At 38.3% G+C, this 144,179-nt stretch overlaps 2 protein-coding genes across 2 annotated transcripts; both read right to left on the reverse strand.

Annotated features, from left to right (window-relative positions):
* Positions 1–11,339: 11,339 nt before the first annotated feature.
* Positions 11,340–33,348, reverse strand: slc6a3 (solute carrier family 6 member 3). Its single transcript, XM_079895345.1, has 15 exons — positions 33,176–33,348; positions 31,867–32,211; positions 30,727–30,858; positions 26,008–26,221; positions 25,086–25,224; positions 24,148–24,282; positions 22,328–22,431; positions 21,946–22,070; positions 20,093–20,205; positions 19,771–19,899; positions 19,517–19,616; positions 15,849–15,949; positions 15,556–15,723; positions 13,787–13,858; positions 11,340–12,278 (listed from the first exon to the last, which is right to left on the reverse strand). Exons 2-15 carry the CDS (start codon positions 32,153–32,155, stop codon positions 12,255–12,257), a joined length of 1,845 nt encoding a protein of 614 aa, XP_079751471.1. The 5' UTR covers positions 32,156–32,211; positions 33,176–33,348; the 3' UTR covers positions 11,340–12,254.
* A 17,385-nt stretch (positions 33,349–50,733) lies between these two features.
* On the reverse strand, positions 50,734–110,579 carry LOC307172117 (lysophosphatidylcholine acyltransferase 1). Its single transcript, XM_079894183.1, has 14 exons — positions 110,059–110,579; positions 77,030–77,169; positions 73,653–73,867; positions 68,446–68,558; positions 67,579–67,639; positions 67,161–67,219; positions 61,512–61,546; positions 61,225–61,279; positions 60,667–60,749; positions 59,533–59,658; positions 56,321–56,474; positions 55,419–55,517; positions 55,168–55,309; positions 50,734–54,490 (listed from the first exon to the last, which is right to left on the reverse strand). The coding sequence occupies exons 1-14, from the start codon at positions 110,170–110,172 to the stop codon at positions 54,330–54,332; spliced, it is 1,557 nt and encodes a 518-aa protein (XP_079750309.1). The 5' UTR covers positions 110,173–110,579; the 3' UTR covers positions 50,734–54,329.
* Positions 110,580–144,179: the final 33,600 nt, after the last annotated feature.

Consider the following 144,179-nt stretch of genomic DNA (forward strand, 5'->3'; position numbering starts at 1 on the left):
TTTTTTCTCCATCAGGTCACCTGATGGAGTTTTTTCGGTTCCTTGCCACTGTTGCCTTTGGCTTGCTCAGTTGGGGATATTTAATTGAATTAATCAATCAACAATACTATTGATCAGCATTACCAAACGTGGACGTTTTCCACTAGAAACAAACATTTATGTATTATTTTAATTTAATACTGTGAAGCTGCTTTGATACAATCTGTATTGTGAAAAGCGCTATATAAATAAACTTGACTTGACTTGACTTGACCTTCTTGCCTGGAAGGACGATAGGAGAGGGCTTACACAGAGTGTATCTGTCACTGTTGTTCTGTGATAATCCAAACAGTGAGATTATTGGATAACACTGGGAAAGCGTGCCCTTTCTATGGGAAGGGGAACGCTGCGGAAGCCACATTCTTCGAAGGAGTTATGTGGAAAAATACATATGGTCTAGCCCGAAGGTTGTACTGCATATGAATATTGGGTGACTTAGCCCAAGGGAAAGACACGGGCTTCGATTAGGAGCAGCCGTGGAAGGATACACATATGGGATCCGCGTAGGGTCACACATATGGAACCCAGCCTAAACCCAGTTCTCAAGGATTCAATGGATAAAGGCCTGGCACCGGACACTCCTCCATGTCCAGGGCCGAGGGTGTTGGAGGATTCACTGGTTTTTCACTCTGGAGAATATGGAGCACAGTAGGGTGCAGCAAGCCAACAGAGCAGGGCCCCTTAGTGCTTCTACCTGTTTAGGGTGAGAACACGGGAGGAGACCGGCTCTACACGTAGGCTATAAAATCTAGTAAACATGTTAGGTGTCGCTCAGCCCACAGCTCTACAGATATCTGTTAGAGAGGAGCCACGTGCCAGCGCCCAGGAGGATGCAACGCCTCTCGTGGAGTGAGCATGCAACTTGAGCGGGCAGGGCACGCCTTGTGCTTGGTAAGCCAAGGCGACGGCATCCACTATCCAGTGGGCCATCCTCTGCTTGGAGTCCTCTGCGTTTAGACGCAGGGCGCGAATGGGACAGAGAAAAGCCAGGGCTGGGTCTGCCTCCTCCAGGGGTAGTGCTTGCAGGTTCACTACCTGGTCTCTGAAGGGAGTGGTAGGAACCTTGGGTACATATGGCCGCTTGCTCTTGGCTTTGCGGCCTTTCTTGGCGGGAACCAGGATGGCTCCACGGCGCCGTTTAGGTAGAGGCTGCTGCTGGGGCACGGGAGCGAGACGCAGGAGGCCGCCCCAGGCAACAAGCAGACTGAGGGGCCGCAGGCGGTGGGGGTTCCACACAAGCCCGATCCTGTTGGCAGCCCGGGAAAGCATGGCCATCATCTCCGGGTCTGAGTCGTCCATGGAGAGGTCTGACCCACCCTCCGATGCAGCGATTGACATCTGTTCATCGCGGGGAGCACCAAAGGAAACGATTGGTACACACCTCGAGGATGATATAACAAAGCATATATTTATTAACAGCCCAGCAAGCAAATATTTATAAAGTTCTTTGGTGTAGGCCCCGTCTGTAATGCGCAATCTGAGGGTAGCAGAAACTGCATTTCCTGCCTGAAGATGAAGGCAGGGACGCAACCGACCCCCGAGAGGTATGGGAAGGGATCATCCTGGTGGTGGTGGGGAGGATGGAAGGGAAGGGGCCATCTTGGTGGAGGTGGGGAGGATGAGGGTAAGTGGCAACGTCAGCATCTGCAAAATCAGACATGTGTAAGTACCAATCTTTTATACTGCAAGTATTAGCACATGATTGGTTAGATGTGAAGGTATTAAGTGATGCAACGATTGAGTCTTCCTAGCAGAACTTACGCTAAAGCTTTCATGGACTGCTCTCAGTGGTGCTGAAGCACGCAGGGGAGCGGTCACCGCGAACACAGACAGAAATGTGCACCTGTCTGTGCACTGTCTCTTTCTTCGCTGGTCTTACCAGCCGTGAAAACGGCCTTTGAGCGTTCTCAAGCACACCTTACCAGCTGTGAGAACAGCTTTTGTTTGCTCAAGTCAACACAAAAACAGAAAGCAAAGAAGAGAGAAAAGTCAAGTCAAGTCAAGTCACCTTTATTTATATAGCGCTTTTTACAATACAGATTGTATCAAAGCAGCTTCACAGTGATAACATGAAAATAATACAACAAAGTTTTTTCTAGAAGAAAATTGCGTCATCGTCCACCTTAAGTAAGGCAGATCAATAATATTGTTGAATATTAAATGTCCCCAACTAAGCAAGCCAAAAGCCAAGGCAACTGTGGCAAGAAACTGTGATAGATTTTTCCCTAAACCTAACTATCTGGGGCGTCTCCAATCGACACCCAACTGATCTTAATATCTGTGGCGTCTCCAAATCGACACCAATACCTTTTATATGGGGCGTCTCCAATCGACACCCAATATCTTAAACTGGGGCGTCTCCAATCGACACCCAATACTTTTATACTCTAACTCTTGCGTCTTCAGTCGACAACTGGCCGAGTTTCTAACTAACTTGCTTCCCTAAACTAGCTTCCTGCGCAAGAATAAATCGACAAACAGACCTGCAAATGTCCTTTATATGCTTTAATCACGGCCAGGAGATCTTCCCGAACAGTTCTCAGGGAATCTCTCCCAAGAAGCAAGGCCGGAGGATCTCAGACAAATTCCATTGAGAATCCTACCGTAAAACACAGATACAACAGTTTTATAGTATAGAGGTATGGCATTAATGTCAGGCTGCATTACATAATTTCCCCTCTATTTGATTGGTTCTTCATATGCAAACCCCTCTGTTACTAGGTAAAGCAAACTTTGTTTTAATGATGACTTCATTTGTTAATCACAAGATTCTAACAGACTGTCTAGTTTCATTTCCCCTTTCTGTTATTTATACACTCATACACTCAAAGTCACAAGTTTTCCCCAAAGAGTTTGGAAACATTAAAAGCATATGAATGTTGTTCCTGCAAGAAAAACAAATGTTAGTTGATTAATTAAAGTTGATTAATTAAAATCCATCACAGAACCAAAACTCCAACAAGGTGACAGAATGGAGAAAAAAACCTTGGGAGAACCCAGGCTCAGTCGGGGGGCCAGTTCTCCTCTGGCTAATGAGTGAACAGTGTATGATTATGATCCAGGCAGCATTACAGGTCAGAAGTCAGATTGGATCAGAACATTCAGAATATTATCCAGTTCCAGTTCCAGTTACCTGGTTGGAAGTCGGAGTCATCATGCCAGTATGTTTGTTGAGGATCAGTGCAGATGGCAGTCATTTCGATGAGCCCTTCACAGGGCTGATGAGGCTGGCACCTCAGGGATGCGTCATGGATGGGTCCAGGTGCAGGTCCACCATCTGATCTGGATACAGCAGGAATTCAGTTGACTTCAGTAAACAGGGGAGGGACTGGTTGACATTTTAGGACTGTGTTGTTATCGTGTCCAGGCACAGTTCCTTCATCAGATCTGGATACGGCCTGGATCCAGCGCACTGCTGTAAACCTCGGATAAACAGATAGACTACTATTAGCGTAGACGCCATCCTTCTTATGATGTAACGAGTACATCAGGATTTATGGGGAGTGTCCACCAGTGTGGAGAGGTCTGAAAAAAAAGCTCGCTCAGTTTCACAATCTTGAAGATATGTGGAGAGCATCAGAGTGCTTGGCTCCGAAGCAAAAGACTGAAGTGCAATCGCACCTTCTGCTCATTATATACCGTGCTGCGTGGCTGAACAGCTGATGCAAATGATTGCACGCCAATGTGCATTGGCTCGTTTAGCTTCATTCGAAGTAGATTGGCCTCTCTAGCGAGATTCCTATCCGTCGGTCATGACATATGCCGAGACTGATAAGGGAACTTATTTTATTGGGAAAATGTAGGTGGCCTATAACTATAAATCACTAGAAAGGGGTACTTCAGTACACTACACTAGAGAAAAACATATGGATCATCATGTTTAGTAAAATATAGAATACTACAACGTAAGCCTAATTCTGTCAGGACCACTACCGTCAAATACAATTGACAATTAGCATACAGTTTGGATTGGCGGTATGGTTCCGTTCTGGGCGAGAACTCCCTGCGCATCCATGCAGCCTAGCATGGATAAGAGCAGGGAGAGCAGCAATAACCCCCCTTGGGGTAAACAGAACAGAACCAACATGAAAGTTTGCAAATATATTTAATTCAAGATTTTAAAGTACAACATAATTCGAGAATTTATTCTTATTCAAGGGGAATCAGAATGCCAAATCCTGACTGGGCGAGAGGAGGAGCTGGGGATGGAGGAGGGTAATTAGCTCCTGAGAAACGCGATAGCTGCTGATAATACTGAAGGAGCTTATATATGTATACGGTGATAGGCGTCGTATTCCTATAGGTAGATGTGGATCAGCTGAGGGTCAGCTGATGCGAGCTTGACTAACGTGACCTGCCAGAACTAACGCTACGCTTGATTATACTGTCTGCCTCATTCTGTCATAAGAATCCACTTCAGATGCCAAATGGAAGTTATTTCAAACACTCGACTGACGTTATGAAGTGAGTTTGGAGTAAAAACCAAATGTTTGGCGCATTTTACTTTTCAAATGCACATTGGAAGTGATTCAAACTTTTAGATAATACTTTTTATTCTAATGTGTTTTTTAATTATAGAGCATAAAATCATCCTTGTGTCGTGCAACATTTAGATTTATTTAAACAATTTATTTAGCAATGAAAGGTTGCCTACCTGTCTTTTATAATTTCATATTTCAACATGTTTTTGTTGAATTGATGCATTTTAGTCTGGCAATAGTTCAATTAGCAAAATGTGTAAAAGTTTATGTAACAATAACACGTTAACTAATGTAGGTAAGAATAAATAACTTACTTGTCCTCTGCTGGATCAATCGCGTTCTTCTTCTGAGGTAAATTCAAGGCTTCACTTCAAGCTTTCTAAAGATATATCTCTCATGTCTGTGTGGAAAATATTTGTTGAGTTTCGGTTCATTTTTGAGATGCATTTTAGAAAGAAGTTCACAGAGACTGAGACGGCAGAAAGCACACCCTGTTTGTTTTCATTATTTTACAAAAACACAAAGTATTGTTGTTATTGTGAATGTACACAAATAAAAATACTTAAAGGACAAGTTCGGTATTTTACACTTAAAGCCCTGTTTACAGATCGTTTCTGATGAAATAGAACGGTTAAGATTAAAATGTGGACACATGCTGCTGTCCCGAGAATTTTAGGTTTATTTCGCTTTCCCCCCCACCTACACAATGGCAGCCTATGGGCACTGGAACAATCCTTCATAAAACGCATTAAACTTTCGTTTACAAAGACGTGAAACTCACCGAGTGGTCAGGGGTGTTCAATTATATGCTCACAAAAAAATCGCTGCAAAAGATGCTTTCCAACAGGTGTTTTACCATTCGTTGTAAAACTGTTGACCTATTTTTCCAAACGTCTCACACCCGTAGATTCTTCCGTTGAGAGCTTGAATAATAAACACTCCCAGCCCAGTTGGTGGCGATAATGCACCTTTGCCAATTACAAGCAAACCACTGGCATTTCACTGAATACACAGAAGAAGCAGAAGAAGAAGCGGCGGAGTAATACCGTACCGCACACAGCCTATCCAATTCAAGTCAATGGAGTTGGACAAAAACTACGATAAAACCTGTTGGAAAGCATCTTTTGCAGCGATTTTTGTGTGAGCATATCAGTGAACACCCCTGACCACTCGGTGAGTTTCACGTCTTTGTAATCGAAAGTTTAATGCGTTTTAGGAAGGATTGTTCCAGTGCCCATAGGCTGCCATTGTGTAGGTGGGGGGGAGAAGCGAAATAAACCTAAAATTCTCGGGACAGCAGCATGTGTCCACATTTTTATCTCAACCGTTCTATTTCATCACAAACGATCTGTAAACAGGGCTTTAAGTGTAAAATACCGAACTTGTCCTTTAAGTACAAGTACTGTAACATTGCTGAAATAATACTCAATTACTGATGTCAAAAAAGTACTTAAGTAAAAGTACAAAGTACTCTTCTCAAAAAGTACTCAGGGTACTAGTTACTAGTCAGTGATGCGCGGGTCAATGTATAAACAACCAGCACCCGACCGACGTTTTCAACTAACCCGCCCGCAACTCGGACCGCAAAAAAAGAAAAAGAAAATATTGTACCCGACCCGCTTCCTGACCCGCATTTTTTAAAAGTAGTAAATGCTCATCGTAGCGTCATTGGGCCATAGACGTAGTAACTAGGGGTGCGGGGGTGTGTGAGCTCCGATCAGAGCTCGTGAGCGGAGAGCGCATTTCTGAAGATGAAAGATGCAAAGATGAAGTTGACGATGCGGAGATTGCAGACTCGCCATGAACGCCAGAGAGAAATGCACATTTCATATGGATTATAATCAGAGAGTAGCCTATTTATTTTGGTTTGAATATTTTCGTTTAAAAGTAGACATTTCAAGCTTTCTGTAATTTATAGCCTATATTTCTCAAATATGTGAGGCACAAGCTGAATTTCGGCGCCCTCCAGTTCACATGCAATGCAAGTGATCGTGCCGGCGCCTTATTACATTGTCTGCTATTTGCTTCTTATTTATTAAATACGGCCAACTGATTGATAAAACATTGATCAAAATTAAGATACAATTTATACAAAACGAAAATCTTTTAAAAAGAGTTTTCTATAAAACAAAACTTAATGAAGTGGTCAAAATCATGTTTTACCAAAAACAGCGCCGTTGAGGGCGCCAGCGCCTCTGCCTTTCAGCGCCTCTGCCTTGCGAGTGGATGATAGCCCTGAAGACGCCTAGCAATGATATACCTTTAGTGGTAGTATACCTTTAGTTAAATTATACCTTAGTCTTCGTAGCGCATGATGCGTATGATGCGTAATGGAGATTCCAAAGCGCTCTTCTTTGGTCAGAACCATGGAGAGCGATCGCGGATAGGTCCGTCCTATGCACCGAAACTTTTAACAATGCAACAAAATATTTAAAGAGCATCAAGCTATTAAAATCTATATTATATACGCACAGATAATATAACAGTAGGCTAAATTAGTCAATATTTTTTATTAGGTTAAGCAGTGATTGGATAACGTTTTTAATTTAAGGCCCACCCACAATTGGTCTGGCCCATCCAAAACTGGAATCTTGGTGCCGTGCCTGGTTGGTCGTGCCAGTTTTGTGGCTATCACATGTGTAAATATATAGCATCGCAAGTACACATGACAAAGCCAGCACTTTGGTCATCATCTTTCATTATTTCGGCAAATGTCTCCCACACTTTGCTCTTTCTATTTGTGTATTTGCGGAGCTTCCACTCCCCAGTCTTCACCTTTTCTCTTGCCGCCTCCATCTCTACCTGCAGACTGAGCTCGTGTGTCATCTTCACGCCAGTTATTCAGCCAATAAAGTGTAGGCCTATGTATTTCATAGAAAATTGTCTAGTACTATATAAATTACAAAGGTTTAATTGGCATCTTTATTTCAAACGACCCGACCGACCGCGACCCGAATATCATTACAAATATTTTTGGATGACTCGTAACCGCGGGTGACCGCAGGCACCCGCTCATTTCGGATCAACCTGCGCATCACTGGGTCTTTGGTGTTTTATGCCCCCAACGTCGCCTTCCAGGCAGCGAGGGGATGGGTAGGTTTAAGGTTGAGGGTAGGGTTAGCTGCCTCTAAGGAGCCATTGGGGGCATAAAACACCATCGAGCGCATCACTGTTACTAGTTACTTTTCAGCCAGAGATATTTAATGAATTACCAATATATATTCAATCAAATCATAGATCTATGTAGAAAATACCTACTTTCAACAAAACACACTTTTGCCTTATTGACAAAGTACATGAATTGGTGGTCACGATACTGGAATTACTAACTTCAATACGATACCATGAAAACTATCAATATTAAGTATAATTTTCGATACCATGGGGAAAACTGCCACATACTGTGCTGCCATATAGATAATTTAATTTCTAAATGTATGTCCATCCATTTTGTCAAGGCAATCATTATTTTCAAGCTTCAAAACTCACTGTATCAGTAATCTATTTGAATGGAGCGGTTTAATTCAAGTCTTCTTAAGAGACACGTCCGCTTTATATGATGAACAGATTTTACAACCCCAAATCAGAAAAAGTTGGGACACTGTACAAATTGTGAGTAAAAACAGAATGCAATGATGTGGAAGTTTCAAATTTCAATATTTTATTCAAAATACAACATAGATGACATATCAAATGTTTAAACTAAGTTGAAAAAATAAAAAAAATAGAAAAATAAGTTGATTTTAAATTTCATGGCATCAACACATCTCAAAAAAGTTGGGACAATGCCATGCCCTGAGATTTGTAAATTATTACATTCCTTTTTACTCACAATTTGTACAGTGTCCCAACTTTTTCTGATTTGGGGTTGTAATTTAGGCTTTTGTTTACATATTTAAACATTGATCAATTAACCATTACAATAATCTCACTTAAACATTTGCTCACTCTGTGTATTTGTGTCTTTACAATAGGGTAAATTTGTTGTAACCTGTAATGTCTGTGCAATGTAGTGATGCAGTTAGACAGACTGGGGGAGTGGCTTGGCATGCAAATTCGACTCACCAATGCCATTGTCTGTTTTTCTAAAACTCAGAGGTGATTGGGGATCACAAGTGAGACCCAATTTTTCAGTTGACATAATGACTGACAGATAGGGGGAAAAAAAAGATATCTGCTGAAAAGATCAGCTCAGGTCAGCATTTAAGGCAGGTTTATGCTGTTTAGTTTGTGTGTTTCTGGTCTAGTTACTAACTGCAACTGGTCTTTCTGGTAAATGCAATGACTTACAGTACCAATAAATAAAGATTTCTGTGTTCAATACCATCACGAGCTTCAACATTTGTTGTCAAAGCACATGTAGATCAAAATGTTTGTTTTCTAAGCCTATAAACACAACTACAGGAAAAAAGGATAGGATTACAGGAACAAATATATTCCTGACTGGAAAAAATGGAGGTTGTCCAACCGCCAGTTCTCAGAAAATAGAGCAAAATGATGAGAATTCAAGGGGTAAATGCAATGGTGAAAAAATTATCCAGAAGGGGTTACCATGTGAGAGCAAGAAGATCTGAGTTCAATCACAGTCAGATGAAACACACACTGTAGAAATTACTACTGTAAGATGAGAAGTTATAATAAATATATATATATATATATATATATATATATATATATATATATATATATATATATATATATATATATATATATATATATATATATATATATATATATACAGTGCTATGCATAAGTTTAGACACCCATGCTAAAGTTGACTAAAAAGAGGAATAAAAAATCATCTTTTGGAAATTGAACTTAGTGCCTTAATTAAAAAAAATAGGAAAAATCCAACCTTTAAGGACACCAATTTTCTTTGTGAATGAATATACCTAGAGATTGCATGGTTTTATTTCAGTTAGCCTAATAGCTGGTTTGATTTGCATTGAGAGATGATCTTATGGAAAGTACTTCATGCCGATCTCTAGGTATGGTGAAGGCTATGTGATGATGTGGGGCTATTTTAATTCCAAAGGCCAAGGGAACTTTATCATGATGCATAGTATCCTGGATCCATGAAGTAACTGGCCTTTAAAAATAAAAATCTGCCTGCCTCTATGGGAATTTAACATAGGGGTGTCCAAACTTATGCACCCTGTATTTTAAGGAAGAACATTTATTTATTTATGATACATTATTCATTCACAAAGAAAATTGGTGTCCTTAAAGGTTGGATTTTTCCTATTTTTTTTTTTAATTAAGGCACTAAGTTAAATTTCCAAAAGATGATTTTTTTATTACTCTTTTTAGTCAACTTTAGCATGGGTGTCTAAACTTATGCATAGCACTGTATATATAATGAATGTATCTTTAAATCTGCCATGAAACAAAAGTTGTGATAGTCTTTTCTATATATTTTCTGTATATCTGAGTGAAGCGGCTTACAAGAAAAAATAAAGGGCAGGATTTGATTTTGTCCATGGGGAATTGATTGGATGGATGTGGTTTCCTATTGGTCAGTCTCATGTGAGTGACAGGTTGTCCCACCCTCGTGCCAGTAAACACGCCATCAGAGAAGAGAAGAGATATTGCTGCAAGAGGGAGGGGAAGTTATTTTGATTAAACATGAATTAAAAATATTATGTGCAAAGTTTTTTTTTGATTTCGTGGTGACTTTAACATCATGTTTAGGGTCCATGTTTGTAATATTATATTATGTCAGAATATATTTAGTCATATTTAGTATATTCAATCACCAAAAAATGTAAGCTTATACCACAGATGTTCTACAGCCTGTGAGGGATAGTTTTAGCAAATCACATTACTGATAATAACACATTTTAGTTTGAACCTTGGTATCTAATGGTATTGTCAACATTCTAGGTTCAATACAAGTTAAACGTTATTGACAACATCTGTGGCATGCTGTCGATAACCATAGACAAAAATTTTGTACAAGCTAAAATTATGTTTACACCAATGCTCTTTCAATAGAACTCAGTTCTAATTACAGTTGCATTTACTTTTGTGTCTGTTGCCATTTATTTACAGACTGACACACGTTTTCTGTGGTCACTTACAGGCACTGTATACCTCTATGTGGCATAATAATGCTATCTAGTTCCTGCTTTTGTGTTAAAGGTCTAGAACATTTCATAAAAATTGATAGGCTAAATAGATTAGGAGACCAATTTGTTTGAGGTATTTTTTTTTATACATGTCATTTCAAAATAAAATAATTGCCAATGATAATAATCTACTGTATAGTAGAATGATGAATGAACAAAAGCCTGAGAATATTCTTGAAAATATTTAAGATTTGTTTGTAGATTCCGACATGATGGAGTTGTTGTGGGACTCCGTTTTAAGTATCTATGGTATATCCAGCAAACAAAAACTTGTTCTAAGACCGTTTTGCTAATGTTAATATTAGGTTTTTAAATGTTTCAAAAATATTTTTCTTGGTTATGCGAACATTAAGGGAACATTCCATTTTATCATTTTGCAAACATTATAGGAACGGTACTTTTGAATGTTCTGAAACAAGTAGTAACAAAAAAAAAAAAAGTTCAAAGAAAGTTCTCTTTTAGCTGTGTAGCAGTAGAATAAAATGTCCTAAACTGAATTTGTTTCAGTAGAAACTTGACACTGGTTTTGTCCATATCATTGCCTATTTTGTGATATGTCCATGGCATGAAATCAGCACTTCTCTTCCACAAATATTGACTCCAATGAAGTGAAGTGTTTGTGTTGAGAAACAGTCAAATCCCTTTTCCTTTTTTTTTTTTTTTCCCTTTTTTTTTTTTTTTTTTTTTTTTACATAAACACTCTTTATTAACATTTCAGTAGTTGACAAATTTCAGCAGGCACTGAAATCATTAAATTTAAAAACTTCAAATATTCGTAATAAACTTTCATGTAAATAAATCTCCAGTAGTATAGTTGTGGATGACAACATTCAGTGAGACAGAAATCCCATAAATGCCACTGTGTTTTGTCGTTTGGAAGATTCCCACCGCATGGAGTAATTGCAAAAATGTGTATGCAAATAGCCCACAAAAGGAATCAGTGATTGACACATAGCATGTTGTTGCATGCAGATTAATTTTTCAGCAGTTCTGCTAACATGGAGCAATTGTTGGCGCCCCTTAAACAGATTCAAAGTGACCAACGGTTAAACCTTATTGCAATCTAAAGTCTTCTGTGAAGAGAGTCTTCTCTGGGACGTCATATGCATCAAATATGCATCAAATCTGCATCTGATTGATACTGTAAGCAAGCATGAAACTTGTTGTGATCAACCTGAACTTGCTGCTCATTCATAAATGCATCTGCACTTCTCAGACACAAAGAGGATAGGTTTATTTTTTCAATAGCACTATTTACACTTTTCTAAATTGTAATGTTGCTAAAGATGTATTTTGTACAGTTTTTGACACTTCAATCACATTTATCAATAAGGCTCAGTTGTACTCTGATCACAAAAAAAATAAATAAATTAACAATATAATTCAGTGGGGACAACATCAGATATCATAACAGTCATCGTATAGTGAAGAGTAAAACTTCATACTGACAGAATGTCAACCACATTGTGATCGAAGTCACGAAACAGCCACATCCGATTATGCGAGAAAGAAACAACTAGTAATACGCTTCTGTTGGCACTGACACGCATTGCTCTTGTCAAGCCGAGTCCTCCGGTGCCTTCGTAACCTCCATGTAGGGCGCCGCTCAAACCACCAGCCAGTGTTGAAGCTGTAAGAAACCAGTCATGTTCATATAGAGCTTTTCACAACATGTGTCGTTTTGAAGTTGCTTTACAGAAAATATGCACTCTTAAGGTGATGATACACAGGGCAACTTTTTGAGCAATGTTGCTGGGCAATCTTGCCGAGCGATTGTTGCTTGGGCACTTTCCCATTGAAAATGGGCAATACATTTCTATCTGGATAATTTAGATCGGTCGTGGGCCCTGTGTCTCATCTGGTTGCCCGTTGACAGCAACATTGCCCAGCAACATTGCTCAAAAAGTTGCCCTGTGTATCATCACCTTAAGAGTGCATATTCCCTAGGGATCTTTTACATGACAACGTTTTCAACTAAAAACTTTTTATGGGTTTTGGTCATTCATCCCTTATTTTCAACAGCATTTTGGGGGCCTGAAAATGAGTTACAAAGTGAAAGTTATTTAAAACAATACCGTTGTTGTCTCTGTGTAAAATACAAAAATGTGAATTTGTGAAAACGGCATGCGTATTACGTATTCAGTCTATGGGTGCGTAAATGTTTCTCCACAAAGTGACATTGCTAACTAATGGCCTGGCTGCAGAATACAGCGTTTTTAGTAATTTTCGTGGATCCGTGTGAACGGGGATCGTTTTGACAACATTGTCGCCTGTATGCGAAAAACTTTTCCGTTTTTAGTACATCGTTATTGTGTAAATCAGTGTACCCTTAGACAAAATTGTATATATATAATAGAAACCTAGTGTTCTTGACTCAACTTTACGGCCAAAACTATATGCCAAAAAGGTTCTATATAAGTAGAAAGGTATTAAATTATTGCATAATACTTTCATGTGTAACGTGTTATTTCAATTTTAGGTTACACTTTATTTTAAGGTGACATTGTTACATTGTACTTACTCAAATAAGTACTGAGTAATATTAATTAACTACATATACTTACTATAGAGTTATGGTTAGGGTTTGTTATAAGGTTATTTACTTGTAATTATGCCTAATTTACTGTTATAACTATAGTAAGTACATGTAGTAAGATGTTACTATGTCACCTTAAAATAAAGTTACTTTTCTAGTGATAAAGTATGTTTACGAGCTGTTTAATTCATAAATTGTAATTAAAACTAAAAGTGAATTAAAACGTAATAATTAATTACAACTAAATCCATAAAATGATCTCATGTCACAAACTGAAAGAACCCTTTAATGTTCTATTTACTGTAGAATCTATGCTTTTAAGAGTGAGACAAAAGACACACAGATCAAACGTTTACAGATGCATTACTGAAGAGTTCTACTCTTATGGAGGAATATCAGTGAGGCTAGAACAATCACAGCATATCTGCACCGAGGATCGGATTGCCCTAAAAGTCATGTACTGTATCTGTGATAGCGGTGCTGTAAAATGTCATGTTTAGCATAATTGAAAGTTCACCCATAAAATTTATGTAATCTTCCAAGTACACATGAAACAGCTGTCTGATTTTTTTCAACCCGTGATCCTGAAAATAAGATCTTACCGTGAACTGCCGGACCTCCCCACGCTCCACCAAGTGATGTTCAGTCTCTGGAGTGATGGCATACGCCAGTTTCTGTTGAGATAATAGCGCAACACATTCTCACCGAATCATGGAAACAGGATGAATGCAAGGATGTTAATATCAACAATAATGCTTATAATTTCTGCATAGTGATGAATCTTTAGAAGTGGTTCAATTAGTAGTAGAAATTAGTAGGTTTAAAAAAGACAATGAATGTCTCTGACACTATAGAGGGTATGATGTCACTTTCAGACCAGTCTGAGTGGCAAAGCATCCTGCAACATGGCTGGTTTTAGTAAGGGAAACTGCAAAAACGGGAGTAAAACAAACAATTATCTACTTAAATTGAAGACAGTTAGACAGTGACCCTTACAACTTACCAAAGAACCAGTGGTCCATTGACAGACATGTGGCCAGGAATCAGGTTTCATGACATTTATCGATGCCGGGAAAATATAAAGCAAAGCCTGTGAACGCTTTTTCTGCTAAACAACACTATACATCCAGATGATCACTTATATCATTGTTATATATCGCCCAGCTCTTTGACTTGTTAAAGCACTAAAGCATTATAGACAGAAGCTTTCTGTAAACGGTGTATTGAGAAGTCTTACTTCACTTCACACTTGGCCTTACTTCAAGACAGGGTTTGATGGCGAAATTAAAATGACGCGGACATCACTGGATATTCTGAACATTTCAGAATATTTTGTAGAAACATTTAAAGTTATCTGGATAGCTGTCACCATAAGGCAAACGATGAGTTGCTGGTTTTGTAGCAACTGGTTTTGTCTAACATTATCCAACCTTCCCCATTTGTAAAACACAAGGTTCATCATAATAGATGGTATATATAAGAATATAAGATGGTAAATATTTAATTGCAATACAATATTAATATAAAATATAATCTAGGGTATGATTTTACCCCTGATTTTACCAGTGATTTTATGATTTTAAACACATCTGACACAAAAAGGTAACTGTAATTACACATTTCGGTAACAGGTTTCTAGTTTTGCCTGCGAATTGCCTGTGATCTATTTGCTTCTCTTTTCTGTAGCTTTCGGCAGTCTGTAAAAAGATAGCTTGATGAATCTATTTGTGCAATCAATGTTGGAAACTCTGTTTGAACACTTTCAGTCTGGTTTCCATCCATTAAATAGTACAGAGACTGCCATTGTAAAAGTTACCAATGATCTGTTGACGGTGGCTGATTCTGTTCTCTTAACTATACTTATCTTGTTTGATCTAAGTGCGGCCTTCGATACCATTTCTGGTCATTTAATATATATTGGTATTACTGGTGTACCTCTCACTTTGTTTAGATCTTATTTATCTAGTCACACATTCGCTGCATTCAATCTAAAACACTAATGCTGCCACTAATCTTTTTGCCACTCAGTGGGTGTAACCACTGTGACCCCCGCCTACTGTGACATCATGTGCATACCCTCTATTGGACGAGAACAAAATGTAAAAAATGAATTGAGCTGAATTGATAATGACACTAACTTTGTAACATCAACTATGTTATTGAACTGAATTGAGCTAAATGATGACTTTGTTGTCCTCAGAAGAGCTGCTTTACATCTGAAATTGAAGTCGTTTCATAATTGATGAAGTTTGCATTATTGATTTAATTATTTTACTTGAAGCTGCTTTGAAACTATCTGTATTTTATAATCTGACTTGACGTAATTCATTTCGATAAAGTTTTTTGCATGTTCACCGTATGGAATACTTACATCACAAAAGCTTCCCGGCAGAGAACAGAACTTATAAATGGCGTAGAGAGGCACCATGATCATAGATGATATGGACAGACACCAACCCACCATCGTAGCCCATGTGGGGAAATAATAGGAACCGTACTTGGGAGGGTTGAACGTCGCAAAGCTGATAACAACCATGAACTGAATGAAGGGAAGAGAAAACAAGTACCATTTAATGCTAAATAAAGGAGTTTTCATGATACAAATGGCATGGAATTATTTGCACTGTTGCGTTATTAATAGAGGAATCATGATTGCGAACGTACCAAGAGGAAACACGGACTAACAAACTTCCAGCACAGTCTCCAGTAGAGGCCAGGTCTCTGTCCTATCATCTCCTCGATATCATCACTGAAGCGATCCACACCTAAAAACACACATGCTCATAAATGTCCAGAAGATGAAGCTCAAATTATTTAGTTTATTTTATCCTTTATTCCATGTCAAATATTTATCTTCTGCTCTCCAAACTATTGATACCATTGAATCCAAACTAAAATCTATTTAGGTTGTTGGTTAAATGTGAAAACTGGATCACAAAACCAGTCAGTCACAAGTTGCACGGGTATATTTGTGGCAAAAACCAACAAAACATTGTATGGGTCAAAATTATATATTTTTTTTTTATGCCAAAAATCATTAGGATATTAAGTAAAGATTATGTTCTATGAAGATATTTAGTAAATTTCCTACCGTAAATATATAATATATTAAATATATTACCGTAAATATATTTATTCAGCTTCCAGATGATGTATAAATCTCAATTTCAAAAAATGTACCCATGTGACCCAGGTTTTGTGGTCCAGGGTCACAAATATGAACTTGAATGTCACTGATACTGCAGCTCCTACCAAACAAATCAGAGATATTGTCATGGCTGTGAGGTCAGTTGTAACAAAAAGTAAGAATTGAAAATTGTATAACTGAATTGAAATCTGTCTCTTTAAAATATCTATTTAAAGACTTCTCTTCTTTTACATATCAGTTCCATTTATTACAGCAAAAAAGGTTTAACCGATTTTAAATATTTAAAAGGCACTAGACGTGCTATAAACACACATACAGTTGTAATGGTTTAAGTTCACGGATGAAGAAGAAGGTACAAAAAGTCTTTATTAAACATAAGCCAACAACTCGAAACAGTGTGACATGCACAAACAATACCGGAAACAAGAATGAGGTGAGGAACTTAAATACACATTAAATACACATACACACCTAATTTGTAACTAAATGATGAACAGCTGTGATGGTTAATTTAATATCCATGGTAACTGATTATGGCGGGAAAAGGAGAGCAAAGGAACAGAGGCAAACAGGTGATTGTCTCCAACCACTGTGACAATCAATTGTATCACTGGCATATTGTGAACTCTGATGTTTCCTTTCTCTGAAGGACAGATCAGTGATAACAACCAAACATTAATCTCTGTTTTGGGTTAGTAAGATTTTATCATATTTTTGAAAGAAGTCTCTTCTGCTCACCAAGGTTGCATTTATTTGATAAAAAATACGGTGAAAATAGTAATACTGTGAAATATTATCACAATTTAAATTAGCCCTAACCCTTTGCTATTGTAATATATTTTAAAATGTTATTTATTCCTGTGATGCAAAGCTGAATTCGTATCATTAGTATCATTACTAAATTCTTCAGTGTCACATGATCCTTCAGAAATCATTCTAAAATGCTGATTTACTGTTCGAGAAACATTTCTTATTATTGTCAGTGTTTAAAACAGCTTCATATTTTTGTGGAAACCGTGATACTTTATATTTTTTTAGAATCCTTTGATGAACAGAAAGTTCAAAAGAACAGCATTTATTTAAAATAGAATGTCTTTACTGTCACTTTTGATCAATTTAATGCATCTTTGCTGAATAAAAATATGAATTTCTTTAAAAAACCCTAAAATTTTGAAAGGTAGAGTACATTTGGAACATATAAATATTTCTCATTGTATGACAAAAATGGTATGTAGATTTCTAGAAGCCAGTGAGTTATGAAGGAAAACATAATGAAACAAGTATGAAAACTACCCCCTCTATCCCCTATACTTCATAGGCGTACTTGACTTAAAAACATATTTTAATATGTATGCCAATATTGAGTGACACCATCAAGCCATGCTCCACATGAAACAATATCACTTCGAGTTGTGCACTTGTGTTTTATGAAAAAACCAAAACAAAATGACAAACTGTTCGGAAGCGAACTTCATAGTGGCTTCCATGCAGATCTCTTGCTTTGTGAGTCTGGTTGGCCGCAGGGCTTTGATCAAGGCTTGATGTCTGAATGCAGCAGACAGCGAGAGCAGAGCCGTGTCACGAGTAGAGGGCCAAACGCACAGGTGTTCGACAGCAAACGGAATTTCCAAAAAGGCCACTGAAGCCTCAGGCTGGATGGTCTTGGTCTGACTGACAGCATCAGCTTGTGACCTGCTGCCTCAAGATCCAGAGGTTCAGGCATTGCTCTCTGATGCTGATCTCTCAGTCCGGAGCTTATGGAGTCACGCTGAAGTTCAGGTCTCCAAGAATCGTTTGTTGCCTTAGGTATGTTTGCAAAGTTCACATTCCTCCAACCACATGCCAGTTTGCCAAAAGCAAAGAAATGGCTTTTCGAGGAAAAAGTCAATGCGTGAAACGTTTAGGGATTGAGTATTTAAAAATAATTTCTAACTGTAGTTTTCAGGATACAATCGTATTATGTAACCACAATAGTCTCTGTCGACCCCTTAGCACAGTTAACCAAACGTCACAGTATATATTTGTAAATTGTAAATCTTTGATTAAGGGATAAATAACGGTTAAATACTAATATTAAAAATTCTTCAGCAATCCAATGTGGCTCTTGTTTCCACTTCAGATGCAAAAGCCTCTAGTCTATTTTGCACCAAAAGTGAAAATATCCACTCTGGCTAACATGTCATGGGAAAACATATCTGTTTTACATGGTAGCGATTTCATATGAATTTGTACACTGTGTATTGTACGAATACATACGATTATTTTGGGGAAAAAACATGAAGGTCCACCCCTGAATATAACCGTCACTGGGGTCGGATCGTCTTAAAACGTACAGATGAGATTCATACGAATTCATAAAGTTTAGTCATGATTTGCCAAAATTTAACATAGTTATGCATTACAATGAAATTGTGTTGGACTAATTTGTGATATTACTTTGTTGAAATGTACAGAATAATCTTTTATTATAATTATTATAATCCAGTGGACCATCGTTCAGATTGTTAAAAAAACAACAACATTGTATTCAATATATGCCACCACTAATAGGACCTGCCATGTTCACGTGGTTATATCATAATAATAATAATACTAATAATTTCTGACTAACTTCTAATATTACTTTTGTGGTTAGGCCTACTGGTAAATAATCATAATTTCTCTTCATTTGCCCAGAAGACCATCATTCAGATTAGTATTATTATTATTTCTTGTTGCTCTTTAAAGACTTTGAGTAATTTCCATATCGCTTTAGTGCTAGTATAGATTTGTATCATTGAGATGCTATTATAGTTTTTTTTATTATTATAATGAATTAGTTTTTATTTGTATATTTCCCATTTTCATTTTAAAGTTTTAGCAATTTTCTGTTTTATAATTTTCAGTTTTAGTTTTGTTATTTAAGTACATCCTGTTCAACTAATTGAAAATGTTTCCTTGATTACAAGTAGATCAATATAAAGTTCAAATTGAGTGGCAAATTCATAAGTGGTTTTTCAAATCCTAGCGAAGAAGAGTAAACCATTCCGCATTCCAGACAGATATGAATCCATAAGCCACATATCAGGAACCCTGGGAGCCTAATGAGCGCGAGCGGCCCCGGAGCACAGCCGTCTGAAAGCCCATCAGAGCCCTAATGTCACATCAGCTTCACTGGACATGTAAGAAGAGGAATCAGCCTCACCGTAGAACCAGGCGATGCCGATGGCCTCAATCAACACTCCAAACAGAATCGATGTCCCGGCGGCAAAGTGGTCCAACAGGGTAAACACATAGATGCCACCCTGGAGAGAGAAGTGAGATAAGACCAAACCAAAGAGAAGAACATGATCACGATGAACAGAGAGTTTCGACACATTCGCCCCATAAGTCTTTGAGAGACTCTTCATAATCAGATGAAAAGCGGTCTCATTAAAGGACTGTTTGCCTCTCACATACGTTTGTGACACAGATGAGAGAGATGAGGAACGTAGAAACTACGATGAAGAGCGTGAAGAGCTCTCGATGTTTGTGCAGGCATTTGAATTCGTCGATGAGTCCTGTGATCACCGACTCCATCCCTCCCATCTGAAAAACAGAGTTTACCAGGTTTACCAGGCTATGAGGACAGAGCATTGTGTTTATTAGCGTCCATTCATCACATAATTTATAGCATTAAGTAACATTGTACTGTACTAATACAGTAAATACATGCAACCTGGAGTTTTGTTTCAGATTGAGCAGGTAAGATGGACAGAATAAGTCTATCACATCGACTCACAGCACTGTCAATTCCTAAAGTGAGCAGCATGATGAAGAAGATTACAGCCCACACTGATGAACCTGGTAGTGTAGCAATGGCTTCTGGGTAAATAATGAACACCAGACCAGGACCTGGAGAGAAGCAAAAAGCACAGATTCAACACCTTTACATACACTGGATTAAAAACCAGCTCTGAAGTTACTGTATTGGTCTATAATTTAATAGAATATCACAATCATATCAATGACACCAACACAGTGTAAAATGATTTTACACTGAATATGTTGCATTATATTTTTTATAAAAAACTGAATGGAATCACCCCCCAAAAAATGTATATTCACACTAACAGTACAAATATATGCACCTAGGCCTACTCATTCTTTATTTTTTTAACCATTTTCTACATGTTAGAATAATAGTAAAAAAAAAAAAAACCTATTTAAGCACTTAAATGATTTTCCTTCACTATCTGAATTATATCATACATTAAAATACATTTAGCAAAGATGCATTAAATTGATTAAAAGCGACAGTTATGATATTTATATTGTTATAAAATATTTCTATTACAAATATATTCATCAAAGAATCCTGAAAAATAACATGTATCACGGTTTCCACATGTTTTTTTTGTTTGTTTGGGGGGGGGGGGGGGGGGTCATCTTTAAAAAACATTTTTGAGTCAGAGCATATATTTGTAAGAATTTTTTTTTTTTTTAGCATTTTTTTAGGTAGAAGTCTGTGATCAAAATGTTTTAAAGTTCATAAGAAAACATACATTAGTTTTACATTTGTTTCAGAAAATACGAATCAGACCAACAGTAATGTTGCTGAGAATCAGACAAATCGACATGTTTGGATTCCACTGACATTCTGCATCGCACACATCGATTTTGCTCTCAGAGAAATCATTCTCTGTCTCCAGACGCTGGTGTTTAGGAAGAGTATGTCACAATGAACACCGGCTCCAGTGACTCTGACACTTAAGCTTTAAAAGAGATCAATCAGGAATTCAGTGTCACGTGTTTATTTCACAGAGGACATGAAGCATTGAGCATGTATCTAATATCTATGAAATATTATTATTAATAATAATAATAATAATAATAGTATTATTACCTAAATAGTTTAAATTTAATTTTTAATATGCTACAGTATATTTTTTAAATTCTGTATGACACTAATGAAATATATATTTTTTTGTTTGTTTTTTTTTGTTTTTTGTTTTTCCATTACAGTAATTTAATGTTTTGGGCTTTAATGCTAATGTTATTCTGTTTAAGTATTATGAAAATTATGTAAACAAAACTTGATTTTGCAAAGAAAAAGGGCATCATGTTGTTCAGCAAAATGTAACGGTAACACTTTAATAAGATAAAATTTGTTAACATAAGTTATCATGAACTATAACTATACTATTGTTCATAATACATTGATTAATGCTAATTTTTGTATGTATTCATGTAATAATCTCATTTGTAAGTCGCTTTGGATAAAAGCATCTGCTAAATGAATAAATGCAAATGTAAATGTTAATTTATACAACTTGAAATGTTAAAAATGTGCTACATGTAGAAATGAACATTAATAAATGCTGTGGAAACAATGCATTAAAGTCATTGTAAGCAATCACATGGCACTCTCAGAAAAAAAAAAAAGGTATGCCTACAAAAGCTGAGGCGGTAGTACACATTTGTATATAACTTATTTAACCCTAAAGTTTAGGCTACGTATTTAGTACCCTAAATGTACATATTAGTAATTAAATATAGCCTACATATTAGTATTTTTGAATGGGTACCGCCCTAGTGACACCTTTTGTACCTTTTCTTCTTTTTTCTGAGAGTGCACAATACAAACACACTCACCATCTGTGGCGACTTTATCTAGAGCGACGTTGTGCTTCTGTGACATGTAACCCAAGAAGGAGAATATGACAAACCCAGAGAAGAAGCTGGTCAGAGAGTTTATGGAGCTGGTTATGATGGCGTCTCTGTAACACAAACAAACATCGGCGGCTTTATTCTGTTCAGCCTGATATTGATGAAACAGTCGATGTCAAGATGAACATGCAAAAAGCCTCTGTACTAAAAAGCATCAAAGGGGCTTTAATTCAGCAATACAAAGTGTGAGAAAATGCGTTTGTGTGTGTGTGTGTGTGTGTGTGTGTGTGTGTGTGTGTGTGTGTGTTTGTGTCGCTCGTGAATCCCGCTGTTTGCGTTATTGCTCCAGTATTGCGACTTTGCTCACCTATAACAGTTGTTGCTGAATTTGTTGTAGCTGGAGAAGGCGATTAGCACACCAAACCCCACTCCCAGAGAAAAACAGATCTGCGTGGCTGCCTCGATCCAGACCTGCGACACAAAACGGCCCCGGCCGGCCGCACAAAAGGGCCCGCACAACAGCTATCATTAGAGATAATTGCAGGAAACTCATTCAGCAGAAAGATGAAAGACACTTGTGAATACTGGGTAATTTTGCAAATTGCTGCTGCACACATGTGTCTAATCTAATTCTGAAATTGCCGCTTTGAGGTCTCTTTGCCAAGTGGTCCTACGGGAAAGAATCGTGGATCGTGGAAAAACTTACTTAAGGTTAATAGTAACTTCACCTGCCGATGACGATGACATGAGCGATGACATGAGGCGTTCAAGAAATTGATTCGTAAACACACACTCACACACACACGCACACACATATGAATCTGAGTATGTGCTATTGACTGAAAACTATTTTGTATAAATGCCACTGGTTTTCAAAGAGCAATAAAGAGCTGCTCTTTAATGCAATTATTATGCATAGGCTACGTGCATATAATGGAGACGTTACGTAGTTCAGGTATTCCCTACGTTTTTTTTTATTTTTTTGTTTTTTTTATGAAGCATAGTAAATGCTTAAAAATGCTGAACGTTTTAGAGTTAGGGGATAGAATATACAGTTTGTACAGTATAAAATCATTATGTCTATGGAAAGTCCCCATAAACATGGAAACCCATCTGTGTGTGTGTGTGTGTGTGTGTGTGTGTGTGTGTGTGTGTGTGTGTGTGTGTGTGTGTGTGTGTGTGTGTGTATGTGTGTGTGTGTGTGTGTGCAAGGGAAGTTTGGTGACTGTATGTGAGTTGACTTATATATGCTCTGGGTACAAAATTGTCTACAGAAGTGATCTACACTCTTAAAAATAAAACTTCCAAAAAAGGGGTTTTGCAATTTTTACAGTTTTATTTAATTTTTTTTTACAATTGTTTTTTTTTGTTTTTTTTTTACCATTTTTGGTTCCCCAAATAACCTTTCAGAAAACAGTTCTTTAAAAAAAAGCTCCTCTTTTTTCCCCTTTTGCCTATATTGGAAAGATTCCATGGATGTTCTTCATAGAACCATTGATGCCAATAAAGAACCTTCATTGGTAGCACTTTCCTTAAAGCATTTATAAAAGTATTTTTAAAGAATAATGCATTGTAATTCACCTTATAATGCACTTTGTGGTCTCATGAACCACACTTATAATAAATTAATAAATTACTATTATTATATTTATATGCAGTCTATGATATTTATTGAGATGCACAACCATTGAAAAGTTTAGGGTTGGAAGTCTTTTCTGCTCACCAAGGCTGCATTTATTTGATCAAAAATACAGTAAAACTGTAATATTGGGAAATATTATTACAATTTAAAACAACTGTTTTATATTGTAATATATTTTAAAATGTAATTTATTCCTGTGATGCAAAGCTGAATTTTTTACATAATTTATCCAGTTTCATGATCCTTCAGAACTCTTATTTCTTGTTATTATCAATGTTGAAAACAGCTGTGCTGCTTCATATTTTTTTGTGGAAACCGTGGTACATTTTATTTTTCAGGATTCCTTTATGAATAGAAAGTTCAGAATAACAGCATTTATTTGAAACAGAAATTGTTTGTAACATTACAAATGTCTTTGTCACTTTTGATCAATTTACTGCATCCTTACTGAATAAAAGAATGAATTTCTTAAAAAAGAAAAAATCTGACCCCAACATTTTTAAATGGTAGTGTATGTAAACGTGTGTGTGTGTGTGTGTGTATACCTGAGCATCACACAACCGCAGGAAGTCCACACTCAGGTACGCTTTAATGCCATCCATGGCTCCAGGCAGTGTGACTCCACGCAGGAGCAGGACAGTGAGGACAACATAAGGCATTGTGGCTGTGATCCACACCACCTGCACACACATATCATGAATGTCACCGTACAACATCAATGCATCGTTTTTATATGATGCTTAAACTACCAAACTACAGTCTATTATTCACTCATTTTCTGAAAACAGATAAGTTGCATAACAGTTGCAAACCAGATTTTTGAAGAAATCATGAGTAGTGTTGTGATACGTCGTTTGTAAGCATGTCTAATCGATCAGAAACATTGATTTGTTTTTTGTTTGTTTGTTTGTTTGTTGTTTGTGATGACAACTATTAGTAACATTTTTAAACGATTATCTAACATAACAATAAAGCATGAAAAGAAGTTGTACTTTTAATCTGTCCCACCTCAGAAGTCTCAGATTTATAATAATTTGTAAATTATTAATTTTTATGAAATTTTATTTAACAAAAAAGTAATAGTTAATTGTGTTACACAGAACAATGTTTCAGCACGATTTCATTACCAAAAAAAAAAAAAAAAAAAAAAGAACCATCATGTGGACACCTTCCACGGGGGAATTTAAACTCTTGTAAAATAAATATAAAATAAAAACAGCTCATTTAATATTTGTTTTGGCCTCATAGCACTGATGGTCACCATTTTCTGATCTCCTTATACTATGTGAAGAATACTAATACAAAGTTTTGCTACACTGTTTGTGGTAAGTGCTAAAAGTGGAATTTTCTGGTTACCTGTTTTCCAAGTCTGGTCAGTCTGTTTGGGCAGGTTTGTTTTAGAAGGGTTTGTGCACTTACACCAGCTAAACATCAGTTTGGCAAGACCGCAGAGATATATTAGAGTTTGTGTAAGAACTCGAACCTTTCCTGATGTCTTGACTCCCTTCCACAGACTGAAGTAGAGGACCACGATGACCACGGCCAGGCAGGCGGTGAGCTGCCAGCGGGGCAAACCCAGGTCATCTATCCCAGTACTCTCATGAAGGTGCAGCACACCTCGCCTGGAGGTGCAAGAGACACCAGAGCAAACTGATTGGAATTTTACTATAAAAGACTGTAAAAATGCTACAGTAGAAATATGTTAATTGGTTAACAGTAAGTTCCAAAAGGTTTTTGGAAGTAAAAAAGAACATTAATGTACAGTGAAAGCTGTATACTGACATTCCCATAATCAAATTTGATGGGTTTTCCTTTTAATAATTGCGTTTCTTCTTAATTTTTATTATCTTTCATGTACATTCGGGTTTTATGTTACATCTTATATTGTTAAATGTTTATTACATTATTTAGTGTCATGTATGTTACCATGATGTTGTTTTGTGTTGTGTGTGTATGACACTGTGGGTATTCTATATATTAGTATTTACTGTACCTCAGCTATAGTCACTTGTGAAGAACTCAAGAATTCATCATGTCTTTCTCTTTAACGCCTGTTTTATTATGGTGGATGTCAGTATATTATAAAGGTAAAAAACAGATTTGGTGGTCTTTCCTAATTCAGCAGAAAGGGGCTGTTGGATTTACTGTTGTTTAGATTTTTAAAATGTATTTTTTTTAGTGTAAATTGTTATCAAGTTTTAAATTGTAAAATGTACAGGTTGTTCTGTAAATATGTTTGCATTTTTACTGTTTTTTTACAGAATTATTCTGTTAAAATGACATGATTTTTTTTACAGTGTAGATGAAGATTGTTCTTGCTGACTGTGCAGTAATGGTTGTAGAGGGGTTTCTCTGTATTTGTGAAATGCTTTTGTAATGAAAACTTGTGTTTGTGCTGGCCGTACTCAAAGTACTCGAGCGCCGGCGTGGCCTTATGCGTGTCGTTGAGCAGAGTATCATTGAGGTCAGAGCAGTTGGGACTATTCCAGGTGTTGTTGCAGTGGATCCAGGGCAGTTCACTGGTGAACGATGAGAACAGGTAGAACAGAGCCCAGGCGATGATGACGTTATAGTAGAATCCCACATACAGGGAGATCAGGATTACCGTGAAGCCCACACCTGAGAAAACCAAGCAAACCTGACGTGAGTAAGTTATCACTACTGTAAAGACCATGACTGCTCACCAAGTTATATTTTGATGCTGGTGTATAACTAATTTAACAAGCAAGATTTCCTTGGTCAGCCTTATAATGAACTTGCTGATCAATCAGCCTTATCAGCTACAGTAAGTCATTCCACCAGCTAAACCAGCACTAACCAGCCTGGATTTAATGGGTTTAAATAATCTTTGCATCTTCGAATATTAGATGACGAAAAATGTAGGTGTTGTTGTCAAAAGTATTGTCAGCTATAATGTCAAAACTGATTCGTTTTTGAGAGAATCCATAAACTGCACTGAAGAAGAAATTTTTTATTGCAGGGTTTTCTTTGAAACAGTTTTCACAAAAAAAAAAAAAAAATTCAAGTACATTTTACGAACATCTACAAAGAAATGGCAAGTAACACATTGAATTAAACGTGAGAACGACTGAAATAGAATTTTCTTCATACTCCAATAATCTTTGTTTCTGTAACATGTAGAGTCCAAAAAAGAAGAATAGGAGACAATGAAAGTACAAATAAGTTGATACTTTAATAATAAATAAACAAAATCAGATATCATACGATCAAGCAACATAGCAGTGAGTATTAAAACTCAGTCAACACCAGACAAATGAAGACAATGAACTGAAGGATATAAATACACACATGATAATGACTTGAATGATTACAGATGAACTAATTAATGAATAACCATAGAAACTAATAATGGCATGAACAAGGAACAAAGGAAACAGGATGCAAACTCCTTGAAAATGAGAACCAAACACAATGAAAGTGTGACAGATCTATCCACCCCCACACCCAAGGGATGGGTACAAGGGTTCTGGAGGAAGATGAGGAGCTGGTAAAGGGCTGGAAACCGGCATGAGGGCAAACTAGTGGGACCCGGGGAGGAGCAGATGGTGATAGAATCCAGGGAGGAGTAGATGGTGGCAGGATCCAGGGAGGAGCCGATGGCGGAAGGATCCAAGATGGCGTGTACTGGAGGAGAGGCCAAACTCCTAGCGGAGTCGATGGAAGGAGGAGCCATGCTGGAGGGGCCATGGAAATGACAGCGAAGCCACCATGACGAGCGATGGAAGTGGAGCCAAGGAGCCTGAGGACTGAGGTGGCAATGTGGAGACTGAGGACAGAGGAGGAGCCCGAAGGGTGGAGGGACTAAGCGTAGCTGATGTCCTGGAAGAATATGGAGCGACGACTGAACAGTCAGAGGCGGAAGGACGAAGGTTCTGGGTGAAGCCAATGGAGGGAGGAGCCAAAGTGGAGCTTGTGAGTTGACTGGCCAATGTGGAGTGAAGCTGAAGGCGGAGCTATGGGAACCTCTTGCCAAGACGGTGCTTGCTGGAGGACCTGTGGGAGATCTGCACACTTGATGGGGTAAATGGAGATGTTGAGGGACTGTAGGGAACCAGCAGAGTCAGGGCCAAGAGCTGGCTGGATTGTGAGGAGGGGGCAGGAGAGGGAGGCTGGGCTGGTGCTCTGCAGGTAAAAGTAATTCAGAGTTGGGCAGGACCAGCGACGACGAATACACAGGGGACTCTGAACTAGGGGAGATCAGTGATGACACAGGCACAAGAAATTCTGAGCTGGGCGGGATCTGCGGTGACTTCCTCTTCTAAACTTTCCAAATAATTATACTCCACATAGACTTTAGCTCACCCTCAGCGGTGGGATGGTGGGTGGGGTCCTTGTCCATACCCTCGTAATCCATCAGGCATCCCACGTCCTATGGTCAGACTCTTTATGAGGCTCGGGCTCCGGGGTGATAACTGGCACTATCCACTTTTCAGGTTCTGGCTCTCTCATCGCGACAGGCTTGAGCTCCTCGTCTGCGGTGGGCTCTAGCTGAATGTCCATGTGTGTGGGTGATGGCTGGCTGGGCTATGGAATTGGCGACATGACGATGGATGTTGGGTGGGGCTGGACGGTCGTGCTGTTCTCCTCTTCAGCGTTTCCCAAGGAGGATTCGTCCACCCAGAGAGCAAAGTTGGTGTACTCCACTTAACTCAAACAGGGATCTCCTCTGGACATGAGGAAGAGAATGTCCTTGTCCAGCCCACACCAAAACCCTTCAATGAGCTTGAGGTCATCGCACATTCCTCAGTGGCAGATCAGTGAACTCCACATAATCTTCCAAACATCAGCCACCTAGGAAAATAAAAATAACTCCTCCACACAGTCCAGCACAGCTTTGCGGTGCCTCATTGATGGCAGCAATTTCCATCTTTCTTCTCATACTTTAGGTCTGGTGTTCTATAATGTGTAGAGTCCAAACACGATTAATGCAACCATTTTAAAGAAAAAAAAAAAGTTTTGTTATAGCTTTTGGAGCAAGGGCGTTGCCATCTTGCAATACCACAGTATATGACGTCACGGGGTTGGTTTGCTCCATTGGCCAGTGAAGTAATATAAGCATTTCTTTACTTTTTGAACACACGCTTGTTTTGAAATGGAAGACGACGAACTAGAAAGGATTGTTAAGCCCATAATAAGTCAAAATGCTTATGTATTTGAGCTGATATGGTGAGGGGACCGAGCAGTACTACTGTTACGGATGGAAGAAGTCGGGATTCCACTGGTTTGGGGTGAAGAGCAGGTTGGAAACACTACCTGGTGTAAGTGTGGATGGTGTACGCCGATGCCCGAAGTCCATCTGCTGTCAGGAGGCTTATCTGGACCATCTATTGCGTGGTCACTCCAACATCACCATGGTGTGTACATTTAGCATACAATGCCGGGAGTGTTACACCAGGTAGTGTTCAAGAAGTGACATAATTTGGAAACTTAGCAAAAAGTTAAAAAAGCAAATCCAAAGCAGTAAATCCATAGTAAATAATCATAGTAATATAATATAATATAATATAATATAATATAATATAATGTAATATAATGTAATATAAAAAGTATAAAGTTATTTTGCTACATTGTTTGTGGAAAGTTTTCACTTTTTAAAATGTCTAGGTCAGTCTTTACTCCTGAAGAAGTTCCTTGTAGCATATCAGTCAATCAAATTGACAGAAGAGGTGCAATTAAAATTCACAATCACTAAAACAAAACAAAAAGCTTCCGGGTCTCTATGCATGAACTTAAATAAGAAGTTAGTTTCCACTGCCATCAAACCCCCATGGCCCCTTCAAACTGAGTTCTTTGTCTTAAAGCAAACAGCAGGATTCTCCCGTCATATATTAGCAGCACATGTGTGATTCCCGGCATCGATCCTGAGGAAGCAAACATGTTGATCAGCGGTAATTACAGTAATCTCTCATTGAGTGGCAGGCTTACAGAGAGCCAAGCTTGTGATTAAAATGTCCGTCTCCTTCTCTCTCTCCATCCGCGATATGCTTGACAGCCCGTTACGAATACGGAAAACAGCCGTATTTAGGAAACAGATGATGGCTTTGTCAACCATGCAGAGTGTGTTCAAAATCAAGCTTTAGATACTGTGTTTCGATTAATAAACTGTTTGAAAAGAATATATGGTGTTGGACATAGTTTTTATGTTTCAAGCAGATTATATTTAAGATTTTATTTTGAAGAGCCACGATTCACCAACTTGAAATCCAACATGCGTGAACAATTCTGCCAAAGCAGCATCAAAAACAACTGATACATCTAAAACAAAAAGAAAAGGTTCAGCCAAGAGCCATCTTCACATTTAATTATTTGGTGAAAAATAAAAGTCCTCAATGTGACTACAATTTCTTCAGATCAGCACATTAGTTTCTGGAATTTTGAAAGCACATACACTCTTAAAAATAAAGTTTATTTATTAGCATTGATGGTTCCATGAATAAACTTTAACATCCATGGAAACTTTTCATTGAACAAAAGGTCCTATATAGTGGAAACATATTCTTTAGATTATTAAATTAAGAAAAATATATATATTTTAAGAACTTTTCACTGAAAAGGTTTTTTGGGGAACTAAAAATTGTTCTTTTATAACATCGCTGCAAGAACCTCCTTTTGGAACATTTATTTTTAATGAGTGTAGATGATTTTCTAAGGAACTAGAGAATAATATAGAAAGCAATATACAGTAGATAGCATTCTTTATGGAAAGCTTCTCATCAAGTATTTATTTATTTATTTATTTAGGAACAGTGCATATCTGAGAGTGAAGGTCACTTAGCTAATATTTTCTGTATGCTTGTGTCAGGCCACTGTCATGATGTGAAGTGACGCAAAATTTGCGATCCACCAACAACTGGGGTCTGGCAGGCAAATTTCATTCTAAAAGCCAATTTTCCTGTCTTCCATTTGATTGCAGATGACTTCAGGTTTAGATAAACAGCACCTGTCTAGAGTTTGCTATGATGAGTTTGTTTTGGGGGCACAAACACCTGCCTCCAGAGCCAGTGAACATCTGATCAAAACAGCACTGTCATCTTAAGATGTAAACGTTCCAGCTGTATAAAGTTACACAATAAACGAGAAAAAACAGCTAAAGGTCACGTTACCTTTAAAGATAGGGCAGATCTTCCAGACTCCTGCTGCTCCTTCACGGTTGTACTGGCCGAGCGCTAACTCCATATAGAACAGCGGCATCCCAGCAATCACCATGAAGAAGAGGTACGGCACCAGGAAAGCACCTGACACAACCACAACCCAACCAGTTATAGAGTATGAAACCTTCTGAAATATACATGTTAGAATAAGAGTAAAGTGCTGAAAATGCTGAAATCACACAAAATGGAAGTCTGGGAATGATGTCATGATGAAAACATGTGACACATGAAAACTCTCTTATATCCGAGAGGTATATCTTCTTCTTTGTCTAGATTCACTCTGGACATTCATCAATCAACTTTCAACACTTTAAAAAATTAGTGAAGCAGGAATGTGTGATAATCACTTCATGATGCTTCTATAACTTACTAAAAATGATAAAAATAACAAAAAGTTTTTTATTGATATGTCTATTTAGTTTTGGTTACACTTTATTTTGATAGTCTACTTTAGATCTTCTTGGTAGCAATTTTGTCAACTAACTCTCATTAGAGTATTATTAGACTGGTTTTGATTAGTAGAATAGGCTGACATGTACTTGCAAAGTTAAGATATTAAGCCACAGTCTACTAATACACTAATGACTCCTAGTTGACATGTAGTTGCAAAGTTGCGTATGAATGTCTAAAGTGGACTGCCCAAATAAAGTTACCTTTGCTATTATTCATTTTTATTTAAGTTTCAGTTTGTTATTTTAGTAAATCATTTAGGTCTGTAAAAAGTTTAACAAATGTAAACTAAATCAAAATGATAAATGTTGCTTTGGGAACTAGCTGAAGGTTTTATTTCCCCCTCAGTTGAAGGTCATTGTAATTAAAGTAACAAGAGTTGTTTTTTTGTTTTTTTTTAAATAATGGTTTTAGTTAACTATAACTGTATTCACAATATTGGTTTATCAAGGTTTCACAGGCTCAATATCATTGCATGTTAACATTTCTCTTCACTGACTAATTCAGCTGTAAATTGCTAGTAAATCTATATTCCTCTACAACTAGGTTTAAATCAATTTCCTCCACATGGCTTAAAGAACAAACAATCACATCTCAGACTTCACACCTATTTTAACATTCAAAGACGCCAGTCTCTCTCACCTCCTCCGTTTTTGTAGCACAGGTAGGGAAACCTCCAGACGTTGGCGAGATCCACAGCGAAGCCAATCACTGACAAAAGGAAGTCAATCTTTTTGCCCCAGGTCTCCCTCTCCTCCCCTGACGGGTGAGTTTGACCGCTGGGACTGACCAGGGTGGAGGAGGTGAACTGAACTCCATTCTGCTCTTTCACCAGGATCAGCTCCACCTCCTTGGGGCCCGTGGTGCTGGAGGGTTTAACGGGGGCGATGGCCGAGGACATGAGTGAGACTGCGAGTCTGCCTCTTGGCATGGGTCGCTGGGCAGGAGTGCAGAGGATCGAGAGAGACCTCGGATGCAGGAGCCTCTCTGATGGGATGAGGAGAGCGCAGTGATGGACGCGGAGGAAAGAAGGATGATTAGAGAGACAGAGGGAGGAGCAAATCAACCATGTTGATACGAGATCAACCCGAACCGGATGGCACCCGCTAAAACTCGCTCAATGAGTCGGTGCAGGCTGTTAAATAAACTAGACTGAAGCAACAGATCTATTCAAAAATTAATAACCAACATTGTCACATTTAGATCCGTTTAATGAGATACTAAACATGTAATACATAATAAACATGTAATAGATGATTCATTACTGTCATAATCCTTCTAGCAAATGCTAAACATGAGCTTCGTCTGAATTAACTGTTTTTTCTCTAATCAAAACATTATTTAATGACCAAATCAATTGGTTCCACAAATGAAAGTCATTTTAACGATCAGATTATGTAAATACCTTACAACTGTGCAGTTTTACTGTTTACAAATAATATCATATTTGATAAATGATGACTAAAATGGGCTTGAATCAATTAACATATGATAAATGAGGAAATTAAACTAAATATAAGGGAATTATTATGATTCAAATATGATTTGATTAATATGATTCAAATAACACAATTTTTTAATGATCAGATCATATAAAATATCTCCTTGTGTTTACAAATAATATTCATATTTGATAAATGATGACCCAAATGTGCTTGAATCATTTGACATAAAATAAATAAAGACATTTTACAAAATATTAAGGGAATTATTATGAATATTCAGAATAGTGAAATAAAAAAAAAATATATATAACCACAAGAATGAAATAGTTTGAAGCTAAATTTCTCTGACAAACTCAATTGCTGCTCACAAAAGATCACAAAATAGTACACAAGCTGTTTTTGTCAAATACTGGACATGACAGAAAAACAGCACTTGTTGAGCTTCTGAAATATCTGTCCAAACATGAATCATGCAATAGAAACACAAAGCACAGTAAGAATCGTACCTTCAATTTGGGGTAAAGCACTTCTCCAAAAAAGCCTCTTACTTCATGCATTGATGATCCTCGTCAATGTGTGAGATAATTATGGCCATTATTTGTCAATGCAGGAGTGAATGAAGGAGGGACGGTGATGAGCAGGGACGTGGTCTTTCTCCCACACAGGTAGAAGCAGACACACTTCCACTGACCACAGGAGATGAAATATGAAGGATGAGCACCTTCCCATGTCTCCTCCTCCTTTTCTCTGACCCCTCCTCATTCTGCTCCTTCATTTCAATAAACATTCTCAAATCAGAAGCAACATCAGGAGATAATGGTTCTTGTTTTCAGAGAATCTCTTGCATTGCATTTTTTTCCACATTTCAAGTATAAACCCTTATAAAACAATTGCTAAATGCTTAAAACAGGAAAACAAAACCAAAAACAACTCATGTTAATTTCTCAGCAGTTGTTCTTCTAATTTCAATACACCTAATGCAGTTTTGATAAGGATCAATGTTAAATTGTAAGTTGTAAATTAAACAGATTATTGGAGTACATTTTACAAGAAATTACTTTTTCAGTCTTTCTACTTCAAAATTTCAGGCATATCGAGGATTTCAGGCATCGCTTAGATCTCTCGAGGAGACGCGTGTGAGATTACAAAGGAGAAATGTCAGAGGATCAGGCTACTGTCTCAATGTCTCTATTTGCTCTCCATAGAAACTCAATGCTGTCAAGGAGAAACAAATGAGACATTGAATAGATCTCAACAGCTCTGTTGTTGTTTTTGTTAAAATGTGGTTTTATATATATATATATAAATATATATTTGATGTGTGTGGTTTGATTGTGACGATGTGATATTTCAAAGCATTAATCTTGGCCTGAGGCTGAGAATTAATCATCTGAAGCCGACATCTGCTGAAGTAAGACAGCAGTTTGGCTCAAGCGCAGCAAATAACAGATCAAACAGAGAGTTATCATCTTACCCTTTCACAGATACCACAAATCCACCACCCATTATGCTCTGCACTTACAGCCATGTCCAAACAAAAGGAAACTCCAGATAAGAGATGCTTGTAACTCTAGCGCTTATGATAAGAACACAAACCTTCTGAAATCTCATCAGTGTGAATCATACACTCACCTGTCCTTCATCTGACTCACTGTGTTCATGCTGTAACAGGATGACAAACCAATCGAGTTCAATATACAGTAAAGAACATCTGCACTTCTCAAACTCTAGCACAATTTACAGAGGTTTCTATTCATTTTAGGTTAAGTTTCAGTTCATTTGGAGCTACACTAAAGATTCCAAAATTAGGTTTTTGAAGAGATTCCATAGAGGCAGCATTGTGGGATCCCCAAATAACCTTTCAGTGAACTGTTTTTAAAAGAAAAACTTTGAGTGTGTGAAAAACATTTTAATAATCCACAGATGCAAATAAAGAACCTTTATTTTTAAGTGTTTAAAACAGCATTTTTAGTTTTTAAAATTCAGGAAAAGTCTTGGGTTACGACTGTAACCCTGCTTCCCTGAGTAGAAAACAAGATGCTGTGTCAAGTTGTTGTTGCTATGGGATAGCTTCTGCGTGACCGGTCTTTGAAGTCTCTGAAATCATGCTAATTCTATTAGCTGCCGGTAGTCATATGATGTTGAATGGCGCATCGCATGACAATAAAATTATGCCTTCATTGAACGTCATCAGCTTCTGTTTGGCTGTAGGATGACACTCAGGAATTATGACAATGAGATGCAGCATCTAATTCCACACTCAGGGAACTGGGGTTACAGTCGTAACCCGAGACGTTCCCTAAATGTGTGTGGAGAGGACCATCCTGCTACATCACAAACAAGTGCAGAGGCACATCGCTTACAAGAGTACATCACTTACAAGCTGCAGAGCCCCTGCTACGTGTTCCAAAACAAACAATTTTTCATAAGCTGGGAACACACTTAACAACTCTAAGGCCAATTAGGAATATAATTTGATACTTAGACTCATCGTGCCCAAACGCGCCTAGTCAGAGGCAACTGCGTTCAGTCGGTGTTCACAGTCTGTGTTTATAATCTGTTCCAGTCATTGGAAACAGTCTGTAAGTGTGTTCAGTTCAGTCAGAACTGAATCATCGTTGAGGGATCGATTGAAGGATCCTGTCTGCCTTGCTGCTGGTTTGCGTCTGTATGCTCCGTACAGCTTTCTGCTTTGAATCTCTATTTACTATCATTCCTTGTTGTTTATATTGCTAAATATAACTTACTCATCAACATATATTAGATATTGTTTAATATTGCCTATCACATTAATCTGACATCGCTAGCTTTTATCTAAATCGTTATCGCTAGCACAACAAACTAGTATCTCACTAGCCTTTTAACCTGCCATCCATGCTTGCCGTCTCGTGCACGCTCGCGCCTTTTTTTACGAGTCTATCAAACAACTGTGGTGAGTAGGATCAGTCAACAAACACGGTGAGTAATGTCTTCTCCTGTTATTGTCTCTTGCACTTTGTGTCACACGTATAGTAAGCCTTCTCTGTCAGCGGTGAGGACTACACATATGATAAATGCAGGGAGATAGTCAGGGTGATGGAGAAGATTTCAGAAGATTTTAGAGACACGCATCCAAACTTTAATCGAGGATAGTAAGAAAGCAAGGGCTTTAGATACTGCTTTGGATGCGACTAGTTTAGTGAACTCTGTACATTGTTCGGTTCTGGCTGTAGAGCCTGTGCAGCAGGGCAACTGGGTGACTGTGAGACGGCATAGTCGCGGGACAAAACACCGCTCTTCCGTTCCGATTACAAATTGAAACAGGTTCTCCCCACTCAGTGAAACAACCACTGAGAATCCTGCTGAATGTGCCCTAGTTATTGGTGATTCTATTACACGGAACGTGAAAATAGAGACACCAGCCACCATAGTCACATGTTTGCCAGGAGCCAGAGTGCCTGACATCAAAGCAAAACAGATCTGGGCACCTGGAAGAAATTGGGAGAACGCCACTGTAGAAAAGTTCAAGCGGGAGCAGAGCACACTCATAGAAAGATGCTCACAATTCACACAGACAGCCCTCTAGAATGTGCCACTCCCAAACAAAAACACAAAATCTGTGTGAGTCACAAGCCATAATGTAGTAAAAACATGGATCCACATGCTTCTTGAGTTGCTTGCTTGCCATCTTTCCAACCTTTTTCTTTAAGACAAACAAAAAATAAATAAGACTCAATAATTAGCGCTTCCTGAAGACAAAGAAACTGATGACGTTCAATGCAGGCACCATTTTGGTCATGCAACGCACCATTTCTCTGGTAGGCAATAGAATTAGTGTGATTTCACATGGGCTTCAGAGACTGGTCACATGGAAACGTTCCCATAGCATAAACAACTTGACGCAGCATTGAGATCCCTCAAAATGGGAACTGACAGCATCATATGGGAAACATGATTGATTTTGTGGTGATTTCACAGAAAACATGAAGCAGCAAGCTAGAGATCAAAAATATATTGAGGAGACCGGGGCACGTTGTCACACTGGAGATATATCTTTGTAGGATTGAGTGCGAAACAAACACAAATGAATCTTCCAGGTGAATTGTTCAAACATAATTTCTCACAGAACTGAACATTCCAGACACCAAATCACCAACCCCAGAGCCATAAAAGAAGGCTCCAGCCAGCCAGTCTCCGCTGACCAACGAAAACCCCCAGCTAAGAACTTTATGGCCATGCAAGCTTCAAAGAAGATGAGCCCAACTAAAGAAAGAACTGGTCAATGTAAGATAGCTTGGAAAAGAATGATTGGCTAAGAGATAGCACAATTCAGCCCGATCAAGATAACAGCAGAAGCTGCTCGAGCCCACAACATTCCAGACTCCCCCTCCTTAAGGACCTCTGATAGACCTCAGGGTGTAAAATCGTTTCAAACCACAGAGCTGAGATTTTACCTATAACATAAATAAAATCATTCAAGAACAATTTTCAATGGACTTATAGATCAAGCATCATGCAACGACATGATTCTATATTGTTCCTACAATAGATGGGTGTATCTGATATGCTTAGATGCCATACAATTCATGTAATTGTTATAATTGTTAGATTTTTGAATGAAAATGTGTTGTGTTTCATATCGATATGATCGTATGTTCTTAATTCAAAGGATGGCTTGATTGAAATCTGTGGAAAATGTTTCGGATTCTTATAATAGTAATAATGTCTTAGCTGTGGCCTCTGTACTCTTTGCTAGAGCTTAGAGAGTAAGGAGAGCACAGATAAGCTTGATTTATGATAAGAAGTGAAGAGAACGCCACCTCCTAAACAAAGACAGTGTCTAATTGGTTAGAACTGATCCAGGAGGCTGGGCGGACATTTGAGTTTAAAATCTTAACACCAGAACAAAGTTGAGAGTTTTTAGTGCAGAACCAAAAATGCAGCGGGAGATGAAGATCTAAACCAGACAAGTAACCATGTAAAACGCGCAGACGAAATAACCCAAATCAAGATCTGAAGAACATGGGTTAAACAGCTTCATTCAAGCCATCATCTACTCCTCTCAATTTCCTTTCTTTTCTTAGTTTCCTTTCTTTTCCGTTGTGAGTCTCGGTTCTAAGTTAAGTTTTGCGACAAGATTTCGAGCCACGTTTCTTCTGCAAAGCCAGCTTCAAACAAAGACTTTCATTCCGCCAGCACGCCACGTGACTGACCACGTGACCCAGACATCAGGCACTCGGAGACCAGCCAACGAACGGACCGGGAAAACCCCTTTCACGCAACAAAAAGGGAATCCCCAAAAGCAAAGACAAGCAAGTACTGCCTCCAGACTCTTAAACTGAACTGGTGTATTTGATACAGATTTAATAATCTAGGAAACGATAAAAGGGTTAATAAACAAACTACAGCTGGTTCAAAACGCAGCAGCTCGAGTTCTTACCAGAACCAGGAAGTATGACCATATTAGCCCGGTTCTGTCAAAACTGCATTGGCTCCCTATTAAACATCGCATCAATTTTAAAATATTGCTGATCACTTACAAAGCACTAAATGGTTTAGCTCCGCAGTACTTGAGCGAGCTCTTAACGCATTATAGTCCGTCACGTCTATTGCGATCTCAAAATTCCGGCCAGTTGATAATACCTAGAATATCAAAATCGACTGCTGGCGGTAGATCCTTTTCCTATTTAGCACCAAAACTCTGGAACAGTCTTCCTACCATTGTCCGGGAAGCAGACACACTCTGTCAGTTCAAAGCCAGATTAAAGACACATCTCTTTGACCTAGCTTTCACATAATACATTATAGACTTCTATAATTTAATGTTAGGCTGCATAGATTAGGTCAGCCAGAACCGGGAACACTTCCCAAAAATCCTGATGTACTCGTTACATCATGAGAAGAATGGCATCTACGCTAATTTTAGTGTCTGTGTTTATCCCGAGGTTTTCCTGCAGCCTGCCGGATCCAGGCCGTATCCAGATCTGACGAAGGACCTTCGCCTGGACCGATGACAACGCAGTGCTGAAGTGCCAACTAGTCTCTCCCTATGGAGGATCCCACTACCACTCTACAGATAAGGCGTTGTCGGGAAAATCCGTTTCGCGTTCCTACCCCAAAGCAACAAAATAAAATAAAATTCTTTATCAAAATTTATAGGGAAAGACAAGTACTTTGTTTAGGCTTGGCTTGTAGGGAATTCCAAACCTGCATATATTCAAACGCACATAACTATAGAACCCATTCTAAATGCGCATGTGAACGCCATCAGTGTTTCTCACAGGTTCGCGTTTAAAGTCTGTGTAGAGGGAATGGTGTCGTCTTAGCGGCCCCTAATTTAATAACAAATGATCATTGCGACGGAAGCAAATAAATCAAAACTAACTTTAGATGGAAATAACTTAACTCTGCTGTAAAGCCGAAACAATCTCTGTTACCTTAAATTATACGCTTATCTCTGTAAAGCTGCTTTGAAACAATCTACATTGTTAAAAGCGCTATATAAATGAAGATGACTTGACTTGACTTGACTTGACTTAAACTAATGATTGATGGTTCATTCAGGTTGTGTTTTATAAGTGCATAGAAACTTGGGATTACATCATCTCACTCTTAAACTCACTCTTAAAACTTAATCTTTCCTTACTCTCTTTCTTTCTGCAACGCGTATGAATGTGTGTGTGTCTGTGTTAGATATTAGTTATGTGTTAGAATAATCAATAAAGTCTTGTTTGTATTTTAAAGAGAAATATTACTTGTGTTATTGTGCTTACAAATTTAATGTCTTAAACTTCTGATCTAAGTGACCTTGCTAACTATATAGTGTTTCACTATAGTTCGGATATTTATATCCGTTGCAGAGTTGATAGTTACAGCCAGTTCAAATGAACCGCGAACGAGTCATTTGCTCGGTTGTAATAAGTGACTCTTTTGAATTCCCTATAAATTAATTAATAAATCCTTTGAGCTAAATTGTAATCACTACAAATTACAAATATCCTACATCTTAGACTTTTTTTTGACATATGTGAAGTGGTTTTGTATGTTGGTTTCAAACATCTAGTTTAAAATTGTCTTTTTGCATTTTTTTTTCCTCACATTTTTGTAATATCTGTTGGGAAACATGGGATAACAATAAAAGTACTGGCTAATGCTAATGCTATCAGGACCCCACTCATTGTCATAATCATACTTTAGATCTAATATTGTCACATGGGATCAGTGTTGATGGCTTTGAAATTCTGCAGCAGAGCGATGACATACCAGATCATTATCTAGTCTCGTGTACACTTTATTTAGCTAAGGCTTGCAAAGCCGACTCACAAATATGGTAGAACTATCACTTAAAGATTAAAGATTGCCACTAAAGATTGCTTTATAAATAATCTTCCTGATCAGTTTCATTGCTTCATGCGCTTAAAGAAGATTAAAGAAAATAGTCCAATGCCGTGGTACAATAAACACACTCGGGCCCTTAAGAGAGCAGCCCGAAAAATGGAGCGCAGCTTGGGAGTACAATTTGCACTAGCTCACCAAAATTGGACAGTTGAAGACTGGAAAAATGTTGCCTGGTCTGATGAGTCTCGATTTCTGTTGAGACATTCAGATGGTAGAGTCAGAATTTGGCGTAAACAGAATGAGAATGGTAAAACAGAATGGTGGTGGTGTAATGGTGTGGGGGATGTTTTCTTGGCACACTTTAGGCCCCTTAGTGCCAATTGGGCATTGTTTAAATGTCACGGCCTACCTGAGCATTGTTTCTGACCATGTCCATCCCTTTATGACCACCATGTACCCATCATTTGATGGCTACTTCCAGCAGGATAATGCACCATGTCACAAAGCTCGAATCATTTCAAATTGGTTTCTTGAACATGACAATGAGTTCACTGTACTAAAATGGCCCCCACAGTCACCAGATCTCAACCCAATAGAGCATCTTTGGGATGTGGTGGAACGGGAGCTTCGTGCCCTGGATGTGCATCCCACAAATCTCCATCAACTGCAAGATGCTATCACATCAATATGGGCCAACATTTCTAAAGAATGCTTTCAGCACCTTGTTGAATCAATGCCACGTAGAATTAAGGCAGTTCTGAAGGCGAAAGGGGGTCAAACACAGTATTAGTATGGTGTTCCTAATAATCCTTTAGGTGAGTGTATATAAAGCTTTTGCTTAGAATGCTACTGTGATGTCATCAGTGGAACAAGAGTACAAGGGATCTGTTTAAACAAATTCTGTACAGCTGTGATTGTGAATGATTCTACCTACTGAAGTTATCCAGTAAGTTGTTGTTTGTGTGTGTGTGTGTGTGTGTGTGTGTGTGTGTGTGTATATATATATACATACATTGTGTGTATGTACAGTACATGACATCTTAAAGCATGTTTGTTTACTTAAATAATTTACTTTGTTTAATGTGTCCATGCAGGAATAGCATGTCATTCACTGATGAGGGCTTCAGATTAATGCGTCTCTGCTCCCGCAAATACTGAAAGCTCTCTCCAGCTGGAAGCTGGAATGCAAAAAACACGGCGTGTTAATTTGCTTAATCTCGGAAATTCTTGACATAATTTTTTCCACCACTGGAGGACATCCTTGGGCCCGTGTGCTACTGATCCATCCAACTTGACCTTTAAACATCTTGCTAATTCGGAAGTGAATGACACGTCGCTGTCCATGGTCCGCATCCTCAATTCCGCTAAGTCTTAAAAAACAGACTTTTTTGCTGGCGGCGGTCGTAAGTTTTCCTCTGTGTTTTCCTCATCAAACCCCAACTCATCAACTGGCACTTTGACGGCATTGATCACAGCTTGTCTTTCATTATCATCAATCATCTTTAACTGACACAGTTTGGGAGAGAGGAATGTAGCTATTTTGTAGTAGCCTGGAAATCCAGACCTAAATCTGAAAGATTAATGGTCTGGCATCGACTAATGAAAATCGCCCAGCTCGAGGGGCGGCACCAAGCATGCATTTGAAAATCTCACTGCACGCAATTGGATAACACTACGACCAATCACAACAAGCCCCATATGGTTAGCTACCAGCAGAGCTAACTGGTAGATCAGACTCTTGCCGTATCCGGTCAGCAAAACAGCAAAAACGCCCTTCTTGCAAAGGAATGATTCGAGCGCCATCTTCTGTTCCTCTTTTAGATAAAAAGCCAAGTCTAACTCGTTCATTGTAGCGGCCAAAGCCAGTTTCAAACAAATGGTGCTCATCCATAGCCATCTTGCAATGTTTACTAATGACTTTGACGTCACAGCGCTGTCATCATCTGTTTAGCTCGCCTCTGGCCCGCCTATATCAGATAACCCGATGTGATTGGTGCTTGGATACAAGGGCATATTTAATGAGCATCATTACTCGACGCCAGAGTAAACTCGCTGAGCAAATTGAACTTGTGCTCTCGCGAGAACTCTGGTTCCCTTTCGTGGTCACTCCGAGTTACGTCGGATGACGACGATGGGGTTTCGCTTAGAAAGCCTCTCACCTTCGAGTATACAAAACGAGCCAATGGCAATGAAATGCCATGGGTCTGCGGAATTTGCATAGCGTAAGTCTGCCTCACGTCGTGGGTATATAAGGAAGTACGCTGGCAACATGCAGATATGTTTTCGCTTCAGAGCCAAGAGTTCTCTTCACTCCTGCAAGCCATTCTGAATCATCTTCACTCTACGAGACGAGCGGCTCTTCAGTGTGTTGGAGTGATGGCGCGTTCCAGCGAGATCGCATTGCCTGCTGCTGATCTGTGCAGTGATCTGCCGACAGTGTGTGTGTTTCTCTCTGGGCGCTTCAGCACTCCCTCAGCTTTTTCCTCTCTCTAAAAGAGCTGCACGCGGCACGTCTTTTTCAAGACGGCTCGCCCGTGTATTTACTGGATGTGGGCGCGTGATTCATCTGCCTAACGGTCACGAGCGTTGTTTCGCGTGTTGGGCTTAATCACGCTCGGCAGCGCTCGTGGATGAGTCATGTTTTCATTGCGGGAACATGACCATAGCGATGTTTATAGATCGAGACTCAATGATCTCTGTGTGAGAGTCCCCTCTGCCACACCCCAATCTATCTCTTCCTCGAGAGGGGATACTTTGGCTGGTGGCCAGGGTGATCTAAGGGTTATGGTGTGGCATAATTCCGACGAGCTTTCCTCGGGCCACGCCCCCCTCCACATCGCAAACCGTGGGGCTTCCGTGTGTGCCTGGTTCCTCTCGGGGACCCAGTGTTTTCATTCGAGACTCCAGCAGATGGTGTCATGTCACTCACAGCATCACAAGGTAGGCTAGATTCTTCTGGAAATGAGGATTCGACTGCGTTGCCTCCCTCGGGAGTGTCAGTGTTAGTCGAGTCAGATCCAGAGCTGATGGCCATGCTTTCCAATGGAGGGGCGCCCTCCCCCCGAGCGCTGTAGGCTTACGATTGGTTCCTGGGCGCGTGTTGCTCTACAGCACTCGCTCCCAGTGCCTTTCTCCCGGACGTGCATCAGGATGCCTCCGGCTCGCGAGGGTCCCCGTCACTTATCGCGGCCCGCGGCGTCCTCCGCCTTCGCTGCACTCGATCACGTGGCGATCATGGGCTGTATGTTCTCTGTCACTAACGTGGCACAGGCATGCAGTGCTGAGCGTCGCCTTTGCCTTCGAGGCAGTGCTGACTCGGGAGTTCTGTCAGACCCGGCCCCCGTGGAACGCTGGTCCTTCCCTGGCCAACACTGACAGAACGCGGAAACTCGACCACGCCTCCACGCAGGGACGCTATGCCTCCCATGTCCGGGCTGGTCGATCCGCCACGCACACTACTGACCTCGCTCTACGGGCGACATCGGTACCTGTGTGATCCCGGGCCAGGTGATGTCCACAGGTGTGGTCCAGGAATGGGCTCAGCCAGGTTGATGTGAGGGGGTCTGAGAATTCATTTTCTCAGCTCCCCCATGTCCCAGGTTGGGCTCCTCGGTGGTGGGGTTGAGGACTGTACCCTACAGTCTTCGACCCCCCAGAAGCAGACTGAGGCCTTCTGCACCAACGGTCATCCGTCCGTGCGGTCTCCTTAGTCTGCTTCCCGCCGAGGCCGCCTCCCTGCGGACCCTCCCCTCGAGCCTTCACTGGCCCCGAGCAGGAGAGGGTTGTAGGAGGGCGGCACCGCCCGTCTCCGCCCCTTAGCCGGCTAAATGCCTGGCTAGGCAGCACCCTTGAGATGGGCGGTTTGCTCGGCGGTGTGGTTGAGGACTGCACCCAACAGTCTTCGACCCTCCCCTGAAGCGGACTTAGGCCTTCTGCACCAACGGTCATCCGTCCGTGCGGTCTCCTTAGTCTGCTTCCCGCCGAGGCTGCCTCCCTGTGGCTCCTCCCCTCGAGCCTTCACCGGCCCGAGCAGGAGGAGGATGCAGGAGGAAGGCACTGCCCGTCTCTGCCTCTTAGTTGGCCAAACGCCAGGCTAAGCAGCACTCTTGAGACGGGCAGCTTGGAGTTAGGGCTCAGTTCTTCTCAGGAGCTGGTAGCAGGGCCACTCCTTCCCCCGAAGCCCCAAGAGGCTGTGGATGACAGCATGCGCCACCCACGGGCCACGCTCCTCTCATCCCCCTCTGTCGCCAGACCCCTCGTGGGACGCTGGTCCTCCCCTGGCCTCCTCTGGCAGGACGCGGTTAATGACTATGCTATGCCACCCTCGCCTGGGCCGGTCATTCCGCCTCGCTGCACCACCGACGGTACGTCTGTGGTTCGAATGACCACACTGGCGCAGTTCTGGGAGCCTGGCTAGAGCTTTCCAGACTGTCCCGCTGGGTCGCGAGAACCATCAGGCTCGGCTATGCGAGTCAGTTTGCACTGTCTCCTCCCCGCTTCTGGGGAGTCCGCTTCACTATGGTCAGTGGCAATGCCCCTACTGGCGAAGGGTGCGATCGAGGCCTAATAAGCCTTGAGTCTCCTCCAGTACTGACGACGTCAACACCAGAGTTATGCCACCGGCAGCTTTCGCGCTTGGCTAGGTGCCTCCATGTGCATGGTTCCCCCTCTGGGCGACCCCCACATGTGTATTCCACTGTAAGCCTCTCTGAGCATGTGTCTTTCCCTCGGCAAGCCACCTTGCCACCCCTGGGGTTGAAATATTCCACCTGCGGCTGGACACCCCAGTGATACTCCATATGCAGCCCCTCGGGGTCATATGTATATTCAAAGTCCCCCCCTTCGGGTTGGGCATAATTGCATATTTCCTCTGAGATATGCTTCCCAGTGTACCTTGGTATTCCTGTGTTAAGTAGGACTCCTTCATCCGTGCTAGTCTCACAACAGGGAGCTCAGACTTACGCAGGGCACTGGAAGACAGCCGAGGTGGCGTGATTAGACTGGGGACCCCATTCGTCGTCATCCGGCGTAACTCGGAGTGACCACGAAAGGGAACGTTACGTCTCCCTGCCACTTCCGCTGTACCGCTGGAACGCCGGAGTTCAGTCTCGGCTCCTCAGCGAAGAAACATATCTGCATGTTGCCAGCGTACTTCCTTATATACCCACGACGTGGGGCGGACTTACACTATGCAAATTCCGCAGACCCATGGCATTTCATTGCCATTGGCTCGTTTTGTATACTCGAAGGTGAGAGGCTTTCTAAGCGAAACCCCATTCATCGTCATCCGACGTAACGTCTCCGTTCCCTACTCAAGGAACGAGGGTTACATACGTAACCGAGACGATTTCCAGGGTAATTTTGTGGAGCATGTGAATTCCATTTGGTGCTGAACTTTTCGGCGACATTACACTAAAAAAAATTAACTAGGATGGTTGTGCACTTTACATAATATATTTATATTTAGTTTACTTATAATAATTGTGTTTGTTGACTTGAAATGTTTTTTTCTATTAAGGTCCACGTAATTATGTCTCAACTTAACAGTACAAAATCCTAACGTGTTGTCTAAACACAAACCATTTATGTTAAGTAAAAAATTCTTACATCCAGAGGGTGGCAGTATAGTGCGACGCCAACTGCCATTTTGCCCTAACTTAATTTGATTGTGTTCAATCTGCTTAATATGTAAAATTTAAGTTTACTTAATCGGTTTGTGTTGGATTACATGAATGATTTGTGTTGCATTAACTGAAACTGGGCAGTGCTTGTTAGTTCCCAGCATGCTTTGCATATGGTTGAATTAAGAGAGAATAAATGTTAAAATTAAGTGTTATTTTATGGGTTTTTTTGAGAAAATGAGAAAAGTGGAAGACTTGATAGTGTGTAATTGTGTTTAATGTTCAATTACAATGGAATGATTAGAACCATTTAAATTACAGTGGGTTACCATTGTGGAGAAGTGTGGAGCATTTTGTTTGGCTGTGGACTGATTTGGTTACTTTTAACAGCTTTAGTTGAACGAGCATGTAAATCTTAACATTTAAGATATTAATATGTGCTACTGCTAGCAAATAGCTAGCTATAGTCTATCAATTTAATTATGTGTCACTAAAATAAATGAAATATTAATGGATGAATGAAAATAACAAACACATAAGTTGAATGCAAATTAAGTAAATTAGTTGGTTCAAAACATTGCAAATTAGTTGGGCTGACACTATTAAATTAAGCTGTGTCCAACCATAGTAAATAAGTTGAATCAACCTTAATAAATTAAGTTGACTCAACGTAAGTACATTAAATTGGAATAACAGAATTGCATAATGCTGAAATAAAGCAAGTTAATCATGTGGAAATCCTTTCCATGATTTTTTTATGTTCATTCAAAGAGTTATTTTTTTGAGTGTAGTTTGTCCAGAAGTTGCACACAAGTTGATACCATTTCAGTGAGAATGCAGTCAGTCCTGGCTGTTTCGCAGTGGTTTCTTTTATGGACCATGGCAGGACTAGAGACGCACTCAAGGCTGTGTTATCTGACTCCAAGTCATTGGTTGGTTGGCTTTGAACAGCTTCAAAAAAGTCACCAGGGTTTTAAGAATATTCTTGTTGATGCACCCTACTTTGTCATACTGTCAACTTTGTATTATCCAACAGGATTGTTGCAATGTCATCATGCTGCTGAAACACAGAATCTAGCATTTCAAAATTAGAATTCCATCTTGTTTCCACTGACTGCTTTAGAGACTTACTTAGCTTCACTTGTAGGCCGGAATGTTTGAAGTCTTTCAGAATGTGGCCATCTTTGGGTGTTTTTTCCATCACAGCGGACGAGAATGCAGGTGAAAGAATGATGTTAAGTATGTGAGCACACTCAGTTTTGTGGAGCTGCGACCATGTTCACTCCTCTGTCAGTGACGAGCCAAGTTTCTTTGCCTGTAAACTATCTAGTGTCAGCAGAGACTGTGTCAACTAGACTATCCCCTGCGAAGGCCTCATCGACACGACAAAAGGTTTTCTTTTTCATTACAAAAGTTTTTTCCTCTGTACAGATGAAAACGTTATCAAGAGGATTCCCTTTCACACGGATCCACGGAAACGACTAAGAACGCTGTATTATGCAGGCCAGACAAGTAATTTTGTGATGTCACTTTGTCAAGAAAGACTACACGCCTATGCACATGTGCATTAAAATGAGCGTGCCTATAGACCTAACACGTAATATGCATGTGCATGCCGTCACTGTTTTCACAGATTCACATTTTTGAAGTATACTCGGAGATGATAATGGTATCGTTTTCTATAAACCTATTTCAAAGTTTGCATTCTCAGGCCACCAAAACGGCGTTGTCAATAAAAGTTTTCTGTTTTCAGTTGAAATCGATGTTGTGTAAGCGGCCCCTAAATTAAAGATTTTTACAACGGAAATGAATCAATCAAAAACCTACTTAAGCTGGACAATGACTTTCTTCATTGAAATTACAGAAATGAATTATTTTTTTTTTTTGAATAAATAAATAATAATAATTAAAGAAATCTTCAATAGAGAAAAAATTGTGACAACTAGCCCCAGTCTCCTCAATATAGGCTACAGTATATTCCTCAGCACCTGTATAAAACAGATTATATTTTGTAAACTGTAACAGCAATGACATGAAAATAATTTGGTGTTTAGCAAACGGCACAGTAATTCATATCCCAGCATGGCCTTTGAACAAATATTATTATCATTAGTGGCTGACAGGGCTAATTCAATAATCAACACCTTTCAGATAATCATTTTGGCACACACCACCTGCTAACATGATAAAACAGATTGAAGGTTTCATGTGGATTTTGAGATTTCACATCTAATAATGCTGATGGAGTCACACACTGCTCTGCTTCTTAATGATGGTGAAGAAAAATAAAAAAAGAATTTGGCATAACAAAGCAATGAACTTATGTTATATGAATCCTATATGACATGAGGGAGGTTATGGGAAAGGACAGTCATGGTCCAGACATCTTTCTCACAGACGTTACGCCATCATAGAGATGGACAATGTGGAGATTCCACAGGCTGACAGTCATCAAGACTCACTGGTTTTAAACAATCCTCCATGGAGCTCGTTTCCGCTGCACACCTGGCTGGCTCCAATTAAAAGAGCATTTCATCATCATTTGATGAAAACCACTTCTGTGAGAATAAGAATGTAGAGGGAAAACTTGTTGTCAATCAGTGTTCTTTTACTATTCATCAGAGCCACTCTTGCATATATGAGAGAATCAGAAAACACAGTGAAGAGCTTCTGCAGTCGATGCTGTGATCATCTGCAGTGAGCATCTCCATTACCCATCATTCATCTCAAATTGTTAAAAAAAAAATATCATCATAAAATTACTTTATATTAAAGTCTGCATGAAACTGAAGTCTTGTCTTTCCTATTGTGACAAATATCCAAGTGAAACAGTTTCTGGAACAAGAACAACTGTATGGCAGACCTTGATTTTGTCCATGCATGGGGAATTAATTGGATGGCTGTGGTTTGCTACTGTATTCGTCAATCTCAAGTGAATGACCAGTTGTTTTTTAATCACTGTAAAAAAAAAGAAAAAGATGAGCATGGATAAATAACTTATAATACATATGGAAATATTTCATAAAAAAAATAAGAATGGTACATTTTGATTTCTTGGTGACTTTAACAAGGTACATTGTGCTGTATTTTTACAGACTTATCTTGTGACAAAAGGACAGTACAGCATAAAGCAACAAACACACTCAAATAAAGGGAAAGAAGAAAACTAACAAAACATAAATCAACAGTAGACAACATAATAGAACAGTTAGTTCTGGTTCTGGAATCTGATTGGTCGAGCAGCATTCCAAAAGCGCTGATGTCACAGTCTAACAGCACTGGGATGTTTTACTGTTCACCACAACAACCTAAATGGTTGGCAACATTGAGCAATTCAACTTTTCATAAACTTCATGTTGAAATGTTAAAGGGTTAGTTCACCCAAAAATTAAAATTCTGTCAGTAATTACTCACCCTCATGTTGTTCCAACCGCGTAAGACCTTCGTTCATCTTCGGAACACAAATTAAGCTATTTTTGATGAAATCTGAGCCATGTTTCACTCCTCCATAGGCTTCTATGTGACCGAAACTTGCTGGCCCAGAAAAGTTATTAAAGAGATCGTTAATATAGTCCAAGTGACTCCAGTGGCTCAATCTTAAGTATATCAAGCGACGAGAATACTTTTTGTGCGCAAAAACAAACAAAAATAACGACTTTATTCCACTATTCATTTCCTTCTCTCTCGACCTCTAGTTGGTTCGCGTAGTGTTTTTGCGCAGCGCGTCTGTGTTACACGTCACCACGTAGGCTCACTATTGGTCGACGCCGGTCATGTGTGTGTTGCGTGATGACGTGCAACACAGACGCGCAGCGCAAAAACACTACGAGGCCCAGAGAGAAGGAAATGAAAAGTGGAATAAAGTCGTTATTTTTGTTTGTTTTTGCGCACAAAAAGTATTCTCGTCGCATGATAAACTTAATGTAGAGCCACTGTAGTTACTTGGACTATTTTAACGATGTTTTAATAACTATTCTGGGCCGGTGAGTTTCGGTCACACTGGAAGCCTATGGAGGAGTCAAAATTCTGTCAGATTTCATCAAAAATATCTTAATTTGTGTTCCGAAGATGAACGAAAGACTTACATGGTTGGAACAACATGAGGGTGAGTAATTACTGACAGAATTTTCTTTTTTGGGTGAACTAACCCTTTAATCATCAACTTCAGGAGGTCATGATGATATTACATGAGATTTATTTAAACTAATGCCTAAGGGAACTCGAAGTAAGATATTTCAGGAACACCGTCTTAATCGCTGTTCCTTTATTGTGCGATATCGAGATATAAACTCCCAACTTAGGAACAATTAGACAATTAACTTTGTCACTTTATTAGATACACTTTGCTTGTGCTGCATGGGTAGGACCCGGTTTTGCCTTCAGAACTGCCTTAAAGGAACACGCCAACTTTTTGGGACTTCAGCTTATTCACCGTATCCCCCAGAGTTAGATAAGTTTATACGTACCCTTCTCATCTCCGTGCGTGCCGCAACTCCGCAACTGACACACCCACCGCTAGCCTAGCTTAGCACAAAGACTGGAGGTAAACGGGTCCAGCTAGCATACTGCTCCCAATAAGTGACAAAATAACGCCAACATTTACCTATTTACATGTTGTGATTTGTATAGTCACAGCATCTACAAATAACAAGGTCACATGAGACACAGCCATCTTCTAACCGTATACATACTGGGAACTATATTCTCAGAAGGCGAAGCACTGCTACTTGGGCGGAGTGATTAGCTATTCAATTACTACTTTTTTCACACCTGTCAGAGGACTACTAAGAACTACAGGCTCATAATTAATGTGAATAATGCATGATGTATAATTGATTCTAAAGTGAACATCATGGTAATCTACTAGTAATGACTCAAGTATTATCAAATAACATAATCTCTCTCTCTCTCTCTCTCTATATATATATATATAATTATATAACACATAATATATAGATAAACTTCAAATCAATTCATCATTATTTTATTTTTATACGACAATCTGAACACAATCCTTCCATGTGGAAACATCCTCATCTCACCATCTGGTCTGAACTCACCGTTCATGTTTCCTCTCCTCTAGAGGGCGACAGCGCTATTGAAGCAAACACAGTCAGAGAGAATGTAGTCAAGTGTCCCTTTTTATTAAAGAGTCAGAATGACAAGTCATTTCATTGCAGTCAAAACAGACAAGCCCAGGTATCTTGTAAAAATGACTCTTTTGATACATTACAAAATAAAAGTCAGGGCAAAATAGAAAACAGACCTAAAACATCTACGTCAGCCGGACGAGTGTCAGAAGAGCCATCAGAAAGACACATGACCTGAAGGAGATCGGTCTTTCTTCTTCAGCTCGGTGAAGGACACACCGTCACGGGCAGAAGAGACATAAATACAGAACCCTTTACAAACACAGAGAAGAGCAGGTCTTCCTGTGAGGTATTTCAAATAAACCATACGCTTAAAAAATAAAGTTACACGCCAGAGATGCTGGGTCCCATTTCATATAGAAAACTGCTGAAAAAAAAACAAAAAAACAACAACAACAACAAAAAAACAAAATCCATCTTAAATCACTGCTTCTGCAATGGTGAGAAGGGAGACTGGGGTCTGCTCTGGTCTGAAGCCAACAGACATTTCTGATTGTTACATATGATTTAATTCAATAATATTCTGGCCATTTCAGCAAATAATTATATTAATATTACAATGCCTATGGATGAATCTCAAGTGAAAACATTTGAATATTAAAGAAACTATTAAGATATTCTGGATTGTGACATTTTCATGACAATTAAAGCACATCCCCCTCCAGCCATTTGACTGTTTTGCTTTGTTATTTTCATTAGTCATGAGTTAAATGTGTTTAATTGTCATGAAAATGTCACAATGAAAAAAAAAAAAAAAAAAAAATCTATAAAAATATGCTACACATTCCCCCTCCAGCCGTTTGACTATTTTGCTTTGTTATTCTCATTAGTTTTAAGTTATAAAAAAAAATATTGAATTTGAATTTAAATCAGCATAAAATCAAAGGCAATAACCATGACATTTTATTTATTTAAATTGTAAAACACTTCTTAACAGAAATTAATTTAGCTGGATTATGCTAATGAGTGTCATAATTTGTCACAAAAAATGTCACAATGCAAAAAAACAACAACAAAAACAAAAAAAAAAACACCTTAATTGTCCTTATAAAAATAGGCTTGATCTTCACTGAAGGTTTTTAGGGTGAAGATGCACATGTTCTTGAAAGGATTCATGAGATTCACCTCTATACACACAGAAAAACAAGGATTCCCATCAGAGGGAAACTAGTTTAATGTCCATCAGATCCAGAGCGAACCCACAATCCCTTTCAACTCAATCCGGTTTCATCTGTGGTCTGTACGGGTACATATTGATACAAAGCCACTGTAACATCATAACCAATCACCTGAACATGCACACCAGCATACTGTCACATTTGTCAGAGAACTCATGAAAAGAAGGCTTACAAAATCTAAAGTGCCAGCACAAATAAATGTACATCAAAATTTGGAAAACATGGGGGAAAATCCATGAGAACTGGACTGAGCCGGAGAATCGAACCATCATGTGCACGAGACTGTACATCAGGGTCGAGATCCTTCACTCGCCAATACTGAAGTATGATGCGCTTTTGACTGTTGATTGTGATGGATTGTCAATACATTCTCTTTTCCTCTTTAAAACTACATTGAAGTTCAAGGCCAACAATAATATGAAATGTGTATAGGACAAAAAGAATCTGTAACAGCAATAATTACATACATAAAGCCATCACCAAGGAAAACATCACAAATGTATGTACAAAGGAGCTAATCTAGTTAAACCAGGTCAATCTGAAAATAACACTTTAGATCACAGATCTTTCATGGCAGTGAGAAGAAATTCTTTATGTATAGCAAAATTCACAAAATGCCCCGCACTCGGAATATTCAAAATACATATCAGAAGTGTGTTTTTTTTTTTAAAAAAAGGTGGTGACATCAATAAAATATTGCTTTGCCGTGGTGTTAAGTCTAGTTGAGAACTAACAGTGAAGATTTCACTAGAAAACTAAAGTGTGAATCAAACAGATCCAGGATCAGGATCTTGTAATAAATGCAGATACATGCTCACGAAACGCTGTGGACCGCGACTGAAGACTGAACTGATACTCATCAAGAAGTCAAATCTGTATCCTTCACATTAGCTAATCAATCGTTAAAAAAATCTTATAAAAAGTTATGAATAATAACAGTATCTTTTAGCAAAATAAACTTTTGAAATCTTTGTGGTAAATTAAATTTCAAGACCAAAATTTAAGAAAATGACTGCATATCACTTCACTTCGGCCTCATTACGTGGTTCAAAAAGAAAAAGAAAACAACAAAAACAAAAACTCAATTAGGTCGATGCTTTCAAACAATCACAGGCACCATTTTTGGGAACGGACTGTCCATTTACCACAAAACATCATTCATTAGGGATTCAATGTTGGACTCTGATTGTTTCTTGTGTGAAGAAATGAAGGAAGACTTTACTTGATGCAAGATGCAGATAAACATTAAGAGAGAAACTCTACTCATAAACATTAGAAAGAGACACTTTTCTTGGTCGAATTGTTGGACATGATGTCAATTTTTCACTTGCCTATGAGTGAAAAATAGAAAAATACAGGAATATGTTGTCTATCAAAAAGGTAAACACTCCATTATATATATATATATACTATATATTATGAATAACATTTTTCAGATTCATGATTCTCTAACTACACCACAGTTATTTTTCTGTATTTGGTCCATATAAATGTAAAATGTTATGTTTATTTCAATACCTGAAGTAAATCATAATAAAACGTAAAAATGACCCCCAAAAACCCAAGCTGAAACAGCTGACTGAGACTTGCTCATGGATTAAATTGGTAATTGGATGTCCAGAATTTACAAAAGTACAGTGCAACTTACTGTACAAAAAGATGAATGAAAAGAACACACACACCAAAAACAAACAGATAGCCACTTTCCCGCACCCCTGAGCTAAGGGACGAAATATTAAGGAATAAAAACTGACTCATTTTGATTCAGACCAGCACTTAATCGATCGTGTTTTGCACCTCAAATCTGATCCTCATAAACATCCAGCAGGAGGAGACAGAGCTCAGATATCTGTCACTGGCGCTCAACGATCATTTTAGTCAAACACTGAGTAATACTGCTATCAAGCATCAAGCCCATGCAAATACTTATGAATTCATAAAGGCATCTACAGTCATGAAACAGAAAACAAAAGATGTGGACGGTTGAGGGACTGATAAAGAGAGCGCAAGCCAACCGAGAAAACCGTTTCGATCCGTTACTGACTGGGTCTTTATTCGCTTGCGTCCTTTTTCTCCCGTGTTTAAAAAACATGCACAGTCGGTCAAGTATCACTCGCACAAATAGATCCCCCAATGAGAATGAAATAAGTGCTTGGCTTTCAAGTAGTTGTTTTACAAAAAAAAAAAAAGAGAGAAAGAAAAATCCCTTCAATTTGCTCTTAAAATAATCATAATAAGAAAAGTTCCCGATCTCAAATGACAGAAATGATGCTGAGGGGAAGAGAAAACCGGCAAGCGTGAAGTAACCAATCAAATGTCATGGATACCAGGTGGTAAACTTTGCAATGCTGCTCCGCCCTCGCCCTCGTCCTCTCGGGGACGTGTAAGATGGGCTCAGTCGAGTTTCTTCTGAGGAGCGTGGTGGTCCCTCGGGCTGAAATCAGCGCAGAAGCCGTTGGCGTGAGGAGGGGAGCTGCTGCCGAATCCTGCATTGTCCGAGTAGAGGAACTCCTCAGCGAACTCGGGATGCTCCTCCGCAAACTCCCTAAAGCTCTCTGCCACCAGGTGGCGTCAGAGGAACAACCAGAGTCAGAGTGGGAAACAAACTGTTTCTACAGAACATACGGTTCAAAAGTTTCTGTTAAGAACACCTTGTGGAAATGATACCAAAAAAGCAATTAGACTTTAAAGATGTTAATGTTATTCATCACCAAATGACACCAGAATGAAGCACGAGCCCTCCTGGCACACTACTACACTCAGCTCTAATACATGGACATTAAGTCACTGTAGGGTCGCACAACTACAAAAGTGACTGATAAAAATGAAATAAATATTAATAATATTTTAATGTTAATAATGAGCATTTAACAAAATGCTCATTCAAATTATTATTACATTTTTGGTTTTATTTCAATTGACTCTTCGCAAAGACCCGCCGCCCCCCGTTAGTTACTGTTGCTACATGCCATGACGCTCTCACGCCACACATCATGTTCTCACACAGTGAAAAATACACTGCGGAGTAAAGAGGACAGTGACGTTGTCAGATCGCCTGCCAATGAGTCTCCTGGTGAAGGGTGAATTAATCATGCAGATCTAAACTGACGCGATAACTGGAAGTGTCAAGTCATAACAATAACATCACTAATGAATCATTCACAACAAGACAAGATTCAAGTTTAAAGAACGCAAACTGAGACTTTCATAAAGGAATGAATGGTTCTCTTACCGAAAGTGATTTTCCCAGTGTCCTCGTGATCGATGGCTCTGAACAGTCGGCTGACTTTGAGTTTTCCAACGCCCAGCGCCGTCCTCAACACACACATCAGCTCGTTCTCTGTGATCGCACCGTCCTCTTCTGCCTCGAACATCTGAAAGCAATGCATACATCTAATCTCAGAGCTGAGCATCATCACTGCAGTGATCAATTGCTCCATAAAACTTGGCATAACCTATTCGTTTTTAAGAGAAATCACACACCTTGAAGGCCAACCTGATGGTGTCTAGTGTTTTTGCAGGCCGACACACCACAGAGAACGCGATCACAAACTCTCGGACATCCACTGAGTTGTCTTCATGCTACTCAGGGAGAGAGAAAAGACAGACTTATTTTATTGAATTGAACATGGGAAACAGCTAATGTATGAAAAGATGGAGGGAACAGCAAAGCAAATGCAAATAAATGTCACACTAGGCAACTAAATGCCTGTTGTTTGATATATTTCACTTGTCAGTGATTGAGTTACGTTAAATACGTTAAGGACAGATATATTTCCACTGAGTGTTGTGTATTACAACTGTTTTACACTATAAAGAGCCATTCACTATTCAAATAAAATGAGAATACAGCGAATTGGACCGCAGAAAATTGGATTTTCGTCTTTACGGTGCACTATTCCAATTGATATCAATGGACTCGCCACATTCTCAGCTCGTTTCTTACAGTCTCTTGGCTGAAAGCTTGGTTTCTTTCTTTCATACACACGCAAAAAGAGTGAAAAAGTGACTGTCTCTTATTTTTTTCCTAACAGAATTCAACTGGAATTGTTAATTAGCTTTTCACATTAATCTAAGCCTTTGAGACCAAGCACCAATGCGCAAGCAGCAATCCCTGAATTTGTCCATTTCAAAGACAGTAACAGTATTAGTATTATTATTAGTAGTATTTAGTCTTTTTTTACAGAAATATTCATGTCTCAAACATACAAGCCATTAATTCTTTAAGTTCTGTTTAATATAACAAATGCACTCCACACTTTAGTTTTCGGTTTTTCTATTAGTTTAGTTCAGTTGTTGTGCTTTCAAGTCATTTTGTGAAGAGAAGCTGATTCGATTTAGAAAGTGACATACAGGGTATGTTTAAAAGCCAAGTAACAATTTACCTCGTCAAAGAGAGCAAACATGTCTCTGAGTACGTCTGACACGGGCAGGTCAAGGAACTCGGCGAAATCTTCAAGACTCAGTCTCTCGCCCTGGAGTTTATGAGCCCTGTTCCCATAATCCTGCAGGAGCTTCTCTGAGTTCACACGCTTCAACCTGAGATTAAACATTTACACACTATCAGCACACAGATGGAGAAACAAACCTTATCCGCACCGGTCATCATCACAGGATTCACACACAGTAATCGTAAACGGAATCGCAGAATCCAGTCACAAAAATGGAATTGACAGTATGACGTGGAATGTGACAGAATTTGGACTAATAAATCAAAAGTAGGGGTTTAAATCGGTCTAATATGGCGATATGGAGTAGAGCCTGTGAATATTAAAGTGAAAAAGACTGCTTTGAAATCGGAAGTCTGCATGTTCAGCACGTCTCAGTTTGGTCTACGTCTCACTATACGAGGACATAAACTTCTTCTCCAGAGCTGCTCTGAGTCGCTTCACCAGCATTTTACCATTTTATTTGAGAAGACTATCATCAGATACACAAACTCAAAGCTCTTCATGACAACCCAACAAAATATAAAGAAATTGTGACAGAAATATATTTCTACTATACAGTAAAATTAATATTAATAATGATGTTTTTTTAAAACTTTATTTTTAAGGAATATCACTTTTTTTTTTTCACCATGTTTTCAATTTAACAGTACATTTCTGTTGTGCAGCACTTTGCCAAAAATACGAGGAATTGTTAAATTTTCATTTGATTACATTGAAAAAGATTAATTAAATTGTTAATGGTTTAATTTCATAACCAGTGTTTTGATAATAAATTTGTATTAAATCATAAATCCAAAAAATTAAACCTTTCATAGGGGCCTTTTACTGTAAAATAAATAAATAAATAAATAACTGATTCAATTAAGTTTTCATAAATTTAATTGATTAGATTATTTTTGATGATTACAATTTAATTAAACCATTGAAACAAAATCCAGAAAAATATTTTAAAAATTTAAATTTAATTAATTAAAATAAATAAAATGCATTTAATTAGGGCCTTTTAATAAACTTTTAATAAACAGTTTTATGATTTGAATTAATTAGACATGCTTTTTGATTACAAAAATTTCATTTAGGTAAGGTAAGGTAAGGTAATTTATTTATAAAGCACAATTAAAAACAACGGGTAGTTGACCAATGTGCTGTACAATTTGTAGAAACATGCAAAGAGCGAATGTACAAAACATTTATACAGTGTAATAGATATATCTAACTACTCTCACAAAGCAAACAAGCTACTAACATATCAGCAATTAGAGTTAGACAGAAAAGCCAGAGAAAAAAGATGAGTTTTTAAAAGAGATTTAAAAGATACCACTGTGGAGGCAGTTCTAATATAGCCTGGTAATACCAAACTCTGCTACTTCGCTTTGCTTCGTAGACTGGCATGGCATCATTGAAAAGCGCTTTCTTTCTCGCGGGGGGCGCTTGTCTGAAGTTTAAAATCATTGGTTACCCGTAAGCCAATCACATAACGTTTGGTTATGGCGTGTGTTATGCGCATGCTCAGCCGCATCTAACTTCCACTGTAAACACATGTATGATGCAAAAACAAAACCATCGAGCGAAATACCGGAGTGAACATGGCTGTGAACGACTTTTGCAGATTATGTGAAGTAAATCTACGCATCCACGGTACAATCAGCGTCTACGTCACAGCTCTCAGCCTGCCCTCTGTTCGTTGATTGGCCGGCTGTTTTGAGGCCGGAGGAAAACGGGGAAAACGGTCGCTATCTCAGACTGAGTACAGAAGCGAACTGAAGTTGAGCGGAAGTATGAAGTCTGACGTAGTCAGGCTAGTTCTAATATGCAAAGGCAAACTATTCCAGATTTTCAGAGCCAACACTGAAAAAGAACGATCACCCCAAAATTTGCGTCTAGACCTTGGGACAGTTAAGAGTTTCTGGTCAGACGACCTAAGTGATGGTGAGTATATCTGCAACAAATCTGAGAGATAGGGTGGTGCCATACCATTTAGAGATTTAAAGTAACAACATGTAGCTTTTCAACCTTCATAATATATTTCCAAGACCCTTGTGATAGTACATCGACTTACAATAGGTTGAATGAGACGTCTGCCAGAGCCTGACGGGGTCTGTATCGCTTTTACTGGCACTATGTAACTTCGCGGTGCGGGTAGTAACCAGCGCTCAAAAAGAACTACAAAATTCGACTGCTTTACGGCATACGTCACTTCGCCCACCACTTCCTCAAATGTGGCCAACCAGCGCGTTTGTTTTCGTGCGTCTGTTTTCGTCATGGCTGAAGCAGCAGCGAAACGTAAGAAGTCCAAGGTTTTGTCGGAGTAGAGTCGGAAGAGGAAAAGGGAGAGTGATAAACTGAAAGGCAGGACGAGGATCAATATGGGTCGAGCGTTTGCTCGCTGGCGTGAGCTAATGGAGGAGGAGTGTTTCCAGACCGATGCTGACTTGGCCGTCATGCTGTTGAACTAGTAAGTAACTGTAAATTGCTTGCATCTTTAGTTTTTCTAATCTGTTGTCTGCCTGGCTACGTTACGGAAACTATCTGGTCCTCCATTTATTTATCTTCATGAATCAGCTAGTAGATGAGCGAATTATCAATCTGGTAGCTAGTAAACACTAACATGCGTTAGTTTTAGATGGTTAGGATGCTATCGCTATCATTCTCGTTCAGATTTGAGCATTGTAATCGACATGCAAATCGCAAATGTTTGAGTTAAAATGTTTAGTCTACTAAATATGTATAAATTATAAAAGGAGGAAGATTAATAATATTATCATTGCCCATATGAAAAAAAAACCTACATGCTTCATATACAGTAACCGTAAATCATTTTACGACAGCGGTAATGGACAATTCCGCTTCCAACCTGTAGGGCGACCGCAGAGGAAAAGTTCCATGTTGTTGCTTTAAAACCAAACAATAAAATCTTAAAATCAATCCTGTAACGGATTGGCAACCAATGTAATGAAAGCAAAATTGGAGTGATATGGTTCCACTTTCGAGAACCTGTCAGCAATCTAGCTGCGGCATTTACTCAGGAAAAAAACAAAACAAAATTTGAGATAAATTTAAACGGATTTCATAGGACCCTAAAAATGTAATTTTTGTTAAACGTTTAATAAATAGTTATTTGTGTTCAGTGCTGTAATGAGACTCACCCCAGACTCCGGACCAGTTTAGCAAACTCCAGCAGACACGTGTCCACGGGCAGCTTGATCTGACCCTCAGCCATGGCTAACTGACAGTCTTCAAACGAGTAGTCTGTCACAGGGACCTGCAGGGCCCTTCACACACACACACACACACACACACACCAGTGTTAGACACCCGCTATCATTTCATTCAGGAACAAATTATGCTCTTTACAGATCCAGTAGAAACCACAAAAGAAGGGTGAATCTCACAAAACCTGTCATAAACGTGCTGTCACATTTCTTGTCCATGTAAAACATCTTCTATATTATTTTGTTTTTGTTTTTTATTGTTCTAGGACTATTACTTTTTTTGGTTACGTTGTTTACGTTACAGTTAAACACATTGTACCCTCTCATCTCATAGACTTGAGTTATGTAATCTGCAGTGTTCACAATATTGAATCTCATTACTGTAACTGCAGAACAAAGATTTTTATTTAAGCAGTATAAATTAAGGTATCACCACCATCATACATAAATACTTAAGCTTTTAATAATAAATCTTTGTTTTTCCCTGCAGTACATCATGACAATTAGGGGCATGTCCGTAATTGTTATATTAAAATAATGTAATAATTATTTAAATTATGTAATATATCATATCATATCATATCATATCATATCATATCATAATCATACCATCGAGGACATTTCTTTTAACACCATTAATGCATGAATTTATTTGATTTGGGCTTATAATTTAGCTTTCTAAATAATTAAATTAAATTGAATGCAGCAATGAGTAAACTACTAAAAATACTATGAGATTAATCATGATTAAATACTTTAATTGATTTACAGAGATCTTAAGATAAGTAACAATGGTCCTAAAAAGGGTCTATATACTTTATACTATATATGAAATGGCGAGATTCTTCCATGAAGGCCTGTTTACAACTAAAAAAAAAAAAAAAAAAAACTATTTGCATAGACTTGTGGACAGGTCACATAATTGAACAGGCTACAACAGGTTATCTAACTTTAATTTCCAAGCATTTATATTTATACACAAAAAAATATCTTGCGATAAAAAACTCCCCCGACAAGTTGACAGACAATCCAGACACAGATCGACAACAAGGAGAGCTCAGATCTTACTTTGCCATCAAGCGGCGCACATTGTGAGCGAAGAGCGCTGGATTATCCTTCTCCTCCTCTGAGGGCGAGTATATGGGCAGATACTGAGAGAAAGAAATAGAAAACCAGTCAGCAGTTTCCTGGAGACACGTGCAAGTCCAGGCTCAGAGACGCAACCCAAACACGTTCACGACAAGCTTCACTTCCAGCACGACTCAAGCAGGAAAACAAGGTCGCTTCACTCCCATAATGACAGTGGAAGAATTTACATGCATCACCTCGTCCCTCTACACCACTCATAATTAAAGCCACGTTACCACATTCATGGCTTCTTCATGAAAAGAATGAGTCTGGAGAATTTGCAGGACTCTCAAAGAAAGAAAGAAAGAAAGAAAGAGAGAGAGAGAGAGAGAGAGAGAGAGAGAGAGAGAGAGAGAGAGAGAGAGAGAGAGAGAGAGAGAGAGAGAGAGAGAGAGAGAGAGAGAGAGAGAGAGAGAGAGAGAGAGAGAGAGAGAGAGAGAGAGAGAGAGAGAGAGAGAAGAGAGAGAGAGAGAAAGAGAGAGAGAGAGAGAGACTCACCTCAATCTGAAACTCATTGTGAAACTGACACAGAGTCAACCACAGGATCTTAAATCTGCAAAAGAACAAGGTTACACTTAGTGACGCTTCTTGATGTTTAACATTTTATTAATTTCTCTTCTTTATAACAATGTTTTTTCTAGAGTTCTGCATTTTAGTCTGGTGTTGGTCCTTTGGTAGTACATATCCGGCTTGACCACTCATTTTCATACAGTACTACAACTACGAAGGCTGATAACACAGGCAGGCAGTTCAATAAAAAACCTCTGGTATGATATGGCACTTACGCTCCAGGCCCCTGCCACGTCCAGGTAATGGTGTCCTGTCATGGGGAAGAAAAACATTAATCCATCAAAATACAGCTCTGTAGTGCAAACCTAACCTTATGAAAGCTCGTTTCCACTGTGGAATAAAATAAAAGATAATTGCAACTTTTTTTTCCCCTCACAATTATTTTTCTCCCAATTCTGAATAGTCCAAATGTTTAATTAAATTTTAATTCTTGCAATTTCGAGTTTATATCTCACGATTCTGCAATTTTTTCTTCAGAATTCTGCATGTTAATGCAGTCGTGTCAGTTGTCCAAAAAATCTGGGCAAAAACAGAATTGCGAGATGAAATTTCAGATTCTGAGGAGGAAAAAAGTCAGAATTGTAAGATATAAACTCAGTATTGCCTTTTTTTTATTATTACTAAAGCTTCAACACAGCAGAAAAAAAAATGCTTTACAGGAAGCTCCACACACTGAATAAACAGAATAAAATCATAGAGGTCTGAAACTACATGAGGGTGAGCACATGATGACAGTTTTCTTAACTGGATGAATTATTACTTTAATGGCATACGTGTGTGGACGTGCAACTCCTTTAAAGGGGACCCTTTAATGCAAAATTACTTTTATATTGCTTTTGAACATAATTATGTATCTGCAGTGTGTGTACACAACCAACCTCCCAATTGTGGTTAAAATCCATCCACTCATTTTGTTATTTTACCCATAAATCTGAATCAGTGTCTCAAAATGAGCCATTCAGGAATGTGCTCCAATGTGACGTCCCATTGGAACAGCCCTATTAGTTTAACTCTTCCTTAGGGCTGTCAACTTTAGTCGTTTAATCGACTAATCGGTCGATGCCGTCTTGGTCGACGGACATTCTCATTGGTCGACCAGTTGCATTTTTTTTTTTTTTTTTCACCAATAAAGAATTTTTCATTGATTTACTCCTTGATATTTATTCCTTTATAAGCAGTTATATATTACTGTATTCTAAATATAATTAGCCTATGTTTTATCCCCAACTTTAAATGTTTTAATTTAGGCTATTTTGTAACAGCGCCACAGTTTAGCGCACCACGTAGAACACTCGGGAACCGCACCTGTGGCTGGCTGCACTGCTGCTTCGCGCTCAGTAAGGAATATAGGTAGTAATCTCTATGTGTCTGTCTGTCCGTTTGCATTTTGATTATTTCGAAAACCGTTCATCCAATCGACTTCACAAGGGAGTGCAGTGTCGCATTTGGTGCAATATAGACAGACACGCGAGACGCGACAAGTTCAGAATTAATAGTAAACTACAGAACAGCGCGAGCGGGAAGCGGCGCACCTCACGCGAGCAGGGCTTATATTCTCAGAGAACGGACACTGCACTAGTGATATAAAACGCACACAGTCTGTTAACTTAAGCAATACTTTTAAAGTAGTCTAATATTTTTCTGACTAACAAATTACTGACACAGTAAAGGGTAGATTTAAAAAAAGAAAAACGAAATTTAAATAAAGAAAAACGAAATTTAAATAAAGAAAAAAACGAAATTTAAATAAAGAAAAAACGAAATTTAAATACAGAAAAAACGAAATTTAAATAAAGAAAAAACGAAATTTAAATAAAGAAAAACGAAATTTAAATAAAGAAAAACGAAATTTAAATAAAGAAAACACTCCGGTTGCTGGAACACTCAGGCGTAGGTTCTATTTCTAGCATGCACGCGTGTCTCACGCAGGCAGTGTGCAAACTCCAACCTGTTAACATGGGAGCTGAAATAAAAACAGACACGCCACAGCAGCTGAGACTCTCACGCCAGCGTCCAGTGTGTCGTCGGCCTTATTCAAGTGCGAATGTTTCGCAGGGGATCCCAGGTGTCAATAAAAAAACAAAAACACGTTTTTTCGTTGTTGTTTTATAAATGCTCTATGGCAAAACATCTCGTCTTTTCTTTTTTTTTTTTTTTTTAGTCGACTAATCGTTGCGCAGGACAGGACTTTGGTCGACTAAGCATTTCTTTGGTTGACTACAGCCCTACTCTTCCTCTGAGTGAGCTGTACACAGTCCGCCATGTTTATCTCCTCGCCAGAACATTAACAGCAGCATTCAAGACAGACATGTACTATTATTAAAGCAACTAAAGTTATTCAAATAAAGAGTGAATATCTGTTTCTTTTTTTTGTTGGTTGATTCATATTAACAACATATTCAACAGTAGGTTCAGTATAGTACGCTGCTTTCATTTTAATACACAGATCGAATATAGTGCTGTGTTTCGATTCAAATTTCAAGAATCGATTCGATTCCGATTCTCAAGATCTTGAATCGATTATCATTATTCGATTCGATTCGATTCGATCCGATCTGATCCGATCTTCGGGATTTAGATAAGTGTTTTTGAAAAAAGCATTTTTTTCCAGCTGTTACCTGAATTACAGGACTGTAGTTATGCAACATATTGATACTATTATTATAGACATTCAACTGCAAATAAATGGAGTATTGATGGTTGTAAAGAACAATCCCCCTTCCAGAGTGATACAACTGCTTTCACAAACTTGCACTGGTGTAGACGACAGAGGACGCAGAGGTATTTCAGCAGCAGTAGACCGATTATTTAGACGCGAACCTGATGTATTATTAAAAATGACATTAAGAATTAGGGCTGCAAGATATTGGGAAAAAATGACATTGCGATATTTTATTTTTCTGCGATATATATTGCGATATGAAATCTAATCTAATTTTTTCTTACAAACAAAAATGGGGTGAGCACACTTACATTCTCATTTTAAATGATTTAAACATCAGAGTATTATTTAAATTAGAGTACATTATTTGTTTGTAACTTTAGGATATGGTTTGAATTGTTAACATATTAACTAACATGAACTTACCATGAGCAATACTTTTGTTACTATATTTATTAATCTTTGTTTATCTTAGTTTATAAAAACACAGCTGTTCATAGTTTGGTAATGTTACTTCACAGTGCATTAAACTATGTTAACAAATACTGTACAACTTTTGATTTCAACAATGAAGGCTATAGCCTAAATGTTGAAATTAACAATGTTGTAGAAGTGCAGTTTAGTAAAAGTAGGCTAAATGTTAACTAATGTAGTTAAATAGTTTAATAAATAGAACATTATTGTAAAGTGTTACAGATTTTTTTATACACCAATTCAGACGTCTCGTGAGTTCAGTGTTGGACAGATCAGTTGTTTTTAAACCATTCATTAAATTGAATCGGTTCAAAGGAAGCGTTGTGTAATTATCTTGGCAGTTTAGGATATCGCACAAGATTTGACAACACAGAAAACATTTCATCACTGGATAGTTTTTTTTTTCGACACCATCGTGTCAATTTATTTTGATTAATATGCGCGAGGGAGAGAGAGCAAGACAGCGCTCGTGTTGTTTGAAGACGGTGAAGGTGAGCGCGCGCGCGGCCGGGGCAGGCTTTGCAAATTGCTTTGCTTTTGTCAAGCTCGTTTTCTGCATTGCTCCTGAACCCGAAATGGTGCCAGATCGCAGCTTTGAGCGTTTCTGGAGTTTTCAAAGCAACCGCTTGCTTAACGTTACTGACCGCCATGTTCGTTGTTTTAATGTCCTTCCACCTCGCGTGCATGAGTGAATTCAATGACGCGGCAAGTTAAAGTTCACGGGGAAAATGTAGGCCTATCATTAAATCGATCCTCTGAGTTACGGATCGATCTTTAGAAATGAATATGAAAATCGATTCAGAATTGGTGAATCGATTTTTTCAACACAGCCCTAATCGAATATGCACATGTGATTTTCTCTCCCTGCTGTTTACATTCACAGACATAACTGATTGTGTGTGTGTGAACTTTGTGTGTATTTGACAGTTTAAGCGCAAAAAGACGCAAAAGAGAACTGACAGTCTGCCGCCTGACAGCCAGCTTTCTGTGTGCGTGCGCTCAGAATTTTAAACAGATATGGCTTTAAAACACATGCAAATAACAAATATTCATGATGATGAAGAACTGCAATGTCACATGAGCGTGACCACGATAGAGATGACAATCAAAACCAAACAGATGTTTCGTTAGTTACAGGCACAGCGCTATTCTGGATAGTGAGGCGGGAAGCAGCGGCTCATTTGCATTTCAGATACATGGACGAAAACTACGGTGGCCGAGAGGTGCAAAACAAATCACAATTACAAAAACAAAATATCAATTCAGAAAACACAACGACAATTTAGAAAACAAAATAACAATTCAGAAAACACAACAACATTTCAGAAAACACAACGACATTTCAGAAAACACAACGACAATTCAGAAAACACAACGACATTTCAGAAAACACAACGACAATTCAGAAAAAACGGAAAAGGTAGGTATATTTTGAGAATGACGTACTTTTCACTGATTGGACGAGATACCTGTCAATCAAGAAATTTGTGATCAACTTTGTTTTGCTATGCGAAAATAGAACACATTAAACTTTTATTTTGAAGAAGGACATTCATGTGCCGTGATTGTGGACATGCTGGCGACATACCACATAATATTTACTATATTAATAGTGTGTCATGAGTTTAGTATGCCTGAGCACATGGTTAGCATGAGTGTTTCGCGATTAGCGCGATAGCCCGCTATTCATTATAACTGGTCATAATGAGTGTATGAGAGTACATGATGTTGTTTCAGTCATATTTAGTTTGTAAAAAGCATGAGATTAGAGTGTTACTACCAGCTGTCACACGTCATTTTGGGGCTAGCTAGAGCATGAGAACTGCACAGAGAGATTGTTAAATAGCTTGTTGATCATATTTTTCCTTCTAGTGTAATGGAATGTGTACAACGGTCATTACTGTAAAAAAGTGATATACATGTTGAGATTGTATGTTTTGAGCTTTTGTTATGCATATTCTCTTATGCTTCATTCTGAGTAAATACACCAACAAAGAAGCCTTCACTGCAATGCTCTCTTTTATTTCATTTTTCGACATACCACTACATTAAAAGCTGCGTCGACCAGGACAGTTGTTCGGCTACCGGACAACGTGGTTAGTAGCCTACTTCTCTGCAGAAGTTGCGTGTTAAACGTGATGACATATGCGGCTGCTGCAAGAACTCGACCCACCAGGGACAGAACAAGGACACGTCGTAGATTCGTTAGGCGTACCTATCACTCCATGGGACCGAACTATCTTTGGCACGTTGATGGGTACGATTTGTTTCTACCGGTACTTCCCATAGACAGTATATAAACGGTACTTCCAGACAGTATCGCTTGATTCCGGTTAAGGCTTGATTGACAGGTATCTCGTCCATTCAGCGATAAGTACGTCATTCTCAAAATATACCTACCTTTTCCGTTTTTTCTGAATTGTCGTTGTGTTTTCTGAAATGTCGTTGTGTTTTCTGAAATGCCGTTGTGTTTTCTGAATTGTTATTGTGTTTTCTGAATTGTTATTTTGTTTTCTAAATTGTCGTTGTGTTTTCTGAATTGTTATTTTGTTTTCTAAATTGTCGTTGTGTTTTCTGAATTGTTATTTTGTTTTCTGAATTGTTATTTTGTTTTTGTAATTGTGATTTGTTTTGCACCTCTCGGCCACCGTAGAAAACAGCATGTTTTTGCTTCCACTCAAAATGATCATATCAGATATTGAATCAAGAAAAAAGTCAAATGTCTCACCAGCTGGTTTGGGTAGCGGATCACTACAGGCTGTACAGGAACCGCTGGAATGAACGCTCCTGGATCACACATACAAACAACATCAGCACATCATGTTGTAGTGCACAATCGTTATGCTCTAAAAGGTTGCATTTGCATAAAATTAGCACAGAACAGACACAGAACAGAAACCCTAGAAAACTGATTAGTCATTTTGTAGTTCCAGAATTGTTCTTGTTAATGAAGCTTCCAGTGCACACAAAAAGACAAGACACATAACAATACAATTAAAGAATAAAAATATGAAGTATAAAGACACAGTTAGGTTAAAGTAAGAATAGACATTTACAGAATAGTAAGATATTTACAGTATTATGGATAATATGAATAAACAGGAGTGAATTTAAAAGATAATTAGGGAGCAAGAGCACATACACACCTGGTTTGAATGTGATCAGACAGGATCTATTGGTGCACGTCCCCTCTGGAAATATCATTATCTGGAAGACACGCAGATTTTCTGTTCTGTCCACAATTATTCATTATTTCACTAAATCACAGTGTGTGACATGACAACTCACCATACTCATTGCATTTTAGGGAAATGATTTAAAAAGAAATGCAGACTCACAATGTCCCAATCACATGACTTTAAACCCACAATGTTTACAATTATAAAACATCATCAAAGCAGCACAGAAAAAGGAACATGGAGTAAATCTGAAATAATTTCACTGCTATGATTTAAGTGGATGTTTGTGTTAAATTGTTTTTTTTCTTTTTTTTCTCCCCGTGTCCTCGATATCACTTTCCATTATGTTAGTCTTTTGTAAAATGCATTTAACAAAAGACTTTTCCTTAATGACATCATCCTGCAGGAAGTGACAAATCATTTTGGAGGGAAATCAACACCAGAAGCATCAGTAAGTATTATCAATGGGATCTGAGGTTTCGTGCTGTTAGTTGGTTTGTGGCTAAAACATTTAGCGTGCACTGTAAATGCGCAAGCTCACTAGTCTAACCTACTATGACACTAAAAACACTATGCGTGCACTCACTAGATGTGTTTTTGTAAAATGAGGGACATACTTGATAATGTAAAATCGCACATCATCAAAACAACAATCATAATGTAATCGTAGACGATATACAGTATATTGCACATATATATATAGCTGTGACATAGTTAATCTGGTTTATTTTTATTTTTGGCTAGTAGAAGTTCTGAATGGCAGGTAACTTAAAAATGTAGTAGCCAAATTGGCCGGTGGGTGAAAAAGTTAATTTCAAACCCTGGTGGTCATACCTGAGGCCACTCTCCTCCTGAATGAGCTCTTCTCTTGATCTCTTCCACCGTCTTCCGTCTGGAGTCCTGATCTGATCGCGACACAAACACAGGCCGGATGAATTTGATCAGAGCTGGAGGGGGGAGAGATATGATCACATGGGTCACATGCACAGGTTCAGAAGGTCACGCAATGCTGTAAAAACTCATTTGCCCTGGTGCGATGGCTGCACAAAGGTTTTTTAAAGGTGAGGAGCTATTTTTACTCTCGAGACTTTAATGAGCTGCTTGATTGCAGGATCTGATTCAATGACACATTGAGGACAGTGTTAGATGAAACGCTACCGGGTAAATCTCACCAAAATGGTCAAGATTGAGCATAATAAGCAGAGAGAAAGAAAGATTGTGTTTCCCATTACAGGATGAAAGCCTGGTGTCATTTTCCACCCCAAAAGTTTCATATAAGTGAAATTTTGCAACAAAAAAAAAAGGTTTTTTAGGGCTGTTATGAATATCTTGATGTTCATGTAATTAATGAAATACATTCATGTAAGACTAAAATGAATTGTTTTCACATCAAGCTGTGTGGAATTGCATATGTTTAACTGTCATCTTTATGGTTTACAAACTTTAGATTTTATTACATTAGTGGTCAACCAATATTGTTTTTTTATGGCCGATGCAGATGCCGATATCTTAGAGAGCAGGGCGGCCGATGGCCATTTTAAAGCCGATATAAATATACACATACTTTATATATTTTAATTCATATTTAAGTAATTAGAAATAAATAATTTGAAAATTAATTAAAAAATAAAGAAATCTCTAAATTAAACAGACTTACTTCTTGATTCTGTAATCGTATTACAGTATTTTTCCACAAATAAAAAAAAAATGTTGGAAAAAATATGAACAAAAAGGAATTAAACACTGTAACCAACAGGGCACTCAGTAATCTGGTAAATTGTGCACACCTGGAATCATATATATATATATATATATATATATATATATATATATATATATATATATATATATATATATATATATATATATATATATATATATTTATTTTTTCAAATAAAGACAAGGTAACACTAATTTTACTTGCGGTAAAAACTGAACTGAACTGTTTAAAATCAGTTCAGTTTAGTTTGTGAAATGCAATGTTTAATAGATATTCAAAGATTTGTTTAAATTATATAAATGCGTATTTGCTGAATGTTGACAGTAAATGAGAAAGTATAATACAAATTCTGAAAAATGCATCACATTTTCCACAAAAATATGAAGCAGCACAACTATTTTCAAGATTGATAATAATCAGAAATGATTCTTGAGCAGCAAATCAGCATATTAGAATGATTTCTGAATAATCATGTGACACTGAAGACTGGAGTAATAATTCTGAAAATTCAGCATTGCATTACAGGAATAAATTACATTTTAAAATATATTCAGATAGAAAAAACTTATTTTAAATTATTATAATATTTCACTGCTTTTTTTTTTTTACAGCATTTTCTATCAATTACATGCAGACTTGAGCATAAGAGATTTTTCAAAAACATTCAAATCTTAGTTAATTATTCCAAACTTTTGCACAGTAGTGTAAATAAATTCATGACATTTGTTTTATTAATCGTAGCTTTTCTTTGCCTCTCTCTGTTCAGTTCTGTTGAGACGTCACAGTCACACTAAGCTTTCTCTTTCACTTCCCTACAGTGCTGCTGAAACTCCTCGTCAGAAGGAACTTCAGTCTACAGCAGCACTGCAGGGAACAGGAGCGTGAGCTCTGGAGGTGTGTGGAGGAAGAGCTGATGATGATGATGATGATGATTGAGATCACTGCTGAGTGGGAGAGCAGATATGGACGGAGATCTTCACTATCCAGGGATTAAGCTGCAGCATGCGACTCAGAGCCGCCCCGGCTGATCAGGGACTTAACGCCTACACCAAAATTAGCATGCACTAACCAGCTTCATCTAATTGCCCGGCCACAAATTGCACGGTCCGCACATGCTCTCAAATGTGCATCATATATAGAGTATCAGAACACAAAGATGATGCCTGTGCCATGTTTAAATGTGACTAACCCTTCTAAACGTTGCAGTTGTTTTTAGAGATCAACCGATATATCGTTTTCCTGATATTAAGCATTTTCCCATAATCGGGTAGCCTATGGGTTTTTTTTAAATCGGATTCACCGATAAATGGTGTTATCTTGTGGCCATTTTGAGAATTGCGCGCAAGACCGCCATTAAAGCACTGCGTTCACTGAGATGAGTCAACAACGGTGCTCAAAAGGTAAAATAACTTATCTCCCTTAATTAATAAACTTTATTTAACATATCAGCCATTAATGCACAAATGAGATATGTTACATAAATGATAAAACAGCGCTCTGTTCATAGGTGTATCATAATCTAGAGACCGACAAAAAACATTATTAATGATTCTGATAACATGCCAGATGAACTCGGTAATTACGATTATCTATTCACGGTTTTGTTTATTTTTCCACACAATGTTTGTGTATTCCTGCGAATATTCCAGCGTGTTCCATTATATTCACTCTTTAGCCTATCAAACAACGCATAAACCTTTTAGAACTGTAGTTTAAAACGAATGCTTATATTTATGGGAAGCTGATAGACTCCCCTGTCTTTATGCATGTTCTCTATCTATGTTTTGCCTGTTGTTTATATGCTGCTGTTATAAATAAAAAGATGCAACAGCAGTAATGTTTTTTTATACATTATTATTCAGGCGGTTTAGAACGTTTTATTAGAATTATAGAATTATTTTTACATGCTATATTCATTACCTTTTTGTTTACCTTATCAAAGATTTTATTTAAAAAAGACACTTTAGTGACAGTGAACTATATATTATTAGTTTTTGCACTCTTTCAGACTATTTATTGATGTAGAAGTCTGTTTTGTATTTAAGGAGTGTGTGAAATTGCAAAAATTACAGTATTTAAAACTGTTAAATAAAACAGTTTGTTCAGTTCTATGCTGTTGTTATAATTGTCAAAAACAGAAATAGAACAATAAATAAATAAATATATATTGGTTATCCGGCACATAAACACGCAAATAATAAAATAAATTAAAATAAATTTTTAAAAAATCAATACCGGCTGATCGCTAGATTTTTATTTTTATTTTTTTATTTGTAACAGAGGTGTTCCAAAATGAGGAGTCAAAGTCATCAGTTTTTTTTTTTTTTTATAAATCAAATGTAAATTCATGCCCCAGTTACACTTAATATTGTCACATTTTCCTTGTTAAATAAACACACAATTCTTTTTTGTAGTTTTTACATTAACAATCTCTCAGCTCTCAGATTTAATTAAAAAGATCTTCATTTGTGGTTTGAAGATGAACGAATGTCTTACGGGTTGGGAACAATATGAGGTAAGTATTTTTCATTTTCATTTTTGGGTGAAATAATGCTTCAAAGTCTCTTTCCTCAGTGACATAACTGGATGTGTTTGAGAAGAGAAAGACACCAGTGTATCTATGATCATGTAGCCCGCACTTGTGCATTTCAGTAGCAATCCCTCGAGGCCCTTCTATTTGTTGTTGCTGCTCGTCTCCACTGTCCCCTCAGCATAGCATCATTAAGAGTACAAACTATTTATTTTATATTAATGATCAACCATCATTTGTCACCAAGGCCACTATTTTGCATGTTTTAAATATCGGACTAAGATTTTCTGTTTGGCGATGTGTCTGAAGCGGGACTTTTATTTTGACAGCACTGAGAACGCCAGCCCCTGAGCTCCCCTTCTCAATTGTCATTAGTTTACAGTTTCAGTTTCTAAATAAATGATCTGACATAACTGTTAAACAAAAGGAAGTAAATGATGTACAAAAAAGTATACAGTTGGTTAGTGTTGACTTCCTTTTTATTTAATATTTTAACAATTTCTTTAATGAAAAATACTATAGTAGGATTACAGAATCAAGAAGTTACCATCTAAAAAAATATCAGATTTAATTTTACATAATTGTTATCAAGGTTTTCCATATAATCCATTTTTAAATTATTTATTTCTAATTTAGCAAATATTATGTAAGATAAATATAAATCTCATTTATGTGTTTAAAGGGGGGGTGAAATGCTCATTTTCACTCAATCTCCTGTTAATCTTGAGTACCTATAGAGTAGTATTGCATCCTTCATATCTCCAAAACGTCTTTAGTTTTATTATATTTAGAGGTGAAAGATTGGCTGTACCGAGTCTTTCCGGAAAAAACCGAGCGGCTGGGGGCGGGCCGTGTGGGCGGTGTGCTATAGCTGTGCTAACTGATCTAACAACAACACAGAGAGACATTTGAAGTAGTTTACTCACCGTGACTGCTTGATCCTTAAGCATTAGACGATCTGCAAATAAGTCGATCTGGGCTTTGTTTATAAAACAATCATCGTCGAAATGCAGGGAACAAAGAGTCGTGCACAACCTCCGTTGATGCTTCGAAAAAACAAACTCCATCCACTATTCCCTTAACGCTGGGTTCTTTGGGAATCTGTGCAGGGTTGTCTTGCCCTGCCAACCAAAAACCCACTTCTTTGGTGACATTGACTTCCCTAAAAGCCGAGCATAGCGCTTTGAGGTAACGTACTGCTTTCGCTCTCTTCTCTCTCTGGTCTGCGAGTGCGCGCGCGGCCGCGGAGAAGTGCCCTTAGGACCCATATAAGGAAATTCCGCTCTATCTTACGTAAGACAGAGCCATACTCGAAAAAAACTTTCCGAAACTTGTGACAAACCGGAAGGAGTATTTTTGGAACAAACGTACAACTTAACTTTTGAAACTTTGTCCATGTTTAGCATGGGAATCCAACTCTTTAACAGTGTAAAAAACTCAGTATGCATGAAACAGCAATTCACCCCCCCTTTAAAATAGAGTGATATCATATATCTGCTTTTTTCCCATAAGATAGTGGCCATAAAAAAACTAAATAAAAACTAAAATTAAATCAGTTGACCACTAATTTATATAGTATTTATATATTTTTATTTATTTATTTATTTATTTAATTTCCGAAAAAAAAAATATTTGTACAGTTCAAAATGCCTTTTATAAAATGACAACATTGACAAGTCAATAAACTCTAGTTGACAATGATAATGAGAACAGGCTGAATGAATGAGAAAAGTGTTTCTGTCCTTTTTTGTTTCACTGCCTTTAAAATAACAGATTTTTATGCACACTTACTTCCCCAAACAGGAATGTCTTTGCTCTCCGCTTTCATCACAATCGACGCCATGGTCATGGTGACGGGAATAGCGTCGAAATATGACGAGTGAGGGCCGAGGGTGAGGATGGGCGCTTCGGTGGGCAGAGCCCTTCTGCCTTTAACACTGATCCAGTGGAAGCCGCCCGCGAACCACATGACCCGCATGAGGATCTTCAGCACCAGGTCCACCACCCTACAGAAGAAGAGCGAGTCTGAGATCAGACCACATGCAGCGTCATTCAGACGGAAGGTTTGGGAACATGAAGATGGATTCGTTTCATTAGTGCGAGTGTTGTCTGAACATAAGTGAGCTGTATGTGAACTGCTGTTATGTACGACTGCGATATTTTGTTTTTCTGCAATATATAGCTCTATTTGGAAAACTTTTCCCACTTGAGTTCATAGGCCATATTCCCACTGTTTTTGAACCTATTATGATTTTTGTTTTGACTTATTAACCTGTTAACCCTCTTTTTGAGCATAGATCTAAACTTTAATGATTGAAGTTCATGAAATACAGACCTAATATTGGTTTCTTTTAAAATACACTCTGCAGAAATGAAAGCACTTTTAATTCACACCAAGCGTGCCGCACAAGCCCTGAAAAGTGAAGCCAAAACGTCTCGATCGCCCCCCCGGTGACTGGTCCTAGTATAGGTCATAAGCCCCGCCTCCCCGTGTTATTCAACGGGACGCGAGACCAGCTAAACAATTAAATTACACTTCAAATATCTTTTTCCAAAGGTGGTTTCTTTCATTTGCTGTCGTTTTTATCACGCTGATGTAAGTTCAAGTGTCTGTTTCGAAAATAAGTTGGTTTTTAGTTAGTTACGTGATGCGGTGGTGTAACGTCATGATTGACAGCTGTGATTGACAGGTTCTCCGAGTGAAGTAGTCACTGAAGCACCAACGGACATTTTTTTCGGGATCTTCGGAGGACTGAGTTGATTGTATTTACTTTATTTTAATAAGCCTCTTGTCGTACTGCAATCAATTTTTGAAAAAGTGTGCAGAATGCACTTTCCCTGCGAGAGTGAGGGCGGAGCGTTGATTTCGCGGCTTTACTTCCTGCTCACTACTGCGCAGGTCTGGTCCCGAGATCGCTACTGCGCAGACTCAAGTTCCAATATGTCAGCGCCATATCGGGACTCTGGCGGCTTCAGTTCTCATCAATGGAAGAGAGCGAAGGGGCGTCGTCCATCTTTTTTTACAGTCTATGATTCACACAAGTTTAATTTTACTGTAAAGGCAAATGTACTGAACTAAGCATTTTTTATTTTCATAGAAAATTGTACAAAACAATTTAGACTTTAAAATCGCAAAAAAATAAAATCAAAGTCAAGCTGTGTTCCAAATTTGAAGTTGATGATATAAACAGAGAGCCAGCTAAATGGTTTTGAAGAACCATTTCCATGGTAATGCAATTGCCAAACGAATAATACCTCATTTATGATGGTTACTAAAATTTGTGATATGGGAAAAAGCAATAAAAAAAAGTGTGCCAAGTGTTAAAACTGACAGTTAACAGGCTATAATAAAAAGCATAGTAACAATGCTATTATATACTGTGTATATATATATATATATATATATATATATATATATATATATATATATATATATATAACTGTAAAATAAAGTTTTTCTTTTCTTCTTTTTGGCAAATAAATACATCCATGGGGGTTTCAGGGTGATGTACAGACCATAGTATATGATGCAGAACATTGTATTATAAGCTGCTCACATTTTTTCATTACATGATAGCCTTTGCAATTTCATAATTGCACTAAGCCATATGATGATATTGACTATTTCAATATGCCATGAAGAGCTAATCTATACAGTTGAGTTCCTTAACTATAGACATCATGCTCTCTCGAATATGTCAGGCACAGTTCAAAGGCTTGCTAGAGGCACAATGATCATGCGCCACACAACACTTGTGCATCAGTATGCACAGTACACATGCATCCCTGACTTCCTATGAATGTGGTTTGAGTGCTCAGATCACTATTGATCACTATATTAATACCACGTTTAAATGGAAAGCAAACATTATATTGCAGTGCAGATGGGCACACGCTCAGACACCTGTGAGCCCAATCTGAGGGGCAATGGAAAGCATTACTGAGTCAGGATCTGCCCACAGGAGGGTGCTTAACCATCTCACAGCTCAATAAGACACAACCACCTCATTAATTAGAGGTCAAGTGAGGTTATTAGTAGTTATTAACATTGCTGGGCATAATTAGCATCTCTAAAAAGAGTGTTTAATTAGATGCTGGATCTACTGTACAGAAAGAGGATGTTTCCCAGTGGGCATCTTGAAATAGCCATTGAAAGGACAACAGCATGTGTGTATGTGTGTGTGTCATTGAGGCTCAGTGTGACATAAGGTCTATGTGACTGTGCCTCATATCGGCATTACACACACCGATATACACATATACACTTGTGTTCAAAAATTTGGGGTTAGTAAGCAGATATTAATACTTTTATTCAGCAAGGATGCATTAAATTAAATAAATTAATAATTATTTTTTAATAATTATAAATCTTTACTCTCACTTTTGATTAATTTAATGCCTTCCTTGCTGAATAAAAGTTCTATTTCAAATAAACATTGTTCTTTTGGACTTAACATAAATCAAAGAATTCTGAAAAAATTAAATGTACCAGTTTCCACAAAAATATGAAGCAGAACAACTGTTTTCAACATTAATAATAATAAATTGTTTCTTGAGCAGCAAATCAGCATATTAGAATGATTTCTGAAGGATCATGTGACACTGAAGACTGGAGTAATGATGCTGAAAATTCCGCTCTGATCACAGGAATAAATTACACTTTTAAAATAGATTGGCATATAACACAATTATTTAAAATTTTGATAATATTTCACAATATTACTGTTTTCACTGTATATTTCTGATCAAATAAATGCAGCCTTGGTCAGTATAAGAGACTTCTTTGAAAAACATCTTACCAAGCCCCAACTTTTGAACAATGGTGTAATAAGTATTAAAGCAGGCATGCTTTCACATTCATTTGAAAAACACTTTTTTTTTGCACTAGCATTCGGTGGAGCAGAAACAGAGAAGCTGCTTGCTGCGATTGTGTTATGCTGGTCTCGTGCATCTCTTGTGTACTGGACATCAACTTCCTGATTTATGAAATAGAGGATATGAAGTCAAATTCATCTCACCACAAACAAATCATAAACACTACAGCAAGATACGAGAAGGAAATATACGAAGAGGGTGTTTTCAATTCTGAATTAGTAATAACTATGCAAACGCTGTAGCTGTTTTGTTGCTGTAGTGTCTATCTGAAATAAAGGAGAGGAGGTCTTTACTTTCTCCATAAGCACTGCGGCTCCACTGTTGTCTCAGAGCGGCCCACGGACGCGATAAAGGCAAACGGCCAGGCCAACAGCATCATGAACGCCGCTATGAAGAGCCGGATGGGGAACACCGTCACTGTCATCAAACCAATCTGCAGAGAAAATGACACACACACACAAACCTTTTAAAGGAACCATTTCTAAACAGCAGAGAAATGGGTCACGTTGCCTGTTAAAGGCTCACAGGGGTCAGATCTTCATATAACAGAGTTGATTTTTATAGAAGCCCATTTCCAACACAAATTATACTCACAAATTATATGAGCGAAAACATAATTATGACATAGCCTACTAAGTTATAATTATGACAAACTCAAAATTATAAAAATCACATCAAAACTATGGCATACTAAATCAATTACGAGAGTAAAAAAACAACAACAACAAAACACACAAAATTGTGATTTTGTCAATTTCAAGTTTTTAATTTCAGTTTCAACTTTTTAAAGTAATTTCAACTTAGAAGTAAAAATTATGACATACTTCCGACTTTTCATCTTTTGTAAATCATAAATGTGACACAAGTATGTTTTTGTAATGTGGCGGAAAAGGGCTTCAATACATCATACTATGAAAACATGAAACTTTCAGAGCTCAAAACTGTTCAGAGTGAAACGAGAGCATGTACTGACAAACATGTCTCAAGTACTTGGTTAGTTACCACCAGAATAGGGATGTTCTTTTTTTTTTTTCTTCTAACCGACAACCAATGCTTGTTAACCGATCATTAACCATTGACCGACAAGATTATGTTAAATTAGATTAAATTTTTTTTTTTTTTTTTTTTTTACTTCATTTGATAGGGACAAAGCATGTTAATGAACATTAGAATAAAATACAAAATGTAAACAAGCCGGATTAAAGCAACATTGCTAATTTACATCCGCAGTCCCTAGGCAGGTACACACAAGAACAGATACTCAGCAATACACACACACACAACACCAACAAAGAGACAAATACCCCAAACACATTATTAAAATTTCTAAGTATAATGTTTACACAACTGATTCAGATGATATTTAAAAGTGTGATAAGTAGAACATTGCCCATTGACTGCAGTAAACTATTCCAATATTTACTCCCTATTACAGATAAGACTGAAAAAAAAAAAATCATCCAACACTAATTCTATTTGTGTCACCTATGAATGACCAACTATTAAAACAATACTCAAAATGTGAAAAAATAATTTAATGTAAATACAACCTGGCAGCACCGACTGTCAAAAATGGCCTAATGTACTTCAAATTCTTTACATAAAATTTTACAGTATACGACAACTTTTTCACGTGACTTTTGAACTATTGTATCAAAACCTCTCGAAAACAAATGGTGGTATTTTTAATGGGTCACAGACACATATCCATTCTATTTTAATTGAATTAATTTAATATATTTTCACGTGACTTTTGAAAATATATTAAATTAATTAAATTAAAATAGAATGGATACGTGTCTGTGACCCATTAAAAATACCACCATTTGTTTTCGAGAGGTTTTGATACGTGTGCAAATAGCAGCATAAACAACAGAAAATTAGGATTCATCGCCACATCACGCAACTGCAGCACTTCTGTGTACTAAAAGAAGAAAATAATAAAATATATATTTAAAAGTAAATAACATGCTAAATATATTTAACAGATTAACCAAACGGAAGAAAAAACTGTTCGACAAGTAGTAGTTTCGGTTCAATTTTGTGATGCACAACAAAAAAAAAAGTTAACGGAAAGGAAATCGAGACTGCAGAAAGCTGCATCCTGTTGTTTGTTTTCTTTATTTTACAAAAAAACACAGTATTTTGTTAATTGTTTGTACAAAAATACAATTAAACACTTTACAGTTTCTAATGATGTCTTACTCTTAATTGTATGATCATAAATGACAGAGTATTTTAAGTTGTTTTCACTGTAATAAGGAAACTAGTCAAGTCAAGTCAAGTCACTTTCATTTATATAGCGCTTTTAACAACATAGATTGTTTCAAAGCAGCTTTACAGTGATAATAGGACATTAAAGTAAAGATTGTTTTGGCTTTACAGCAGCTCTAGAATAAAGTTATTGTCCAGCTAAAGTTAGTTCCCACAAGGATTCAAGTGATCACGCAGAACGCCTCATGCGTTCTAGTATTGCTAACATGACATACCTGTCAACATTTGGTTTTCAAAATCCGGGAGATTTGTGCGGGGACCATTTGGCGGGAGCAAGAGGTAGGCTCATGCTGTTAATACTGCGGGGACACCGCCTTCACCTGCCATGTCTATCGGCTCACTTTCGGGTTAAACTTTCTGCGACTGCGCAACTGGGTTATAGGTTGCCAGATTGAGGTGACAAACAGGTTGAAATTGTATAAGGTGTGTGGATTGTGCGAATATAATGCATTTAATACAAGATCTGGCAACTGGTCAACATTAGACAAACATATTGGTCCGATTATTCATAAAGGAGTTTGGGCAATGCAAATTACGGGAGAAATAACAAACCGGGAGGGGTCCGGGAGATAGGGCTAAAAAACGGGAGAAACCCGGGAAAAACGGGAGTGTTGACAGGTATGAACATGACATTGCCGCCAGTTCATTATCAAAATAAAATAGTGAACCAACCATATAAAAAGTTACACTGCTCAATATAAATAGTCCGTAGGAAAATTTGTGCCATTTAGCTTGAGCACCAGCCCACCGTGGTGTTGTGCCAAGCACATTTTTATGCACGTGAAGGATGATGTTTTACGTGGAAATTGGAATGCAAGAGAAGTACAAAGCCTAGTTTACATAATTAATAATTTAGCATAGATACATCGCAAATATGGAAACATTTGAATTCGTGTTGAATGAGAAAGGTAAGCTATTTCAGCCCAACGGCAGTTTTTGATTCAGTTTCAATGGCTACGGTCAACTGTTTGATTACCAACATTCTTTAAAATGTCTTCTTATGTGTTCAACAGAAGAAAGAAACTCATACAGGTTTGGAACAACTTGAGGGTGAGTAAATGATGACAGAATTTTCATTTTTGGATGAACTATCTTCAAAGTACTTTTAAAGCAATAAATCGATAGTATTAGTCAGTCAAAATTGTTACTGTCAGTTAGCGGTTAATTATGAGCATCCCTTCATCACACCAGTTCAAGAAAAGAGCACGTGAGGTATGGCAAGCAAGACAACGCATTGACCAAGCACTCACGACTGCGTTCACACACATATTTCAAGTATGTTTCTGGCCTACGGTTCATAGTAAATAAATTGACTAATAAAACAACTTCAATAACATCATAAGTGGATCTTAGAAATAAATAATAAAAAAATTAAAGGGGTCATGACATGAGAAATCAAATTTGCCTTGATCTTTTGACATATAAGAGGTATTTAAAACATCCTGCAAGTTTCATAGTTTAAAACATCCTCCTTATTATAAACAAAGCATTTATTTAATCAAGCTCCAAAAACGACTTGTTTGGATATTGTGGGATTTGTGATGTCATTTAGGGGTGTGCGATATTGACAAAAAAATTATATCATGATCATTTCTGGGATTGTTTTGAGAACGGTAATTAGACAATATTTTGCTTAGTGTGTTTATTGTGTTGGTACCTTTGGCAGGTTTAGGACTGCCATGGACAGCTGACTCCTAAAGTTTTTGATATTCTTCATAATCTATGTGATGGACAGTTCACAGCAGTGACAGCAATTACCTTTTCCAACAAGTTTAAATAGATTTTCACCCTTTATGGGCATTTTTACCTTTATAAAAGCAATTTTAACCTAAGTAAATGCATCATCTTCTGTGTCAAATTCTTACATTTAATCAATCAATTCAGTTAGAATAAAAAGACACAAAAGGGCTGTTACCAATCAAATGAAATCTGTATCAACAAAATTAATCTTTGTAATGCAGAGGAAATAGAAGATGTATTAACACAGACTGTTTAATGCAGCTCAGAGGCGGCATGAATGCATTTAACCTGCAGTTACAAATGCATCAATAATGTTTTGATTTTTTTTTTTTTTTTTATGAAAATAAACTTTAAAAGTGGAATTAAAACTACCAGAATGTGACAGCAAGTCACTGTTAAGGAGTGAGTCATTGAGTTTCAACTGATTCATTCAAATCGCTGATTCATCCAGGAACGAAGCATTTGACTGACCGCATACTTCCCTACTATATAGTAGGCAAAAAGCAATAGGTGAACAAATAGTATGTCTGAATCCTTAGTATTCATAAAACCGTAGGCGAGAAATACCTGGGTGGTGTACCATTTCTAGCCAGATTTGAACGTGCTTATGCTAATGTTGCATCCGAATATGCCTACTTACCTACTAGTGAGAGAAAACAGTACGTGAAAAGAGTAGTATGTCCGAGACAAGAAATTCATAAAACAGTAGGTGAGAAATTCCTGGATGGGCTACTGATTCCACCCAGACTCTGAAGTGCTCATCAATGGATACTTTTCTATCCCAGCCTTCCCAGGAGGCCACAGGAGAGGATATGTCATAATTGAACATGGATGAGAACTGGTGTTTTCAAATGTGAGTATTAAAAACCAAAAACTGTAAAGTAAACTGTTGAATTGTCGAAGGTGTTAAGACGCTAGATAGTGTAGTTAGTATATTTGTGATTTTGCTGTAAAAACACATTTTATTATGTATAGCTAAGAGGGGAGCTCCAGTAAGCACATGTACATCTCCAAAGTGGATTTACATAAACCATATACATCTTAAAGACACTTACTAAATGTCTATTTAACATCTGACAGGAACATCTTCGATTAAGTATTACAGATGAGCACATCACAACATGAAATGGACATCTGAGTGAGTGATGTATGTATGTGTACTATTATGAACTAGAATTCACTGTTGTCAACACCATTTACATTACATGAATGTAATGTAAATAAACAAATCTACATAAAATAGCTGAACATAAGTTATCTATTTTATTTGTCCATTAGTACTGTTGATAAACTGAGGAATTTGTGTTGGATAAAAAGTGAGTTAACACATCAGCAACTACCTCAACATTTAAATTGAGCACATAAATCACAGAGGTAGCATGAATGAATCTTGTTAGGATGTTACAGGGAAGAGGATTTACAAAAATCACATTTACATTTATGCATTTGGCAAATGCTTTTAACCAAAGCGACTTACAGTTGACTTATTACAGGGACAATCCACCAGGAGCAACCTGGAGTAAAAGTACCTTGCTCAAGGACACACTGGTGGTGTGGTCTGGGGGCATCCTCCCACAGAAGGAATTTTTTGTGAATTTAACAATGAAGTGCTCTGGTGCACTCTGACAAGAAAATAAAGGGAAGAGACAACATTTCCAAAAAAAAAGCACAATATTAATACCACTTAAACTTTTTGGAACACCAGTCACAACTTGATGGTCAAACTGTTTATTTATTCTGTCTTTCCAGCAGAGGCAGCATTTTGCATACCCTACTTTGTTTTAAAATTGATAATCCGAGTATAATATGGTTCAGCGGTTCATCCTCAGCTTAACAGGGCGGTAAAAGTTCGATGAGGTAACGTTAGGAAACATTTATGACGACAAACTTGACTTAACACAGTGGTTCTCAAACTTTTTTCGTCACGCTCCCCTTTAAACCTTTAAAAAAAATCTAGTATAAAATAAAAATCTAGCTGCAGTATCCTTGTGGCACGCCCCACGCTTTGTGAACCACTGTACTAACAGACTAAACTTGATCTGACTAATTGACATTACTGTAGCAAATAGTTACCAAATGTCAAGTTAATTTAAAAGCATTACAATGTTGGCAGCAAACGTACCTCAGAACTGTTTAAAGGGGGGGTACAATGGTGTTTCGTGTATTCAGAGTTGTTTACAGTGTTAAAGAGATGGATTCTCATGCTTAACATGGCCAAAGTTTTTAAAAAATATTTTGGACGAATAACGGAGAATTCCATGCCGAAAATCTTACTTCCGGGTTGGTACAAGTTTCGGCTGGTTTTTTTTCGACCGTGGATCTAATGACGTAGACCAGAGTGGAACTCCTTATATGAGCATTTCTCCTGGAAAAGCTCGCCCGCGCACACGTCGACCAGAGGAGAGCGAGACCGCGCACATCAACGTGCTTCAACAGGAAATCATCGGCAGCGCTGCATAGTGTCTCCAAAGTGTGTTTTTGGATGTGAGGGAAAGCTTACCATGTTCAGCTTCCCAAAGAACCCAGCGTTAGGAACAGTGGATGCAACGATGAATGTTTTATAAACAAAGCCCAGATCGACGGATTCTCTCTATGGCTCTGGCTTCGCCCACACGGCCCGCCTCCAGACGCTCGTTTTTTTTTCCGGAAAGACTCGGTACAGCTTATCTTTCTTTTATAAATATAATAAAACTAAAGACTTTTTGGAGATATGAAGGATGCAATACTACTCTATAGGTACTCAAGATTAACAGGAGATTGAGTGAAAATGAGCATTTCACCCCCCCTTTAAGTACTGCGAAAAGTTTCTCCATGGAAAAGACGACGATGGCCGTATCTTGATTCTGATTGGTCAAAAGACGCGAGGTGCTACATCCAAGATGATTGCGACAGCACAAGAAACATTTATGGTCTCACTCCAGTCTGTGAGCTTGCAATTTCTCCCCGACCAGACGCTGAAAAAACTCATCGGATCTACACAAATCACATAAAAGGCATATTTCACCAAAACGGTGAATTTCACAGAAAAGCGACTAGTTTGCAGGTATGATCATAAGAAGAATGGCATCTACGCTAATATTAGTCTCTCCGTTTATCCCGAGGTTTACCGTAATCTGCCGGATCTGGGCCGTATCCAGATCAGATGAATGACCTGAGCCTAAGTGTCAACTCAGCAGAGACCGTGTCAACTAGACTATCCCCTGCAAAGGCCTCCTCAGCCTCCTCCCCTTTCCTTTCCCTCTGTACAGTTAAAAACGTTATAAAAATGATTCCCGTTCACATGGATCCGCGGAAACAACTAAAAACGCTGTATTATGCAGGCCAGACAAGTAATTTGACGATGTCACTTTGTAAAGAAAGACTACGCGCCCGCGCTCATACGCATTCAAACACGGATACATATAGACTAAATGCAGTGTTTCCGCTACATTCATTCTGCTATGGTGGTCCGCCACACCAAAAATCATCCCGCCACAGCTGCAGCTTCTCAGTGAGGGGCTGTTTACACCTGGCCACTTCCCGTTCACATGGATCACATGATTCCCGTTCACATGGATCCGCAGAAACAACTAAAAACGCTGTATTATGCAGGCCAGACAAGTAATTTGACGATGTCACTTTGTAAAGACTACGCGCCCGCGCTCATACGCATTCAAACACGGATACATATAGACTAAATGCAGTGTTTCCGCTACATTCATTCTGCTATGGTGGTCCGCCACACCAAAAATCATCCCGCCACAGTTGCAGCTTCTCAGTGAGGGGCTGTTTACACCTGGCCACTTCATGTGTTTTCTCAGATCGGATAGCTATCCGATTTATCAACACAATTCCATTTACACACGTTCACACAAATGTGTTTTTGTAAAACGGATATAAATCCGATCTTCAATTTCCGCACTATATGCATATTTAATGGAGTGCACATCACCGAAAGCAACAGATGAGCTGCATTTTATTGATCATCAGCTAAAATTTCAAAATCAAAGACCGCAATAAGAGAGAGCAGCCCTGTGCAGCCCTGTAAGATCATTTCAGTTCTTTACTTTTAATGAAGATGATTGTGCGTTAAGCGTCTGCGACTTACTTTCACTTTGATTTGCGATAGTTTGCACGTTGGCTTGATGAATAAGATGATCAGTAGCATCGTTGTATCTGGCTATAACATGACATATAGCCTATAACACGCTCACACATTTATTTTTTAGCATTTTTGGGAGAAGCAAAATTTACATATGTGGTTTCAACAACCAGATGCATTTACACTTGTCCAGTTTCGTCTGGAATGCGGCCCAGACCACCTCCTGAAGTGGTTTGAGCGATCGGATTCAAATCCGTCTCGAATGCGTTTCGGAAGGCATTTACACCTGGTCTTTTCACAATCGGATAGCTATCCGATCACAGAAAACACATGAAGTGGCCAGGTGTAAACTGCCCCTGAGGTCCGATACTGTGCATACTATAGTGCAGGGTTCACCAATCTCGGCCCTGGAGGGCCGCTGTCCTGCAGAGTTTAGCTCCAACCCCAATTAAACACACCTGAACCAGCTAATCAAGGTCTCACTAGGCATACTAGAAACTTTCAAACAGGTGTGTTGGAGCTGGTTGGAGCTAAACTCTGCAGGACAGCGGCCCTCCAGGACCGAGATTGGTGAACCCTGCTATAGTGTTATTGTTAAGCCCCACTAAAGGCATAAAAAAACATTTTAAAGCACAATAAAGTTTTCATGCACTATATTACAAGACTTCTAAAGTCATTCGATATCATAACGTGAGGTAAAAATGAATATTTAAGTCGTTAAGTTAAAGTTAATGGAAACTCATCTCTCCTCAGTCACTCTCCATTCAGCACCAGTTCGGTTACGACAGTAACACGATGACACTCTCTCCAAGATTAATGTTCCCATTATACTTTATTTGTAGATAAAGGTCTATGGTTTGCATAACATGACTTTATCTTGCTGGAGTTTACTGCACTTTCTAAATCATATTCCTTTCTCCCGGGTGTCTGTTAGATTACAGCACTGGAGTAGAGAGCACTATGAATTGTTCTTCATGCGCACTGTAACTGAAATCTAAAACCGTTAAAAGAAAAGGCTCAAACTGTTGCATAGATATAATACACTAATGGTGCATTCAAGTCATCTCGTAAAGATGGTATTTACGAGTTGAGCGCACATGACCGCCACCACAATGTCGTAAATACGAGTGGGAAGCTCGGGATTTTCTTTAAGCCCCGATCTTTATGAGTTGGGGGGCGTGTCAGTGAGAAACATGGCGGAATACCAAAATACTTAAGGTATTTAGCAGTGATTAGGGCTGTCACTTTATGTTCGAAAATCGATTGCACAATTGATCGGACCAACAAGTTTCAAAAACAAAAATAGGGAATCGATTTTAATGGCCTTCTCTCGGAGCGCGTCCAGCTCGTCACGATATGCCCACAGCGAACGCGCGTCACACAGCAACTGCAGGCTCTGACAAACACACATAACAGCAAATTATACTTCTGCATAATGTGTCTCTTTTTACTATAAAAATGTGAATTCTGCCGGTATTCAGACAGTCTCATGCATACAGATACAGATTCGGGGTCTACAATCGCCTACATAGGCGAAATTTGTTTGACATTTCTAATCGTAAACACAGCCATGTTGAAGCCTGTAGTGATGTTTTTCATTGATGTTATGGCAGTCCACTCTACTTATTGTTTTTCGAGAATGTTGCTCTCCTGTTTGTCATTGTGCACGAAACTTCACGCCAATAAATCATCCGAAATATTGCTGACTTGTGCGCGTCCCAAGCGCCATCTTTACGTTCGTCCTAATGCCTATTAGTTGTCTGTGGATTTGCCTTTATTTGGCGTTTAAAATGGAAACATCTTTAGACATGGAAAATCGATTTTACAATCGCTTCAATGAACAATTATGTCTCAAAAATCGAACAGGATTTTTTCACAAAAGTGACAGTCCTAGCAGTGATATTGCTAGACTTTTTGAATTAAGCTAATTGCCTGCACAGAATGTGATGGTATTATAATATAACAATGTAATATGTAACGATAAAGTTTGCAGTGGCTTCATAAATTAATTAAAAACATAAAACACCTGATGCACATTTCTTTGTTCTTTATTTTCTAGAACTAGAGTTTAAGACTTCCCACTCGTAAGTACGAACTTCCCAGGAGGACTTGAACACAATTATATCTCTTCGCTTTGTGCTTTGAACTTTTCAATGCGAAGCGCTGCACGCTGTGACTTTGTGTTGCTTCAAGTGCATCATTCTGCGCACGGGATGCGCATAATCGCTTTGCCGCTCTAAATTGGAGCCTTTCATATTATAATACTTAGGGGAGGTTTAAACACCTGGGGCAAGAGGGCGTGGAGTGATATTCCCATGGGCCTGCCACCACAGCTGGAAGAAATCCTAGAGGAAACACTGAAACGCGTAATGTGCACGCCATCACAGTTTTCACAGATTCATGTTTTTGAAATTTACATGGAGATGATAATGGTATCTTTTTCAAAACTTGTTTTCAAAAACTTGCACTTTGAACCCTATTTCAAAGTTTGCATTCTCAGGCCACCAAAACGCTGTTGTCGTGTAAATGAACGGCCAGCCACGTTTCTAGCATCTGTAAAACCGCATTCTTCCATCTTAAAAATATATCCAAATTACGTCATATGCTTTCAATGAAAAATGCAGAACAGTTAGTTCATGCATTCATGACCTCAAGGCTAGATTATTGTAATGCTATTATGGGTGGTTCCTCTGCACGCATAATAAACAAACTACAGCTGGTCCAAAACGCAGCAGCTCGGGTTCTTACCAGAACCAGGAAGTATGACCATATTAGCCCGGTTTTGTCAACACTGCATTCGCTCATAGATGGGCTCCACTCCATATGTCAATGACTGGAAAAGTCAATGTAATTAAAATGAGTTGTACGCCAAAACTGAATTATCTATTACAGTCTTTCCCAATACAAATACCTCTCTCCTACTTTAAACAGTTTGACAGATTATGTAAGGCTTTTATTTGGAATGGTAAGCGACCTCGGATGCATTCTAATAAGCTACAGAGACCTGTTGAGAAAGGTGGTCTAGGCCTGCCTAATATTTTGTTTTATTATTATGCTTTTAGTCTTAAACACCTGGCTCATTGGTCACTTCCTCCTGAGCAAGCCCCTCCTTGGTATATGATCGAACAATCTATCTTGCCTTCGATCTCACTGTTACAGGGTCTGTCCATTAAACTGGAAGGAGAGGTGAAAAAACATCCTATTATTTCACACTTGCATGCAGTATGGTTAAAAATGTCCCGTATGCGAAGCTTTGACCCTTACCCAATTGCTTGTTCAAGCATCTGATGGAACCCTGAATTGCGTATTAATAAAACCCCCTTTCTATGGAAGGAATGGATTAAGAAGGGTGTCATTATATTAAGCGACCTTTATGAAAATTATGAAAATGGTAGTCTGAAGTCATTTGAACACATACAGTACAACACCAGTATGGTATATCTAGATCTCATTTTTTCCGGTATTTACAGTTACGACATTTACTTTGTACTACTTTTGGGTCTAGTTCACAGCTTCCTGAGTCAGCAGATGTACACTGCATGGTAATTTCGGCATATGGGAAGGGTCATGAAGCATCAGTGTACTATTCCTGGTTGATTCAAAGTCTTGGTGATGGAGCTTTATTAGCTCTTAAGAAAATATGGGAAAGAGATCTGAATCTGATATTCGATGATGAGGGATGGAATAGAGTTTTAAAGAATGTCAAAATGGCATCTAGGGATGCAAAGATACGCCTTATACAGTTTAAGATCGTGCACCGTTTTTACTGGACTCCTTCTAGACTGTATAGACTTGGGTTAAAAGATACACCATATTGCTGGAGGTGTAAAACTGAGGATGGAGATTTAACTCATGCTCTGTGGTCTTATACAAAAATTCAGGATTTCTGGAAAAAAGTTCATGAACACATTTGCACAGTTTTGGACACTCATATTTCACTATGTCCTCAAATGTTTATATTAGGTGGGTGGACAGATAATGAAATAAGAGACAAAACACATAATGTACAGGGTACAAACCAGTTTAATGATTGGCAGACAAATAATTCTTAGGAGTTGGAAGTCGGAGGAGACCCCTTCTTTTCAGGAATGGATGACAGAACTAGGTAGAGTGTCAGCATTTGAAAAAATGTCTTATAAACAGACTGATAAAGTAAATCTATACTATAAGAAATGGTCCAGATACTTAACTTATTTGGAAAAGGGGCAGTAATAATTGTGTAGGAATCATGCTCACACTCGAAAGTGTAATTTGATGGTATGTATGTATGCTATTATTTTCTTTTTCCTCACTATTGTATGCCGGAAGTCTTAATTGTACTTAATTGTATAGTCAAGTTGTGACCAAGTCGGGGAGAGGGGTTGGGGGTTATCGGAGTAAAAATGTTGATTCTGTACAGATGTATTATGATGTATTCTCGAAAGTTTCGGAGAATCAATAAAAAACTGTTAATCTAAAAAATAAATAAAAAAAACACTGCATTGGCTCCCTATTAAACATTGTAATTTTAAAATATTGCTGATTTCTTACAAAGCACTAAATGGTTTAGCTCCCCAGTACTTGGGCGAGCTCTTAATGCATTATAGTCCTTCACGTCTATTGCAATCTCAAAACTCTGGCCAGTTGATAATACCTAGAATATCAAAATCAACTATTTAGCACCTTTTCCTATTTAGCACCTAAACTCTGGAACAGTCTTCCTAACATTGTCCGGGAAGCAGACACACTCTGTCAGTTTAAATCTAGACAAAAAACACATCTCTTTAACCTGGCATACACATAGAAAATTATACATTCCTATTATTCAAATCAGTTAAATGATTATTACTAGGCTGCATAAATTAGGTCAGCCGGAACCGGGAACACTACCTATAACACCCGATGTACTGGTTACATCATAAGAAGAATGGCATCTATGCTAATGTTAGTGTGGAAGAAATGTAATATGTTCTATATGTTTGCATTTTCTTATATTCATAGAAACTTAGAAACGAACTTAGAATGATGACTTGACAAAAAATAGTGTATGACTAAATGTATGACCGAGACAGAGGGTCTCTATTCAAGGGTAGAATATGATAAACAAGTCTAAACAATGTGTTAGTTATGGCTGAGACATATCTTCATTTAGCCTCGAGAAATACCCTTGGGGGAGCCAGGACTATAAAGGAAGGAAGGATGCCCTCCTCTTGTTGTCACACTCAGTAGCCACTTTGTATGACTGTATGATTGCTGACCTTTCCTTGCAAGGGAATAAATAATAATAATCTTTAAAGACAATTGTTACATGTTTGTCTCTTACTCAGTAATAGACAATTGTTTGCCACCACATTAGTCTTTCTGCTTATTCCAAAGTTTACTGTATTCAGCTGGATCCAGGCCGTATCCAGATCAGATGGAGGACCTGCGCCTAGACACGACCAACGCATCCCTGAAGAGTCAGCAGAGGTTGTCAACTGTGAAGGCCTCATCGACACGACAGTAATCGGCATTGATCCTCAACAAACCTGTCTCCATACCCGCGTGACTCCGGACTTCCAGATGGAACTGGAAATATTCTGTTTGATCCAATCCAATCTGACTTCTGACCTTTAATGCTGCCTGAATCATAATCATACACGCTTCGTTCACTGGCCAGAGGAGAACTGGCCCCCGACTGAGCCTGGTTTCTCCCAAGGTTTATTTCTCCATTCTGCCGCTGATGGAGTTTTGGTTCGTTGCCACTGTAGCCTTTTTCACCTTTGTCGCCTTTTCACCTTTCTTGCCATTGGCATGGCTTGCTTAGTTGGGGACATTAAATTTAACATTTAATTTAATATTCAACAATATTATTAATCTGCCTGCATTGACACCATTATATGAGAACTGAACTGAGCTGGACGATGACATCACTGTTTACTCCAGAGCGGCTATATATATATAAATGAACTAAATTAATAACTTTTTTACAACAAAAATGAAACATCACTGAACTGGACTGCTGGACTGTGAAGCTATTTTCTTCTGGAAACAAACTTTTTTGCATTATTTTCCTGTTATCTCTGTAAAGCTGCTTTGCAACAATCTGTATTGTAAAAAGCACTATATAAATAAATGTGACTTGACTTGACCAGAACGCATTAAAAGTTTGCTGTTTCCGGATGAAAATGGTGTTGTGTAAGTGGCCCCTAAGTTAATAACTAATGATTATTACAATGGAAATGAAGCAATAAAAAAACTTACTCAAACTGGACAATGACTTTTTTCTAGAGCTGCTGTACAGCCAAAATAAACTGTGTTCCATTAATTTCCTATTATCACTGTAAAGCTGCTTTGAAAAAATCTGTTTTGGTGACTTGATGCTCCCAATAATATTTAATTTATTAAACGTTTTATTAAATGTTAATTCAATCTATTAAAGTCTCCCTGCAGTCAATAATTTTATACCTTAAAACTAATCTTTGATCACCAATATGACATTTAAATGTTTTTTCCTGTGAAATTTTTTTCTTCATGCCTTAATATAGCTTGAATGTAACTCTACCCCCTTGCTTCATTTAGTATACGCGATACATTAAAATGCTAATTAGTCTCCGCCTCCAATCACACAAGCTCTGATCCACTCGATCAACTTTACTGTAGTATACGCTGCACAAAGGCAAGTGGAAAATAAATACTGGTTTAATTCAGTCATACATGTTTGAAACAGAAACTGATTCAGAAGAAGAAGAGGAAGAGTGAATTATACAGGGTCATCTACAAGTCGATGAATCAGAATGGTAATGCCTTTTATGTATTGCTCTATACAATGTCAGACACATAACGGTAATTAATATGATTAGCCTTTTGCTTGACTAAGTTATCAAACAGCTAATAATGTGTTGCTAATGTTAGGCTTGTAGCATCTGGACGAAATCACGATGACTTATTCTAAGCTTCAGAAAGCTTTTAACCTATTGGACTCATTCATGTAAATCACAATCCTAGAGCCAATGAATCTGGATCAAATTGCTCCATTGACACGTTAGTGTCATGGTAGAGATAAAACAGAAACACCTCCAAACTCCTTCGTGAGCTTCAAAAAGATAATCACCTCAACTCCCCTCTCATGGAAAGCAAGAAGTCCAGGTGGCATGGAGAGACCTTTCAGAGACGCCCCAATACACATACACAAACATTCTTTGCATTTAACTCAGAATATAAGTCATTCCAAAATGTATATGATATATTCCTGTGTGTATGTATGTTTCCCACCTCATATTAGCCTAGTTATGACTTTCTAGTTGTGTTAGATGAACTAAGTGCTAATAAAAGAATAAGAATGTAGGCCTATCTCTACTTTTGTATCTTCCAGACATGTCTATCTTGGTATTAAAACTCTCGGTTTGCCTTAGCTAAATATAAATATAGTAGGTTACAATAAAATGCGTTATACTATGTTTACCATCCTTTGGAGTAGAAATGACAAATTCTGACACCATCATAAACCATGCAAATTAGGCTGTCAGAAAGAGACAAAGAAACTCTCTCCCGCTCAAAGTTTGAGAGTAATAGGTCAGTTCACCCAAAAAAGGTTTGGACTAAGCTTTCCTTAAAGGACGATGACGGCGGCTCATCATCTCTCTCCGAGTTTTGTTTTGCGTCTTACCTCATCATCTCTCTCCGAGTTTTGTTTTGTGTCTTACCTCGGCCTATACCCAATCTGTTATATTTATAATTGATTATAATTTGTTGTAGTTAATTATCTATATAGAGATACAAATACATGGGCTATGTATTCCCTTTTTGGGCGATTTAAAATGTGTAGGTAATAATTGATCATAACCAGTATGATTAATTATTATAATTAATTTTTTTGTAGCGAGATTAACGTACTTTTTGGAACTAGCAAACTTTGTAGTTTTTTTTCACATGCTGTTGTGACAACTAGTAACGTTAGAAAAACTATAACACCACACCGGATCTAGCTAGACCGAGCACAAAACAACAGGCACGCCGCACACACTTGTTTGGGCTTGCGAGCCGGCCGAAGAGTAGTAGGCTAACGTTACGTTTTGAGTGGATGGCGAGCGCGAGACGGCGAAATGGATGCCAATAAGATTCTGAATGAAAAGTTTACTTTTAAAAAGTTGCCAAATGGTTCCATTGACAAGACCAAAGTGATCTGTGTGTTTTGTGGTTGAGCTATCATCGCAGCACGGCCAGTCTGAAATACCACTTGATGGCCAAGCACACAGCTGATGCGAATTCTCTGATGCGATTATTTGCTCCAAGTGTGAATGACTGCTCCAATTGAGAATGTTAGAGTGAAATTGAACACTAAAGTATGCTAATGTTGTTTTCAATAAAAAACATTTGCACAAAGCAAGCCGATCCACTTTTCCATGTTGATAAGAGCATTAAAATGAGAAAAAATAATGAGACAAAAATAAATCAAGGGACATTTAGAATAGATAAAAATGTGCGATTAATGGCGAGTTAACTATGACATTAATGTGATTAATCGTAACAAAAACCACATTAAAAAATATATTTTCTCACCACAGTGGGTCTTTTTAAATGTTCCTATCAGCAACAGTGTGCTGATTTGTTATGGGAGTGGGGGGACATTTTAAGCTTTTTTAAATGTTAAAGTAATTTAACACTGATTTGATATGAAACAGTTGATTTAACTGACTAAAACATTTGCAAGAGTTACTCATGTATTTTCCACAGAGAAGGATGTTGGCAAATCGTGTGATTGACACCAGGGAACCATAATATTTATGGTTGATATATATTTAGTTTAAATCTACACCTCCATAGATTTAAGGTCAGATGCCAAGACAAGACAGAGACATTAAGATATCTTACAGATCGTCCATGAGGAGGTGTGACATGGGACGCATTCAAAAGTTTACAACACAAACAAATAAAAGCTTTATTCTGCCCTCAATCCTAAAGTGACCAGGCTGATCCGCCGCCTTATCAAATAGAAACACGTCTTATCAGTGGAGGGGTATTATGGGATATCTCCAGTCAATATTTATCTTGCTCTTATCAGCACTCAGCTGCATTTGCACACTGATAGCTTTCAAAGTGACCAATTAACAACACTAGTGCTGTGAGCGCTGGAAGATATTAATGGTTTCCAATGAGCCGCTTTATTTGAGTTGATCACAGACCAACAGGCTGCCAAATCCCATATCAGTGAGTAGAAGCGTGGGATGAGTGTGCGCTAAAAATACATGGCGAGAGATCAGGAATCAAAGATTTTGCTGATTCCACCAGCTTAATGCTGGAAACAAAAACAAAACTGCTGTCCAGCCGTGAGCTCCTTTGTGATGTCATTTACTCACCTTACAACTCGTATTTGTTTTTCTGTAGAGCACAAAAGGAGAGTCTTTGATGAATCGAACAACTCAAGCTGAACATTACAGAAGTATAACACTGATTAATGTAGTTGTTGAACACCAGAGCTCGACGACATGAGCATTTCACATTTGCAACTAAAAGTAGATTTGTCCTAAGACAAAGGCTTTTTTAATGCTTATTGGAGCATAGGAAACAACATTTATGGGACAGTTCATATCAAGTCAAGTCAAGTCAAGTCAAGTTTATTTATATAGCGCTTTTCACAACATAGGTTGTATCAAAGCAGCTTCACAGTAATAAAACAATACATCAATGTTTGTTTCTAGTGGAACGTCCACGTTTGGTAATGCTGATCAATAGTATCGTTGATTGATTAATTAAATTAAATATTCCCAAATATCCCCAACTGAGCAAGCCAAAGGCAACAGTGGCAAGGAACCGAAAAACTCCATCAGGTGACCTAATGGAGAAAAAAAACCTTGGGAGAACCCGGGCTCAGTCGGGGGCCAGTTCTCCTCTGGCGTTTATGAACTAGAGGTCGGATTTAACTGTAAGATTAAAAGTATTATATGAATGCCTGGCTGAAGAGATGCGTCTTTAATCTAGTTTTAAACTGGGAGAGCGAGTCTGAGCAACGAACAGTATCAGGAAGGCTATTCCAGAGTTTTGGAGCTAAATGTGAAAATGCTCTCCCTCCTTTGGTGGATCTGGATATCCTAGGTATGACCAAAAGCCTCGAATTTACTGACCTTAAAGAGCGCAATGGATTATAGGGCGATAGAAGATCCGTTAAATAAACTGGAGCTAAGCCGTTTAGGGCTTTATAAGTCAGTAGCAATACCTTGTAATTAATACGGAACTTTATAGGTAGCCAATGTAGTGATGATAAAATTGGAGTTATATGATCATATTTTCTTGATCTAGTAAGAACTCTAGCGGCGGCATTTTGGACTAACTGTAGCTTGTTTATTAAGGATGCAGGACAACCAGCCAATAAAGCATTACAGTAATCTAGTCTCGAGGTCATGAATGCATGAACTAACTTTTCTGCATCAGAAACAGATAGCATATTACGTAGCTTAGCAATGTTTCTAAGGTGGAAAAAGGCTGTTCTTGTAACATATGAAATATGATTTTCAAAAGACAGGTTGCAGTCTAATATAACACCCAGGTCTTTTACTGTAGAGGATGAAGTAACAGGACATCCTACGATGTTAAAGTTGTATTGTAAGAGGTTTTGTGGGTGGTTTTTTGAACCGATGATTAGTACCTCTGTCTTGTCTGGATTTAATAAAAGAAAATTGCGCGTCATCCAATCTTTTATATCTTTAACACACTCTGTCAATTTGGATAATTTAGCGTTTTCATCCGGCCGTGATGAAATATAGATTTGAGTGTCATCAGCATAACAATGGAAACTAATTCCATGTTTCCTTATAATATTTCCAAGTGGCAGCATATATATTGAGAATAATAGAGGGCCTAACACAGATCCCTGCGGCACTCCATAGTTTACTGGAGTTATGATCGATTTTTCTCCATTTAAATAAACAAAATGGTAGCGGTCAGATAAATACGATCTAAACCAGCTTAGTGCTTGTCCTTGAACACCAGTATAATTTTGTAGTCGATCTAAGAGTATTGTATGATCTATAGTATCGAACGCAGCACTAAGATCAAGTAAAACTAGTATTGAGATACAGCCTTGGTCAGAAGATAAAAGTAAATCATTTGTAATTTTAACAAGCGCAGTTTCAGTGCTATGATGCGGCCTGAATCCAGACTGAAACTTTTCATAGATGTCATTTTCTTGCAAGAAAGAGCCCAGTTGAGCGGACACAGCTTTTTCTAGTATTTTAGACATAAAAGGTAGATTTGAAATGGGTCTATAATTTGCTAGATTATGTGGATCTAATTGTGGTTTCTTAATGAGAGGTTTTATAACTGCCAGTTTAAATGTTCTTGGAACATAACCTAAAGATAAAGACGAGTTTATAATATTGAGGAGAGGCTCCTCCACTATAGGTAACACTTCTTTCAAAAGTTTAGTTGGTATAGGATCTAGTAAACATGTTGTTGTTTTAGATGAAGTGATAAGTTTATTTAACTCTTTTTGTTCTATAGTTGTAAAGCATTGTAATTGTTCTTGCGGGGTGATAATTGAGGCTGAATTATAAGACGCAATTGAGGATTGAACGTTTACAATTGTGGTTCTGATGTTTTCTATTTTCTCAGTGAAGAACTTCATGAAATCATTACTACTTAACTGGAACGGAATATTTTGTTCAGGAGACATCTGTTTATTTGTTAGTCTAGCCACGGTGTTAAATAAGAACCTAGGATTGTTTTGGTTGTTTTCTATTAGTTTGCGGAGATGCTCAGCCCTGGCCTCTTTTAGGGCCTTTTTGTAACGTGACATACTGTCTTTCCATGCGATTCTAAAGACCTCTAAGTTAGTTTTTTTCCATTTACGCTCTAAATTACGGGTTTCTCTCTTTAGAACATGCGTAGTATTGTTGTACCATGGTGCTTTACTTTTCTCTCTAACCTTTCTTAATCTAATGGGTGCAACAATATCCAATGATCCAGAGAGAATGGTGCTCATAGTGCTAGTTAATTCCTCAAGTTCATCTGTTTGTTTAGGTTCACTGAGCAGCTGAGACAGATCAGATAAGCTATTTGAAAAATTATCTATGGTAGATGGAAGGATTGTTCTGCCTAATCGATAACGCGGCGCAGCATGACATATTACAGGAGTACGTAATATGCAAGTTACCATGTAATGGTCAGTGACATCGTCACTTTGTGGAATGATATCTATATCGGTTGGATCGGTTCCATGTGATATAATTAAATCGAGTGTATGATTAAAACGATGAGTTGGTCCGGTAACGTTTTGCTTGACCCCAAAGGAGTTTAATAAATCTGTAAACGCAGCCCCTAGCGCATCATTTGAATTATCTACGTGGATATTAAAGTCTCCAACAATTAATGCTTTATCGAAATTAACTAATAGGTCTGAGAGAAAATCTGCAAACTCTTTTAGGAAATCAGCGTAAGGCCCAGGCGGTCTATATACGGTAGCCAAGGCTAGAGATAATAGGGATGTTTTTCTAGCATCTAAGAGCGTAACATTTAGTACAAGTACTTCAAACGAAATAAACTTATAGCCCGTTTTCTGAGTAACATTAAGAATATCTCTATAGATTGTTGCAACACCGCCGCCACGACCAATCAGACGGGGTTCGTGCTTATAGGAGTATCCTGATGGAGTAGACTCATTTAGACCGAAATAATCATTTGGTTTAAGCCAGGTTTCAGTAAGGCAAAGTACATCGAAGCTATTATCTGTGACTATTTCATTTACAATAACTGCCTTAGGTGTGAGTGATCTAATGTTTAGAAGACCTAGCTTTAGAAATTGTTTTTGATTACTAATAGCAACATTTTCTGGTTTAATAACAATTAGATTTTTTCTAGATCCTGCAGTAGATTTATTATTTAATCTCACTAAACGAGGAATAGACACAGTTTCTATGCAATGTTCTACACTATTTATATCAGTTAAATTGGTGCAGCAGAGACTATGATTTGGACTTTTGGTTACTAGTCAAAAGGTATTTAACATTTTGGAGATGTTATCTGACAGAAGATCCGATCCGAATCTGCTTGGGTGTAAGCCATCAGCACGGTAAAGCCTAGGACGCTCCCAAAACAGATTCCAATTATTTACAAAGAGTAGTTTCTGCTCATTGCACCATGACATTAACCATTCGTTTAGCGCGAATAATCTACTAAACTTTTCATGACCTAGACGGTACGTGGGAAGCGGTCCTGACACAATGATCGTTATATCAGGCGATGTGCTGCGTACCGTATCGATCAGATTCCTGAAGTCTTTCTTCAGAACCTCCGTCTGGCGCAGCCTGATGTCGTTCACTCCTGCGTGCAAGACCACAGTTCCGACGCGCTCGTTCAGAATCTCGGGAACGCGAGCGGCGATTTCAGAAACACGAGCACCAGGAAAGCAGTGACTATGCACCTTACTTTTATTTAACGTAGCGTGTACGTGTCGAACGATGGAATCGCCAATGATCACAGCATCGCGTTCTGTTTCGCGAAGAGGGGAGAAGCGGTTTTGTGTGGATATCTCGAAAACCGGGAGGGTCGGAGAGAGTTTTCTTGGTCTAGGCCTGACTCGCGTCTTCCGCTGCGGAAATATCCAGGCTTCGTGGTGGCATGTTGGAGCCGGAGTGAACGAGACCATGGCTGATCGCGACCTCGACGCTCGCCGATGTTGAGAAACGCACGGAGTAGACGAGGTCGGAGTTAGCGGGTTAGTAACGTTAATCTCTGATTTGTGTGCATCCGCGCGTGATGTTTCAAGAGCCAAACGCCGGTCTATCAGCTCGGCCTGTCTCACTAAAAGGTCGTGGATCTGTTTCTCAACAGCTTCCAGCTCAGACTGCACCGCGTGCAGCTCAAATGTGTCTTCACCTGCACCAAAAGGTAGACCACTTACATCTAATATATTCGCCATTTTAACAGATGGACAGTACGTTAAGTTAGCAACGACGCTACCAGTGATGCTATCAATATTAATACTAATTTATGGCTGAAGTCTTGGATATAATCCGTCTTTTTAGTGGTACGGTGTAGAGTAGACGCACGATAGGCGAAAAAAAATGTTTGTTTGTAAATGAGTGCGGAGAAGACGCGTTCAGCCGTGATCCACGGACGTAACCTATAAGAGTATCCAGCGTTGGATCACTAGGCTTGAGACACGTCTGCTCAACAGTCCGCGTTGTAACTATGAGGTGAGGAAAAGTAGAAAATGTTCGTTGTAAATGAGTTTAGAGAGAAATCAAGAATTATAAATCAATCGAGCTCCAAAGACAACAACGCGTTCAGACGCGACGCATGCGCATTCGAAACAGGAAGTCGGCTGGTACGGGATCGAATGCTGCGGAAACATCAGTGGTTTATCAGCTTGTCAAAAAATATCAGACTGTATTACCGATCTAATGTTATTGAAATGTGAGATTGGCAGTGAGATTTTGGTATTTCCCCATTCAAGTAAATTGGCAGATGCTTTTATCCAAACAGACTAGGGCTGGGCGATATGTATATATTTTTTATTATTATTGATAATCGCCTTAAAAAAATATTGCAATATCCAATTATGTCGTCATCCAGAGCCCTGCCCCCGCCAGAGACAACACTGCCGACATACACCGTAAACACACATCATGTTGAGTTTGGCTGCACTTTATCTAATTGATAGCCTGTGATTCAGTTAGATTAATTTAATGATTGAAATGTTAAAGGTTTAGCTTAAACTAAAATAAAACATAACTTTGCTGTTATGTTAGTGTTGCTAATATTTACACACTGTTCTTATACAATTTGTGTTTGGAATGAATTTCGTTTTATGAATACAATTGAACAGAACTTAATTTTAAGTTCATGGTGAAGATGGACATTCTGGTGGTGACTGTTGATGTTCAATAGCAATGTGTCTTAAGATCCGGTGTTTCTCTTTTTTTTGGTTTATCGCACACATATTTCATGATGATAATGGTTTAATTTCCTTAATTATAACGTGTATAAACACTGTTTTTAAACTTGTATTCAAGCTATAATATATTTGTTACTTGTCTAAAATCATGGATTAAAAAACAAATTGGTTTGTTCTGCATGAGCAAAAAGGTTTTACTCATTCAAGAGCAGCGAGTGATTTCTTTGTTTTTTGCTGTTTGATTAAACATTAAAACAGACAGCAGCAGGAATATTAGGCTAATGTCACTAAGAAAATGTACGGATCCCGTGACGGTTTTGTCCACGTTTGTCCCAAACATGTATTAATTTCTTTCTTGTGCTGAACACAAAAAAAGACATTTCGAAGAATGTGGCTAACCAGACAGCAGCTGTTCCCCATTGACTACCATAGTAGGAAAATATACTATGGAAGTCACAGGGGACCAGCAACTGTTTAGATACCCAGATTCATCAAAATAACTTATTTCAACAGAAGAAATTTTAGTTTTATACATTTTGTGGCATCTTCATTTTTAGTTAAAAGTGTTCCTTGACACAATATGCACTTCATACATTTCAGTGTTCACTGTTCAGTGACACTGTGCAATGCAAATAGCTTTGCTAATAAATTGGAATGGAAGTTTTTATTTTTCTGCCGAGTGAGACACATGTATCACGATATGTATCGAATCGTGAGGCCCTTGCTGATACCCAGCCCTAGTAGACACGATTAACCAGAAGAAATTTGTCAACCCGAGATTTTGGACTATCATCTTGATTGCGGTTACGCTCACCTGACGTTGCTGCGTCGCGCGGTCACGAAAGCTTATCGTTTTTAAGCATAGCCGTTTAAAAACAGGTGCTTTTAAACCGCTGACGCACAATTAGCAGCGAAAGAGAACTCATTTCAGTCTATGCGCGTGCTCTCTAATCGGGGTGCTCCAATTGATCGGCCGATAAAAGATTTGGGAAGATTGATCGGCGGTCTCTGTAAAGGCCGATCTCATGCTGATGACGCATACAGATGCGCGTCTGCAGTGAGTTATGGCATGACATGCAGCGGCACCGTCTCAACGTCTTTAATAAGAACAAATGTATATTTATTTTACACAGTAAAGACTACTAGTGCTAGAAATTTTTCAGGTAGGTCTATTTCATTTGTTTATTTGTTCTATTGTAGTTTGCTTTCTTTGCTTTTTCTTTATCACCGAGAGAGATTTTTTTTTAGGCCAGTATTACTTTTTTAAATGATATTGAAAATGGAGATAAGAATTATGAAATTTCAATGCTATCAACAATTTTGATATCATAAAAAACCTTAAGACAAAAAAATAACTATATAGCGATATATTGATTTGATATATGTATCAAATTTAACTGAAATATAAAAATCTTACTGTATCGATCGGCCTATGCTCAAGCCATTAATGACTTGAAGATGAAGGCATTTGTATTTTCCCCTTAAAGAAATCCTTATAAAAAGTACCATAATAATGGTATCATATGATATTTTGGAAAAATATATTTGTCTTTTTTTCCTTACAATGAAACTCCAATATTGTTTGGACCCAATCTTTTTTTGTGTCCAACAGAATAAAGAAGTTTACACTGGTTAGGAACAGCATCAAGACAGGGTGTAAATGATGAGTAAATTATGACAGTAAATGTCTTTTTTGGGCACATCCTAGGCTGACCACTATTAGTTGTCTTGAAGTGAAGACTCATTCTGCATCATCTGAAACCCATGAGTCATTTCCTCCACACAACGTCTCACGGTGCTGTGAGTGTTTCCTCCTGCTCGGTTCACACTCATCACTCAGTGAGTCTGTCAAACCTGTCAAGCATGCAGGTGACGCCACCTGTGCTGAAGCCACCTCAAACTGAGATAGATCCACATATCGACATGAAGAACCATCTGGTGTCCCTGTGGAATCAACCACCTGGAGCAGAAAACCAAAAAGACAGTGCAAACTAGATCTGCACGATTAATCATTAAAATATTGCGATCTTGATTCAAACACACTTGCAATCTTATTCCTAAATGACAACTCTCTCTCTCACTCTCTTGTGTGTGTGTGTGTGTGTGTGTGTGTGTGTGTTACACTATGGCTAATGATAGACATTATTTAGAAGGACTGGGAGAAAAAAAAAGGAAAAACTTTTTGGTGTACGATTTAAATTTTTTTTTTTTTTTTTTTTTTTTTTTTTTTATGTTCCAGAATCTATATTATTTAAAGTCCTTGCTCATAGACGAGGTGGACATAAGGTACCCACTTTTGTTCCAACAGAGGACAAAAAAAAACAAGAGAAACAAGAAACAAGAGGGAGATTTGAGGAAAGACTGTAAAAAGAGAGATGGCTGAGGGACATTGCAAAAGAAATATCAAATGGAAAAAGAAGGGTTATGATCAGACAACAGCTTAGGACATGCGTTAATATTAGAAAAGCTTTCCAGCGATCGAAAGACCTAAGGCAGGGCCCTATGAAATCCGTTTTATATTTTCCCAAATTCTGTTTTTTTTTTTTAATCCATTTTAATGGTTAAATTAAATGTTTATCAAAAAGCATGTCTAATTAATTTAAATTATGAAACTTATACAATTTAACAACAATTTATTAAAACCTTAACAAAACATATTTAGAGCCCCAATGAAATACATTTCTAATTAAATTTTAATCAAAAAGCATGTCTAATTAATTTAATTCATAAAACCAATTTATTAATTCAAAATTAATTTCATTTTGTTTTTTATTTAAGAAATTATGTTGTGCATTTAATTTTTTTCTGGCAATCGAATGAAGACATAAAACATTAATTTAATTTATCTTTTTATTATATGAAATCAAACAAACTTTTTGTCAAACAAAGTGGTGCACAAAAAAATAAAGTTTTATTTACTATTATTATTATTATTATTATTAGTGTTAGTGTTATTATTATTACATTGAGACATAGCTAAAATCTACTGTACAAAAGTTATTTTGACGGTTTGCCACCTTTGAGTTTCTGTGTATATGATATGACGATATTTTTCCTCAAATGAAATGGTAAAATCCCATGAAGTGACTCTCATTGGTTTTGTGCTCTGGAGATGAGGTCATGCATTCATGTCCTCATAGTGAGACAGCAGAGGTTAAAAACACTGCGAGCAACACGCATGCTTCAGTGTGTGGGAAATGAAACTTCACAAAGAGACACGCGAAACATGCAGGATTCATATTTATATAGTCTTTTTTGCGGTTTAATATTCACAGACATGACTCTATATTGCGATTTGATTTAAGTGTACTGACCTGCTTTTTATGTATTCATCAAAAAATTTGCAAATTTTGTGAAATTCCGCGTTATACAGTGAATTCCATTTATGAGAGTATTCCGCGATTCTGTCCGAATATTACGCATCAAGGAAATCATAGGGCCCTACCTAATGCCAGGGTCACACTTAACGACTAGCTGAAACATTCCAAGACTGAAATGAACACACTAATAGACTATTCCCAATGAGCAGATTTTAAACATTGACTGTGAACACCGACTGAACGCAGCTGTCTCTGACTCTTCACATTTGGGCATGATCAGTCGTAAGTATCAAATTACATTCATAATCAGCCTTACAGTAGTTAAAGGTGCTCCAAGCGATGTCACACGTTTTTTAGGCCAAAAAATATTTTGTCACATACAGCAAACACCTCCTCACTATCCGCTAGCTGCCTGTCCCCTGAACACACTGTAAAAAAACGCGGTCTCTGTAGACAGCCCAGGCTCCACAAATGGCAACAAAAACAAACTGGCCCAGCCTGGACCATGAAACATAACAAACAGTGTTCCAGCCAATAACCCACTAGAATGATTTGGGGGTGGGGATTGGGGGGTTAATGCGCGTGCACATGAAGGGGGGTGTGGGGAGTGGAGGAGAGAGAAGCATGAAGAGGGAAGTTAGCTAGAGGAGAGATGTCCTAGACAACGACTAACGTTAAAATGTTATATTCTTGAGGATTTTGATATGGCCGACAAACAGCCAAAAAAACGACGTTCCGATGAACAAATAACAAAGCGTTCAAAAGGTGGCGAGAACTCCGCCGGCAGAAGGGCTTCCAATCCGAAATGCAGGTGGTTCTGTTTTTGCTGAACAGGTGGGTAAATCCAGTTTGGTTTTTCTAAATGGTTCATGATTGTTTCAGGAAGCACGGAAGGAAGGGAGGGGGTGGGGGGATGGGATGAGGAGGCGGGAGGGTCGAGGTAGCCTCTGTTTTGTTTGACAATACTTTGAACGTCAGCAAGAAGTGACGTCACCCAACATCGCTTAGAGCACCTTTAAGTGTGTCCCCAGCGTAAGTGGGGGGAGGGCCTGAAAACGACGCAGAGGTTGCGTTGTATATGCTCCATACGTGAGTGACATTGTTTTATGTGCTGCTGGCTACTAACAACGAAAACAAAGAGTGTTCATGCATTTTGGGGACGGAGCAATGAAGAGAGGGTTGTGTTTGTTTGGGTTGATTTCAAATATCAACAGTCTTCAACAACGATTTTGAAAAAAATCGCATACTGCACCTTTAAATGATTTAGGTACATCACGGCACAGTGACTGTTAAAAGGTACTTTCACTGTTTTAATTGCTTGGTCTGGGGAGTTCGACCGATCTGGCTGCCCTTGCTAGTGTTCACAACTTCACACTGTATTTTTTGGCGTCTGAACTGCGGTACATTTGAGTCAAAGCGACAGCTGTTCACCCAAGACAGATAAATGCAAATCATTTCTTGTATCAAATTGTATCCTTTGGATACCCCAGACCACCTATTCAAACAGATTCAGGTATGATTCATGGGTGCACACCAGACCAGAGTTCAGAAAACAGAATTCACATCATACAAATGAACCAAGGTCTGATGTTAAATGAACTTGGGTGTGTACCAGAAGTGCTAATGTGAAAACACCCCAAAATCTTAGAAAGGAAGTAATGTGTTCAACGAACTGATATATATATATAGTAACGGTTCTTGGCAAAAAAACTAACCATACAGTTCTCCACCCCCAGCTTGGCAAACACTTTCACCGTGGTTCATCTTAAATCTGACGACGCATCTAGCCTATAATACGGTTTATTGAAAATAACGTGTAAAACAGACAAACAGAGTCTCGCCAATTTAAACATTCAAGAGCCAGAAGACGCAAATGAGAACTACTGTTTATTTGACAGTATAGTCCTGAATATAGCACATACCGAACCGCACTGAAACCGTGATAAAAACTGAACCATGAGTATTTTGAACCGTTACACCCAATATATATATATATATATATAGTTGTTGTTTTTTATATATTATATATAGGTTTTTTTTTTTTTTTTTTGGAGAACTGAATTCTTTCTTGGTATTGGAGTCTCACCAATTTCCACACATTTGAAGAACTGCTTATAGTTATATACTACTACTACTAATTGCTTCCTGATTTATCATCATTTATCTTCAAGTTCAAGTCATGTAAAGTAGATTTCTACAAAGTGCTCTGGATATTCAGAGCTGGAGTCTTGTATTTTGGATTAAGGAGATCACACAATTTCCATTTACTGAGTTTTTCCATTCACTATTAAAACTTTGTGCTGGAGAACTTGACATGAAGAGGGGAATAAAATGTGAATAAAAGACCATTAAATCTGTTCATAATATAAAGTGATTGAGTCTCTTCAGAAAATTTGGACTAAACCACTCAATCCATATGGATTAGTTCACGATCTCTTTATGAACTTTTTGAAGCGTCAAAGTTTAAGTTGCGTAGACTGTCAATGGAGAGACAGAAAGCTCTCAGATTTGTATCAAAAAGATCTTCATTTGTGTTCCAAAGATGAACGAAAGTCTTACGGGTTTGGAACGACATGAGGGTGAGTAATTAATGACAGTTTTCATTTTTGGGTGAACTAACCCATGAAGAGTTTCACTCTTTTCTCAGTGTTATATCTGGGATTTTCTAAAGTAAGCTAAACAAATAGCCGATGTTACGAGAATCATCGTAAAACTAGAACGCACAGTCGTCTGCAGAACGAGGTTACAACTTTACAAAGTTGCTGGGCTCCTTCAAAAATCCTGAATCTCACTGACTAAAGGTGAAAGATCACCACTTAAAAATACAGCCGCAAAGCACAAGGCGGCATCAACGTGGAACTATGTGACAGCTTCTTTATTTTTATATGGCTGCAAAAAACAACCGCATGAGCTCACAAACGGAGTCAAAACCAGTCCACTTTCAAGCATTATTTGGAGTCAAACCCTCTTAGTAATTGAATATTTAAAACCATGTAAGAGCAAATCACACTTGCTGAATCATCTTTAATGGAAAGCACAGCGTAAATTTGAGAAATAAAATGTCTGTTGTTGCGCGAGCAAAAGAAGAAATGGTAGTGATTTGGAGTCGACTCCAAAAGAGTCGATTCCTCGACTCTCAATAGCCCTAGTGTCGGAATCAACTCCAGGACGGGAATCGACTGCCAGTATCAATTCTGTATTTTTTTTTTTTTTGCTTCTCGTAGTGACACTCGCGCTGTATTTGCATACTTTATGACAGCAGAAGTGAAATAAATGCAATATTTGTCAAATACACACACAGACATTACAGAGTTTTCTATTTAATACTTTAGCACTGCTTAATACAGCATCTACAATAATTAAGTTCAACATAAGACTATACTATCAATGAAGTGGGGTTTTTATCAGTTTTATTTTGATAAACATAACACAGTATATGACCCTGGACATGGGTCAATTTTTTGAAATTGAGATTTATACATCATCTGAAAGCTGAATAAATAAGCTGAATAAATAAATTTTTATTGATGTATGGTTTGTTACGATAGGACAATATTTGGATGAGACACAACTATTGTCCTATCCTAACAAACCATACATCAATAAAAATGTATTTATTGATGTATGGTTTGTTAGGATAGGACAATATTTGGATGAGATACAACTATTTGAAAATCTGGAATCTGAGGGTACAAAAAAAAAATCTAAACATTGAGAAAATCGCCTTTAAAGTTGTCCATTTATGTTCGCGGTTGTGCTGCATTCACTCACAAAAATAAATGTTTTATAAATTTACGGTAGGAAATTTACTAAATATCTTCATGGAACATGATCTTTACTTAATAGCCTAATGATTTTTGGCATAAAAGAAAAATCTATAATTTTGACCCATATTGGCTATTAAATATACCCGTGCAACTTATGACTGGTTTTGTGATCCAGGGTCACATATAACATCGCGACTACATGAAAAGAGCATTTACTGTTATAAAAAACAGATTTGTCGATCAGAATGTCCCATCCAGTACTGGAGTGGGAAAGACTTTTTTTTTATTCCTGACCCTATTTTTAAAATTAAATGGAGTCGAGGATTTGACTCCCAAAAACCCGGAATCGAACAGACCTAAGAAATGCTCCTCTCCCCACACACTCTTAAAGAAAATTATAAAACACTATGACTAGATTAGTTCATTTAGCAAACACTTATCCAAAGTGATTCACAATTGAGAAACATCCACAATTTCAAGTTTAATGTATTGCTAGATCGTTACACAAGCAAAAATAGAGGTGAAATGCAAAAGGGAAGAGAAAGAGAACAGATTGAGAGTCTTTGACAGAAATGCAATTTTCTCAGCTTTTTGCTCAAAATGTTGTTTTTTTTTTGTTTTTTTTATGAAACTTACCCACATTCAAGAGTTGTTGTTGATAAAAAAAAAGGATGAAGCTAGAATAAAACAGGTTTTTTTTGTTTAAAAGCAGAGGGTCTTCTTTCTTTTGATATATTGGATATTAAAATATTCACACAACAAAACATTCTGGGGGCTAAGAAACTTGCTGGCGGTGGCTGGCAACTTTTTTCAAAAACGCTGGTGGGGAAGGAGTTAAAAAAATGATTGAACGTCTTGGGAAAACACGCTTTAAATTAACACTTAAAACACGGATTGATGGCAGAGGTAATAAAGATTAGGACACAGAACGCAATTGCTTCTGCAGGAAAAATCTAATGCACTGATACCATTTGTAAACATTACCATTATCATTATATCATAAAGATTCCTCAAGGAGCCGAGAGCGATTTAAATTCACATAATAATTTTACGCACACATTCCACAAAGCTGAGTAAGCAGTACAAAAGCACATAATTACACCCAGCGTGGACAAAAATGATGTGTTTGTGCTACTAATGGCTCCACGTGACGTTCACTTAAAAACCTTTTGAGAAACAAGTGGGCTGTATACTAATACAATCATTACATAAGCAATAACTGTATACTTAACGTGTGATGATGTTGTTTTAAATTAAACACTGACATCTACACAAAAGTCATAATACCCAAGCCAGTGCAGATTTATTGCTTTTCAAACATACTGGTTTTCAACTGTCTGAAAACATATAAATCTGTGGTTAGAAACTGATATGACGCATTACTAAGCCAGAGACAATCTCTGAATGAATGACGGTCTCAGGAGGAGTCTGTCCAACACAAAAATAACACAGAAGACTTGAACTACTTAAGATAACCCTGTTGGATCATTCAAAATGCTTCCAGTCGTAGTATCTTGAAAATTACATTTCCCTACTCTAGAAACATTCTCACAGGAAAGGATGCTAATAGGGATTAGAAGTGAAGAAACGGGATGAAGGTGAAGTTTTAAAGTTGCCCTTGTGAAAACAGTCCAAGTGAGGAGAAAGCAGAGATTTCATGTGGAGTAATTCATGCCATATTGTTCGCTGTACAAGACAGAAAAGCTAAGAGAGATTTCATGTGAATTTCACTAGAATAATTCATGGGATATCATTCACTGTACAAGCAAGAAAAGCCAATAATCTGCACATGATAAGACTAAAAGAGCTCTGACCACAGAAGTTCTTGTGATATCAGTTACATCACTATAAAAATATGAAGTGTAACAAAACTTTCCTGACAGATAAAAACAAAGCAAGCGTGAAAACTGACAATGAAGACTGATTATTCAAAGTTGGTGTCTGACAAATCAGAAACTTTTGTCTTGAATGGGCCACTACCTGAGGCTTCAAGATCTCTCGTTTAATTGGAGAGCTGACGAATTAAAGGATTTCAGAGGCATAGATCCGAGAACAAAAGCCTTCAACACTGAGATGCTAAAGGATCCTGGAGAGGTCAATTCAGCCCATGTTAATTGCTTGGCAGTCCCTGAAAAGACTGCTTGTCACACACCTTTACATGTGCTGATGCATACAGGGCGACTGAACTCACACATTACCATGAGATAAATAACTGGTCGTTTTCTTTTTTTCTGTATGCCCTCATTCTTGGGAAGGTAGGGAGTTCTGATTATATATATCAGGGATATGTATAATTTAGGGAGTCTGATTATATTTTTGATTATTTATTTTCTGATTAGAATTTATTTGAATTCAGGAACTTATATTTACATACAAGAGTCTGAAGCTACACTGAAACACGTTATTTCTTTTTCTTTTTTTTTTCTCTCATTTAAAACTTGAATTAAAATGTTGTATGATTTGAAGATGAAAATCAAGAAGAAATACCCATTTAAAACTGATAGCCCCATAATCAATAAACAAATGAGTCACCGATCATGTGCCTCTTTGTACAGTGAGTGGGATTTTCTTTCTTCCATTGAAGCTAAAGAAGATCTTTGGATCATCTCAGATCCCGCTGGAAAAACATGATCATCAGCTTTAGTTCATGTGGCTCCAGTCCTGCCGACCAAAATACTGAAGACATCATCTCTTTAATGTTCCACTTCAACTTTTCACTCAAATTGTAATGATGAATATGAGTTTTATGCAACATGCAACATTTTAACTAGTGATCATTGCTTAAAAAAACTGCAACTTGTAGTTTATTGATAGAGACCTCCATGAACACACATGGACTTCTTCACCCTGCAAAGCTGATTATCTGTCAAGCAGCTGCCATCTCTCTACACACACACACACACAGAGAGAGAGAGAGAGACAGTTAGAGAGCCAGTTAGAGAGCCAGGTAGATAGATAGATAGATAGATAGATAGATAGATAGATAGATAGATAGATAGATACTTTTCTAAGTGACATGACGTATGATGGATGTTGCACACACTGGCACGTTATAAACTCCAGCTGATGGCGCAGATCAGCGAATAAAACAAAAGCCCGTTGTAGCCTCACGTGTGCTGAAGAGCGCTTCTGCTGCAGCTGAACATGCATGATTCCTGAATGCTGATAGGCTCCTCGAGACTGAGTGCAACATGTAGCACAGGAAGGAAACTCATCTGAGCAGGCCAGAGAGGAACATCTCATGGCCTACATCCCCATCCACATCAGCACACACAAACGCAACACATACCTGGAGCTTCTGGATGGGCGTGAATCGTAAGTCATGCACGAACGGGTTCCTGAATGGAGGAGGCAGCTCGCGCTTCTGTCCTCCATCCGCATGTGTGGTCTTGATCAGCCTCATCCTCGAAAAATCCCAATCAATTGCAGTCACCGAGCCGCCGTGATATCCGTATCTGCGTCCTTTAGGCCTGCGGATTCCACTCGAACGCGTTATTATCTATCAGTCCTGGAGCTTGAGGAGCGTTGAGGGATTAGGAGGATCATGTATTTGACGAACACTCCTCTTTCCGTGTGCGCAACAGCAGCAGTCAGTCCCGCTGGATGTCATGGAGGGACAGAATCCTGCCGGTTGTGCGCATGCGTGGGCCCGCTCCTCCTCCGCTCACGCCATAAGATACTCCACTGTGATGTGACTACGCATGCGCAGATCCTCCATCCGCTTCAATGGGCGGTAAAGGTTGATGGCTAACAGTTTCCAAATATGAGGGACCCCCATCCTAAAATTCAAAAGGCATCTATCTTTTATAAACACCCAATTTATACACTGAAAAAAAATATATTCTTTTAAGAAGAAATAAGAAGAAATTTACACTTCGTTTCTAAGTTACGTTTAATGCTCACTATAGTAGTGTACTGTAAAATGTATTTATTTATTTGTTTGTTTAATTGATTGTTAGATTGTTAACTATGTTGTTTAATTTCAATCACATTTTTATTCATTTCAATTTAAAGTTTTAATTCCTATTAGTATCTGACAGACAAATGGATAGCAATACATACAATGTAGTTGAGATATATATATATATATATATATATATATATATATATATATATATATATATATATACATGCACATATGTAATCAAAAACGTTTGTTAGATGAGATGTGTATGAAATTACTTAATTGCTTAATATATACTGTGGACAATTTGCCGCCTGAATTTATCTGTCATGATAACTAATGGAAAAGTCAGCCATCATGTAATTAATTGTGCTTTTAGCAACAGTGGGGGTGCTTTTTAGCCCAAATATCATATTTTTACATATCCTTCAGTTATTGAAAAACTGTCTCACTGTCACATTTATGTTGCCACCAGTTAGTTTCCATGGTTTATAATTAGTTACACCTGTTCCCTATTGATTAACTTCCCTTGTGCACTTAAGCCCTTGGTTTTCCTCAGTTCCCGGTCTAGTGTTAATTTTGTGTTATAGCGTGCAGTGCTTTGTTTCCCTCTGTGTTTATTAAACAATCGTCTTCCTGTTGTGCTCTCTTGGATTGATGCAGGTCAATGTGACACAACATATCCTATAATAGATTCTTACTTGCTACATAAATGTATAACTTTAAAAAAAAGGGGTCATTATGCATGGATTTGTTTTATTATTATGTTACTTGAGGTTCACTTATAATTTTAACAAATCTTTAAAAACAACAAAAGATTTTTTTTTCAACCCTCATTCTTACCCTTCCTTCCCTGACATTTTCCATTTAAGGCACTGCTCCTTTATGGCTTATCAGCATGATTTGCTAATGTCATTGCATATGAAAAAAGTATTGCAATGCCTCCTTGCTATCGCATAGTGTCATGATTGTGTAAATGAGCAGGAAGGTGGATCTAAGTGCAGGAAACTTTAATGAACAAACTGGGAAACATATTCACTCGCAGAACGCCTTAACAGTAAACACAATGACTGACAAGTAAACACAAGTAAAACACAAGGCCTATAAATACAACATGGGGGACAAGCTAAGTTAACAAGGGGGAGTGGCTAAGAAACACCTGGGGAGAACTAATCAACAGTAAAAGAGTAAGAAAAGGTGCGTTATAGCCACTGATCTATATAATGACATGTCATTCTATATAGATCAGTGGTTATAGCTCGAGCTGCGAGTTATGACGTGATAATTCCAATTGCAAAGCCTGGAAAGGATCACTCAATAGCATAAAATATAGACCAGTTGCTTTAACATCTAATTTATGCAAAGTGATGGAGAGAATGATAATCACCCAATTAAACTATGTAATAGAAAGGAAAAACCTATTATGTTCATGTCAGAGTGGCTTTAGAAAAGGATGTAATACAATGGATTCAATAATATGTCTAGAATCTGAAATTAGATTGGCAATAGTGAATAAGGAGGTGTTAGTAGGTGTGTTCTCTCATGTGGAAAAGGCTAATGATATGCTTTGGAAAGAGGGTGTTGGGGAATTTACAGTTAAAGACCCAAAGACCAGATATGATGAATGAGTCTGAATAAGAGTCAGAATTATACTAAATTGAAGATTTCAATTTTCAATTTCATCAGGCAGAAGTTAGCTTCAAGACTCTCGATGAGTTATAGGCTGCCCCGCATACATTACATTTTACACCACAATTATACCGTTCACCAAGGTCTGAGCTACGTCATTACTTCAGGTTCAATGTTTCTGATCTAAGAAACTGTCTAAGAAAGAGATAAACATTTGTACACATTTCCACACATGGGCGGAAAGGCAGAAGCATATCTAAATTGATTATCAGGCTGACACCTAGACCCTGGTTTTAGGCTGCATTTCTGGGCACCAGCTTGTCCGGAACAAGAAGTCATTCCATCTTTCAATAGTGCCAGTTGTTCACCAATCTATTACAAAGAACACTAACACACACACACAGCTCACAGTATTCAGCTTCGTCAAGGTTGAAAATTAGCCGAGCTAAACTGAAAACTTCCCCAAAACATCCTGATAACCTGTTCTTTCTCTCAGTGAGAGGCACAGATAATATTATGTTGAAGAAGTCATTCAAATCCATATGTAGAAGGAAAAATATTGATTACTGATCTGATTAATAACTTGATTAAATCACTCAAAAAGACTATTTTTTTTTATAAAAACTGTGGCAAACATTATATATTTGCAGGGCTAGCCATTGTAATTAGTGGTTATCTCAGTTTTTACATTTTGAGACCAAAAATGTCCTGCCGTTGGGATTGCGACATTTTGTTAGGCCGCATGAGACTTCCCCAAAAGCAACGCTCTGACTGATTATACACACGGCCATCAAAAGGAAAATCTAAATATTACAAAAAAACTAAGTAATAAGTGATTACTAATTAAAGTAAAATGGACAGCACAGAAGCGGTGTGAATATTTATTGCATTGTTACAAACACACTTGACGATGATATACAAAATAACAAAAATTGATTGATATAAAAATTACTTTTCGATTTTAAAATTCCACTTCATCATCCAAAATAAATGCAAATACTTATTTTTTTAAATGATAGTTATGTTTTTATTCACATTATCACTAACAAAAATAACAGTGATGCCAAAGCTGTGTCCTGTTAAATCACTGATTGCCATTTGGACTTCTGTTTGGAATTACTGCAATTATTAAATTCAGCTGTTTGTTACTTCTGTGTTCATGTATGTTTCGTGTTTTATTATTTTAATCTTTATTTAATTTCAGAATTTATTTGTTAGCCCTGTAAAGTGTTCCCCACAGGTTACTATTTTTGTTTGTTTACTTTACCTTACAGGCAGTGGTGCAGTGTTTCACTCTCAAAAACACTGGTTTAGTGCATGGTTCTGGGTAATTAAATTGTACATTTCATCATCTCTCTTATATTATAGACAATGATGTGGATGGAGAGACTGTTGCCATTGGTCTGACAGAGTCTATGGTTTCATTCCTGTTTGAGGCAAAATTCCATAGATTTGTCCAACAAATGAGGGAAACGGTGACGTTAACGCTTGAACCTGTGCCTGCAGAATGCCTTTTGCAGTCTTCGGCTGGAGCAAGGTTGTTGCTATTTAGTGTTTCATTTGTTTCAGGGAACTATTCTTTAAGTGAATCTTAAAGAAACTGGGGTTTGCCTTTGCTTCCCCATATTCATTTACTGTAATTCTACTTGTGCTTAATTAATTTATTGCATCTAACATTAAGTATTAGAGATGTTTTGTTCTAAATTTCTCCCTTTTTCTTTGTCAACAATATAAATAGAAAACACTACTTAAACAGATCACATAACAGACTATTTGACATGGTGAAAAAGCAGAGTGCACAGTTTCAGCCCAGTGTGGCCAGAGTTTTTAGTACATAACTATTATGTATGTTTACTGTGCAACCATTTATTAAGGGTCAGTTCATCCACAAATAAAATTGTGTCAATACTCGTCCCCGTGTCATTCCAAAATCTCCATCTCAGAACACAAATTAAGATATTTTTTAATGAAATCAGGAAGCTTTCTGTCCATCCATTGACAGCTTACACAACTAGCATTTTCAAGAAAGGTGGTAAAGACATGTTTAAAGTAATCCATGGTTTAACCTCAAATTTATGAACATAATCTACTACATTTACAAAATAGTAATCTCCAGCGTGCGTTCATGAGAGCATCACGTATTGATGCAAGAGCAGATGCTGTGTAAACAGGTGTTCAAGATTAATATTTTGTAAATAAAGTGGTAAACTATGTTGTAAATTACAACACAAACAAAGCACGCGTGTGGCTTCATAAATTGAGGCTAAACCACTGATTTGGATTTCCTGCCTGATATATTGTAAATACCACAAGCACCCGCCGTTAACAATCTGTCCCTCATGGACTGCGTCACTTCGCCACAAGTGTTTTTTTTTTTTGTTTTTTTTTTTTTTCTGTGACTAACGACTAATAAAATTTTTGGTCAACTAATCCTCTTTTAGTCGACTAATGATTAGTTGAATAATATGGGTCAGCCAGGGCCGGAGTGGGGCCACTTTTCAGCCCGGGAGTTTCAGGCCCACTTTTTCCATGGTGGAATTCCAAATTAACACTTTTTCCAAATTGGATAAATGAAGCAACAGTTCAGCTCTTACTATTGTGTAGTTTGTATTAATACCATGGTTCAACAAATAATGTAAAGGTTAAATAATAATTCACTTAGACTTTATAAGAAGCAATTGCGACTTTATTTCACGCAGTTCTGACTTTATATCTCGCAATTCTGACTTTATAACACGCAATTGCGACTTTATATCACACAATTCTGACTCTATATCTCGAAATTCTGACTTTATAAGCAATTGTGACTTTATTTCACGCAGTTCTGACTTTATATCTTGCAATTCTGACTTTATAAGAAGCAATTGCGACTTTATTTCACACAATTCTGACTTTATATCTCGCAATTCTGACTTTATAACATGCAATTGCGACTTTATATCACACAATTCTGACTTTATATCTCGCAATTCTGACTTTATAACACGCAATTGTGACTTTATTTCATGCAATTCTGACTTTATATCTCGCAATTCTGACTTTATAACACACAATTGCGACTTTATTTCACGCAATTCTGACTTTATATCTCGCAATTCTGAGAAATAAAGTCAGAATTGTGAGATAAAAAGTTGCAATTATCTTTTAAAATGTTTTATTCTGTGGCGGAAACAAGCTTCCATACCTCCTGGCCTCTTCCTACCATCCATCCTCCCTGACGCAGACCATTACGGTAGGGCCGGCCCAGCTATAGGCGCTGGCGGTGCCGCGGTAGTCTACCTGAGAAAACGTTTTGGAAAAGACGGGCTATGGACCCAACCAACTCTATAGGAGGGGAGGGGAGAACTCCCTCACATGGTACAACCCATGCAGAGGCTGCGTGCTGCGGTGTCAGAATGCGGAACGTGTAATGTAACTACGTGACAAATGTGGAAAAAAATAAAAATCCTCGACCGGCCCAAAAGTGAAGCGGCCCACCGGGAATTCTCCCGATTCTCCTGATTACCCACCCCGGGCCTGGGGTCAGCCCTAGTCTTTACTACCTTTCTGGGCCTTGAAAGTGGTAGTTGCGTAGCTGTCAATGGAGGGACAGAAAGCTGTCAGACTTCATTAAAAATATCTTAATTTATGGTCTGAAGATGAACGCAAAGTATTACAGGTTTGGAAACACCATGAGGGTGAGTATAATGACAATTTTATTTTTTGGGCGAACTAATCCTTTAAGTTGTATGAATTGACAACAGTGCATGAGCAGAGCTAGATGATTAAGAAAAGTGTAGGGCACATATTTCAAATAAGAGTTGTTTGGAAAAATCCTGAAGTTAGTGTTGATTGTATTAATTTGTCTTTTCAGTAGTAAGATTTTTTTGATTTTGCAAATACAACCGTATTTGTTGTACTTTATGTATCCCTGTTACACTGCATTGCCTAAATATTACTTTCTCTTTTTCCCCATAGCAATATCAGCCCATCAGCAGCTTTTCCTACACTTTCTGATGTTCCTAAGTTCCCTTTTGATGTTCAGGCTAAGTTGGACCAAAAACAAAGCAAACTTTCAGCATCCGAAAGGATCAAAATTATTGTATGAACAAAAGAACATTGTATGAAAGGATGGCTCAGTAGCCTACAGTATGTAAGTATTCCCCATTAACTGTGCCAAGGTCTTAATAGGTTACATTTTTTAATTAAATTTGAAACAAAATGTATCGCTAAACTCGTGTTTAAATTGACAACAGTGTTTTATTTACTGTTTTATTTAGCTACAGTGTTTTGTTTTTACTGTGTTTTTACTCTGGTAAAACGCGCGCCCAGAGCACTGTGGCTTATTGTTTGGGTGTCATGACTTTTGAGTTTCGCTTGGCTAAATAGTAGGGCGTGGCCTGCTGTATTCATTAACGAGGTATTAGACGTGTATAAATTAGGTTTATGCACCGCGGCTGCGGTCGCGGCAGCCCGAAGAGTGTAAAGACCAACGACTCTACCTGTGCGACTCCACTGACAAGGCACTTGAGTATTCATTTTTTGTTATAAATATCAATAAAGTGCAAAATAAACTACGAGCATGCAACGCCGTTACGTTGTAAATTACACGAAATAAAAGTAGGCTAATGCAGGTATGATTTTCATTCAGGAGCAGTTTCCATGTTTCATTAAAAGTTCTTGTTAGTATTGTGTATTCACCATGGTAACTGTCGTTTCCATATTAACCCCAAAATGCCACTTTATTTTTCTTTGTGTTATTTATATATATATATATATATATATATATATATATTATATATATTTAAATATATATTTAAATGACTGTAGTGGCTCATACCAACATTGTATTAACAAAAACTAGTTTGGGACTGCTATTTACCGTAATAGCTTTAGCATAGGCCTAATGTTTATTTATTAGAACTAGTCTTTACTATTAGTCATATTCTTACAATTTATGTTAAGTAAAGGGGGACAGTACTTGTGTGTGTGTGTGTTAACAAATTTTGTGTAAACGTGTTATAATTTGCCTATATACATGTACAACCCCAAATCAGAAAAAGTTGGGACAGTATGGAAAACACAAATAAAAAAAAAGAAAGTAGTGATTTCTAAATGTACTTTGACTTGTATTTCATTGCAGACAATACAACAGCACATAATTTAATGTGTTCCTCATGATTTTTTTTCTTTTTTTTTTCATAAAAACAAAATTCCTATTTTGGTTCTTGCAACACAGTTAAAAAAAAAGTTGGAACAGTAAAGCATTTACCACTTTGTAATGTTGCCATTCCTTTTCACAACACTTAAAAGACGTTTAGGCACTGAAGACACCAAATTAAGTGTTTAAGGTGTAATTTTGTCCCATTCTTGCTGCAAACAAATCTTAAGGTGGGCAACAGTACGGGGTCTTCGTTGTCGCATTTTGCGCTTCAAAATGCGCCACACATTCTCTATTGAAGACAGGTCGGGACTGCAGGCAGGCCAGTCAAGTACCCATATCCTCTTCCTCCGCAGCCAGGACTTTGTAATGTGTGCAGAATGTGGTTTTGCATTATCTTGTTGAAATATGCATGGACGTCCCTGGAAAAGATGTCTTCTTGAAGGCGGCATATTGTGCTCCAAAATCTCTATGTACTTTTCAGCATTAATGGTGCCATCACAGAAGTGCAAGTTACCTTTGCCAAGGGCACTGACACAACCCCATACCATGACAGACCCTGGCTTTTGAAGTTGTTGCTGGTAACAGTCTGGATGATCCTTTTCTTCTTTGGTCCGGAGCACACGGCGTCCATTTCTCCTCAAAAAATACCTGAAATACTGATTCATCTGACCACAGTACACGTTTCCACTGTGTGATGGTCCAGTCGACGGCGCTTCTGGACACTGTTAACATAGGGCTTCCTTTTGGCACAGTACAGTTTTAACTGGCATTTGTGGATATAACTACGTATTGTGGTACTTGACAAAGGTTTGCCAAAGTAGTCCTGAGCCCATGTGGTGATATCGCTTATAGATGAATGACGATTCTTGATGCAGTGCCGCCTGAGGGATCGGAGATCACGGTTGTTCAGCTTAGGCTTGCGCCCTTGTCCTTTATGCACTGAAATTCCTCCACATTCCTTGAATCTTTTAATTATGTTATGCACTGTTGAAGGTGAAATAAGCAAATGTCTTCCTATCTTTCTTTGAGGAACATTGTTTTTAAACGTTTCAATAATTTTCTCACGTATTTGTTGGCAAACTGGCGATCCTCGGCCCATCTTTGCTCCTAAAGGACTAGATCTTTCTTGGATGCTGCTTTTGTACCAAATCATAATTACAATCACATGTTAACATCACCTGTTTCAAATCACATCATTATTTAACCAATTTACCTGATTACTAGCCCTACATTGCTCCTGCCAACCTTTTTTGGAATGTGTTGCAGGTCTGAATGACAGGAAAGGATGTATATTTACAAATGAAATTAAGTTGACCAGACAAAACATGAAATATTTTGTGTTCACATTGTCTGCAATGAAATGCATGTCAAAATACATTTAGAAATCACTACTTTCTTTTTTTTTATTTGTGTTTTCCATACTGTCCCAACTTTTTCTGATTTGGGGTTGTGTATATATAGGCAAATTATAACACAGGTTTACACAAAATTTGTTTATATATTCAATGTAAATTTTGATTTTTGTCATAATCGTGCAGCCCTAAGGTGAAGAAACCTGTTTATTATTTATTCATTTGATTTTGCAACTGTTCACTGAAATAGCCGGTTTCAGTAAACTACTTGTGACATGTATTTGGCTTTGACTTTGACTGAACATTTGCTCTCACTTTGCGGAAGAAATATCAGGATATATATCGTATATCGATATTCAGCCTAAATATATCGGGATATGACTTTTGGTCCATATGGCCCAGCCCTACGTCGGAGGCAGTCCAATCCTAACAACCTGTGCACCTTTCTGGTGTCTTCTAGTACAATATTCTCTTTTCCTGTTGGTCTCTGGAATTTTCAGTCTGCTGTAAACAAAGCTGATTTCATTACATCTATTTCTAGTCATTCAGGTCTCAGCCTACTGGCCCTGACTGAGACCTGGATCAGACCAGAGGACACTGCCACACCGGCTGCCCTCTCTACTAACTTCACTTTCTCACACACCCCTCGCCTGACTGGTAAGGGTGGAGGTACTGGTCTGCTCATCTCAAACGATTGGAAATGTGATCATTTAACATCTCTGTGTGACAACAGCTCATTTGAATCACATTCAATTACCATCACTAGCCATTCAAATCCATTTTGTAGTTGTACATCGTTCCCCAGGTCAGCTTGGCAGTTTCTTGGAGGAGCTTGATGTACTACTCTCATCCTTCCCTGAGGATGGTACTCCTCTCATAGTTCTTGGAGACTTCAACATCCACCTAGAAAAACCTCAGGCTGCTGATTTCCACACTCTGCTTGCCTCATTCGACCTCAAACGAGTATCTACTGCGGCTACTCACAAATCAGGTAACAAATTGGACCTTATTTACACACGCTACTGCTCCACTGACCATACACTGGTCACTCCACTGCATACCTCAGATCACTTCCTCCTCACTCTCAACCTCAACCTGCCTCAGAACACAACACACACTCCTCCACAGGTCACCTTTTGGCGAAACCTACACCCTCTCGCCTATTCTCTTTGGTCTCATCCACACTTCCTCCACCTGATCAGCTCTCAACACTAGATACTAACAGTGCAACTGATAATCTTTTCTCCACTTTAACATCCTGCTTGGACAACTTCTGCCCCCTTTCCTCCAGGCCAGCCTGCGCCACACCCTCTGCCCCCTGGTTATCTGATGTTCTCCATGAACATCGTTCTAAGCTCAGGGGTGCAGAGAGGAAGTGGCGCAAATCGAAAGATCCTACTGACCTTGGTCTTTATCAATCCCTCCTCTCTTCCTTCTCTGCTAATATCTCTAGTGCTAAAATGACTTACTATCACAACAAAATTAACATTTTTTTTCAGACTCTCGCATGCTTTTCAAAACCTTCTCCTCTCTTCTCAACCCTCCTCCTCCTCCTCCATCATCAACCCTAACAGCTGACGATTTTGCCACATTCTTCATAAATAAAACAACCACCATCAGCGGCCAATTTACCAATCCACAAACTGACACACACATTTTACCAGCTAATGCACACATTCTACCCTCCTTCTCTATACTTTCAGAGGCAGAAGTCTCCAAACTCCTCCTTTCCAATCGCCCTACCACCTGTCCGCTTGATCCTGTTCCCACTAACCTACTTCAAGTCATTTCATCCTCAGTTACCCGCACTCACATCATAAACGCCTCTCTTCACACTGGTACCTTTCCCACAGCATCTAAGCAGGCTCGTGTAACCCCACTGCTTAAGAAACCCACTCTAAATCCAGCACATCTGGAAAATTACAGACCGGTATCTCCTCTAACATTCATCGCGAAAACACTTGGAACGAGTTGTTTTCAACCAGATCTCTACCTTCCTTACACAGAACAACCTCTTGGACAACAATCAGTCTGGTTTCAAAAGCAGACACTCAACTGAGACTGCCCTGCTCTCAGTAATTGAAGCTCTGAGACTGGCAAGAGCAGCTTCCAAATCCTCAGTTCTTCTCATCCTGCTGGATCTGTCTGCTGCCTTGGACACAGTTTACCACCAGATCCTCCTGTCAATCCTAAAGATGAAGTGCATCTCGGGGAACCGCACTCCAATGGTTCAAGTCTTACCGCTCAGGTAGGTCCTTTAGGGTATTGTGGAGGGGTGTGGTGTCTAAGACCCAACATCTAGCTACTGGAGTGCCTCAGGGCTCAGTGCTTGGACTACTTCTCTTCTCCATCTACATGACATCACTAGGATCTGTGATTCAGACATATGGCTTTTCCTATCACTGCTACGCTGATGACACACAACTCTACCTCTCATTCCAGCCTGACGATCCAACGGTAGCTGATCGTATCTCAGCCTGCCTGACAGACATTTCTGGCTGGATGAAGGACCACCACCTTCAACTAAACCTTGCGAAGACAGAGCTACTTGTGGTCCCGGCCAACCCAACACTTAATCACAACTTCACCATTCAGCTAGGCTCGTCATCCATAACTCCAAGGTCAGCCTGGAACCTTGGAGTGGTAATTGATGATCAATTGAACTTCACAGACCACATTGCTAGAACTGCCCGGTCATGTAGATTTGCCTTGGACAACATTAGGAGGATCAGGCCCTTCATATCAGAGCATGCTACACAACTCCTTGACCATGCGTTAGTTCTATCCAGACTTGACTATTGTAATGCTCTCCTGGCTGGTCTTCCAGCTTGCACGGTCAAACCTCTGCAACTGATCCAGAATGCTGCAGCCAGAGTGGTCTTTAATGAGCCGAAGAGAGCACGTCACTCCTCTCCTCACAAAACTGCACTGGCTGCCAGTTGCCGCTCGCATCAAATTCAAGTAACTGACATTTGCATACAGAACAATCACTGGCTGTGCTCCCCTTTACTTAAACTCATTACTTCAAACGCATGTGCCATCCAGAAACTTGCGCTCTGCAAGTGAACGACGTCTTGTGGTGCCATCTCAAAGAGGCACAAAATCTCTTTCTCGGACCTTCTATTAAGCTGGATAGAGTGATTATTGTTGCCGATTTGAATATCCATGAGGATGATGATACTTGTAAAAATGCTTCTGAATTTTTAAATATTACTGAATCTTTTAACTTCACTCAGCATGTCTTTGGCCCTACGCACAGTAAAGGACATACGCATACAGACATAAGGACAAATCTTGTTTTTTCTCATGGTGTAAATATTAATAATGTCTGTATCGAAGATGTACTTGTTAGTGATCACAACTGCATCTTATTTGATCTTGTTTGCGATGAGGATCCTCTCCCTGCTAAACGAGAGTCCTGCTCACATTTGATTAACCAGCGTACTGTGGAGCGCTTATGGAAAGCGACTCAGCTACAAGTCCATCGCTTGTATCTTAAAGAGCTCTATATGGATTTACATGAAGTGATTAAAGAGGCTAGAGCCTCTTATTTTACTAATCTGATATCTGCCTGTAAAAAAAAATCCTAAAGCTCTCTTTGGAACTATTAACAACATTGACTACGTTTACATGCAGCCAATAACCCGTTCAAAACTGGAATATTAGCAATAACCCGGTCGCGCACGGCCATGTAAACACCGGCAAAAACCTGAATATGCTCATATCCCGGTTTTTAAAAACCCGAATATGATCCCTGGGGTACCCCTTTTCTAACCCGAATATTTGGTCATGTAAACGCATATCGGCATATCCCCATCAAAAGGAACATTGATTTGTGTTCTGCGCATGTTCTATTCGCAAGGAATCTTGGTCTTTTGAGTAGAGACGGCGCATACAAAAACCCGCGTGCAGTATACCGGAAGTAAACAAGAAGTAGAGGTAAACATGGCGAGATGCAGCACAGCACCACACTTTGAGCGAGGAGGAAAGCGCAAACAAAGGCGATCGCTATCTGCCCCGAACTATTCATTATCCGCGTGTTATCTTTGGATACAGGAAGAAGAATCGGAAATGACGCATATTGCGTCTTAAGGTTGTCCGTATGTCCAGACGCTAACCGTGCGTCGCCGTTTACATCAGGATATTGCCAATTGATTACAAATTCCATGTATACAGGAGTAACTCTCTCTGCTCACGCATGTAAACGGGTTATTCCGAATGTTTCAGAAACCCAAATAGTGACCTTAACCCGACCATAACCCGAATATTGACAGCTTGTAAACGTACAGTAGTCACAGTTTCTCCTGCTGCATGTATTGTCCCTGTGTTTTCAAATGTTGACTGTAACAACTTTTTGTTTCATTTTGTGGACAAGGTTAGAACTGTCTGGGCTGGCTTGGTTCCATCAGCAAACCACCATATAGTTGAATATCACAGATCTTCAATACTGGACTCCTTTTGCCCCATTACCCTGAATGACATTAATTAAATTAGAGGGCACGATGAGACCTTCTCAAAGCCCTGTGAATATTTTACCTACAACTTTGCTTTTAAAATCCATAAATCATCTTGGCCCATGTTTGGTTTCAATTTTAAATTGATCTCTTTAGCTGGGCCAGATTCCTAGCTGTTTTAAGCATGCTGTTGCTGTTGTTGCTGTTAAGAACAATCTTAATGCAGCTTCATTTAAAAACTATAGGCCTATCTCTAAATTGCCTTTTCTTTCTAAAATTCTAGAAAAGGTTGTTGTGAACCATGCTTTGGATTCACATAATATCTTTGATAAGTTTCAATCTGGTTTTCGTAAAAAACATTCAACTGAGACTGCCCTCCTTAGGGTCTCAAATGATATTTTGATGGCTGCTGATGGGGGTAAATGCTCTGTGCTGGTTCTATTAGATCTCAGTGCAGCTTTTGATACTGTGGATCACTGTACTCTGATTGATAGACTGAAAACAACTGTGGGCATTACTGGATCAGCTCTGGATTGGCTTTCCTCCTATCTTTCAGACAGGAGTTTCTCTGTGTCCGCAGGAAAATATATGTCAGACTCTGCTCCTTTGTCCTGTGGTGTACCCCAAGGTTCTGTGCTTGGCCCCCTGCTGTTTAGCCTGTATATACTTCCTCTTGGAAAGATTATTGGTAGTTTTGGAGAGATATCTTATCATTGTTATGCTGATGATATTCAATTATATTTATCTTTTAGCCCTGATAGGCTGGACAAACTGTCCTTGTTGCACAATTGCTTAGCCTCCATTAACAATTGGATGGCAGACAACTTTCTGCAACTAAATCCAGACAAAACTGAGGTGCTGATTTTTGCCCAAGACAAAATTACTCCTAAGGTTAGGCAGGCCATGGGGGCTCTATCATCCTCGGACTGTAATGTTGTGCGAAATCTGGGTGTCATTTTTGATAAGTCTGTGTTTTAGCAGTCATGTTAAATCTGTAGTGGGTTCCTGTTTTTTCCATCTCAGGAACATCGCCAAGATTAGATCTGTGGTTTCTAAAAAAAGAGATGGAGATACTTGTCCATGCTTTTATTTCTTCTCGTCTGTATTATTGCAATGTACTGTACACTTGTTTAAACAAATCCTCTATGGATAAACTGCAAGTGGTACAGAATGCAGCTGCAAGAGTTGTGTAAGACCAATAGATCATCACAAATTACACCTATGCTGAAGGCTCTTCATTGGCTTCCAATTAGTTTTAGAGTACAGTTTAAAATCTTAACCACTTTGCATGGTCAAGCTCCCTCTTACATCCAGGATTTATTGCACAGATACACTTCTGGTCGCTCTTTGAGGTCTTCAGGCCAAGACCTTTTAACTGTTCCTAGAACACATTTTAAAACAAGATGTGATCGAGCCTTCTGTGTGGTGGCTCCAAGGCTCTGGAACTCTCTTCCATTAGCCTTGAGAGCCTTGGACTCTGTGGAAACTTTTAGAAAACACCTTAAGACACATCTGTTAAAAAGCATTTAACTAGCAATATGGTTGTGTATGTTATGTGTGTTATTTTCATTTTTATGAAGCACTTTGTGACCCTTCTTGTCTGTGAAAGGCGCTATAGAAATAAAGTTTACTTACTTACTTCACCTGGACTGTTCCCTGCTGGTGGAATGATCTGCCTAACTCAACCAGAGCTGCTGAGTCCATAGCCACTTTCAAGAAACGGCTGAAGACGCTTCTTTTTCGACAGCACTTGATCCAGTAATACTAACACTTTGTCTTCTATTCTATTCTGTTCTATTCTATTCTATTCTATTCTATATTTAAAAAATATATTTTTTTTTACATGTACTTACTGCATTAGACTAAACTGAGAAGGGTCATAGCACTTGCATATTGTTGTCCTACTGTTAGTTTAACTGCTTCTATTGTTCTCATTTGTAAGTCGCTTTGGATAAAAGCGTCTGCTAAATGAATAAATGTATACAGTAAATGTAATGTATAAATTATTTTTGCAGGTATCGACTAATGAAGAGTATGTTCAAGTGGCTAAGGTCCTGACTCTGAGGTACCCCTTTTTAAAGGACAAAGAGGGCAATGGATGTAAGTAGATGAGTAAATATCCTACTCTTGGTTCTGTTCATACAGGTTTTTCTTTTGTGTAAAAAAATAACTTAATAACTTGTGGTCTTAATGACTGTCAGAGTTCAACGTTTTCAAAGTACGAGTTCTTTAGATGTCATGTTTACCGAAAGCATAAACACACAGTGTTACAACGGACTACAATTGATGTTCCTCTTCCTCTGTTTGAGGACGTTGAGGAAGAATGTCCTAATGATAGTGTTGCATTTTCTTGAATTCGAAGTTTGTAATCCCCTGGGGTCTAAGCGTAACAAACACAAACTGTGTGCAATTTATTATACAATTGTTCGCTATAGCCTTGTGAAACAATTTGGATTAGATGAAATTTTGAAACCATTGATAGATGATCTTAAAAAGCTTTCATCAGAAGGAATTACTGTACTTGTTGATGGTGTGGAAGAAAATGTTTGTGCAGCTGTCGCAGTTATATCTGCTGATAACCTTTCCTCTCACTTAATAGGTGGATTCAGCATGTCATTTAATGTTGGTAGAATTTGTAGGTACTGCATGGCCACACACAGCAACATTAAGAGATGTTTTAATGAATCCGACTTTGTTTTAAGAACTACTGATGTTCATAGAAACCACTTGGAATGTGTAAAGGAAAATCCTTATATGAAAGCCATTTATGGTGTTACCAGAGGTTGTCCTTTTGACAAACTAGACTACTTTGATGTCACAACCTCACTTCCACCGGATGTAATGCATGACTTTTTTTGAAGGTGTAGTTCCTCTAGTGTTGCGCGTTGTTTTAAGTAAAGCTCACAGAGAAAAAAAATATAACCATACAAGAGTATGGTAACCATAAGAGGAGCTGCGAAAACTTACTTTTGGACAGAATGATAAAAAAACAAGCCTGTTCCTCTTTCTGAAAAACTTCTACATAGCTGGAATGTAGTAGGGTCTGCCTCACAGAAATGGTGTTTATTTCGTCTACTGCCCTTTAGCGCACAGAATCCCGGAGGGCTGTAGCTATTGGCATGTCTATCTACTTTGTCGTGAAATTTCTGACATAGTAATGGCACCAGTTGTAAAAAAAAAGAATTGCTTCCCACTCTTGATCTCTTAGTTTCTGAGTTTGTCATGTACAGTTGAAGAGTTTAGTGATTTTCTCACTCCAAAATGTCATTATTTAATCCATTACTCTCGTCTGATGTTATGCTATGGGCCTTTGCATTCTTTATGGTGTTTGAGGTTTGAAGGCAAACATCAATATTTCAAACAGGTTGCTAGCACTTGTAAAAATTATTAACATTTCAGCCACTTTAAGTAACCGACATCACATCAGCTTAGACAGTGTTGGGAATTGTCTTCTGATAATATGTTGGTGGAATATGAGAAAGTTGCTGGATGTTGTGTGAGCACACCATTTCAATCTTTACCTTCAGCTCTACAGCATTCAGTAAGCGTGAACAAGAAGTACAGCCATGTCAATTTTGAAGGCAAACAGCTTCAGCGAGTAACAGAAGTGGAGATAAATGAGGTCAAATACTGTGTTAAAGACGTGTTTACTGTTGGTCACCTGCATACAGAAGAAGTTCCATTGTTTTTCCAGATTAAGTACATTCTTAACATGGACACAGACTGGTTATTGTGTGGCAAGCTGTTAATTCCTGAATCCTTTTGTCGTCATTATTATTCATACTGTGTGAAATATGAGAATGAATGGATATCAATTTATAACAGTACTTTTAATTATAACAATTCCTGATTTGTAAGGATTCTACAGTATAAACAATACAATTTCTTGTATTCCTGTTACTTTGTTTGAAGGCGTTTTTACGGTTTTAAAGGACTTTTTCATAACTCTGATTATATTTGCTGAGTAATGTCTGATGAGCTTTTATGTGCGATTAACAATTAATTGTCTCGACTCACACCTGATGCTGTGAGATGATGTAACAATTCTCTTTGTAAAAGAAAGTTTATAAATAAAATCTGTTAAATCTGCATATCTGTAAGCCAGTTTATTTAAGATTTTTTGCTCCCCATAGGATCAAAACTTCTTTGTCATTGGGGCTTACCCTAAAATTTTGTGCTTTTATTGCAGCATGCACAATCGTTCCTTGGGGTACAAAATTGTCCCTTAAATGGTACAAAGTTATAAGGTACAATTTTGTACCTCGCATTAAGGTACCCTTCAGGGTACCAGCCCAGTGACGGCCACTTGTACCCTAAAAGGTACAGTTCTGTACTTTTTTTTTTCTGACAGTGTAGGTGTCCCTTGTCTTGTCATTAGTCTTGTGTGCATTTAAGCCCTCATGTTTGCCATGTGTCTTGGTCAAGTTTTGTTTCACGGTAACCATGGTTGGTAAGAGTCATGTCCATGTTTATGTCTTGAGTTCATGCCATGCCATGCCTTTGTTTTATGTTTGATTGTGTTTTGTAAATAAACTGCACTTGGGTTCTCTACAAACTTGCCTTCAGTGGAATACCTTATGAGACTCAAGTTAAAGATGGTCAACTGATGTTCAGTTAGGGGACAAGTAGAAACTCATACATGTTCCCAAATGTTTGTAATACCTGGATATGTAAATTACAGTAGTTTTGGATGGAATTCTGATACAGATGCCAAGAAACTAGAAATTGATAACATAAAAACAAGCTCGTTACCCGCGGTTACGAGTCATCCAAAAATATTTTTAATGATATTCGGGTCGAGGTCGGTCGGGTCGTTTGAAATAAAGATGCCAATTAAACCTTTGTCATTTATATAGTTCTAGACACAATTTTCTATGAATACGTTTAAATTTAATTTACACTTTATTGGCTGAATAACTGGCGCGAAGATGACGCACGAGCTCAGTCTGCAGGTAGAGATGGAGGCGGCAAGAGAAAATAGGTGAAGACTGGGGAGTGGAAGCTCCGCAAATACACAAATAGAAAGAGCAAAGTGTGGGAGACATTTGCCGAAATAATGAAAGATGATGACCAAAGTGCTGGCTTTGTCATGTGTAGGCTACTTCTTGCGATGCTTACACATTTGATAACCACAAAACTGGCACGACCAACCAGGCACGGCGCCAGGATTCCAGTTTTGGATAAGCCAGACCAATTGTGGGTGGGCCTTTAATTAAAAACGTTAAATAAAATAAAAATAAAAAAACGTTATCCAATCACTGCTTAACCTAATAAAAAAATATTGACTAATATAGCCTACTGTTATATTATCTGTGCGTGTACATAATATAGATTTTAATAGCTTGATGCTCTTTAAATATTGTGTTGCATTGTAAAAGTAAATCCTCGATCGCTCTCCATGGTTCTGACCAAAGAAGAGAGCTTTGGAATCTCCATTATGCATATACCTGGGCTGCATTTTCCGATAACATTGTCTCTTAGCGCGCTGCGATAACTTAACTAAAGGTATACTACCAGTAAAGGTATATCATTGCTAGGCGTCTTCAGGGCTATCATCCACTCGCGAGGCAGAGGCGCTGAGAGGCAGAGGCGCTGACGCCCTCCTAGCAACGGCGCTGTTTTTGGTAAAACATGATTTTGACGACTTCATTAAGTTTTGTTTTATAGAAAACTCTTTTTAAAAGATTTTCGTTTTGTATAAATTGTATCTTAATTTTGATCAATGTTTTATCAATCAATTGCCCGTATTTATTAAATAAGAAGCAAATATATAGCAGACAAAATAAGGCGCCGGTACGCGATCACTGCATGTGAACTGAGGCGCCGAAACTCAGCTTGTGCCTCACAGATTTGATAAATATAGGCTATATATTACAGAAAGCTTGAAATGTCTACTTTTAAACGAAAATATTCAAACCAAAATAAATAGGCTATACTCTCTGATTATGTAGGCTAATCCATATGAAATGTGCATTTCTCTCTGGCGTTCATGGCGAGTCCGCAATCTCCGCATTGTCAACTTAATCTTTGCAGCGACACAGAAAACAGCAGTTTATTACTAAACAATTAAATGTCTCCTTGCTAATTTAGACACATTCATAATCATTACTTTAACCGGTTCTTTGTGGCAAGCTTTATGCGTGCGGTCATTACGCTTATTCCTGTAGGCTAGCCTATTTAAGTAATTAATTTAATATAAAGGGGCGATTTGTCCACGAATGGCTTAAATGAACAACTAGTCGACTAGAAAAAAAATTAGTTGGAGGCAGCCCTTATTCCACATATTTTCGAACCAGCAGGCCATCTGGAATATTCAGAAATGCGCTCTCCGCTCACGAGCTCTGATCGGAACAAACCCGAACCTCACTGTCTGCTGAACTTGCGCAGAAACATCAAAATAGACATAGCCAGCTTTTTAAAACTGTTTTTAAAACTAAACATTTAGACTATTTTAGTACAAATTATGAGCTTATATTGACGATTTTTTTTATAATTCTTGACAAAATTAGAATATTAAGTTATATTAAGACGCTACGACGAGCATTATAGCTACTTTAAAAAAAAAATGCGGGTCAGGAAGCGGGTCGGGTACAATATTTTCTTTTTCGTTTTTTGCGGTCCGAGTTGCGGGCGGGTTAGTTGAAAACGTCGGTCGGGTGCGGTTTGTTTATAGCCTACATTGACCCGCGCATCACTGATACCTACCCATGTTCCAAATGCCTGGTAGATATCCAGTTGCACTAGGGATGGGTATCGTTCAGGTTTTAATGGTATTACTACTCTTATACTGCTTATTGATTCGGTACTTTAACAGTATCCTTATTGGTTCTTTTTTTTATTTTACTAAACAAAGATAAACAATAGATAAAAGATAAACAATTAAACAAAGATACACATTATATAGGCCTGCACAGTGCTTTAATTTCAGGTATGGTCTAAAAATACATCTAATAAAGCAATCAAATGTAAAATAACTGCATAGTTTATCATAGATTGATTAATGCTTATTAAAGCTGAAGTTATTCAGTCAAGAGCTGTGAGTGATTTTCTCTTTGCCTTTTATTATCTGATTCGCAGTAATAATGGCGCAATCGTCAGGTTTATTAGACTGCTTCCCCGGATCCAACTCCGCCCCCTGGATCTCGTGTAGCCTACTGCAGTGAGGTGCTAGTGCTACTGATATTTTCTCCCAACTATTTCCATAACTACGTCCATTTAAGACACAAACTGTGGTTAAGTGAATCTCCAAGCCGGTCATTTTGATGTATTTTTGTGTAGCCCACATTTGATCGTTTAGACGCGCACACGAAACCCAAAGTAGCCTATATTTTGCTTGTCTTGTTCCGGTCTGTTTCGGAGCGCGCGCCGCCTTGGGAACAGCATCTCTTGCACAGATTCCGCGTGACGTAAAAATCGTCATCGGGGGTGCGCGCGGAGGCTCCTTGCAGACATCAGCGTGCCTCCCATTTTTTGTGACCGCGCGGTCAAAAGGGCGCGCGTTCATTAAGTTAAAACCGCGAAAGAGATGGAAATAACATGGACGCCGAATTTGAAGAGAGGCTGTGCGATGATGTCCGTCGTTACCCGCACCTCTACAATCCATCTTTAAAGGAACGTAAAGATTAGCTACGTTAATATACGTTATATAAAGAACGTTGAACGCGATAAATACAAGTAGTCCGCGTCCGAGCTGTGCGCAGCTGTCGTGTACGCTGGTCTCTCTCATTCTCTCTCTCTCTCTCTCGACTGCGAATAGCAAAAATACAAACCAGACAAATGGTTTAACATTATTATACATCGAAATGGCTCGTGAGATGATAATAATAATAATAATAATAATAATAATAATAATAATAATAATAATAAAAGTCTTTATAGCAATAATAAATAGTAGGCTACGTGTATTTTCTTAATTTCTCCAGTACCGACATCAGAACCGATAACGTCCGAGATTATCGACCCAGCGGTCTTTCAAAATTCAGCCCCATCCCTAAGTTGCACTTTAAAATAAATATAAAGGAAAGGTGTAGGCCTGCCTAAACAAATAATAGTGGATCAATACTTGAAACAAAACTATTTCAATAGTAGCCTATTCAAAATACGGATGGGTAAAAAAATCCAGACTCTGGGAATACAGCAGCAGCCATATTCCTCATTTTAAATACAGCATAAGAGATTATCCAACCATCTGTATTCACAAGAGAAATGATGGCAATTCTATTGGCTATGCAGTGGGTGGAAGAAATTCATCCTATTTAAGTGAAATATATGTTCAGACTCATATTCAGCATTAAACCATTTAAATATAGCAGGAAATCAGCAGGATATATTATAAAACAGGATATAGTATGTGATATTTTACAGAATTTATATAATCAATCAAACAGGAGTAAGAGTTTAATTTTATGGATACCCATATAGGGGTAGAAGGGAATGAGGTGGCAGATAAACTGGCCAAGACAGCATATAGAAAAGACGAGATTGACATAGAAATTGCATTAAGTAAAACAGAAGTAAAAGGTAGGCTATTATTAAAACAGCATTTGGAAACATGTGGCAAGAAAAATGGAACAATGAGTCAAAAGGGAGACACAAAGCATTCAACTTAAAGTGGGGATTGAAAAAGGGTAGGCTATATGGAAACCGAAGAGACGATTATAATCAGGCTCCGTAGGACATAACCTTATGCCCTGCACATTACAGGAAAAAGTGAGTCAGATTGCTGCTATTAGCCTACTGTGGAATAACATGAACATGTGCTCTTACACTGTGAGGCATAGGCTAAAAAAGAGAAAGAAATCAGCTTGTTGAAAAAACTAAGAGATATGGAAATGAATGTCAGTTAAGAATATATTTCAGAATGCACAAAAACAGTTAAGCGTGTATGACAATCCTTTATTAGGCCATCCCAGTAGGTGGCGGAAATGCACCTTAAAGGGGACATATCATGCTAAATCCACTTTTTTAGCCCTTAAATGCATTTTGTTGTATATTTGGAGTGTTTAAAAGTACAGAAAAGTTGAAATTATTCTCTTCAGGTGCTTCGTTGATATCTTTATATTCTGTTTTGGCCTTATTTTCAACCTGTTCCGATTTTTCTGTTATCTATGACGTTTTGTGAACTATTACGTCACAGTATTTGCAGCGGAACTGCCAAATAAGGACATTGACTTCCAGCCCAACACTTCGAGCAATCCGCCATTTTTATTTCTCGCTGCAATTTTGTAGTCCAAGCTAAAAGATGCAGAAGTTACGAGAGGGTAAGTTAAAATGTTCGGTTGTTGGATGTAGTAACCCACACGCTTCATTACGCCGTCTAATGTAGATGAACTGCTGCGCTTGTGACAGGACGCATGTTTAACTGAAAGAACGAGCAGAGAGAGAGAGACCCGGTCGCGCGCACGCACTCTCTCTCTCTTCGGAGCCAGGCGAAAGTGTAAACAAGACACCGTCTCCAAACTAGACGCTGTCTTGCTCTCTCTCCCTCGCACATATTAATCAAAATAAATCGACACGGTGGTAAAAGGTCGGAAGACCAAACTTTCATGTGTAAATACAGTAACACACCATTGCGTTACATCCATATGAAGACGTTGTTCTGCAGGTTCGTCGTCTTCATTTTCATCTCGCTCTAGCTCCTACTCTGGTTCGAACATGGCTGGACAAGTCTTCCGTTGTTGACATTTTGTTAATAACGTGTGAATAAAAAGTTTCTGTGCCGCTAGATAATCGTATATCTGCTATCAAACTACAAAAATGGCCGAACGGGGTGGAGTTGAACCGAGTGTCACCTGGAGAGGGGGCGGGGTATGAAGTGTCTCAATTGTATTTAAAGGGGTGATGAACTGAGAAATCAAAGTTTCCTTGAGCTTTTGACATATAAGAGATCATCATACTATAATAATATCCTGTAAGTTTCAGAACTGAAAACTACCTTGTTAGTCCAATAAAAGCTTTTACAGACATCAGGCTCAGCAAACGACTCTTTTTCAAAGTGGGGAACTATGACGTCAAAGAGGATAAAACACCGCCTCCACAAAAGAAGATCAACGCCTTCTTCAACACGGCCTGTTTAGCCCCGCCCACCAATTCGCCCAAACATGCTAAATAACATAGGACGACATGATAATTGCTACCGGATCGAGCTACTTACAAGCAATAAACATGCTGTTGACTAAATATTGTGCAGTGCCTGTTTGTGGAAGAAGACAGTCATAAGCTTCCTTCGGATTCCAGCATGGTTAAACTTTATTAAATCAGTCAATCACAATTTCCCGACACGGATCTGCCAGCAACATGTAAGTAACCATGTGTATTCTAATGCCTGATCTGCGATCAGTGATTTCGGTGTAATTATTCAAGTTCAGATATTTCTCTTAAAATCGTTCAATACTGTTTATGCATCAGTGACTAAACGATCAACTTCACATAATTTCTCGTAGTATTATGAAAATAATCTTTTTTTTAAACTGTTATTAAATTATATAGCCTACAGAAAGCGATCAAAGAACGATCCCTTTCGCCCAAGCTGTCAATCAAACAGCACAGCGCGAGCCGCGAGAGGTATCTGGACACTTACCAAACTCGTGATGACATAATGACACTGTTACACTACACAACGAAGCTCTTACTGTGTATTCACATCGTGTTTGCATTGTGATTTGGTGTAAGCATTTGTGAGAGTGCAAAAATTGCGTTGCAATGATAAGATCTTTATTCACGCGATCAACAGACTGTCTGTCATCTGCTCAGTCAGTGCTCATCATGCTGCAACCTTTCATGCGATGGAATAGATTTAAATATAATGCTTTAAACGATACTTTTCACGATTTGTTAATCTCGATAGCTGTAATAGTAAAAACGTAGTAAAAGTTTTCGAGAGAGTTCATGTAATACTAGCTATTTCATTGCAAGCATGTCAGCCAATCACAGCAGTGGGCATTTACACTGCAGTCTCACAGCAGACACGCCCCTTAAAACGGAGCGTTCAAATCTGAGGCAGAAATCAGGCTTGGAAAAATGGCTTTTATTTATAAATTGACAATTTTTTATGTAAAAATCATACTAACATTATAAGGGCACCCCAGGCAACATTATAAAATAATAAAACAATCCAGTTCATGACCCCTTTAAAGAGACGAGTTGCTCTCAGACACACATCAGAAAAGGGGTAGAAAAGGGGCCTGTGGAGCTATAATAATGAGGAATTCAGACCCAAGCATTGCAGTTCCGCTTTATATAGACTACAAATGTATGATTTATATGTAAAAAGGAACGATTTAAAAGCATGATGTCTCCTTTAAGCTGGTTTGCCAACCATCATAAAACACAAAAAAACTCTCCAAATTTATTAACCCTATAAAGCCTGACATAATAATAGTCAGAAAAAAATCCGTTTTTTTTTAAACGGAAAGTTTATTAAACATTTACACGAAATATTAAAAGGTTTGCAATGCATATGCGTTGTATGTTTTATTATAGCCTATATTTTGTCAACGATAACGTGAGAATATGGAGATTATAGGCTACTCAAGGATGGAAACAACACATCAGTTTTATTCAAAGGCCCACACTGAGCAAACATATGATTATTAATAATAATATTGATTATTTAAAAAGTCTTAGGCTACTAAAAAAAAAAAATCCGACTAATTCACAATTTGTTTTTAACCTTGTTCTAATGTTAAGACACCATGTAATGAAAATAAAATCATATACTATTTCTCTCTCTCTCTCTCCGTTGCTGTAAACGTGATGTTGTGGTGAATAATCTATTTTAATATGTCATATTTTGTATTTATTTCAAGCTTGCTTTTGCGGCCTGGAACGCGTTGGTCAGTGATGGTGTTTCTTTCTACAGGCTTTGGCGCCCTCTTGTGGCTGGTCTTCGGCATTGACAGTCTTACAGTTCAATAATATCAGCCACAAGAGGGCGCCAAAATATCTTGTGTTGGCGAATTAAAGAGGGAATTGTTTCTGTCTAATTATATTATTTTCATTTTTGCTCTGTGAGAAAGTCCTTATGTATAAAGAAATTTATAAATTTGCACAAACAGGCATCCAGACCCTACATGCAATTAAATAATCAATCATTTGCTTTTATGCCCTGTGTTTGTAATATAAACTAAAAAATAAATGATGTCATAATGAGCTTAACAGTTTTAAACATAAATTTAAAGCCCTAAATTTCTCTAAATTTAGAGACAAAAAAAATATGGAGGAATTATGGATTTATGGAATAATTTATTAAAATATTCACTAGATATATTTGACTAGATGCATTTGGATGATTTATGGTTGTCTTCTTATCAAACTGCCCATTACGTGCCATGGTGTTATATAACATTTTTGTCTCTACACTGAGAGTCATTTAATAGGATCCTGTCATCATTTACTCACCTTCATGTTGTTCCAGACTCGTGACTTTCTTTCTCCTGAATGTACACAATGTTTCCTGCGCAATGAAACAGAATTGTTTGGAGCCTGTCAAACATTCTGACAGCACCATAAACACACACACACACACACACACACACACACGCGCGCGCACACACACACAAGATTAATTTTTATTTACTTTTTTTTTTGCTGAAAGTCTCATGCTGCAGTTCAAAAAAATATAAAGATACCACAGCTGGTCTCGTGATAAATCTAAGACTCGTGATAAATCTGGGTTTGTTCCTCACAAAGCTATTCTATGACTTCAGAAGACTTAAAATAAAGTGTAAAGGTCATGAACCGCTTTTACAACACTTTTATTGTGCTTTTTTTTTTTATTGTGCGCAAATAGTGGAGCTCTGCGCCATCTACTGGTTAAAGTGATAATTTGTTACTTTTAAAACTGCATTTTTCAACAGATGGGCAGATCTTACACTAAACCATGTCAAATTATCCATGTTATCCATATGAATGAAAGTTAGAAATGTGGGTCTTTTATAAAGTGAATTTTACATAAAAAGTTGTTTTTGTATAATTAATTTTTTTTTTTTTTATTTACATACATTTTAAAAATCCTCCCAGAACTGCACAAATGAGTAAAAACATTAATAAACTCAGTAAAATTACATTTGTTTAAACATTTTTATTATTATTATTATTATTTTGTTGCCTGGGGTCCCCCACAAAAAAAAAGAAAAAAAAAAAGATATCATTCCAATTAATTATTTAGAAAAGGTTGACAACTGTACAAATTCTCATGCCATTTGGACAAAGAGATTTAAAAAAAAAAAAAAAAAAAAAAATCAGCAAACGTCGTTTGGGGTCAAAAAGAACAGCGCACACAGGTTAAGTCAATAATAATAATTATAACAACAATAATAATAATATGTTTATTTTTTTATAACGCCTTTCAAGAAACCAAGGTCGCTTCACAAAATAATACAAACAGTTGACAGACAAAGAGACAGGTAATCTGCTTATTATAACAATCAAACAAGCAGAAAAGCAGATGAAGACAACCAATAACTACAAATTCAGTCAAGTCACCTTCATTTATATAGCGCTTTTAACAATAGATTGTTTCAAAGCAGCTTTACAGTGATAATAGGAAATTACAGTAACAGAGATCGTTTTGGCTTTACAGCAGCTCTAGGATAAAGTTATTGTCCTGCTAAAGTTAGTTTTGATTGATTGATTCACTTCTGTTGCAAAGATCATTAGTTATTAACTTAGGGGGAGCTAACACGACACTGTTCTAACAGAAAACCCTCAACACGCTTCGGCCCGCTCATTCACACAAAACAGTGCCTGGTGGCTCGAGAACGCAAACCTTGAAATAGGTTCCAAGGTGCAAGCTTTGAACATTTTTTGATAAACGGTATCATCTCAGCGTAAACTTCAAAAACGTGAATCTGTGAAAACGCTGATGGCGTGCACATGCGTATTACGTGTTTAGTATATAGGTATGTGCATTTGAATATATATATATGTGACTGTGTGTGTTTGTGCGGATGGAATCACACTGAGAGCAGGTGGATGGTTACGTAAGATCTCTGTTTACTGGACCTGGGATAAACACGACCAAAAGCTGGTTAGTGTACATCAATGCATCAGCATTGCTCTGAAGTCAGCAGCGAGAGATGTGAGACTCTGCTGGTGGTGACGTAGCTCCGCCCACAATATCACACACACAAATGTGAGTGACGCAACAGCCAATGTCGAGTTTTCCAAATTAATGCATAATTTAACAGCATTATTTAAACCCTGTTACATACACCCCCCTTAAATTCTGCTCAATTGGGCTAGAACCAGCGTAACAAACTAAATACACAGAAAATTTGCAGAAAAATAAATAAAACAGGTGTGAGTAAAAGAGCTTTACAATACAGTATGTCAGAATTTATCTCTTCCCCAGGAAGTGTGTAAGAATGGAATGGTACCAGGTTCCACACTTAACACAGACTATAGGAGGTGCCGTCTACATGCTCCTATTGGTTACAATGTATCTCTGCTCTTCGATTATCTTTTGATGCAACCAACAAACACCTCAGACTCTTTCTCAAAGAGAGAGAGAAAAAAAAAAAAAGAACTCACTTCAGAGTCATTCTCTTAACATCACAGTTGACTCTCAGATATGAATCATCATTCAATCATCATTTTAAACTAAAATGTTCCTTATCAACTCAACAAAGTTAGTTCCTTGAAAAATAACTTGTGCATCACTTTCCACAATTTTCTGACCATCAATTTCACAAATAAGTCTGTTAGGGGGCTTAACTGATCTCCCTAATCATGTAGTGATGTGGCCTGTATATGTACTTGTGGGCTGTTTGCAAATGACAGGGGCAAGTCTGTTATCAGATTCTTGTAAACAACTGGGGTACTCATTTGGCTTGGTTACAGGTAAACTCTCTGTACTCTCAGCAGGTTCAGGAACATGCTCAGGTTCTGCACTGTACTGATCATTGCCAGAGCACTCAGGAGTCATCTCATCAGGAATGTCTGAAACTCCACCACAAGTGGCATCCTGTATTTCGTCACTGTCATGTGTTCCATCCGTCTGCAATAACCATTCTGATGTCTTTGAAACAGGATCAGGATCATCCATCAGAGTGGGATCGAGAGCACTGCCACGGGTAGCACCCAGTGGAATCTGATCGAACTGATTCTTCCTCACCATCATCCCAGGATAAGAAATTCACTGAAAGCAACAGATTTCTGAGCACCACTTTTTCTTTGCCAGTCTGAACATCCCTAATCCTGTACACATTAATTTCTGGTCTCACTGATTGGACCTCATACAAAACAGAGTCCCACTTGTCCGCAACTTTCCTCTTGCCTTTCTCTCCACGGTTAGCCAGCAAAACTCTATCTCCCACTGCTAAGGGTGAACCTCTGACCTTCCGATTGTAAAGAATGTCATGACGGTTCTGCTCTTTGAGACTGTGTTTCCGGGCAATTTCTGCAGCTGTGCTCAGATCTCTTTTCAGTGCAGTGACAAAGTCATGGTGGCTGACCATCCTCTCATCGCAAAGGACATGCTGAAACATGATGTCGATCGGCAGCCTCGGGATACGCCCAAACATAAGATAAAAAGGAGCGAACCCGGTTGTTTCATGCACAGTACAATTGTAACTGAAGGATAATGTCCTTAGAAGCTGTGGCCACCTCGCCTTGGATTTCACTGGGAGAGCTCTTATCATATAGCCCAATGTCCTATTGAAACGTTCTGCCAGACCGTTACCCATAGGGTGGTATGGTGTGGTGTGTGATTTTTGAACACCAGCCATCTCAAGCAAGTTCTTAATGAGTTTGCTTTCAAAATTTGCACCCTGGTCCCTAATGTATTCTTTTTGGAAATCCATAAATGCAGAAGAGGTCGTTCCAAAGGCGATGGGCAACTTGCTTAGCCGACTGGTTGTGACAGGGGAAGGTGTGTGCCATCTTAGAAAAGTGATCTGTCACTACTAGGACATCAACAACCTTCCCTGAAGTCTGTTCAGCACTCCAAAAGTCTATGCATACTAGTTCCATAGGCTCAGAGGTACGGATGTGCTCAAGGTGTGCACAAGCATTTGGCTCTGGAGTTTTTCCAACAACACACCTCTGGCAGTTCTTCACATAAAGCTTGATGTCTTTACTCAATCCTGGCCAAAAGAACCTTTCAGCTGCAAGGGAGAGAGTCCTTGCACCACCCTGATGTCCAGCTGCATCATGAACACCACAGAGAACATCATGCTTTAGGGAATCTGGTACAACGTATTGAAAGAGTTTCTTATTCATCAGTCCGTCCTTCTTTACTCTGTACAGCACATGATTACGAATCTTCAGTTTTTTCCAGTGCTTCAGTAGGTTTGTCACAGAACTAGGTTCCTGTGCTTTCTCATTCTTTGAAGGACGTTTATGTCTCAGAACATAGTTAAGGACTCTTCCGACTACATTGTCCTGCTCTTGGAGATTTGCAAGTCTGGAAAACGGGATTGACACAGATGGATCTTCATCAGGGAGCTGGAGTGACTTTGGACTTGCCATGGGCAATGGACTAACTCCACCATCGCAGTGAGCACTCAGAAAAGCAGAAACTTCAGCAGCATCAATGGATCCAGAACATGAGTCATTCACGTCATCCTGCAGCTCGTTCTCAGTTTTGCAGTCACTGGTAGCCTGCACATTCTGACAGTTGTTAGTGACATGAAAGGCATCTTGCACGGATCCAGTAACAACACCATTTACCACATCCAAGAGAGAAACGTATGGTTCTTTCAACAGACGATGGCTAACACAAGACTTGACAAAGGGCTCTCTGCTCAAAGCATCTGCAACAACGTTTTTCGTGCCTGGCACATACAGGTCAAAGTCGTATGCAGCGAGCTTCGCCACCCATCGCTGTTCACACGCATCTAATCTGGGTTTGGTTAGAATATAGGTCAAAGTATTATTATCAGACCATGCAGTGAAATGTCTCCCTTTTAGCCAGTGGTTAAACTTGTCACAAACTGCCCACTTTAAAGCCAGAAATTCGAGTCTATGTGCTGGGTAGTCCATTTGAGACTTGGAGAGTGTTTTACTGGCAAAAGCAACTGGACGTGCAATTTTCTCTCAAGGGGGCACCTGAGATAACAGCACCTATGCCATCAAATGAAGCATCAACAGAAATGAAATGTTGATAATCTAAAATCATACCCAGGAAAGATCTGAGCTTCTTGTGAGAAGGGGTTATGCCATTCGATTCCATTAGGTCGATAGTCTGGATTTCACTGATCACCGTCACCTTTTCTGGGTCGGTCTGGACACCATTCCCAGTGACAACCTGTCCCAAGAACCTGACAGATCTCCTGAGGAACATGCACTTCTTTGGTGCTAGCTTTAAGTTGTGCTTAGACAGGCGTGAGAAAACCAGTTCCAGTCAGTCAAGAGCTACTTGCTCGCTTGGAGCAAAAACCATCAGATCGTCCAAGTAGCAGAGAAGGCTTGTGAAATTTTCATCCCTGAAAATGGACATCATCATCCTCATAAAGGTTGCTGGACTGTTGGTCAAACCCTGAGGTAGACGATTGTACTCATTGAGGCCGAAAGGAGAGGAAAAAGCAGTGTACTTCTTAATGCTCTTCAAACAAGGGAACACTATAAAAGCCGGAAGTCAAGTCCATGGTCAAAAAGAAAACGTTGCCTCCCAAAGCTGCGAGTGCATCCGCTTGGTGTGGGAGTGGGTGAGCGTCCTTCAAGGTCTTCGCATTCAGCCATCTAAAATCTGTACAAATACGAAGGTCACCATTCTTTTCCCACACTAAAACTAGCGGAGATGCATATTCACTCTGTGACTTCCTTATAATGCCTTTAACTTCCATCTCATTCAAGGCAGTGCGCAGCTTATCATACTGGCTGGGGGCTACACGTCGATAAGGGAGTCGAAATGGCTTCTCGTCCACCAAGTGGATTTTGTGGATAAAGTCAGTTGCTTCCCCACAATCCATTTTTCCACGCGAAAAGGTTGACTCCAGATCCTTCAGTACTAATTTATCCAGCACGTTTCTCCTCTCATCACTGGTCCACACATGATTTACTGGACTTGCAGCACACTGAACATTACTCTTCAGGGACTCGGGTGTAGACAACTCCTCTACAGCTGTACAAGTGGAAACATCCACGATCTTCGTGTTTTCCTTAAGAATGATTACTTTGTCTGTAGGGTTCATTATTTTGAACGGCACCCATCTACTGCCCCACATAGGTGTAATGACTCTCCCTATGATCACATTCCTTGGACGGCATTTACAGAGGGTTGGCTCAACAATGACTGTGCTCCCCACAGAAACAGCTGTTGACTCTGGAAGCTGAGCCCAAGCGAGGTGTTCATGGTGCGGTTCTAGAGTCATTTTCTGTTTTAACTTGGCTGTACTCACTCTATCAGGCATGTCTTCACCCTTCCATCGTTCCACATTCGAAAGTAGAGACAGGAATTGGTGACATTCAACATCTTCTGAGTTAACTGGGCTGGACACAAGTCTCCAGTATCCGTATGTCTCTTTCATTTTTTGAATCAGCCATTTGATAGCATTGCTGCCCAGGATCAAATCGTCAGTTTGGCCTGGAACTACACTGTAAAAAAAAAGTGTAATTTTACAGGCAATTGTCTGTATTTTTTTACAGAATTTTACCGTTTTGTCATTATACAGCAAATATCTGTAAAATAAAAGGCATTTGCTGTAATTTAAAGGTCCATTGTTAAATTTACAGGTAATTGCTTGTATTTTGGTTTTACAGCAATTTTACGTTTTTTAAAAGGAACTTGTCTGTATTTTTACAGAGTTATGTGTAATTTTACAGAAATTATAAGTAATATTTTACAGATTTTTTTCTGTGAAATTAGAAAACAAAGTAAAGAAGGTATAACTGCGGAAATCAGCATCTATTCAATATGTTTTCCTTACAGATTATTAAGCATGTGGGGGCTAAAGTGAGTTTTTTTAAGGTTAAATAAAAGTATTTGTACCATAGACAGTGATTTGTACATACAGTACCCTACATAGACTACAGTAGGCCTGAATTATTTTTTATTTCACATTTTATTTTATACTCATTTTGATCATTATTTCATTGTCTTATTCTCCCATAATTTCATGTATATTTCATGAATATTTTTCCAAATCTCCGTTGCTTCACATTCAGGGCTTTGTGTGTTTGTGTTTGTGTGTGTGTGTGTGTGTGTGTGTGTTTGAGTGCGCGCGCGCGATGACGCAGGTTCAAATTCATTTCCGCTGTTTGTTTACTCCCGCCCACAACGGTTAACGTTAGCTGTAGCTGATCAGTCGAGTTTGGGCAAGCGGGAGATTTGAATTCAGTCTACTCTCGTGAAGTGGATTGTGAGATCAACAGTGGTTCAAACTAAGCAATCGTATTCGTCAAGAGCAGCCGTGAGCAGGAGCTGTTTCAGTCAGTCCGTTTGGATTCTTCGGAAATAACGCCCTTTTCAGTGAGCCTTGTTCGTCACAGCGAGCGGACATCATGCCAACCGATCACCGGCTGAGGTAAGAGTCTCATTATACTAAGTTACATGTGAACGATATTTTATATTACATTTGTGTTAAGTTTACAGTTTTCAAGCTAACGTTAGCATACTTAAATGATGTTCAGTCATAACTGGCGAGAGCTGGAGGGCAAAACACTAAAAATGTAGCATGCGTCTTTACATTTTCCATCTGTTTTAAGAAAGATCTGTTGAACCCACACCTCAAAAGACCTAAAACGAGCTTTCGTAGACTTGTTATACATATCAAAGTCCGTTTAATTGTATATAAAATCTTCGTTAATACGCGATAGTATCTGTCAGAAAAGCAATCTCTTAAATGGCGGGACATTTTGAAACACTGCCTGGAAGCTGAAAACTCTTCTCTTAAAAAATATCCTTGGTTTTAATTATAGTAAAATTATATATTTTTATTACTATTTTTAATAACCACAGTTATACTACAAATAGGCCTACCATGTTTGTTTGTTTTTTTGTTTCTTTGTGGTTAAACCATAGTTAATTTTCGTAAGGGTTAACGTGGCTATCAAGACTGTTAAGAAAACGAATTCAGTAAATACTGTAACTTACTTGATACAGGAAAGCACATGAGACTAGAATATGAACACAACATGATAAATTGCATATTCTGGCTGCATCTGCTTGCCAACTTGTAACGTTAGCTATAGAATGCATACATGTGCATATATTAGGCTTATAAAATAAAAGTTGATAGAATGTTTGTGTTCTGATGAAGAAATGAACTTATCTACATTTTGGATGGCCTGGGGTCATCATATTAGCCTTTTTCATAGGATACTTTTGATCATTGGTTATGAAAATTGCATTGATCCAGATGAACAGAAAGTTACACCCCTAGGTGTCTCAGCTCAAAACTTCACTGTTACCCTTTCCTGCTCAGCTTCCAGATCATAGTCAGTTGAGGTTTTGCATTGTCCCAGTGGAACATATTCTGACATGTGTAAATGTAATAATGAGTTGTTAAAAAAATTATTTTTTTTTTTTTTTTGTGTGTGATTTCAGGTCAAGTGGAAAGCAGAATGATCATGGCAAACAAGGTATGGGAAGAAGTAATTTAAAATATTGTTATGGCTGAGTCATCTGATTCCATATGATTGCACTAAAAGTGGCAGAACATTTCATTTGTTTTATACTGTATATTTTCCCATGTGAATATTCATTTGATCCTTGTGAGGCCACTGTAGCTGCACAATGTTTGGTTTTACTACAGTAAGACCACGATTGTGTTAGATTCCACCCATCTAATTAATTTTTTTTTTTTTTTTTTTTTTTTTTTTTGTAGTGTAACTAGGCTCTGTCATTTAGAAACATGACTTTTCCTATCACTTAATGACACATATCTCTACCTTTCATTCCAGCCAGAGGATCTGATGGTTGCTGTTCGCATCTCAGCCTACCTGATGGAAAATTCTTGCTGGATGAATGACCTTCACCTTCAACTC

The sequence above is a fragment of the Squalius cephalus genome, assembly GCF_949319135.1.
Source record: "Squalius cephalus genome assembly, chromosome: 15".
NCBI lineage: Eukaryota > Metazoa > Chordata > Actinopteri > Cypriniformes > Leuciscidae > Squalius > Squalius cephalus.

Coding starts and splice junctions, on each gene's coding strand:
- slc6a3 (XM_079895345.1), bottom strand. CDS start 32,155: ATGCCAAGAGGCAGACTCGCAGTCTCACTCATGTCCTCGGCCATCGCC. Junction 22,432..24,147: donor TGCGGTTGTGTGATGCTCAG/GTATACACACAC, acceptor TTTGTGTCGCAG/GTCTGGATCGAGGCAGCCAC. Junction 19,900..20,092: donor CTTTAGGAATTGACAGTGCT/GTGAGTCGATGT, acceptor TCTGTTTTTCAG/ATGGGAGGGATGGAGTCGGT.
- LOC307172117 (XM_079894183.1), bottom strand. CDS start 110,172: ATGAGGCTGATCAAGACCACACATGCGGATGGAGGACAGAAGCGCGAG. Junction 68,559..73,652: donor AGACATTCCTGTTTGGGGAA/GTAAGTGTGCAT, acceptor TCCCCCCTCCAG/CTCTGATCAAATTCATCCGG. Junction 61,547..67,160: donor TCCGCTACCCAAACCAGCTG/GTGAGACATTTG, acceptor TCCCCATGACAG/GACACCATTACCTGGACGTG.